Below are 144,179 nucleotides of genomic sequence, written 5' to 3'. Positions count from 1 at the left end.
AGGGATCAATGATATATGGATTTATCTCCTTTCTAATACAGGAAGAGAGAAAAAAATATTGATCTTTCCTGCAACAGCCTACTTGAGAATGGAGGCATTAAATCAGAATTTTTTTTGTGAGATTCTGGGGACGTTGGTCTGGGAGAAGATAATTCAGTTGCAGGACATTGGAGCTTACAGGGGAAACCAGACTGAACAGAGGACGCAGGAGTTAAGTTATTACCAAAAAGAGAGTGTGAAGAAGAGCATCTGAAGGCTTGACACCCCAGGAGGCTGGGAAGGGAGAGGGCTGGATCCCAGGTCGTGGAGGAAGCAGTGTTAAGCAAACTGTCACCCAGCATTTGTCACCAGCCTTAACCTGGTAACCAGGCAACTGAGAGATGTGTGAGGAGCTCCCTGCACCACCCAGAGCCAAGGGATGTGCAGAGTTACCAGCTCACTGTGAGGAGGAGCCCCAGACACCACACATTCTCAAAGGGGCTCAATGATAAAGTTGAGTGAAATAAAACTATTTCCATCATAATAACCTGTGAGTTCATTTCCCTGCATTTCCACCTGACCCATTATTTCGTGCTTGACATTAAAGGAGCTGTGCAGCAGCAGAGAACGAGAACAGGATTTGAAAGGAGAATCCATGTCCCAGGATCAGCAGAAGGTGTTGGCTTCTGCTGCCAGTAAAGGTCGCCCCAAATGGGCAGAGCTGGGAGTTTTGCAAGAGGATGGAAAGTAAAAAGGGCCCATGGCTGCTGAGGGGCTTTCAGAGATGCCCCAGCAAGGGGAGGGATGCTGATGTGTGCACTTGGTCAGGAAGAGCAAGCCAGGAGCAGCCATGGTGGAGATGGCCTATGCCTTCTCCATGGACAGAGCCATCACCCACCTCAACAGCAACTTCATGTTCGGGCAGAAACTCAACGTCTGGTGGGAAATTTGAGGAATTTTGGGGAATTTGGGCAATTTTGGGGAAATCTGGGGTCATTTTGGGGCATCACTGATTGATTTTAGGCCGCTTTTGGGGGGTCTCTGGGGCATTTGAGGGGAGGTTTTGGGTGGTTCCAACCCCGTCCCCACCACCACCCACCTCAACAACAACTTCATGTTCGGCCAGAAACTCAACGTCTGGTGGGACTTTGGGGCTTTTGGGGGGGATTTGGGGAATTCTGAGGGGTCCCTGAGTCATTTTGGGGGGGTTTGGGGAGGTCCTTGAGTGATTTTGGGGGGGGGGTTGGGGGGTCCCAATCCCATCCCCCCCATCACTCACCTCAACAACAACTTCATGAGACCTCAGCAAGGAAGCCAATGCAGCTGTGGCTGTCACGTTGGCTTTGCTTCATTTCCAGCACCTGATAACCACCCAAGGTTTGTGTGGGGAACAGCTGGTGAGGTCCCTCCCTCTGTCCTGCTTCTGCATGAGCTGGCCTGCTTGTGTTCTCAGCATGTCAGACCCAGGAGATTCCTGTCCTGGTGTGTCCAGGCACTGCTCTCATTATGGCTCTAGTTATGTAACTTCCCAATTTTAAATTAACCTCTGAAACAGTTTTGCAATTTCTGTTCATCTCAGACCATAAAGGATGACAAAATAATGGAGGGGGTGGGGGGGAAACATCTCTTCAGCCCTGATGTTGTCAGGACCCTTGTGTTCTTCAGCCTGTTAATTTCTGATCCCTGTGCTCCAAACCTTCATCCTTCACATTGTCCGTAGGTGAATAATTTTACCCTTTACGCTTCCGAAATTACTTGAGTCAGAATGGAAAAAGCTTCTGAAATTTAAGATACAGAACTTTTGTCACTTCCTCAAACCCAAGGGAGATCATATTTGTTAGGCTGTGCTATATTTGTGACTGGAAGGCACACTTTCAGAAGATGTTTACAGAGATTATTTCAGATATAACTCCCTGGGTTTTTTGATATTTATATAAAGTTTGGTGAAGACTTCAAATACAGCCTGGATCTCGTTGTATAAGAGCAAAGGTGCACAAGGAAAAATGACAAACCTTGTGACAGCACACACTGTCATGAGTTAGGAGAGGTCCTGCCAACCAGGAGTTCAAGCAGAAATAGGAGTGCAAAAGTCCAGGAAAAATGGATATGCTGATATCCTGCATTACAAGAGACTTCGATTAGGGTGATTTACTGATTGAGAATGAAGCAGCCACAGGAGGGTCCTTTTGTGAGACAAAACCACTTTCAATGGTCCCCAGTTTCAAATGATGTGTCTTTAATGTTGGCACTGATGGTGTGGGCCAAACCCCTGCCCTGGTATTGCAGAAATCAACTGTTTTCCAAAATATTGAGTGCTGGGCACTGTGCTGCACAAGGACAGGGTGAGAGGCAGCCCTGCTCCCTTAAAGGCAGGAGGAAATGGTGGAGGGCACATCCATCCCACATCTGCTGCTGCTGCTGTTTCCACCTTGGAAATGGGGCTGCAGAAGGGTTTGAAGGTACCCAAGGACTGTGAAAGGGATCCCTTGTGATCCTCATCATCTCCTGAAGCTCCAGCTGTGGCAGTGGTTGATGTACATAGGTTAGCTGTCCCTTCTCTCACCTGGATATATTAACTCCTCAGGAGTTCAAAACCTCACATAGATTCAGAAATTTGGAAGCTCAGGCCGCTCTCATCAAAGCTTTCAATGTTATTTTCTCTGGGAGTCAGAGGTGGATTCCAAACACCCTCAGGGATTCACCTTTAATAAAAAATTTTTGGGTGAGCTGGTGGAGAGCATCCAGCCAGGCCCCTGTTATTATATTTCCCCTTGTTCAGTACACTCTCACTCAAATATCTCTGAGCTGTAGGGGGTTGCTTGTGGTGATAGGGATCTTATTGCAATTAACTTCTCATCCAAATTAAACCCAGAGAGTTGGGTTCACCTTGCTGTGCTGACAGAATACTTTTCATGGAGCAGAGTAAGGCCAGTGGTCCCTGGCAGTGACAAAGCTGGGAGGTGGAAATTCACTGTGTCACTATCTGAGAAGATAAAGCATCACTGAGCTATGGCAAAATTAAAGCTTGCCCTAACTCCCCAATGAAGTCATAATCAGGCTTGGAAGCAACAGAAATGCCTTCAGACCACAGCCTAGCAGGGCAGTGACACATCAAGGGCCATCTGCAGATGCAGAAGGCTGCAGCAGAACAAATCCCAGTGCCCTGTCACCTGCCATGGGTACAGCTGCCCAGAGATATTGGTCACATCCCTTTTCTCCTGGCAAAACCCATTCTGGGGGCCCTGGGGCTGCTCCAGGTGTCCCCCCAGGCCCTGCTGTGCCCCTCTGCAGAGTGCTGTAGTGTTGGGGAAGATGAAACAGGAAAGCCTTATAAATATGATTGTCTGGTAAAAGATTTTGAGAATATAGAAACTATAAGTGAGATTGAAATGAAAGCAAGCTTTGAGATCCCTCAGTTACTGAACAACTGGAAAACAATGGTGTGGCCAGCTGAAGGTGATCCCCTTTTGATGGAACAACACCCTCTGCTTGCAGACAGGCCCAAGGGTCAGAGCAGACCCTGCAGCTTGCCAGAAGGGGCCCAAAGAGTTTTTAGGGTTTAAAATGCAACACAGTATGTAATGTAGTGATTCTTATAGGCTGTATGGAAATGCTGTAGGATTTGTATCTTGTACTAGATTGGTTAGTGAGAATCAGAATATTCAAGGAAGAAGATTTATGATATTGTAACGGGAACCTCGCTCTCTTACCCTTTTACTCTCTTACCCTTTTACTCTCTCACCCTCTCATCCTCTCTCCCCCTCTCTTCTCTCGGGCCTGCTCTGAGCTGTGTTTGGCAGCTCCCAGCAGGGCCCTGCACCCAGGCCCTTTGCAACAAACCCCAAATTCCAGACCTGGCTGCAGAGATCTCACATCTCCATCCATCCTGACCGTCCTACCCCCCCAACATTCCTACACTGTAGGAAAAGCTTTAACAACACCCAGCTCTGTGCCACAGCTACAGGCCCTTCTTGGCAGGTGACAGTGGCAGCTTGAGGCAGCTCCCTCAGTGGAGCAGGATTTGGCACCTCCAGGGATGTGGAGGGATGTGGAGGGGAGCCAGGCTGAGACAGCCCTGATCTGAGTCATGGAGTGACTTGCAGAATTCCTGTGACTCAGTAGCTGAAGGGTTTGGGTTGCTGTTCTCGGGCTCATTCCCAAATCTTGCCAGCACCAGCATCAGGAACAGCATCAGCATCTCCAGCAGGAAGGAGCCAGTGGTGGGGCTGCTCTGCAGTGCTGCCCAGAAATCTAAATCACAAATGCTTCCCTTTGAAACCCCATCCTACATGGCACCAGAGGCATGGGCTCCAGGGTTTATTTCATGTTTTGCTGTTTTATTCCCACTCTTTCTTTCTTGTCTTCAAAAGGTGCTGCTCACAATGCAGAGGGAGGATCTATTTCTTAGTTTGAGAGGGAAAAATGTAAATGTGGAACAATACTTGACAAAATAAACCTATAAGGGGAAATCTTCCAGCAGTGTTGCTTTATTATGTACACCCCCTGCTCTGATATTATTTTATAATCTGAAATACTGCCATGCAGTAATGAAATAATTAAATACCAATATATTATTACATCTTTGACTGGCTTAATGATGGACACATTGGGCAGGGTCACCTGCAAGGTAGAGGCAGCTGGTGGCCCTGTGGGCTCTTGTCCCCTGATCTGTCTCCTCATTTCTCTCTGCTGCAGGCCAAGAGCCATGGAAGCAATTTATTGTCAAATAAAGACAACCTCTGACATCGGTTTCATTTCTTGTTTTTATTGACCCATTTCACGCATCTGCAGTCAATTTTCAAAGCCTGTTAGGGGCAGGTGTGCTCTGCTGTCCTGGTTAAGTGGCCTCACTTTGCAGGGCTCCCAAGGCAGCATCACCTGAGTCCAGGCTCAAACTCCTGGTGTCAGCTGCTGCATCCCCTGTCCCTGAAACCCAGGGGTGGGACAGCCTTGAAGCCAGACAGAGAAAAGCTGTGAGAGGTAAAGCAGGAGGAGAAAGGACTGGGACTGGCTTAAGAATAAAGAGTGAAAGATGGAGAATGGGATTTGCCATGTCAGACCAGGACAGAAAAAGGTGAGGCAGCAGAATAGGAGGATAAGATGGTGTTAATATAAAATTGTGCTGCAGAAGATGGGGTTGGAAGAAGAAATATTTATGAGAAGGGGAAAAGAGAGAAGGCAAAAAGAAGTAAATAAATGAAGAATTAGTCTAAGAGAAAGAAATGAGAAAAAATATAGGAAAAGAGTTTCTTCTTCCTGCAGCTGCCGGGTCCTGTTGGTGGTTTTATACTCTGGGGAGTGACTTAGAGGCTTTTCTTGTTCATCTCCCACTGTCCCAGGCTGCTCCAAGCTCTATCCAGCCTGCTCTTGGACACTTCCAGGGATCCAGGGGCAGCCACAGCTGCTCTGGGCACCCTGTGCCAGGGGCTCAGCCCCCTCACAGGGAGGAATTTCTCATTTTAGCAGAGTTGGGTCCATGGTCACATCCATTCCTGGGCCCCAAGAGCTGGAAGCCAGCCAGGGTTGATCAGAGACTCCAACCCTCTCCTGCTTCCTTGCTTGAAATCACTACCTGCCACCTCAGGAACTGCTGAAATATCTTCTCCACACCTCCTCTGAGCTCCCCAACCTCAGAAGCCTCCTTGGATTTCCAATTTAACTCCTCCAGGGAGAGTGTGCCTGAAAGGAAGAAGCATAAGCTTGCTAAATGGATCTCTTAATCATTGTCATTTTAGTCCTAAAAACCCTAGCAAAAACAAAGGTATAATTTCTGCAGACAAATGGAAGTCCAGCAGTGAATTTCCCCTTTGGATCCCATCTCTCTGGAGAAATCTTTCTTGATGAGCTGATTTTTTTTACATCTATAAAGCACATTTTCTTTGATATTTTCAAACTCAGCAAGGTGAAAATGCTGGTCAAAAATGGTTTATTTCTACGCAGAGAGAAAAGCAATGTGTGTCCAAGCTTTGAAGTCTTCTTGACTAAACATAACCACAGTGTTCTCAGGAGGTGCTGAGCTCAGGTTGTCCTGGTGGATCAGGATTTAAAGATTGAGAGGATTTTTGTGCTCCTGATGGTGTTAAAGTTGTCCCATGTTCTCAGCTGGTCAAAATTATGGTGCACCCAATATGAAATTAATAATCTGAATGAATAAAGTGTGTTTAATCTGAATGAATAAAGTGTGTTTTATTCTGCATGTTAAAGGGTCATAACACACTCAGGTATGAGGCACAAGGAACCCACCTTTATACTCATGATGGAGCTCACAGCATTTAACCGTGTTCAAGTTTGGCCAGGGGATCCTCCCTGGTGAGTGAACTGCCTGTGGTGAATCTGGAATTTTGGACAAACTGACATAGATATTGTCTCCTTGCAGCTAATTGTCCTGAGATAAATCTTGCTATGAGGAAATAGCTCTGCCTACAAAAGAAATAAATGATTTGTGAGGGAAATGCTGCAATGAAGTAGCAGAGAGCTCAATAGTGCAGTGAGTTACCTGCAAACAGAGGAGGAAATGCAGGAACTGAAAGCTGAGCCCCATCTTTCTTCCATGCAGTGGGCTCCCCACACCTGGGATGTTCTCCCAGATTTGTGCAACAAAAGGAATGCAAAGAAGCCCCACCATCCTCTGCTTCCTCCCCCAGCTGGATTAAAATTGTGCATTCAGAAAGCGAGCGGGGATGGATTCCATGTAATAAATTCTGTTTGAAAGCTGGAGGGTTTGCAGCTAGCAGAGGAGGGAAGCTCTGGGACAGCCTTCAGCAAGAGGAGTGGGTGGCAGGCAGCAGCCTGATGGGTTTTATGATGAAGCCTGATCAGCTTTCGAGTGGGTTTGCGTGGAACAGTTGCCCAAGATAGCAGGGACTGGATGCTGTGACCTTTGAGGGCCCTTTCCATCACATGTTCCCTGAAATTCCAACGAAATCGTGGGGTACAACAGACACAGTTCAGTATTTTTCTGTTTCATGGAAGGCACTTTAGTTTACACCAGCTGAGAATTGCCCTAGTGTGGCCAAAGCCAAGGCTGGCAACCTTTAATCCCTGACACGTGTGACAACACCTCCGTCCTCTCAGCCCCCACCTGGCTTCCTGATAATACCAACAATGGCTTTATTCTGCAGGGTCTTTTTCTATTGTGGAGATGTTAGCAATGGCCTATCTGGTGCCACATTCAAATAGATATTTCTCCCTTTGTCTGGCAATAAAAGATACCTTGAAAGAGCAAGGATGGTGGTGAGAGTGTCAGGTGGGGTCACGAGGCGCAGGCATTCCACAAAAGGGAACAAAATAACAATGAGAAAATACCTCAAAATACTTTCCAGATATAGCAGCCTAATTAATGCAGCTATTGTTTGCTCACTGGCTGAACCTCCTTTTCCTGTGCTTGGAAATGACTGCTGGGGAATTAGAAGGAACTTGACTTTGTTTCTCAGCTTTAGCCCTAACAACCTGCTTTGATGGAGAAATGTGTATGAAATCAGGTGGCTGATACTCAGCATGGGGACTCTGGGTTGTGTCAGAACCAACCAGCACAACATGAATGTGGGATGCAGAGTACTGACAATGTAATGCCTATTTTATATATCTGTATCTATATATATAGATATATCTCCCAGAGGGACAGTGTGCCCCCAGTCAAAGTGCTGGATGGACTACAAGCAGAACAAAAAAGGCAACCACATAACCTCACAATTCAACCAAGTTATGGCACAGAAAAAAATAATCCATGAGAAAATGTTGGGCAAATACATGCAAATAATTATTCCCTTGCAGGACTCGCAGAAAGGCAAAATACATCAAGTAAATTAGAAAGAATTTACAAAGCAAAATTAGCCTGGCAAACCTGTGGCTACAAGTCAATCAGGGCAGTGCCCAGGTTCAGTGTCACTTCTCTGGAGATGATGCTGAGCATGGACAGTGACTCAGTGGGGATGCATCAGCCTGGATAAAATAAAGCTCTCCCAGCCCACAGCTCACCAGCCCACAGCTGTGCCCATGTGTACCCATCCATTTCTGGTCAGAGAACAACACTGCCTTTGTAGGACCTGCTGTCAAGCTTTGTAGGACTTCCAGCTTTGTGGGGCTCTGTTCCCAGTTTCTGTGGTCAGCCAAAATGGCATCTGTTGTGCTGCTGCTGCTCTGCAGACTGTCAGAGATCTGCTGTGCATGCACTGCTGGTTGAAACAGGCAGTGTTGGACTCATCCCTGGGCATTTTGGGATATAAAAAGAAGGATCTAGTTCAATAAGAGCATAATACAAATTTGTCCAAGCTGCACAGGAAAACAAGCCCAGTTGTACATTTTTGTGGATTAATTTATCCTACAGGCAACAGAAAGCTTAATGGTTTTTCTTGCTACCCATAACACTGAAAAGCACCTCTGTATCTGACATAGGATCAGCATTGAGGTGTCCCTCCACCTTCCCCTGTGAATCCCAGACTCACACAATGGTTTGGATTGGAAGAAACCTTGGAGATCACCTCATTCCCAGCCCCTACCATGGGTAGGGACACCTCCCACTGTCCCAGGTTGCTCCAAGCCCTGTCCAACCTGGCCTTGGACACTTCCAGGGATGGGGCAGACACAGCTTCTCTGGGAAATCTGTTCTGGGACCACACCACCCTCACAGGGGAGAATTTATTCTTATTGTCCAATCTAACCCTCTAAAAGTTCAGGTTAGAATAGGGAACGTGTCAGGTCAGGGCTCTGTGGTCCCTGACTGTATCCCTGGAGGAGGGAATGGTGTCCCTGGACAGATGTCCTGCTCCTGCCAGCACACACAGGAGCACAGTTTCTGTGCTTCTGCTGAGGAAAGCCTTGGAAGTGCTGTCTAAAACTGCACTTTTAAGAAACCTCAGCAGCTGCCCAAGGACAGGAGTTCACGTAATTGCTGTATCAGTGCATTCAGAGTTCCTCACTATCTCACCATCGCCCCACCTGAACACGTATTCTCCATTTGTCCTTGGAAGCAGGGATTACAGCACTCCTGTGCCCCATGAACCATGCACAGCTCCTTTCCTGCTGCTCCCCCCAAAGATCTCATCCCCCTGCCTTCCCCCCAGTCACGACAGAGCTCCTTCTGTTCCATTTAGAGCGTTTGCACTCGTTTGTTTCCCGTCAGGCAGGTTTCAAGGCACTGCATCCAGTGACCTCTGGCAAAGGGATGGGAATAGCTCACACTTTTATCCTGGCACCAGGCAGCAGCGGTGACAAATTGGTTTGCTCTTCTGCCTGACACTGGGGGTTCTGTGCAGGGAAAGGGGGTTTATTAGCCTGGACTTATGCATCTGAAATATGCTGTGTAAACTCTCTTCTCTGATGTTATTTAAAATATGTATTTGGCCTTGTCTCTTACAGCCTTGACATGCAGTGGGTTTTGCCCAAATGGATGGAAGATTCTGGTTGGAAATAAACTTGTTAGCATGATATGCTGGGATTTTTATATATATTTTTTTTAATTTAACAGCTAAATATAAATGTTCAGTTGTGTATGGATGTTGTGATAGGGAAAGGAACAGCACATACATCCACACTTTCCAGCACAAAAATATCCAGCCATTTACCAGAGAAAAGAGATTAGGAGGTGTGCACAGCCACAAACATTTCTCCAAGCCTAGGGGAACATTTTGGAAAGAAAGTACTGTTCCCACTTCTATCCTTCTAGAGCGAGCAGAAATAGCCCAGCAGATGGGGGATTCTGGGTGATTCTTGGCAGCACTAAGTGATAATAGCATTGAATTTGGTTTCACTGTGTTTTGCCAGCACTGCCCTGCCCTTCAGCTCAACCCCTTCCATGGGCACATCCACCTTTGGAAGTGGCCAGCAGAGTGGCAGAGGAAATAAAGTAGAGGAGATAATTTGTGTGGAATTCAAAATACTGACCCTCTCTGCACAGCCTCTAAGGCCTGCTGATAAAAGCACTAACAGGTGGCTCCTGTTGTCTTTGTTATACTCATCACCAATTTAAAAATCAAGGAAAGGTTATAACACTTGAGGTCTTTTCCTCAAGAGCCTGCACAACCATTCCATGTGTGCATGTGAATATTCATTTTCCACCCTGGCTGGGCTCCTTGCTGTGGTTCTGAGGATGCTCACAGTGCCCAGCCCAGCTTGGTGCACTATCACCACACCATTTGCAGTGTTCCCATGTTGCTGCTGTGTCCTGACCTCAAAGGGTCGGGCTCAATGCAGCCTCCTCAGAAAAACTCCATTTGTGTTCCCTCCTCTGCTCTCTTTTTTTTCCGTGGCTGATGTTATCTCCTGTTATCTTAATTACATGCTTTAAGGGTGCCTGCTGCACAGATCACTGATGGAGTTTGATGTTTGTTAATATCACATTGCATTATGAGAATCTGGTACATTAAGAGCTTGGTGTCTTTCCAAATTATTCTGAAGATATAAAAAAAGCCTTAATAAGCAGCCCACTTTAAGTAATACAGACTAATAAGTTGGGAAGGCAGAGGGTGAGTTTGGGAACGTGTTTATTTGAAGGGTTTTAAGAAAATTATTTAAAGAGCCCTTGCACAAGACTTGCTGTTCAAGGTCAGGGTTTATTGTCAGGATTTGGATTAGTGCTGCTGGGGACAGCAGACACCAATTTGTGGTCATATTAAGTCAACCTTCCCACTTGTATTTAATTTTCCCAAAACAGCAATTTGTCTTTAAATATGAACACTTATCTAAATCAGATACAGATGGTTGTTTTTATCAAATGAATGTTGTTTTATCACTTTAAAAGCTTTTGTTCTTAGTCAAGTGAAGGCAGTGGGCAGCACTCCCTTGTTTTTGAAAGAAGAGCATATGCTTTTTAATTTGAAATGTAGCACTAATAGCATTATCCACAGGGGTATAGGCTGTGCTATTGTGGATTGTGGATAATGCATTTATGCTCAAATATCCTTTATTCCCTCTTGAGTGAAAGAATTTAACAGCATATTGTATTATCATGCCATGGAGAATATAGTTTACTCCAAAAGTGAAATTTTTGACAGTATTAACTCTTCTTATAAGTCTGTGTTGAAAAAAAACCAAAAACCTTCAACTTATCATGAGCAAAAAAGTGCTGTTGAGGGGAGATCTGGAGATGAGACAGACAAAAGCCAGACATAGTTTCAAGAGCTGTCAGGCACATCCTTCTTTTGCCTTACTCAGTCCCTGCTCCCTTTTTAGCAGAAGTTGATGCTCGTGCCACAACAGAGCCACGCTGGGGGATGCAGCAGAATGGGGAGAAACAGCCTTGGGATGCACAAACTCAGCCCACTGTGGCAAGCTCCTTTTCCCCAGGGCTGGAAGACAAATGGTTTAATAACCCAGAATGCTGTGCTCTTTGCTTCAGCAAAGTTGACTCTCTGCATTCAGCCTCACTCACAGGTGTCTCCCACAACCTCCTGGGAAAACGCTGAGCAAACAGAGATCGCGGCTTGGGCGCCCAGGGCTGGCCTTGCATTGTTTGCTTTTTATTCCAAGGCTTATCTTGCTGTGTCATATGGTTAAAAACTGGAGCCTTGCCTCCAAGATAGCAGTGGGAAGGCGAGAAAAGCTTGTGTGCATTTGTCTTCAGGTCAGCTCTATAAAGGAACATACTGATGCAGCCCTCAACAAAAATGCACGGGAGAAGCTATGAGCAAAGAGAGTGCAGAAGTAAGTCCTAACTTTGTTCCCATCATGTGGTTTTCTGGAATTGAAAAGGCTGGGAACTGCTCTCATGCTCTTTCACCAGAGGACTGGTTGTGCTCCACATAAGTGAAGTGCTGGACTGGATCCTTCCACTCAGAGACAGGGAGTGTGACCACAGCCTGGCTGGAGGGACATTTGGATAACAAAACCAGGTCTTGCACCCTGTTCCCACCTGCCCCAAGACCTTGGGATGTCCTGGTTTATTTAGTCAGGGACACTAAGCCAAACCTGTTAGAGCCATCAACATAGATTGAGGTGACAGAGGATGAGAAGTTCAATGAAATGAAGGCACCAAGGGGTGCAATGTCCAAGTGGGGCAGCAAAAGAGGTTTTTGAAATGAAGCTGGACACTTGAGTGTCCACTTACAGCTTTGTTTGAGGAATTCCTGCTGTATCCCAGGAGCATTTAGCTTGAACCTGCCTATTGGGCATCAATTCCTTCAGACCTGGTTAGGAAAAGACAAGAGGTCCATCCTGCAGCTCCACGTGCAGGGTCACAGAGCATCAGTGCTCTGCTGTCCATCCCAGTGCTTATGGTGAAGCACAGAAATATTTGGGTTCCTTCAGCCAAGGGAAGATTAATTTTACCCAGTTTTAGTCCTGTAGAAGTTGAAATGTCTAAGCAAGTGCTCCATCCCTCTTGTACAGGCTGTGAGGAGAACAGGAGGAATCTCCAGAGCATGAGTCACCTCTTGTAATGTACAGTGTCTGAAGTGGGTGGGATGAGTCATTCTCCAAAGGTAACAGTCTCTTTCTGGCTTAAATGACTAGTTAAACTGAAAGCCTGACTTGGTGGTGGCAGAATTTAGCCATCCTCAGTGTTACCATCATTTGTCTCAAGTTATTTCCACAATTAGAGAGGTGAGGTGGCTTCCTTCTCACTTAATAGCACTTCAAAAGACTGGTTTGTGCTTTCTCCTGGAATCTGCACATCTTTGCCCTTCAAAAAATGGTGCTGAAATGGTTTGCTCAAGTTTCACGGAGTCAGAGAAATTAAAGGCTGTTGGAAACAGAAAGTCACTTGACCCATCCCTAATCCACAGACAGAAAACTGCAGTTCGGTTTTGTTATTCTTAATGTTTTCTTCTTTCAACAATATCTCCCAACAGTCAGTAAGAAAATTTCAGTTGTTTTCAATGGGCTTTGATCCAAGCCTGCAGAGAGAGCAATAGAGGAAATTCAGCTGCAGAGGCAAATCAACACAGGGGAAAGGTAATGGCGTGAGAGAGCTAAAAGACGTAATTGTGAGATGAGGGGAGAAAGGGGAACAAAGAGAGGTGCTTTAAAGGCTGAGCAGAGGAGGGGCACAGAGGCAGAGCTCAGTGGAGAGGAGATCTGGGCACGGAGAGAGGGACAAACTCATACCCTTGAAACACGCGTCTCTCCAGCACTGCAGCACTGCTTCAATTTGAAAATGCCTAACTGCTCTTCAGTTTAATCATTGCTGCACTTTTGGGTATAAGATGAATAATTAAGCCTGGGAGTAGAATACAGCAAGTGTTAATAGGGCAGAAGGTACTGCAAAGTCCTTATAAAAAGCTGTGCTTGCAGCACAAAGTGGCTGCTGCTCTCTGTGTCCCCAATCACGGAGTGAGGAGCAGCAAAGTACTAAATTAAATGAAGTGCATCCGTATCCATTCTGCTGGACTCTTTTCCCCCTGTGTTGGATACTATTTCTTGCTAAATAATACCCCATCTCTAGCAAAGGCTGAACAGTGTGATTGTGAATTGTCCTTCCAAATCCAGCCAGGACAGACATCCTGCACAGCCCTTCCTTCCACGCCTGCACCTGAGGGCTCCCACAGGCACAGCCTTCTCCCTTATGTAACTCCATGTCTAAGGAAACTCTCTCTGGTGCCTTAAAGAAATAATTCAGTCTGAAGTGGCAGCTCTGTGAAATTCATCCTCTCCGAGGAGCTGAAGATTTCTTCCTGTTGCTGCCAGAAGATCAACGTGAAGAAGCAAATGCCACTTCACAGTGTGAGAGACAACAATTAAACAAGGTCTGAGAGGACCTCTGGGATGACCCTGATTGAGCAGGGAGGTTGGGCCAGGTGACTGCACTGTGATCCCTTCCAGCCTGACCATTCTGTGGAGACACTGGGCCATGCACAGGGCAAGAGGAGGCACAGCCAGGAAAAGCTGCCCCTGGGATAAATACAGCCATAAATCCGTGTACAAAGGCAGTGATTGTGGTTTGCTGCTCTCTCTGCTCTGCCCTCCATCTGGAGTGCCTCCCTTTCCCTTAGCGCCCTCTTCCTCAGACCAACAAAGCAGCAGCTCAAAGGACAGCAGGTCACCCAAAACTCACTGAATCCACTGAATTACCCAGGGGCAGTATACCCAAAACTCACTGAATTCACTGAATTACCCACAGACAGTGTGCAGGGTGATTCAGGTATTTGCATCACCCAAAACTCACTGAATCCACTGAATTACCCACAGACAGTGTGCAGGGTGATTCAGGTATTTGCATCACCCAAAATTCACTGAATTCACTGAATTACCCACAGACAGTGTGCAGGGTGATTCAGGTATTTGCATCACCCAAAATTCACTGAATTCACTGAATTACCCAGGGACAGTGTGCAGGTTGTTCAAATATTTGGATCACCCAAAATTCACTGAATTCACTGAATTACCCAGGGACAGTGTGCAGGTTGTTCAAATATTTGGATCACCCAAAATTCACTGAATTCACTGAATTATCCAAGGACAGTGTGCAGGGAGTGTTGTTCACTCCTCTGGGAGGTCAGACCAGTGATGCAATGCTTCTCTTTCAGGTCTTCATTTTCCACACACACCCAATTAAACAGAGCTGTGTACATTAATCAAATTAGGTGGGGAGGAAGAAAGGCAGATTGTTATTTTTAAATCCTTGCAAGATGTTTGGGAATGGGAGGTCATAAAAAGTAAAGAGGGAGGTCAATAAATAGAAAGGAAGAAATTATTTTTAACCTTTGCAGATAAGGTATTTTTAGAGCAATCACCTGAAAGCTCCCTGAACTACACAGAGTGATAAGCACTGCTCAAACTGGCACTGCAGCCTGGCTCAGACCCACCTTCCCTGGCTTCTTTAAAGTGAATTTTCAGTGTAAGAACTTTTTTCTTTCCCTTTTTCTCCCGCCTCCAGTCCTTCCTGCTCTCACTGAGGCACCTCAGAATGTCTGGTGCTTGTATGGACATTTGAGATCTCCAGGCATTGCTAAATGGATATTTTTCCTTCTCTTTGATTGGTTTTTCACCCATTTATTTTATTTTTTTGGTCTCCTCTCCCCTTCACAGGAGGTGGAAGGATGACAAGCTGAGCTCCCCCAGGCCTGCAAGGTGGAAAAGAAACCAGAGGGGCCAGGAGGACACAACTTTGGCTGGAACATCACAGATGGGGTGTCACATGTGGGGCAGGAGCTCCATCAGAGGCAGGAGACCCAGGCAGAGCTGCCTGAGGGGCCTGGGTGTGTTTGGAGAGGGGGACATCAGTGGATTTTTAATTTTCTTTTTGCACACTCTGCCATACAGCTTCACCAATTATCCATGTCACAACTTGTCAGCAGGAGATGGGATCAATACCTTCATTTTCACAGCCTGGACAACAGTCCAGGCAAATGTAAGTGCGGGAAAAGAGCTTTGGATCAGGATAAACTTAGGACAGGCCTCACACAGACATTCCTCTCTAAAGCTGCAGACAAAAGCCTGGGATGCACTGACTACACTGTGTATAAAATACTTTTTTTGGCTCTCTTCTCTTCTAGAAAGGGCCAGATCTTCAAAATAATTCAGCACAAACCACGCTGTGCCATAACGTGTAAGCTGTGAATTTAAAACAGATCTTCTCAAAGGTAAGGGAAGATGTCCCAGCGTCTTCCTCAACCTGAATTAGCATTTTTGCTGCCAGGATGCCAAGCTTTTGAATGTGTCAATATGTTGACATGTTGCCATAGTTTGGGGAAAACAATCATTTTTGGAGCCATCTTCCCATCTGCTGTGTGAATTTGATTGTCTTCCTGCATCCTGCTGGCCACTTCACTGAGAGCCACGGTGCCTCTGCCTTCATGGATTTCCAGTTGAGGGCAAGGAAAAGGAATTTTCTCTCTTTCAGGGGTCAAAGTAAAGCATAGGAGATGCCGAAAAATAAATATTTGACTTTGGAACATGAAAATAAAAAGAGAAGAGGAAGAGCAGCATCATGGGAATAAATCTCTCGGGGTGTCCTGCAGTCTGGATGTACATTTGTATTGCAAAGACAGGAGCTAGGGATGTGGTGTGTAAAGATGTGTTACAAGAAAATAGAATCAGTTAGGAGACCTCTGGGAAATCACAGAATGTGTGTACACTTTATGGTTTGTGTAAAATTAAATGTTTTTTTTTTCCTCCAAGATATTGATCCTTGTTCTTTTATTATTATTTATTATTATCATTTCTTTTCTTTCACTCTCCTTTGATTATCCATGTCCTGGTCTTTCTGGTGCCTTGTTTGAATTGGGCCTCTTTAGGTGAAACAGGCCGATAACTCTCATCTCTTCTCTCTTATGCTCTGAATAATTATAGGTTTCCCAGAAAATCTGGCCTTCAGTAGAAATTTTGTGAAGGTTTTGAAAGATTTTATTAGAAAACACTTGGATCCCTCACAATTATCAGCTCTGAAAGGTGCTTTGCCCACCCCCTCCTGTGGAAGGGCTATTGATCATCTCACAAAGGCAAGGCAGGTACTCACAGAGAGAGGAGTAGAGGTTTGGTTGTCTTTTCAACATCAATGATGAAATTGCATCTAATGTTCACCTCATTCACCTTAACTCCAGTGGTCTGCACTAATTAAGGTGAAGCAAGCAGTGCTGGTTAATAAAGAACACTCTAATTCAGCTTGTGCTGGGCAGTGATTGCGACAAGAGCAAAAACTCAATAACTGATTTAAAAGATGGGCTTTGATTACCAGAAATATCTGGGGCTTTTGTCCCCTGATTGCAGAGCACACACTGCAAAACCCTGCCACCATCAATGGCTCTAATGTGACACTCAAAATACCCTCTCTACTTTTCAAGTTGGGCTCCAACTTGTCAAATGGGGCTTTAAAATATTGTAGAAGATCCTCACAATGCTGTCTTCTGTTTTGCAAAAACACTGTTCTGCTTGGCCATATGTGCCACCATCCTGCTCCCAGGTCCTATATCCAGGGCCATCACATCCCACACAGTAGCCAGCTCCTTTTGGAGCAGCCACTTTGTTCCCTCCATATTGCACACTGCTGTAGTTTGCAGGAAATTTTGCTGCTAGGTCTATTTTGGATGCCCATATGTCTGCCAGGTTTGGTTCTCTCTATCCAGGACAGTTCTTTCCCCACTATCAGAACAGACTGTGCTCCTTCCTTCCCACCACGCCCAGCCATCCCTGAGATGTGTACTCTGTGCTGGGACACAAGCCTGCTACATCCACTGAGGTGAAAAATACACACATAAAATCATTTTTAGAGCAGTGGCAAAAGCCAGTTTGGGTGAAGTGTAATGTATTGCCCTCATGGCTAATTCCCTCTCTGCAGTATCAGCCATGGAGATGTGTGATGGAGGGCAGCTTCTGCTGACTGCCTGATGATCGGGGTGGGAGTTTGTCACAGACATCTTTTATGGAAAATCCTTTCCTTAGGAGTTTTCCTCCTGAGAATCTGAGAGGCCTCAGGAACAAAATGACAACAGTGGTTATCTGCTGCTGTGGAATGAAACAGGTGCATCTGTGATTGGCCCATCTTGGATGTTTGTGATTAATGGCCAATTGGACAGAGCGACGAGCTACAAGCCTTTGTTATCATTCTTTGCTATTCTATTCTTAGCCAGCCTTCTGATGAGAACCTTTTCTTCTATTCTTTTAGTATAGTTTTAATGTAATATATATAATAAAATAATAAATCAAGCCTCTGAAACATGGAGTCAGATCCTCATCTCTTCCCTCATTCCAAAAACCCCTGTTAACAGCGTCACAGGAACTGGAAATACAGAAAGCAACCCCATGGGTTTTATACCCTCTATGCCTGTCTGGAGCTGCACATTCCAGCTGTGTAGACAGGAGACAGAGCAATCAAGGATCACTCCTTCCCCCCAAGCCTCTCAGGAGCACTAAGAAAGGTCTACATGTACTCAGCCAGGCCGAGTTTTCACACCCCATTAACCCAGATAGGATGAACTTCACTTCTCAACTCTCTCTCTGCTGACAGAGCTGACCAATTCATTTTTCCCCAGCTGAACAGTTTTCTCTCACAGAAATGCAAATTCAGCAAAATATCATTTTTGTTGACGTTTGTAATGGGAAATTATTGAAACACTTCATTTCCAGTTTAGCATTTGGCTGGTTCTGTCTCATCTGGCATGAAGTAATCAAAACCCAGCAGAGAAGCCCTTGCCTCTTAAATCATTCACCAGATTTTCCCTTCAAGAAGCCTGTCCTGAGATCCCTGAGATGAAATAAGATGGAAGGTTGCCTTTTTACCCAAAACTTTGAGAACACTGCTTTCCATTTAACTTTAGAACTTTCCTTCTTGGAATGAAACTATTGCTCCAGAAATCTGCATTTTTAGGGAGAAAATGTGTCTTGCAGCAGCTGAATCACAGCAAGGATGGTTTGACTCAAGGCTTTTAAAGAATTAACAGTTGCCACAACAGGACTCCCTCTTAAGCAGCCAAGGCAGAGCAGAGAGGAGTTGGTACAGGGAGTCCTGCGTGGTTCAGGCTTTTTATAGTGACAGATTTCTTTGCATAATGTATTTTGGGTGAAGCTTCAGGTTTATTTTGTACTGATCTGATGGCAGAAAAGTATATGTTAAGTATTTTAAAGGAAAAAAAATAGGGAAAGAAAGGTTTCTTAATCAGCTTATTCCAGCCTTCCATGTCTAATAAAGCACTTATATGGCTGTAAACCTGGAATCCTACAGGAGGTTGCTGTAAAGTGACAGATTCAGGTCAGAGCTGTTCATGAGCAGCCAGATTGATTTGTGATGCATAACGATGGCAGAAATGGCATTATTGTTTTACAGCAGAGCACAGAGAGTTAGAATATGCCAGGGCCATTAGAACAGCTGGGTACCCTGGGCTGAAATACCTTGCCTCTGGCCAATGCCTGATATTTCAAATAAATTGGAGCTATTCCACAACTGGTGAGCTACTCCACGGCTAGTCACACAGTAGGTGTGGGTTTGGTTCCTTAGCTCCCTTCACCCTGGCAACAAAGCCTGAATTTCCCAGTTAACTGTTGCTGCTTTAGGTACAGACTTTGAAAATCACAGACATGGGATGGGTACAACCACAGCTGTCTGCAAGAGGTCAATTTTAGATTTTCCTTCCTTTCCCTCTCTCACTGCCTAACCCTGTGACCATGGGCAATTTTTCAATAACTACTTCTGCTCTCTTTCTTGTTTTAAACAAATCCCTTTTAGAGCAGTTTGTCCTGTCTGTGTAATCTTTTATGTTATTTCTTGTTCTGAATTTGTTGGCCTTTATTTGTATTTGCTGGATCCTGTAATAAATGCACAAATAATGTTGACCTGAAGGAAATGCTGCTTGCTTTATAAAGATATCAGAGAAGTATAAAAACACTTTCTAAATGGAATTATACTGAAATGGTAAAAGCAATGGCTCCTGTCCAACATTTCCAGGGGCAGCAAAAAGCAGATGAAGGACTGGTCCACCTTTATGGGACTGACCCTTGAAAACCCACTGGGAACTTCAGATGGTGCCACATGCATCTTCCTCTTAATTAGTGCTCTTCTGAGAGACTTTGTGACACCAGATCTCCTTTTTCTTCCATCTCAGTGAAATGCCAGCTCCTCTGGGGTCTTGGTGTGCGACTGAGGTGCCTCAGTGCTACATCAGAGATATTAATTCTCATTAAGAGATGATGCAACCAGTGTTCATTTGGACACGTGCTGTGCCCCTCTCTGGCTGCTGGGTGCACAGTGATGGTTCACCTGGGGATGGAAGGCTCTGTGCTCCTTCCATCCGTCACAGCTGCCCAGGCTCAGCTCACCCAACCAGCTGCTGAGATCAACAAACTAATTCAGGCTGGCAAGTTGGGTTTTTGATCTTGGGACTCCTGGGCCTTTACAGCCCTGAGATATGGGATTCTCCCTGTTACCAGTTATTGAGAATTCTGAATTCCTGTGTTGAAGATTGCAATGAAGTTGTTTTCCATTACCATCTGTATGGCAGATTACCTTTGTCAAGTGGGCAGTTTGCCTTATCTCTCTCTTTGAGTGACCACAATCATTCCTCCCTTGGGAGGGGACATTGCTGATAACAGCTATTGAATGTCACTGCATGGCTGATAAGAACTATAACATCCCATTGGGAGATGCTCCGCCCAGAGGGAGGAGCCAAGCATTCCGACCCAGATATAATCCGGAGGATTTGAGGCACCAGCACGGCTTTCTCCATGGGATTCCCCAGAGGAGCAGCAGCTGCCTCTGCTTCCACTGGATCTTCAGAGGGAGAACACATCCTTCTCTACAGGATCCCTGCTCCAGCAGAACCACCCCTGACACTGCAGGAGGGCTGCAGCCACAATTCCAATGGGACTGCCACCAACACCCTGACCCACAGGGTGTCAGGCTGGGTTCTGACTCTGTCAGTGTTGTTCTAGTGTACTGCATTGTTTATTTTATCCTTTTATTTTTTTCTTTTCCCTATTAAATACGTTATTTCCCGCTCCCATATTTTTGCCTGAAAGCCCCTTAATTTAAAATTTATAGCAATTCGGAGGGGTGGGGAGGGTTTACATTCTCCATTTCAGGGGAGGCTCCTGCCTTCCTTACCAGACTCCTGCCTTTCCAAACCAAGACATCCAGCCAAAATACCTCTGAGGGGTTTGAGCAGTCCCTTTGACATCCATGCATCTGCCACACACATCCAGACCCTCAGTTTTGCAACTCCTCGTGCTCAGCACCTTGCAGGACTGAGCCCCTCACTAATCCTCCTAAATCCAAGTCTATTGACTTTCAAAGCAACCCGCCAGGGTTTCTTATCTACATTTCCTGAACAAGCTGCTTGCTTAAGCTGAGCCTTTTTGCATTAGTCTTCAACCAGAGTTGATTTTGAGCAATGAACATGATTAGATTTTCATATCAAGAGGGAATGAAAGTCTGGAGATAGTTCACAAGTATCCTGGAGTGAGGCAGGAGTGATCTACCTTAATTGAGTAGCTTGTAAAAACACAAAAGGTCAGAATTAGTGTCTAAATCCAGCTCAGGCAATATCCAGGTTTTTCTTTCTCACCCTGGAATGAATCTTAACAGAAGGCTGAGTCTAAATGTCTTAGGGAAGTTTGAGAGCCAGATCTCAGCCCTTAGATGCCTGACATTTGTAGAATAGGATCCTGTCACCACATGGCAGAATAAGATTCAGTCCTAAACTATGGCACAGCCCACAAAGAGGGAGATGCTGAAATAAATCAAGGAGTCTGCTCCAGAAAACAGGCTGAAATAAGGATTACTCTATCTCCAGGAAATTTCTATTATGGGAAATTTACCCCATAACAGAAATTTCCTGGAGAGGAAGTAGAATAGAAATTCACCCCAAAATCAGGTGAAGACAATCTTTCAGGCTGGACCTGAGCATTTGAGATGCCAGAAGTCTGAAACAAAACCCGCATTGTGTCTGCACATCACTGTGCATCTTTCTCAAGGTCATTGTCACTGCCTGTGTGATGGGGCACTCAGGAACTGGCTATGGAAATAAAGCACACCTGGAATAACCATTCCCACACTGACATTCTCCTCATCTTCATACCCAGGTCAGGCTTAGGTCTGAGACTCCAGAGAGATTCTGCTTATATTTCTGTGCAGGCTTTGCCGTAGCAAATCACTCTCTGTCCTTTTTGGACTTCTTTTTTCCTATCTCTAAAGTCAGAGCAGTCCTAAACTGACCATAACTGTGGCAACCTTGTTTTAATTCAGTGTATGCCCAGGAATAATCCCAATGAGACTTGGATTGTCACACAGCCCTCAAAGTGTAGATTAATAGATTAATTAATAGATCAATTAAAAGATCAATAATATACACCTATCAAAGCTTAACAAAAACCTGCATCTAGAAGCACAGAAGGTGTAATTGTGTTTCTGATGTCACCATCAGCCTCTTGGCTCCCTCACTTGAATTCACCAGCACCAAAATCCAGGTGTTCTTTCCTCTGTTCCTGGCAGCAGCTTTGAGAACTCCTGACCTTCAGCTCCCCTTGGCACACCCTGTTTGAGGAGATGTGTGAGCATCTTGGAAAATTACCCCAGCTGAACTTCTCTTTCCTGTTCAAATCTATGTTCCAGACAACATGACTGACAGTATTGAAACACAGGGCTAACTCAGATTCTCAAAAAGTAGTACCCCTCCCACATTTGTCAGTCAAGAAATCTTTACCTAAAATTTCAGCCAAAATTATTCAGTTGGACAATTTTTACTGGGAGCTCTTGTGTAGTCAAAAATTAAGGTATCTCACAGAGATTTATCACTGGCAAAAACATCCCTAATAAACAAAATGAGCTGCTGTGCTTTTCCTATTTCATTTTGCTTTCTTTTTTTCAGTTTGATTTATTTGACTTTTTCAGCATTAAAATATTATTTTAAGCTCTGCTTGCATGATGTGTGTTTTATATATCTATATATATATATAAAATGGGCTGGCTTTGTTCAACACTGAGCCAAAACTGAAATGAGGAGGGGATGAGAGACAAGATGGGCTGGGGGAGTGGAAGGAGCCCCCACTGAGCACTGAGGTCAATATTCCAATTTCTTTCGTGCCTGCCTGTATCTCTTCAGGGTCACCTCACCAGATTTCACTCCTCCACAGATTCTGCTGCTGTGGTGATTTTTTCCAGATATTCCTTTTGTAGTTCTCCTGGGGAGGAACCCATGGCCTGTTTGTTTAAGGGCTCTATACAAGGTCAGATTTTCTTCTTGGCTTGCAAGCAAGTGCTGGAGGTGGACAGGAGCCACCTGGAGATTGCACTGCTCAGGATGGGGACACAAAGATGGGTAACAGCACCTGGGGCTGTTCCTGGAGATGCCTTTGATATCCAAGGGGCAGAGACTTGGAAAATTTGCCTTTTTTCCTTGTTACACTGAAGGAAGGTTTGGTTGAACAATGCATTTGTACAAAGCACCCATCTTGTTCCAGTTAAAAATTCAGGAGGAAGGACTGAAGTGTCCAACAAGGCTTTTATATAGTATTTAAGTCCTCACTGATTTCCATATTTATTTAATTCACAGATGAATAGTAATTCTGGTGATATTATGAGAAGAATTAGATTAAGGCAAAGAAATTGTAAGGGTGAGATAATTGATATGTGCATTCTTGGACAAGAAGTCTATAATCTGACTGGCTCCAACAGAGTTAATCTACGATTTCAAATTTTCCAAGGCAAAAAGAACATGGAAGTGCCTCCCCCATGGCCTCCTTATGCCGTGTCTGCCGTGTCTCCCTTCATCCTCTCCCCGAAACACACACCACAGACCTTCCTCTTGTGTCTCTGCTCTCAGACTTGCAGCACCTCCTCCTCGTGCCATTTCCTCCATAAATTCCTCCAGGGAAGTGTTTTAGGAGCACAGAGCTGGGACTGGCACCCAGCGTGTCTCCTGCAGCACTGGGGCTGAGCAGCCAGGCTGGGGACCTTGCTACACCCCTGTGCAGGAGGCACCATCTGTCAAATGTCCTCCTGAGCCGCATTTTAGCAAGTGGGCTAAAGAGCTAAAATGAACATCCCATCCATGGCAGCTGAAGTCCATCACAGCTTGCTTACAGGATTCTGGCTCTGAAGGGAGCCTGGGCAAATGGCCAAGAAGCCTCTCTTACTTGCCCATGTTTCTCTTTGGGGAAAGGGATTCCTGGTTTAGTATGGCCTGAGCTGGCTTTAGGGAGCAGGATGGATTTAGGAGCACTGGAGTTCCCAGGTGCAGCCCACCCAAGAGGAAGCAAACTCCATTAATTGGATTTGCCAGGGCCTTGGGGCTGCTCTTGATGTCTTCAAGGTCACTGGCATGAGCCTTGTCAGCTCAAAAAGCAGCAGATCTCTTGTGTTCTTCTATGCAAGAGCAGCCAGGCGGGAAGGGAAGGGAAGGGAAGGGAAGGGAAGGGAAGGGAAGGGAAGGGAAGGGAAGGGAAGGGAAGGGAAGGGAAGGGAAGGGAAGGGAAGGGAAGGGAAGGGAAGGGAAGGGAAGGGAAGGGAAGGGAAGGGAAGGGAAGGGAAGGGAAGGGAAGGGAAGGGGCAAGAAAAAGGGGAATTATCTCCATGCTTTATCTATTTCTCTGCTTGTTGCCCCCTCCCCTTTCTTGTCCACCTACTTCTCATCCCTTCAAGAGGACATTCCTGGAGCTGTGCAGGGGTCACTGGGGGGGTCTCTGGGGCTGTGCCCTTTGCCCCTGAGGAGGCCAAAGCTGCTGAGGTCCAGATTCTTCCTGATGATTCCATGTGATAGCTAATTAATGGCCTCCCCACGTTTCCATGGCAACTTCATGCTGTGCTCTTAGCCCTGATCCAAATGGACATTCTGCACACTCCTGAAGCCATAGCATCAGCATGTTAATAAGACTTGCTGACGTCTCTTGCTTTCTGCCACACCGGCTGGTGAGTCTAAATTTGAATAATTTGAAAAGAGCAGATTTCTTAGGATGCTCCCAATTTCTATCATGTGACTGGAGGGAAATGGTCCCAGAAGTCTTCTGCATCTGAAGGGAAGCAGGATTCTGCCCTACCTGCTGCTTTTTCCTTGCTTTAGCTTTGAGACACCTGGAATTGGCTTTTCTTTTTTTTTTTTTTTTTTTTTTTTTTCTCTGGGTTATTTGGAAGCTCCAGCTTTCATACAGTGCCTAATTTAATGACTTGAAGGGACAAGACTCTGTCTTGAATTGGTGGAGCATCTCTCTATTAGCTGAGCTGGACAAGCTGATGGATTGCTCCCTAGCTCTTTCTGGTGCCAAGGAAGGAAGCTGGGTTATGCTCTCATACAGTCAGAGGATGGTTACTCTGACTTGAGATTCTGAACATCCCTTTTATCATTAAACTCTACAACAATGCCCACTGATCATCATGTTAGTGGGTCGAGCTTTATGGTGAAGGGGTTCTCTGGGTCCCACCTAATTCTGCTCTGTTAATTGCCCTCCATTCCAGTCACTGTCTTGTCAAACACGTTTTTATGGCCATCATTTCCTCAGGAGCCCATTAACGCCACTGGAGCCCTGGTGTGGCCTCTCTGGGGGTCTGAACTGCTTTCTGTTGCTGAGGCAGATGTCAGATGCCTCCACATCTCCTATTGCCTGCAGAACAAATTCCCCAAACCAAACCTGGGGGATGTTTCTGGATCTGGCTGTCAGACTGCCCCTTGCCTGGGGAAGGGCTTTAGGGACTGAGCAGTGGAAGCAGAGCATGTGCCCTGGTTAATTGATTTCCTAGGATCAAAACCAATCCTCCACATTTGATTGGCTTGTTGGGGTTATTTTCCATTTTCTCAGTGAGCCCAAAATGGCGGCTGAGCAGCCCAATAACTTCACTTTCCCTACCTTGAAGGACATGTGAGTTTCTTCTTGACATTTTTGCTGCGTTCCTTCACAAAATTTGATGTAGCCTTGTTGGAACGTGCTCCCACTTTGTGGGGTTGATGTGCCACCATTTCCAGGAGCACCATCAGGTACTCCCAAGGTGAGTTCCATATGCTGACAGCACGTCTGTGCCAAAACTCCTTCCCTCTCCCTGCACTGCTTCCCAGCCACCATGGGAATGTTCCCTCACGTGCCTCTCTCAGCACCCACTTGGTGTTAAATCCAGCCAGGATTTAATGTTGTGTTGGCACCCAAACCCTTTGTTAAGGTTTATGGAGCTGCCCCCATTGCTGAAGGCAGTAAATGCTGGGGGCTGCTCATCCCAAGGCATCATTAAAGATACATGAGGGCAATTGATTTGATCCCTACCAGGCGAGATTTAGGTAATGTGCTGCTAGTTACCCACGAGATCTGAGATTTAATTGCAGCTTCTTTGGCTTCCACTCACTAGACCTGGATTCTTATCTCAAAGGAAAGAATTTATCGAATTAATTTCACTCTGTGTTGGCACAGCCACTATTCCCAGCCATGAGCAAATCCCATCATTGCATGCAGGCTGCAGTCAGTATTTTTAGAGCTATAACCATAGTTCTTTCAAGTGTCAGCTCTTTGGGTCATACATGTAATTTAAACAGTACATTTCTATTCCCTGCTTAGATGGATGTAACTGTCAGGAACATTATTTCTACTGATAATTACAAATTTGACATTCATTTCCCATGAATACTCTCTACTATTTGCTTAAAACTCACCTCCATGCATACGATTGCTGCCAAATGTTCTCTTATCAGAAAGCTGAGGCAGAAATGTCACATCTATAAAGAACATTCTTGGAATGGCAAGGTGTAATATGATTTTCTGCTACACAAAGCAAAGACCAAGCAAATGAAAAACAAACACTGGGAAAAATGGGCAGCCCAAGGCCTCTTGTGTGGACTGACCAGGTGAGAGAGAGATCTTGATACAAGGTAGGGAGAAAAAGCCCCTACTAAAGGAAATATCAAATATCCCTAAAAACATCCTTGCTGTTTAATTCACCCAACTCTTCATCTGATGTCAGACTTTGGTGACTAATCCCCCTTTTTGGGGTTTTACTGATTATCCAAATTGCTTTTCTTATGCCCTCAATTGGTAGCTCAGCAGGAGAGTTCAGTGAATGTATATTTTCCTTAAGGTATCCAGTTCCTTCTCAGGAAATTTGGATGAGAACAACCTAAATCACACAAATTAATCCTGAAACCAGCCTTAATTGCCCAAGCCCCTGGTGTCACATGGCCAACACCACAATGCATGAACTGATGTTACTCTCAGAATCTCAGCCAAAGTCTTCAAATAAAATCAAAATTCCTACAAGGCTATTTTGAACTCAGTTGAATAAACATGTTAAATCTTGAGCCAGACCTGAATCTGGGTCTTTGGATCAGGACTGTGCCCCTTGCTCAGACCTGTTTTCCCCAGGATGCTCCTCCACCTCTGGAAGCCCTCAGGATCAGAGATTTATTTCTCCCTTTCTGGAGGGCAGGAATTCCAGTCTCTCACTAGCACTTCTCAATCAACTTCAACTAAAAAAAACCAGTGAAATTAAGAGAAACACCTCACTACTCACCTCCCACAGTGTTCAGACTTCATCACCCAGCTCAGATGATCCTTCATTCACACACTCCATTCAACATCCTACTTTTTGTTTAAATCCAAACACATGTCCCCACACATTCAAAAAAATTTTACCCACCTTTTGGTTATTTTAGTATTTTTTTTTGATAACTCAATTCTTTTTAATTTGGCTTTATCCTTGCAAACTCAGGATAGGTCTGGTTGTTGTGCTCTTCCCTCCCACCCCTCCCTTTTACTAATTTTGCATATATTTTAATAAAATGTTCTCATATATTTGCTGTATTTTTTTTTTTTTGTGGACAAAGTGTAAGTGAGACAAGGATATTATTCACAGCCACAGAAACATAAGAAAGTAAAAAGGAATTTTTCCTTTCCCAGTGAACAGAAATGACCTATGTACCCTCCAGTGTCTCCAGGTTTCCTTGGAAATGTATTCCCTTGCATTGTGCTTTAGTTTTTGTGGTGATGAGAGCTACTGGAAAACCCAGCACCTGAGGCAGAAAGACAAACCCAGCTTTGCCTTTATGATTTTGGCTTTCTCTGCTTTAGGGACTGTGTAGAAGGGCCTGAAAGATGAGTGAGTGAAGATTTACAGGTGCTGCTCCTCCTCTGGCACCGCTGAAGGCAGCACCAGCCCAGTGTGGAGCACAAACTGCAGGTCAAGCTAAACAACCCAACACATCCCATTTTCCAGCATCTGCTGAGCCTCTACCTCTGGTGAGATGTCTTCCAAGATGGAAATCCCAAAGGGAGGACGCCTGAGCCCTGAACCCACCCTCCACCTGTCTCACCAAGGAGGTGAGAAAACTCATCAGTTGTAGTCCCCAAGGGCTGCCATCCCCTCCTGTCCTCCAGCAAAGCTCAGCACAGGCTGCAGGAATAACTCAACATAAAGCTGGCATAAATCTCAACAGAAGAAATATCTTTTATCTTTAACCATGTACTCCCACTATAGGAATAATGGTAGCTCTTTTACATTTACATATAACTCTTGTTTGTTTGTTTGTTTGTTTGCTTTGATTTTGTTTTCTCTGTATGTCTCTTTGTCTTGGCACCTGCATAGCAGAAAACTTGACAGTTCAGTACAGAAGTTTGCCCCTCTCTCTGCTCCTCCCTTTTTTTCCTCTGCTGCCCCTGAGGACTCGCAAGCAACACCCCCAAGGTCAAGAGAGAGTACGGTGTTACCCTTTTATGACGGATTATAGAAATAACAAACATGCCTGACAGTCTTATACAGCGGCTAGAACGGGTTTAGTTTTCAACAAATGAAGAATTTCCTCTTTTTTTTTTCCTCTTTTGTATATTAATTACATTTTACAAATCTTATTTTTCCCCATTTCTTTCCCCCCACTTTTACTTCTTCCTTTTTACTTTTTTTTCCTCTTTCTCTTTTTTCTTTTTTTTTCTTTTTTTTTGTGGATTTTTTTGTTTGTTTGTTTTATTTTTCTTTTCTTTTTTTTTTTTTTTTTTATACAGCAAAAGGATCAATCACCAAAGTGTCCATTGCTAAGTCCGGGGGTTAGCAGAGTTTGGCTGTCATCTGGTCGGACTGTTTGAGGATCTCGGTGTTGTACAGGTCCAGGGCGTGGTTCACGCGGATGATCTCGCTGTTGGTGAGCTTCAGGCGGTGCTTGAGCATACACGAGAACAGATCCAGCTGCGGCTTCCCCGGGGCCACCGGAGGCGCCAGGCGGTTGATTCGGTCCCGAATATCCAGCAGCAAGAGCATGACGGAGGAGGAGGAGTAGAACTGCCCGCCCTGCGTGTAGGACTGGTTGACCTGCTGCACCGCGCTGCGCAGGAGGTCCGCGTTGAAGCGCAGGCTGTAGCCGTAGACCTGCACGTCTGAGATCTTGATGTAGAACTGGCGCTTGGTGGGGTCGGAAAGGTCCACGGGCCCTTGGCCAGTCTCGTTGCGCAGGAGGGAGGGCAGCCGAGTCCGGCTGCGTAGGTAGATGTGGACGGTCTCAAAAAAGGTTTTCCACCGGTTGCCCAGCAGCAGGGTCCAGTTGTAGCACTGGCTGTTTTGGAGGCGGATTTTCTCCCAGCGCGGGTAGCCGTACTCCCCGAAGGGCATGTTCCAGCCCTCCGAGTGGCTCCCGCTGAACGGGTTGACGTAGACAAAGAACATGGGGTCCAGGCTGCTGTTGCGCATCTGGCAGATGCGCATGGAGATCCCGATCACCATGTGGATGAAGTCCATCCGGTTCTTGTTGCTCTTCAAGGTGAGGGACATGCGCTTGCGCCACCGCGGGTCGAAGAAGGTGTCCAGGCGGATCTCGTTGCTGATGAAAGTGGTGTGCACGTACAGGCGGGAGTCCATCTTCTGCAGCAGGTACTTCAGCTCCAGGTCCTGGAAGTCCAAGTCCGTCTCAAAGCTGATGAACTGCTCGCTCCGCTCCGAGTCCACGTTCTGGGGCTCGCAGCGGCCTCGGTAAAGCTTGTAGCCCTTGTTGCACGAGCCGCAGAGGGAGATGTTGGCAAGGCTGCACATGGCACAGCTGTTGTTGCCCCCGATGATGCAGGGGATGGGGCGCTGGCACAGACTGGTGCCACCGTGGCAAACACAGCTCCGTTGGCTTTCCAGAAACGTCCCCCAGAACCCGTTCTCGTTGCAGTAGAGCAGGGACTGGACTCGGGTAAGCCATTCCTGTATCGTCCTGCAGGTGAGGAGAAGGAAGAATTAGCACTGTAAGGCCCCACAGGGAATCAGCGTTGGCATCTTGCTGGAGCTACAGTGTTTTCAGGGGATATGTCTGAGGCAGAGCTCTCGGAACATCGATACCCTGCCGTGGCATCTGGGAGCTATTCCAGTCTATTTCTAGACTGAATCTTTCATCTGCTGTTTACTCCTCTGGTGATGAGAAAAATCCTTCTAAGAAATTGCTACCAGTTAGAAATGCTCACCTGAGCTCTCTATCTTCACTCTGCACCAGGAGCCAAGACAGGCACTGTGTCCTGCCAAGGATCCCAGCAGCGCCACAGTGACATGGGAACAGAGCTGATAAAGCCATGCCAGAATCTGTGGGGCTATCAGGACATCACAAGGGCAGCAGAACTACCAGGCTAGCAGGAGAAAACTGCTCTTCAGGTTATTAGCAATTGGCCCCACCCTCCCAAAAACAGACCCATAACAGGACAAGAGAAAGCAAGCAGCAACCTCTGATTATGAGCTCAGAACAGTAGAAAAGAGGGTGGAAGCCAGGATGCATAGAGACAAAGCTGCTAAAACTACTCCGCCTTAAAAAAACCCCAAAAGTCTTCTGCTAATTAATCACTTCTTGAAGTCTCTTGCTTAAAATCAGCCCCACTCACCCACCCCTGAGCCCCACCACTCCCACAGCTGCTGGATCAGCACTTTCAACCCCACATCCTGCAGCCCTGGAACGGCTCCTAGAAAATGACACTGCAGCCCACGTTCACTTTTTTTGCTCAACCCACTTGCCACGTTGCCTTGTTTCCCCCTTTTCCCCCTTCCCAGTGCCCCAGGAAAGCTGGGTGCAGGGACTCCTTTCTCAGCAGCCCTCAGCAGAGCCCTGTGTGCAGCCGCTGCTCCCTCCCCTCCACCTCCCCCCTGGCTAATGAATACTTCATTGTCTCCTCTGGGCAAAAAGTTCTTGGTAGTGCTGCAGTGAGAGGACTGGCTAATGACAAATTAGGATTCAGCCCCTGTAGAACAGGAGGAGTGATTATGGACAGAGGCTCTCAGAGCTGGATTAGTGAAATTCATGGCACCTGCATCGCCTGACCTCCGAATAATCATTAAGCTGTGGGCTGTATCAAAGAAGGCATTAAATGATACAGCAGCAAAGAACAGCAAGATGATTAGGGGGAGGGAGCCAGTGGAGGGATGAGAGTGTAAAACAGAGGAAAGCACTGGAAGGAAAGAAATAATCAAGGAGCAGAAGCAGAAAGGTTGGGAAAGAAAGAGAGGAAAATGTGCAGGTAAATGGAAAAATGAGAGAGAAACACAGTGGGCAGGAGTAAGGGGTGGAAAAAGGGGAAAACTGCAACAGCAACAACTGAAAGAGAGCAGGCAGAAATGAAAAGCAGGAAGAAAAGGAGTAAAAGAAGGGCAAGGAAAAAAGGAAGGGCATTAGAAGAAAAATTGTGAAGTGTTGGATGTGGGAACAGACAATTTTCATATTCTTCCTGCGGTACAGGGCTGCCAGGGTCTCTTCCCCCCTATTCCCAGCCAAGAGGAGCTCTTCTGCTGGTGGAAAGGACAAGGCTGGCTGGGGAGCTTGGGAGCAAGGCAGTGACGTCCATAAATATCTGCTGTAGAGGGAGAGTCACAGCCCTGGTCCCCAAAAAATGCACAGGGCTCCTCTTAATCCCTGGGACAGCTCTGCCTCAGAGGGGTGGGACAGCACCCAAGAGTGTGGCTGTAAAACACAGCCACAAGCTGACAGCAACAAGCATTTCCAAACCATCCCAGGGGGCTGAGGCTGTCTTCTGCTCACAGGTGAATTTTTGCTCACTTTTCAGCAATACAAATATGTTTCCGCCCATCTGAAGCTTTGTGCTTCCTGTTTGGAAAGCCAGTCAAATGCACCTGGATTTGTGCAGTGCTGGACTGATGCTTTACACAGGTTTTAGGTGTTGAAAATGCCCCTGAGTTGTTGGACCAAGGACTGCCAGGCCATAGGAATGGAATAAATTAGTCAGGTGGTCACATTCTGTGCATTTTGGGTGTGTTCTGTCTTAGGAAAAAAAATCACTGGATAGTTCTGTCCTTCTTTATACTAACATCCAGCAGAACAAAATGGGAAAGAAACCTCAGCTGATATCTTACAATGGATACCAGTAAATTTCCTGTTCTCCAGATGAACTTTGCGGAGGATGGATGGGAGGTTGTTTGTTAATATGTGTGTGTGTCTTAGCTTTCAGCAAAGATAGAAGTAGGACTAAAAAAAACAAGAAGAAAATGAAACAGGAGACTACCCACCATCTGCTGATGGCAGCAATAAAGGATGTAATTAAATAAAAATGCAGAATCCAGGGCAGAGCTGGGCATCAGCTACAAACACAACAATGGAAAGTGTGAGAGAGTGAAAAAGAAGCAAAGTGATATAAATTACACCATTTTTTTCTTGCAACTGGGACAGGTTAAGAATATACACAGGACCTGCCAAAGCCCTTCAGCTGACAGGACTGACTTTCTAAAACACCCCTCTGATGGCTCAGGCTCATGGCATTGTACCTAAGAGGTGTCAGAGCAAGAAGATGCTGGAAAAATCCACTGTTCAAGAGCTGGAAACCAGTACCAGAGCAGCCATTGATCTCCATTTAAAATATTCCCAGGGAGGTGCTGGGAATCCCCATTACTGGAGGTGTCCAAGGAACACCTGGATGTGGCACTCACTGCTCTGGTTGGGGTGACAAAATGGGGATCGAGCCCAGGCTGGACTCACTGATCTTGGAGGTCTTTTCCAATGTCAATGATTCCATGATTCTAAAGTGAAAATAAATATGACCTGCAGGCCAAGCTATGGGTGAGAATTACTCTGCAGTGTTTTCTGAATATTGCTCACTGGACATGTGGCTCCCTGGCAATGCTGGGAACAGGCAGCCAGACAGATTTTTGGTTTTTATTTGCAGGAAAAAAGGCAGGGACTTAAATAATTTCCTTTGTAAACTCACCTTTCACTTTCCAACCAGCACTAGCTGCTCTGGGGGTACTTTTGGGTTTTCTGTACAGAAGAGTGAAGTAAAAAATGCTATTTTTTCCTCAGCAGCTGTGAGATGTATTTTGGCTGCAGGCCAGAACATGTATAACCCTTCTCTCCATTGGATGTTATTTCTATTTTACATCCAGTGCTTTAAAATAAAACTACAGGTGATCATTCGACATCAAAGTTTTATTAACTGAGGAGTGGTCCCCTTTTTAAACCAACAGACCTCCCTCTGTTTTAAACCTGTAAACTTTCCTGGGTTTTGACAAAAGAAGTAAAGACCAAATAGATCAGTATCTATGTATCTATATTGATATATTGATATATTAATCTATATTTATATATCTATATATTTATCTATATTTATATACATAAAATACAGATATACAGATAGATATATAGATATATAGATATATAGATATATAGATATATAGATATATAGATATATAGATATATAGATATATAGATATAGATATTTCTGTCTCCTTAGCCATTGCAAAGGGTCATGGAGAATCAGCCTAATTGCCAGAATCTCTACTCTTCTTTTCTTATTTTCCTTTTGGAAGCACCACCTATTCCTTTCCCTGAGGACAATCAACTGCAATCTATTTTTTTTTTAACATTGCCTTTGAATGTATAATGCAGGCTTACAATTATGTGTATTAGAGAGAGAGAGGCTTGCTCTTAATAGAACCAAGCCATCCTTTCAAAGCCACTGGCGTGCTTGATAAGCCTCTGTCATTCTGTACAGCAACAATTAGAAAATGAGAGTATTTCCCAGCTCTGTGAGGAGAAAGATGGGCTGCACCTCTTCCACTACACAGCTCCTACCACTCTGCTCCCCTGCCTAGCTGCAGATGCGGAATGACAAACAAGAAAAGAAATTATAATATGCCTGCTGATGTTGACTTAAACAAATCAAGCACATCAGTCAGTTAAAAACCCATCTGCCATCATCCATTCCACCCTCCTTCCCCCACGTTTCATTGTAGTACTTGGAGGCTCCCTTTCTGCTTGGCTGGGTTTTTAAAATAGATGATAAATGCTGAAGACATATTTGTCTGAATCTTTTGGAGTAACATGGTTGGATGGAGATTTCCTCGCTGCCGCTTCACTTTATTGTTGTTGTTGTTGTTGTTAAAAATTCAAAAACAACTCAAAATTCCACCTTGGACATGCCTGTGGCTCCTCCAGCACTCAGCCTGGTCAGAACAGCTCAGCCACTTGGCAGGGATGGGCCAGGTTTAGGAAGCTCTCCAAAGACTTTATTTCATAATCTCTTACATTTAATAGATATTTCTCCTCATCCCTAGTAAGTCCATCAAATTTTTGTCTAGAAACATGAGATTTCTTGGTAATTAAAGAGGTGTTAAGCCCTGGAAGAGTTTTCTGAGCTGCACAGGGATGAAATGAAAAGTCAGCATGTTCAGCAGCCAGGGAGCTGGATGAGAGCTGTAGACAGCAGTCAATCTGTCAATTTTGTCTTGAAAAAGAATATTTAGGTAATGAAGGAAATGGACAAACAGTTTCTTTTCAAATATTAACTTGGCCTGACCTTTCCAAGAGAAGCATAGAATAAAAGGAACTCAGGCTCATTTTTTCTCCAAGATTTTCCATATTGCTTCAGTCCAGACAATGTAGAAAGACACAGCAAGAGATGTTTATGAAAATCCAGAAATGCAAGTCTCTAAAAATGACTTTAAGGAAACTCAGCTACAGGTTAGGGCTGAAAGGAGCCAGCAAGAGGGGATTATTAGATATCAGTAATTGCTGTAGCAGTGGAAAATCTTCTCTCCACCTATAATAAATGGAAAATCTGCTCTCTCCACCTATAATAATCCTGCCAAGCTTCTGCTCAGTGAGGTTTTACAGGTTCACGCTGCATCTCACAGCCAAAATGTGATGCACTCCAAGTGAAACTAAAGCTTCTCCTTTCACTCTGGAGATATTGAGGAGCACAATCCAAGAATGGCATGAAGCACTTTGTGCTCCACATGTCTCTTTGAACAGCAAGCAGAGGCTGAAAGCTCAGCTGTGGATCTTGAGGGAAAACCACAAAAAAAGCAGAACAGACTGAAGATATTCTTGCAGAACTTTAAGAATAAATGATGCCCTTCCCCTGGGTAGGTAAAACCACACAGAAGGGATATTAATGTGGTCAGGGATGTGACAAAAGTTACCTACACCTCCAGGAACTTCCAGATTTTACCGTTTCCCCCAAAACATCCATGCCAACACCCCTATATCCAAACACAGCGTACTGGGATGAATCCCAAACCCAATCCCAGCTCCACCAGCCCCTGAGCCCAGCTCCCCCATGCCTGAGGAAGGATGGAGGTACCTTTCCCTAGGCAGCTGGTGGTTTGGATTGTGCCGACACCGGACACTGAGGCCAAAGAGTTTGCGGGCGGTGCGCTGGATCTTCTGGCGCTGGGCTTCCAGCGAGCTCTGCAGCAGCTTGTAGCGGTTCTGCAGGTCCCAGTCGTTCCCCCAGTGCTGGTGGATGCTCCCAATGGTCAGGAAGTGGTTGCTAGGTAGCCTTTTCATGAAGGATTTGAACTCATCTGGAACACACACGCACACAAAAGAAATGGGGAGAAATGCGGAGGTTTCTGAGCTGGGACAAAGGTTTTGTTGGCAGGGTGGAGAAAGGGTGGTGATGAGGATGATGATGAGGCCATCAGCTCTGCCAGAGAAAGGTGATGTCCATTGACTCACTGCTCTATCACTCTGCCCCAGGAAGCAACTAATCCCATGGCTGTTGCTGCTCCCATATAGAAAAAAACCCTATAGAGAATATCAAGGTGTAACAACACAGTTAAAATGTACACAGCGTAGAAAAAAAAACCAAATAAAAGTCATAAATTCCCTGGAACATGAGGTTATAGTGTAAGGGTTACAAACAAAAAGCTGGGAGTTGTAATCATTTTCAGTTAAAGTGTTCTCATTTACATTGTTTTTCAGCAGGTCCTGAAATGCTGTTTGTTGTTGAAGGCAAAGCATTTTGCTGTGTAATTAAAAAAAAGGGGGGAAAACAAAGCTTTAAAAATTTCCCAGAGGAAAGCTTTGGATGCCGTTAAAATGTCCTGCTTTTGCATTTTTTAAAAAAGAACATTTTGATTCTTACCTCTCATTTAACTCCATTTGAAGATAAATGGGTTGCATTTTGTAATGAGGAAAATAAAATAAAATAGTTTGCAGGGCTCAGGTGAGAACAAAAAGTGTCAATTTTAGCCAAAGGAACAAATCCAATTGATCGAAAAATATATTGTTCAGTGTTGCTGTTTGTTGTGTTTGTTGTTTTTTGATCATTTTATTTCCATTTTATTTTGTTTGATAATGAAAAATACCCCACTGTTATGCAGGGTTTGTTTGAGGTTTTTTTTCATCACAATCAGAAATTCTGATACTGTTTCTGTTTCTGATCAGCCCCTCCTTCCTACCTGAGGAGAGTGGTTTGCTCAGATTCTGATTACCAGGCTGGGACATCCTCAGATGAGGAAAAACCAGATGGTTCCAACTTTCTCAGGGGAAAATAACTCAATTTTTGATGCTAGAAAACCATATTTGACACAGTGAGACCTTGAGAAATGCAATGAGTGGGACAATAAGAACTCCATCAAATGCGATAACGACAACAGCAATGTTTTGTACCAGGAGAGAAAAACCCCAGGTGTCAGCACAGGTTTGGGCACAATCAGCTGAGGAAGGTCCTGGGGGCTGAGGTGGGTCAATATCCTGTTCTCACTGGAAAAATCTTCATACTGGGCTGAATCCTGCTTGGGGGAGTTGATATTGACCTTTTCTTGGCACTGCTATACCTGGGGCACCCACCTGAAAGGGATGGACAGGGACTGGGAGGGCAGAGCTGGGGGGCACTGAGGTGCTCTGAGTTCTGCAAAGTCAGGTGTGGGGAGCTGCACTGGTCTCATTTGGTAAAGAGGAGGCCAAGGGATATTTAATTACAGCAAAAGGTACTCACAGATATGAGCAAAACTCCTCTTTTGAGAGAAAGTTGCTATAACAAGGAGCAATACACAGTTCGCAGCTTGAGAAATTAAAATGATTTACTGAAAAACTTCATCACTTGGAGGTAATGCAATGCTGGAACATGATCAGAGATGTATAAAAATCTCTCATTTTACACTCTGCTAGGCAAAACCAAGGCTGACCTGACCTAGTGCTGGCTTTGGTCCTGCTTCTGGAGGGAGGCTGTACTTGGACCCTGCCATAAACTTCCCAAACAAGCCAACAAGAAGTATAGCTATCTTTTGCTCTACATTATCTACATTATTTCTGATCCTTTCCCAATCTTTTTTTTTTAATTCCTTCATCCTATTTTCAGAAGGAAAAGGAGAGTTCGTAAAGGCTGACATAATTTCAAATAAAAAAAGAAATAATCCATAGAATTAGTGGGGGAAAAAATCAGATAATTTAAATCCTATTGTACAAAGTTAAAGATATTTGCATAACAGATTTCCTATGCAGGAAATTTCCTACTTGCAGCTCCTGCTTAGCTGCCCAACAAAGGATATTTGTACATCGGTCAGTCCCATCCTGACATGGATGGTAAGTGGATGTTCACATCCTACTCATAAAAATAATCATCACCACTGCACTACCAACATCCCTGGGACATCTGCTTGTCTCCTTTCTCCCCCAAAGACAACCAAGAGATTGTTTTTAGTCATCTCTCAGGTTTTCACTGTGTTTTTAGTGCTGCTGTCAGTGCCCTTCTCCTCCCCAACCCTGCCTGTGTGCTTTTCCGTGGGCCTCTGGAACCACCATCAGGTATAATTGCTTCTGTTGACCATGCTGATTACTCCGGGTACCTTTCAGCAGTAAAAGCCTTGCATTTGCTTCCCGCCCCTTATAAATCAATTTCCTCAAAAGCCTTTTTGTGCAGGAGCCCAGGCTCTTTTCCCTGTGATGATGAATGTGGTACATTTTTCATCGAGACGGGCGAGGCAGGAATTTCGGTGCAGTGTGCACATTTTGCTACCGCAGTGCAACGTTGGGGGAAAAACAAATGAGCAGAAAATCTGGCAAAATAAAAGCTGGATGGGGTTGTTTCAAATTAGGGTGATGAAGAAAAAGAAAAGTACTTTAAAACCAACATAGTTTCTTCATTATTTATATTAATTTATAACTCTGCCTGAAAGCCAGTGGTATGCATGGGGATATTCCCTGTTTCTGGGAATGCTTCATTCTTAACACTGAGAATTTCCAATTAATTAACATGTCTGTTTGCATTTGTGGTTATTTGATTCCTCTGCACAGCAAACCTTGCTGATGGCTGGAACTACACCTCCCGTGATGCAGCTTGGCCCCTCTTTCTGCTGAGTCACCCCATCCCCAAGGCAGTCCCATGGCAGTGACTCAGCATCACAAGTGGCACCACAGGGAATTGACAGGTCAGACATCTCTTTCACAGATGAAATTTTCCTTCTGCCAGTGTTAAAAAAAAAAACCAACAAACCCATTTACATCAGAAACCAATACCCTTGAATAAACAAACAAATTAACTCCACTAAATGACTTAATTAATAGTTGGCTTTTTTTTTTAATCCACAATCACTGATTTTCTTGACCAGCCATTCTAAAATGCCAAGAATAAGGTAGCATTATTTTTCTTAATTTACCCACAAGCAGTGAAGCACAGGGTAAAAAAATTCCTGAGCTGATTCAAAGCAGTTTCAGTTCACTGCAGCCTCCTTGACTTTGAAGATACTATTCCAAATCACAGCAACTCTTGATTCGCCCTGCACAATTTTTTTAAATTAACAGAGGATCCAACACAGACCAGAAGCAGAATACAAATGTTTTGGGCTTTCAGTGGCTTCCTGTGCAAAATGGTATTTGCTTTCAGAGCACTCCTGTGCCTTTCAGTCCACTTTATTGGAAAAGCCTTCAGATGTCATCAGAGATTTCTCCTCTGCTGTTCATAATGAAGAAAATCCTCTAGTTATTGGGAATATTTATTAAAACAAAGAAGCAAAACACTAATACTGCAGTCTTTTGTGATAGCAACTTCTATCTCAGAGGATAAGTTCACGCATGATGCATCAAAGTGATGAATCAGATGCAGCAGCTTTAGACATAAAGATAATCACTCCATCTAGCCCTGAAAAGCCTCCAGCCCTGGGTGGAATATGGCAGAAATTGCACTGCAATATGTCACTTTAACATGGCAAATGAAAAACACCTTCCCCCATTCAAATCTCAAGGGGAGGGAGCCTGAATATAATTATCTACCCTGGCCTGTGCTGGGATTGAGTGCAGCAAGGACAGAATGTGGGGCTGGAACTCCTTTCTCCATGGGCTCCCACCTTCTCAGTGCTGGGTTAGATCCCCTGGGATGGGAAGGGGTTTGCTGAGACCAACCTGTGGCTCTCGAGCACCTTTTGTGAAGATGCTGTGCCAGAACTAACAACTGCTAACATAACCAGTGACTGTGCTGGCAGGCACTGCCAGTAATCCTTGTAAACTTGTGTGGTACTGAGCTGGCAAAAGCTCCTGAAATCCACATTTCTGGTTTGCCCTGGGGTTACCCAGCCTGTTACCATGATATTTTTTGAAAAATCCTTTCTCCAGGATTTTTTCTCCTGGCAAGATGAGAAGCCTCAGCTTCTCCATGTTTTGCTGCTCTGGAATGTAGTCTGGAGATTGTTTATCCAAAGATGTGAATTGTTTTTAATTAATAACCAATCACAGCCAGTTGTGTTGAACTCTGAGGAGTCAGTCAGGAGCTTTCATTATCATTCTTGTTTAGCCTTCTGATGTATCCTTTCTCTTTCTTTAGTATAGTTTTAGCATAACATTATTTTTAATATAATATCATAAATTAATAAATCAGCCTTCTGAGAACATGGAGTCATTCATATCGTGGAAGTTTCTCTGTAGAACCATTAAAAGAGAGATTTGTAGATGGTTTGGTCTGAAAAATCAGATTTTTAACCAAACATATACTTCCATGGAAAATATCCCTGTACACATACTTCCATGGAAAATATCCCTGTACACATAATTCCATGTCTGGTGTGTGTTCCTGTCTGTGTGTTTAATAGAGGAAAAAAAGGGCAAGACTTTCAAGACTAAGATCCTGGGTTTGGGTTCAATATCCTCTAATTTTTGGCCAAAGTAGAGCATTATACTGAGGGAATAAAAGGTTTTTTACCAGATTGTAACCTGCCACAAATTGAAAAAGCAAGTTTTTCTCAGTTACCTGAATTCTCCAGATCTTTATAGGCTTCTGTCCAGGTCTTGGCCATGTTTGCCAGGGTGTACTCCATGATCTGGATGTCGGTGATGGGGCAGTTGCACTGGGGGAACTCCTCGGAGCACTGGCAGCCACACTGGCTGTCCCTGCAGATGTACTCGCCCTCCCCATTGCACATGATGTAACTCAAGGCAGACTGGACAAACTTCTCTTGTAAATACTGAGGGAAGATGATCTGGAGGCCTGGAGAGAGAGCAACAGGGTTATGGATGAAAAAAAAGTAAATTAAAAAGTAATTTCAGGTATTTGTTCCTCTTTTCAAAACCAGTTTCATTAACAGGTTGAGAAAGTTATGGTGAAGAATTAAAAGCTGTCATGAGTAAAGAAAATACAAATTGCATTCCTTAGGGCAAGTAGTGATTTAGCTGAGAACAGAGCCCATGTCCTCTGCAGGAGAAGGATGACAAGAAACTTCCCTTTCCCCAAAACCCTTTCACCCCATTCCCAGATCCCAGCACAAGGCTCTGAATGCAAAACCTCCCTTATTCCCAGATATGGTGTTTTTTGTGTCCTGAAACTAAGTGCTAGTTCAGAAGCAATACTGCTCTGACCTGTTTTGAGAGATACTAAATGGGTTTGGTTCCACAGAAAAAAGGGAAATACACACTGAAAGGGAAAATAAGAAGGAACAGAAAACAGAAGAAAGGAAAATACCACGAGAGGGATTTATAAAAGTCCCTTGCAGAGTTAAGTGCCCAGCTCCCACAGCATAAATACAGGAGTTGGGTACCTGAGCCTTCACAGCCTGCTCCCTGCTAGGAAGGCTACTTGCCAAATCCTATAAAAGTGCAAATGGATTTAGTGCCGATGATTTCAGTGTTGCTTGGCAGACTTACATTAGCAGGGAGATCTATCCCCTTGTCCCTTTCTGCATGGCAAGTGTTTGTGTATGCATCCATCTGTGCAGGCAGCACTGTAAGTGCCTCCTTGCTCAGGTACCAGAGATGCAATAACAGTTTCAGTGTTTGCCCTGTGCACAGTGTACGTGGTTTTCCATGCCAGCCTCCTCCAGACTCCCTGTGGATCTCCCTGAGGATTCCCAGCTGTTTGCTCCTACCTGGCCAGTGCTGCCTGTCAGCCCCTGTCAGTGTCTGTGGAGCACGAGGCACGGGACAATAACTCCAAGCCTTTCAGGGATCTCTCAGGTTTCTGTGGTTTAGATGACCCCCAAGGTATTAAAAAGACTTTTTCCCCAGCCCTGTGACTGAAGAAGAAGACAAGATTTGTCTGTTCTGCTTTCCAAGGTTATTTTTCCTTATCTATTCCATTCTTTCTCTGACCTGCTGAGCTCTATCCAGCAGGTTGGGTTGTGGTACAGTCCCTGCCCTTGGGGTGGTGTTAACATTTTACACTAAGAACTACATGTACTTTATTTACAATAATTTTCCAATACTTATCACCTATGTTAGACAGTCTGTCTCTATTCTAAAGCAATCCAAAAGTGCCACCACCACAGCAGAAGATGGAGGGCAAGAAGAAGGAGAAGAAGGACAGGACATGCCCAGATCCTTGCATCTTTGCCTCTTGAACCCCCATCCTAAATCCCCAAAATTCTACTTTTTCACCCTGTGGTGAATTCACTAACATTCTACTCAAACTCTTGTGGCTTGTAACTCCTCACACAAAGTTGGTAATTGTTCCCATGGGCTAAAATCAAAGTCACAGGTGGTTTTGACTCTGTGCCAAGGTCTCTGAGCCCCTTGCCAGGATGTCAAATCACCCAGGGCAGCCAGAGGAATGTCCCGGGTTCTGACAGGGAAGCCCCTTGGAAGAGGGCAGGGCTGGAATGGCAGTGTGAGGGGTTTGTGGCATTGTGAGGGGTTTGTGGCAGTGTGAGGGGTTTGTGGCAGAGCTGAGCTGCACTGTAATGAAGGCATGTGGGTCAATCACCCATCTGTTTGTGCTTCTGCTGTGCTGCATTACCAGAGCCATGCCTGACAGCTCACTGGAGTGGAATGAAAATCAGACAATAATTCAGAGGATGAGAGCGCGCGGGAATGGCAAAAAGGGTTGTGACCCCTTTCAGGAGTGCAGGCCTGTCTCTGATGGGTTGTGTTCACCTCAGACAAGAGAAAAACAGCAGGTGGTGACCCTGGGACCCCCATTACCCTTTTGCATTTGGATCCAGAGAAGCACCTTAGCCTTAATGAGGTCCCTCTGGAAGAGCAGGTGTGGGGGCTCAGAGGGCTGTGGAAGGCACAGGGAGCCCTGGTCCCTCTGCCCTGCTCTGGGTGAGCAGCAAGCTGCCCCTCTGCCTGACCCCACTGGCAGCCCCCAGGCAGAATGGGCTTGGAGCACCCTCCAGCTGGGAATGTGTTTGTGACACTGGCACAAGGAAGGATTTCCAGCCCAGGGACACTTCTGCATAGATCCTGCTGCCTTTTCTGCAATGCTGCTGGGGACTGGAAGGAACACACAAAGAGCTGGCCAGGACAGCATCACTGCAAACACATCAAACTGGCCTGCAGAGGATCATTATTTTGAGATCCCTTTGAGGTCTTTTCTGAGATGTGTCTCAACAAGAAGCTCAGATTTCTTCCTGCTGTCTTCAGAAGGTCCTGAAGCTCAGCCTCTTCCAGGGATTGTAATGATAGGACAAGGGGGAGTGACTTTAAAGTGAAAGAGAATAGGTTTAGATTTGATATTAGGAAGGAATTGTTCCCTGTGAGGAAGGGGAGGCCCTGGCACAGGGTGCCCAGAGCAGCTGTGGCTGCCCCTGGATCCCTGGCAGTGCCCAAGGCCAGGCTGGACAGGGCTGGGAGCAGCCTGGGACAGTGGGAGGTGTCCCTGCCATGGCAGGGGTGGAACGGATGAGCTTTAAGGTCCTTTCCAATCCCATTCTGGAATTCTATGATTTATCTGAAACAACCACTACAGAGGGATGGTCCCTTGCCAAATCCTCACACTGATATTAGTGATGGATCCCAAACTTTCCTTCAGGATGGAATGAGAGTGCAGTGCTGTTGGAGAACTGATCCACAAAGGGGACCAGAGAGCCTGAAGGCAGCTATACTCACTGAGCTTTCAAGCTCACATGAGAGCAGAGCTGGACTTCTTGATGTGCACTGACTCTTCATTCATGGTCCAAGTCCCATGAACACATTTTCCACTCTGCTTCATGGAGGAGCAACCTGCTCTGGCTGTTTGAATATGATCAAATTACCTCAGGCTCTTCAGTTCTCCACAGTTTCTCTTTGAATTTGAACTTGGATAAAGCACAACAAGCTGCTTGGTACCAGCTACAAATGATCCTGGCTTTAGAGATTTTAAATTTTATTTTTTTCTGGAGGGAATAGGGGTGAAAAAATAATTGAAGTTTCAAGGAAAGTGCCTCCCATTGCAAGGGGCATTCCAGCAGATGCAGAAGTGTCAATACCCTGTAATCTCCAAAACACAACATGTTTTAACATTGCAGTGCTTCACATGGATACTTGCTTTTTTCCCATAAGACTCATGGTTTCTGAAAAAAAATAAAATTCCAGGAAAATATCCTCTTGTAAGAAAGAATATCATGTTTAAGGGGCAATCAGACTTCTGTACACTTAGCACCAACTCAACAAAATACTTATATAAATACTTAATTTCACCAGAAAAGCATTTTGGCTGGAACCCACCAGTTTCCTGAAGCATTTGACAAGAAGCCCACACTCAGAGCTGTGTTTGCACAAGTGCCACCCAAATCCAGCCACTCCAAACACAACCCCTGACTTTAAACAGGTTGCTGGGATTACAGGTGACTCACATCTTCCAGCCAGGAATTGCCTTGTGGAAGAAACCAGAAATTTCACAGCTGAAATACAGCTGTGCCTATTTCCGCAGGAGTATTTTATAGATATACATGTAAATATTCACAGATTCTTCATCATCCCCAGACAAGAGCATTTCATTTTTTTTCATATCAATTATATTCATATCAATTTATTAATATGATTTTTTTTTTACTTTAGTTCTGAGCATCTCTGTGATTGGATATCAGCAAGAGATTTTACAAGCTCTGTGCCAGCAGCAACACCTCATCCTGGCATCCTCTCTTTCATGTGTAGCTCTATCCCATGCCCAGGGACTAAATATTGCTGGAATTCAGTGGGTTATGGTTGTCAGTAAAGCACAGATGGCATCAATCTTTTGAGACCACTGCTGTGGGTACTTCTGTTGCTACCTGTAAAGCAGGAAAGCTGTAATTCCAAGGAATATAAAGGCACCACTGCTAGCAGGAAAAGCCCTGCTGCCAGCCACAACCCTAATAAAATATCCCAAATATCCCAAATGCTGTGTTGTTCTCTAAGAAATTTCTTTGGATATTGCAAACATCCAAAAACCCATATATATATATATTCAATATTTCACCGCTGTCTACTGATAAAACAACATCATATCAACAGCCAAGAAGAGGGGCAAACTGGTCTTAAAAACTGGGATTTTGGACCACTTCCATGGGGACAATCCCTCAATCCAAGCCAGGGGGCACAAGGAAGGGGCTCATCCCCAACAGCAGCCTCAGGAGCTGCCAATAGATGTATAATGGAAGTTTGCTGCTGACTTGGATATGTTAGTTTTGAAGGTAATTTATTGATTAGAGGGGTAATTTTGCCACTTTGTAAAGCATGAAGTTCCTCTTTAAAAATGAAGAGCAGCACAGATTTGGTATAGGTTTGTCTTAGATAACTACAGGCAGAATATGAAGTATCTGACAAGGGAACATGTCCTTAATTCACCCAGAAAAACTATTAGAGATAGATGTTTGGCTTTAGACTGTATATAAAAGGCTTCCTGCATTAAAAGAGGTAAATTTTCCCAGCTCTAAATTAGAGCTATTTGAAACATTTTCCACAGAAGAGTTCTCTGTTGAAAATGCAGTTCCATTGAAGCATTTTGCGAGAGCATGTTGACTCCAAAAGCACTTTTGACTTTCTAAATGTATTTTTTCATACTCCCTCATTTCACTGCAGTGAAAAGCTGAAATGTTTTGTGTTGCCATTACTATTCTTTCCATCTTGGAAAAAGCTTTAATAGTAATTGTAATGTAAATTCTAATGTTATGCTATCATATATGCTATGCAGGTATATAATACATCTCTTTATGTAGTTATAGATGTATAATATATAAGGGTATTTACACATATATGTCAATATAATATTAAATATTGAAATTTAATAGATTTAATGTAAGTATTGTATACAACATGCATTATGTATAGTATTATAATATATGACCACATTTGATGTAGAAAATGACCTGATATGCAACATTTCCTGTTTATTGTTGCACAGTTTGGAACAGCACAGAATGATTGTACCTCACTGAAATAGTGCAATGCTCTATTGACATATACTGTCAGTAACAGTATTGATACAACAAGCCATGCCTCTGAAATTTGGAGTTCCTGAAATTCTTCAAAATGTTGCTTTTTTTCAGTCAAATTTTCCAATTTCTGCACAGGACACTTGTCCAGGGAACACAAATCCCCCTATCCCAGCAGGTTGCTGTAGAGCTGCTGGTACCCTGCCCTGCATCACCACAGGGATCCTGCTCCAGGGAGGGCTGGGAAAAAGGGAGACTTTCTGTGATAAATATTGTGTATAAATATATATGTATATACATACCCCAGAACATGTCATGCATGCTAGGCCCACAAGGATACTGGTTTATAACTAGTATCTAGTTATAAATTATATATAAATTATAAATTATGTATATAACTAGTTTATAAATTAGTGATTATTTTTTGTCCCAAGTGCAGCACCAGACACCCTGCACCATCCTCCTCCAAAATCAACCTGCCCAAACCCAACATGGGTTCATGGAATCATTTAAGTTGGAAAAGACCACCATGATCACTGAGTCCTCCCCCAAAATCAACATTCCCAAACCCTACGTGGGTTCATGGAATCATTTAGGCTGGAAAAGACCACCAAGATCACTGAGTCCACCGCGAATCACACTTGCCAACCTACAGGGCACTTCAGTTGAAAACCCACCATGATCCATCTCCCCGAAAGCAATATTCCCAATCCACATGGCTGGATCATTAGCTGAAGATCAAGACAGAGAAATTCTGATCCCCCCTTGCCAACCGAAGAAGTGCATACTTTTTGAAGGCCATTTTCCAGAGCTGGACAGCAAGACAGAAATCGTCACGAGAAGTGCCTTTATTGAGCCAGGCTCAGAGCTGGAGTGACACAAAGGCAGGAACATGGATTTCTGTCAGCAGCTCATGCTCGGCTGCTAATCAGATCAGGGGAGACTTGGTCACGATCCATTACCTGCTGCAGCCCTGTGACTAATTTGTAATGAGGCCTCTCAGAGCAGAGGAAGGATCCTGGTTAATTATCCCAAGAACCACACTCCAGATTAGGTAGAAAGCTCAGGTGGAGCTTTAAAGGTCACTTTGTTCTATTAGGAAGAGCTCCTGCCTTCCTCCCTTCCCTCGCTGCCTCTTTGCCTTGGCTCCATCCTCTCCCTGCACTGGGTTCAGCCATGGAGCTCCATCAAACCCATGTGTGGTTGGCCCCCAAGGTTCTCTGTCTGCTCCCATCAGAGATCACACCCTCAAATTTTTCCCTTTTCCTCCTCCTCCTTCCCCCTCCCTTGGTTTATCTCCTCTCTTGTAGGATCAGATAACCAATAGCACTCTATTGATTTACCCACTTGTCTGCCTATAACCCAAGCTGCCTACTGATTTAGCTGCTTCCCCACTTATCTCATGTGTCATCCTTGGGTTTTCATTACCAGCAGCTATCATCACAGTGTAAAACCCCCTCAAACTGCTTATTGTTAATTAGGTAAGAACCAGAACTCAGTGATTTGGATAATCACTGCCATAGTGAAAACAACCTGCATATTATTTTTAAAGGCAAATAATAACAACAATAATATTATATCCACAACATTACTTGGTAAATGAAACCCAGTTTCTGTGAAACCAAAGATTAAAACAGCACTTGCCAAATTATACTCAAAGCGGAAGATGTAATGTAGCCCATTCATCTGAAAAATTAAAATTTGTGCAAGTACAAGGATTTGAGAAATAAAACCATCTGGGCAAATTAGCAATTAAATCCCACATATCCTTATTTTGTCAAAAACTTGGGAATAACCTTCATGAATTACATGCCCAGTGAATTTCCTCCTTCTACTGAAGTTGACTTCTTGCTAACCAGCATGTATTTATTTATTAATTCAGCCATGACCTCTATCTGTTGACTTTTGGACTAGCTCCCCATCTGGGACTGAAGCCATGGCTTCTAGCATCCAAATAAAACCTCTGTGACTTTTCCCAAAGATTACGGTCATTAGAGAGCCCCGAAAGCTGATCTGCAAACCTCTTACACAAATCAGCAGTTTGGGAGGGACGGAGAGACGTGGGCAGAATTCTCCTTCAAAACTGATGGAAGAGGTCACTTTTTTTTTAATGTTGGTGTGTGTATCATGCACAGAAGTCCATCAAAATTCAGTGGCAGAGGGAGACACTTCATTGGGGTCAGCCCTAGCTCTGCTCAGCTGAGCCTTGTATGCAGGGAGCTTCCAGACATAGCAGAATCACAGCAAAGAGAAGAGGGGGAAAGGCTCAGAAAAAGGGCACTCCTGTCCCATTTCCACCCCCCTCCCTGGTCCCTGGGCCCTACCTTGCAGGTGGAGTTTGCTCTCAGTGCTTTGCAGAAGGACAGAACTCACAGAGTCCAGATTGTCATAGCTGTTACAGCCCAGGGGGCCGGTCCGAGTTTCTGTTACCTACAGAGGATGTAGAAAAGAGAGAATGTTCCCTTTGACAGCAGCACCACACCTTCCCCAGGCTTTTAAATCTTTTAATTCAAGGACTCCTTGTCACAAGCTGATATAACCCAAAACACATCCTCTCTAATTGGGAAAAAATGCCCCACCCTGCAAGACACTGCTGATGTTTGGTGCAGTCTCAAGCTGAAAAATCAGAAGGAACTGTGGCTGCTTTCTTTAGGGTACCTCAGGTTTGGCAATGGGATCCTGCAGATTGATGTTTCTCACAGAGGATCTCCATTGGAGAACATCAGAAGCCTGTAGAGGAATTATTCCCTGGCTTCTCTTATTGGAAAGCAAGAAACAGAGATGGATTGCCAGCCCACAGTGGTTCCTGGTGCTCCCACAACAGATGTGAACAGCAGCCCTGTGCTGAGGATGGATGGAGGCACAGATGACCTGCAGTGCTGCTGCTGTTGGTTTCCTGCCCTCCTGGAATTCACCACGGGTGATTATCTGCTGTCACTGTTTCAATATCTCAATACAATTTCCCATCCAGAAGGGAACAGCCTCAGCCATGAGACAGCACAGAACAATAACGAGAGCTGAAACCTTTCAGAAATGGCTAACAATGACGACTCCATCCACATCACCTTCCCTGGAGTGAACTCAGCAACAATAAAATCCCTGCCCAGTGCAGGATGATTGCTTTCAGAGAAGGCAGCCTTTGCAGAGCCATTTTCCCTGTTTTGTATTCTCTGAGCAGCTTCCCTTCCTTCCTGCTGCAGCCCCCAAGCTGTCTCTCAGTCCGTTTCATTCCAGAAGCCTCAGTAATGCCACACTGAGTTTTTCACCATTTCTTGTAGCAAATTCAGCTGAGATGTTTTGCAGCCTTACACCCCCAGGAGACAAACACTCCTAGGTGGCACAGAGCTGTTCATTTCACAGACCTGCCTTTCCCTTCCAACCTCCATCACTGATCTGGCTCCTCTGCCCCCTCTCTCCCTTCCAGAAGTCACTGTCACACTATTGAAATCTCCTGTCCTACACAACCACCACACTGAATGCCCACCTCTTTCCAGACATTAGTGACCCTGGGGAAATCAATTCTTCAATTGAATAAGAGCAAACCTAACCCTGGGAACAAAACAACTTGTGCTCAAAGAAGACATCAGTCTGGCAAAGCCCTGCCCTAAATCCCTAGAGAATCCACTCAAGGCAGACAATCTTTTCCCTCTTCCTAAGGCAGGATGTGGTACCTTGATTGCTCCGGTAGAGATCTGGATCTCATGGAGTCTCCTCATGGTGCCATCACGATCTACAAAGTAGGAGGAGGCGAGCTGGTGCAAGGCTTCAACGCTCTGGGTGGCGTTTCCTGACTTTCTGTCGAGGCGGCTTTTGTCCATGTACATGGTCAAGGCCTCCTCTCCTGCAGCAGGGAGAAAAGGAGATTTCAGGCTGCAAGCAGGGAGAAAATGGTGTCATCTCCTGCACCTAAAGAAAGAAAAGTCCTACACCTAGAGCACTCTTGGAGGAATCCACCCTTCCTCACCAGCATCATAGGAGGACATAGAGAAACCTCCTCCGCTATTCAGACAGCAAGGCTGAGTCCACCAGACAAGTAAAGCAGCTCCACTGAATTGACTAGACAACATTTTGGACATTTTTCAAGCCAGCAGAGCTTTGCCACAAAGGATTCAGCCCATCTGTCCCACCTGAGGCAGTTTCTCTAGGATGATGCACACCTGACAGGAGAAGATCTCACTTTGTGCAAGTCCCTGTCTGACCTGACTTCTAGAAGGGATGGATGGTGATTGCACGTAGAACACAGTGTGCAGGTAGGTACAGTGGACAAACAAATGTTACTTGGACCTCTTCAGCTCCCAGTGGTATTGAAAAAGGGGAGGGGAAAGGGGATGAGTAAAGAGAATTAATCAGAGGAAAGCACAAATAAGAAAATTTGAACTAACCACCCTTGCTGCCTTCTTTCGTCTCCCAGAGTCTCGTCTAGGAAATGTGAAAATACCATACAAGATAAGGGACAAAAGCAGGTGATTTTGAAATGGTAAGCTCAGAGAATCTGGGAGAGAAGTGGTTAAGAGCTGACAAACATCAGCAGAGACCTTAATGTAACAAAGCAGGTCTCTGCTGCTGAGAAGGACTATTTACCTAATAATCCAATTTGTGCTGGGTGAGACACATTAAAATCCAGTCCATTCTTAACAAAGGGCTGGAATTGTGAGAGGTCTTAAAAGGTGGAATGCCATCCTGCATCCTTAACACATGAAACTTGGATTTAATAAATGAAGAGTAGACACAACTAGAGGAGGAATGTGCCATTTCTACAAAACTCTCTTAATGAGAAGAATGGTGCTTGTTCTGGTTTGATAGATGAAGCACTGATGAATACACTGCCTCTGGCAGTGATAGCATGGTCCAAAAAATATGTACCACTGCTTTCAAGGCCAAAAAATGTTTCACTTTTCATCATATTTGCATAATTTTTTTACAAGAACAAGGACTTACTTTTCTTTAAAATTCTTATTAGCTAAAACAATTTGATTCATCCAAATGATTTCTTTTATTGCATATATGAAAAAAAATAACCCAAAATCCCAGTAAGCCCTCCTCCTCACTTTCCCTGGAAATTTTCCAGCTTTTATCTGAAAGCCAAATGCCTGAAAACAAACCAAAAATATTCTGGCAGAAAATCAAAATATTTGTATTAGATTTCAGTTTTTCAAGCAATAGTTATGTTGAGTATTCAGCCTTTGGCTTTGAGATGAAAATTTCACATTTTTTTCTTTTTTTTTGTGGAAAGAAGGTACTTTTCATCAAAAGAATTGATCAGTTGAAATCTTTTAATTAGTTTTGCAGGACCTAAGTGGAGAAGTTAGGAATGTAAAACTTTGCCTTTAATATTTTGTTAAAAATAACAGACTAGCCTTCCACCACTATCAAAGCTGTGGTGGTAACAATGTCATCATTGTTGCCTCTCACAAAAGCACTTTCCCTGGAAAATGACCATCTTTGATTTCCTTTATCACCATTACCATTTTTCATGTGTTGAGCTTGTGAGGAGACCTTGGCAGGGATCAAGGCTCTGCCACATCAGGCTCTGTCCACACAAACAAAGCCAATCCATCTTCCAGAGGATTGAACCCCCTGCATCTGATGAGGCACAACAGGTGAATACAGCAAACAGCCAAAGGCACAGGGGATAAATAAAATGTCTGTGATTACTGTGAGGAGCAGTGACCACTCAATGCATTTTCGAGTTTCATCTCTTTGTGGTTTTCAGGGAGATTTGAAGGAACTTTTTATAAAAAACTTTCAGTTTTTATGAATCAACTCATTTGCGACTTAGGAGGCTGGATAAAGTGTGGGAAAGTGTATTTTGAGCCAGAATTTCTGGATCTCTCATGTAACAGAAGCATTTAACTGCAAGGAGATGCAGCAGAGAGAAATGAGAAATGTTCCACCACCATTTTGTGAGGCTGTGGCAGGAGAAGAAAGATCTGGGATAATTCTACTCTTAGCTGTAATGCACAGCCATCAACTCTTCATCAATTGCACCAATAACTGGGGGAAAAAAAGAACAATTTTCCTGGAAAAAAATCATGCCTCATATTAGCAGCCAAGGCATAAAAATCAGGAGAGAGGAGAAGGAGAAAAGGAGAAGGAGAAGGAGAAGGAGAAGGAGAAGGAGAAGGAGAAGGAGAAGGAGAAGGAGAAGGAGAAGAGAGAAGAGAAATCTGTTCTCTGGAGCAGCAGAGATCAGTGATTTCCCCACAAAAATTGTCAATTTTTTTCCTCTAAAGCAAGAAAACAGAGAAGTCCATGAGTGATGATGGTTTTTTCCTGAAGGAGCAGTGCTGTCTCTAGGATTGAGGGGTGCTGAGCAGGGACACTGCTGCTGGAAACCTGTTTTGTGTAGCTCTGTGCAGAGCTGGAAAAGCACAGCATCCCCATGGAGGGGTCACATGGGAAAGCAACTCTTGGATCAAGAGAGGTTAACAGAATTTTCCTGCATTATTAAGTCTTAATTTCTCCTTTAATTAAGTGAATGATATGTTCAAAGTTGTTTTTCCTTGAGGGATTTTCCTGAAAATTGGCTCTCAGCTCTGCGCGCTCCATCCCAGAGCATGGATGCCCTCAAAGCGACCCTTCACCAGTGCCTTTGTGTCAGAAGCAGGCTGGAGCAGGGTTTTCACTGGCTGCTCTGTGGGTTTGAAAGGCACCAGAGCTGTTCCTCCTGCGGCCAGGTGTGAAAATTGCAGCGTTCAGGTGCTGCTCCATGTCCCACCCTCCTGGGGACCAAGCAGCAGCTGGCGTTTCAAAGCCAGCCAATATTCCTGTGTGTTTGTCACTCTCTGCCACCTCCTCAGGCACCAGGCTGAGCCACAAACAGCCACAACCCAGGGCAGAACTGCCTGGAGCTCTGCTGGGGACACCCCAGCTCCTGGGAGAGCCAGGTCACTGCTCCTTCAGGAAAAAGCATCATCACTCATGGACTTCTCTGTTTGCTTCCTTTGGAGGGGAAAAAAACGACAATTTTTGTAGGGAAATCACTGATCCCCACTGCCCCAGAGCACAGATTTTTCTTCTCTGCTGAGTTTCTTAGTGCCTGGTTCGTGTTGTGTAGGGACCAAATCCAAGAGGAGATCTGCTGGTGATCTGACAGCAGATGCTGATTCCACCCAGGCTTCCTGCCTGCCCTCTGGCCAAGGATTCCAGCCTCAGCATTCCTCAGCATTCCTCTAGTGAAAATGAGCCAAGCTGGAATTAAAAAGTCCTGATTTTTGTGCCTTGGCTGTTAATATAAAGCATGATTTTTATTTTTTTTTATGAGCTCTTGTTTAGCCCGCAAAATACAATTAGAACATGTCCTCCGTGCATGATGCATGCCCAGCTTCATCCACACTTTCCCTGGGACTGCCATTGCCAAGATAAATCCTCTTTTTCTCCCCACCATTGCTCACCATGCTCAGGGTTTGTGGGGTGTTTAGTTCCAACACCAGTTCTCATTACAAGTCTCTGCATATTTAAAGTTGTTGTGTTGTAAAATCAGGGGAAGAAACAAGCCCCCGTGAATAATTTACAACCTCAGCCAGGCAAAATTAAAAATATATTTTACCATCAAAGGTCTTTCTTATTTTGAGTTTTCAGGGATGTGAGTGGCAAGGAAAAGAGGAATGTCAATGGAAAAAAAGTAAACCAGCAGAAAAAAATAAAAATCTCTACTTGGCTGTGTTGGGCTCTGTAAAACACGGTCTTGAAAAGTGAATTTCTCAATAAAAAGCAGTTTATCTTCACCCAGACTTCATTAAGGCCTGAAGAAAGCAGTCACTTTTGCTCTTCAATGCTTGGAAACCTCCTTTATTTCACATTTCTTGCTGATGGAATGGACTTGTTTGGGTGCCTGGACTGAAAGAGCAGCCCAAGGATCTTTGAAGGACATCACCACACCAGAGGCCACTGGACTTCAGGGGAACTGTGCCAATTTACCTACCTGCCTAATTTGTGCATGAACCACATGCACACATCTAATCTCATCCCAGTGTCTGCACAGTGCTCTGGGAATGGACAGATGGCCAGAAATTCCTCAAAGTTCACTCCAAACACAGCAATGTGGCAAGGCTGGAGGTTAGGTACGTTAGAAGAAGCAACAAAAGAAATTTTGAAGTAAAATTGAGCTTTTACCACTGCAGAATCCTTCTCACAGATAGTCGTTCTTGGAAGAAAAGCATTTCAACGAAAGAAGGGCACACCCCAAAGGGGGAAAAGAGCCATGAAAATAATACAGAGTGGAAAAAAGAGCCAGGAGTAAACATCAATAGGAGCTGCTGGTTTTCACCCCTCCAAATGTTCCTGCAGCACCACCAGCAGCGCCTGCTCAGGAGTTCATGGCCCTACAGGGCTCTCTCTGATGTCATCCCTGACACATTCTGTGCACACACAGACCTCTCTGCAGCCCTTGCATACACATTTTGAATTTTACTGAACTGCTGTTTTTCCAGAAGCCTGCTCCATGTTAATGCATTCAGCCTTCCGGCCATCTCTTCCCCTCTGTTCACGCTCCCTGCCCAACTCCTTGAACTCCCTTTTCCTGGAGCTCTTTAAAATTCCTCCAGTTCCACCAAGAAAGGATGTTTTTCCCACCCTGCATTTGTTTTCATCCTGTGAAAAAGAGGGATGGGCAGGTTCTGTTGTGAAGCTGAGGGCAGTGGTGCAGGGATGGCAGGACAGGGACGTGTTTCTCCTGACACACATGGTCAGAGCAGCACAGGGGCACAGCTCCCACCTCACACTCTGAATTCATTTGCAAAGGCTCCTTGGGAGGGTGTGAAAGTGTTCACAGGGGTCTGAGGATGAGGGAAGAGACGAGGATCTGACTCCATGTTTCAGAAGGCTTGATTTATTATTTTATGATATATATTACATTAAAACAATACTAAAAGAATAGAAGAAAGGATTTCATCAGAACGCTAGCTAAGAATAGAATAGAAAAAGAATGATCACAAAAGCGTCTGTCTCAGACAGAGAGTCCAAGCCAGCTGACTGTGATTGGCCATTAATTAGAAACAACCACATGAGAACAATCACAGATGCACCTGTTGCATTCCACAGCAGCAGATAATCAATGTTTACATTTTGTTCCTGAGGCCTCCCAGCTTCTCAGGAGGAAAAATCCAAAGGAAAGGATTTTTCATAAAAGATGTCTGTGACAGGAGAGGGAGCTGCAGCCTGGCCTGTGCCCCACTGCTTTCAGAGTCTCAGGGTGGTTCAGACTGGAAAGGACCACACTGGGGTATTTGGTTCAGCCTCACTGCTCTATGGGTCATCCCAGAGCACATGGCACAGGACTGCATCCAGCTGGTTCTGGAATATCTTCTGTGAGGAGACTCCCCACCCTCCCTGGGCAATTTGTTCCAATATTCCCAAGAAATTCTTCCTCATTTTCAGCTGGCATCACTTTCTGCCTGTTCCTCTTGTCCTTATGGCTGGCACCACCAAGATGAGCCTGATCCATGCTCTAGGCACCCCTCTTTAGCCAGCCAAAAGTGTCTCTGGGGTGAAACAACACTATTTGTTTCAGCAGCAAGGGCCAGACAAGCTCAGGCACATCCCATCAGGTTATATTGGTATTTTTCCAACACCACCCCCCATCACCAGCCCCAGGTGCCACCTACCTCCCAGGGTGGCAGAGATGAGCAGGTGGGTGCCGTACTTTTTGATGATGGTGTCAATGAACTGCTGCGTGGTGGGTCTCCTGCCCAGCAGGCGGATGCTCCTCTGGAACTCGGGCATCAGGGGCAGCGGGTTGTGGAGCAGATCCCTCCTCTCGATGGCTGTGTTCCTCACCTTCCAACGGGCAAACTCCCTGCGCCACAACACAGGAAAACACAACAGGGGTCAGGCTCCCAGTCTGGAGGGGCAGGGGGAGTCACTGGGGTGGAGAAGGGGCCAGTCCTGTTGGACATCCCCATGTGGATACACACATGAGGTCATGAGGCTGGACAGAGGAAAAGGGAGGAGAAGAGGAAAAGTGAGACATTACTGAACAATAGCCATACACTACAAGGATCAGGCTGGTGAGGAGCTGCCCTTGGAGACATCAGAGGCGTCTGTCAGAGAGCTGGACTGCCCTAAAATAAAGGCAGGCTGGTCTTTTCGCCCTCCCACACCTTCACTTCTCCATAAAGCAGCAAATTCTGGTCTCTGTCAGCAAATGGTCTCGACCACAGATCCAGCCCAAGCTGATCATTGTTATATCTCTAATGCCCACAAGCCTTCCTGGCACACTGTAGCAAAGCAAAGCTGAAGAAAATACATTTTGTCCAAACATCTTCATCTTTCAGCACCGTGAGTGTGGCAAAAGAGCATTTTTGGAAGACAATTTTTGAGATAAACAATGTAAAAGGATGGATTCAGATATAAGCAGAGTCCAGGATGAAAGTGGAGGTTTTGTTCATGTTTTAGAAAAAAAAAACAACCAAGAAAGTGATTCTCAAATCCATGCTTTTAAACTGAGAGCAACTGGGAAAAAAATAAAGTTAATGTTTGCAAAAGCAGTTCTTTATTGCAGGTATCCATTTTGAAACGACACAGAGGGAAATGCCTAGAGAAAAGCTTGCACACCTGCAATCTAAAAATCAGGCCTCTGAAACATCACCAGCTGAGCACCTGAAAAATGAGAAACCTATTAATGTCTTTCAAAAAATATTGAGCAAAGCCTTCCTTAAAGGAGAGGATGTTATTTATACCCATTCTCCTACAATGCACCTGCTCTATCTTCAGCTATCTCCCAGACCATCAGCTCACAGGCTTCTCTGTCACTTTTCATCCATCCATTCCTGTTACTTGCATTTAAGACAAATTTTTTTATTTAGATTATAGGTGTTGTGGTTTAATCCCACCTGGCTCAGCCCCACAGAGCCACTCACGCCTCCTAGAGAAGAGAGTCAGAAGGGTGAAAGTGAGAGCTCATGAGTTGAGATAAACAGCAGATAAAAGCTGCACAGGCAAGCAAAGCCAAACAAGGAGTTCATTCCCCATTTCCCATCCCAGTCTGGAGTTCAGCCATCTCCAGGGCTCCATCAGAGTGGCTGGGGAAGACAAAATTCCTCACACTGTGTGGCCCTGGCCCTGAGGCAGCATTTCCCCTCAGGGAGTGTGCTCCCAGCACACCAACCCCACCTGGCTGGCAGACCCTGACACACAGGCACATTCAGAGACTCAGTGCAAAGCCAGGAGCACAAACCAGATTTTTTCTGCCCAGGTTGATTCTATACTCAGTCCACTCTGCGTGTGTTAGGTTATTTGACTTAATGTAATTATGCAGGTATTTATTTTGACTGTGCCCCTTCACAACACTCCACACTGCCTGACAGCAGTTACATTCATCAAAACAGCAAAGTGCCAGCTATTTACTTCAAAATATCTCCTTACACCTGAGCTAATGCCCCCTCTGTAGTTCCTTGCTTTCACAAGCCAAGTGAAAATGCCAAAACAAAACACACCTCCTACTACATTACAAGAGTCATTAGTGTCAAACCTTGCAATCTGAGGAAACATCCATCCTTCCTAGAAAAACCTCAGTCAAAAGGCAAAAACCCCTTCATACAATGTGTTCTTAACACAAGGAGTGATTGAAACAGATCATTTGCTCCCAAGTTGTCTGCAGATAATAAATACATCACCAATGTATTCCCTTTATGGAGCAGAGGGTGTTCTCTGCTGTCCCAGAATTGTGTAAAAGTTGATTTTAATGATAGACAAAACTTTAAAGGAAAGACAAATAGTTTTTCTCTGACACCACAGAGAGGTTTCTCCAATCATCCCAGATTAGAGTTCCAATCCCAGACCTTGCTCCACAAGGTAATCCCCTTTGAGGAAGGAATGGTCCCTTCAGCAGTTTCATTGCACGGGAAGAGGCAGAGCAGGATGCTCAAAGACAGGCAAGTTTTATAATAAATAAATAGACACACCCATGTTCCATCAGAAAGATCACAACTAGTAAGCATAGGAAGAATGTCATCTGTGCTTCCTCTCCAAAGAGACAATTACTGTAAAACTCAAGCACACATTCAGATTCCTGCTTCCTGCAGTATCCACAAAGTCAGGAGGGAACAGAGCACCCCAGAGCCGGCACATTTTCAGGCAGGGCTGAGGGAATGTTTCATGCTCCCAATAAAGTACAGAGAGTTTAGTTTTGCTGCTTTGCAATGGATAATTTAGCAGCAAAGAGATGAAATGTGCAGCTGGTCAGGCATTGAGCCCGGCTCTCCTTCAGGGAAGCTGTGGCTGACCCTGGATCCCTGGAAGTGCCCATGGACAGGGCTGGGAGCAGCCTGGGACAGTGGGAGGTGTCCCTGCCATGGCAGGGGTGGGATGGGATGAGCTTTAAGGTCCCTTCTGACTCAAACCACTCCAGGATTCCACGAAATATCAGATCCAGAGTGTCTCCATTCAGGGCAAACTGGAAAGTGATGGGCAAGGAAGGCAGGAAAGAAGAATGACATTTGGATAAACAATGTGTCCAAGGGGAAAGTGGGTTCATTATCTACATCAGGTCCAACATCACCCTTTGACACCACTGGCAGGAGGCAAAAGCAGGAGTTTAAAGGGAATCACTGTCACATCTCCAGCCTTTCCTGCTGCCAAGGGACAATCCCCGTCCCCATTAATGCAGTAGAAGAGCCCTGAGCAGAATCCACCTCTAAAGCATGACAGTTGTCAGGACCCAGAACATCCCTCTGGCTGTCCTGAGCAGCCCAGACCCCTGCCAGGGGGCTCAGAGACCCTGGCACAGAGCCCAAAACGCCTGTGGGTTTGATTATGACCCATGGAGCAAATTACCAACCTTATATAAAAGATCAGCAAGCCACAACAGTTAAGCAGAATAATAGTGAAGTTATCTTGGGGTGGAAAAGTAGATTTTGGGGTTTCTGGTATGGGGATTCAGGGAGGCAAGATGGAGGGAACTGGGTGTGCCCAGCCTTTCTCCTTCTTCTTCTTGGCCTCCATCTTCTGCTGTGATGTTGGCACTTTGGGATTACAGTAGAAGCTCACTGTCTAACATAGATGATAGGTATTGGAAGGTAATTGTAAACATTGTATATGTAGTTTTTAGTATAAAGACATAACACTGCCCTGGGGGCAGGCAGAGTGCCTGGACTGTCCTACTGAGTGGATCTCGGCAGGGCAGGAGAAAATTTTTTATAGATAAGACACAATAAACAACCTTGAGACTGAGAAATGAAGAGCCCTGACTCCTTCTTCAAGCACCAGGCTGGGAAAAGAGACTTTCCAACTTTTCTCAGGGTCACTCTGAGCAGCAGAGATCCCAACAACAGTGAAGGAGACTTTTCCACCCAATTGTTATTGATGCCATCCCTCCCCAAATCTTCCTGCTCCCAGGGCACATCATCAGGTGAAAGCCCAGCTCTGCTCTGCTCTCCCTGTGCTTGGATGTGTGGCTTTCCCAGCTGACAAGAAAAGCTGAGCAAATATGTTATGATGAATAATTTATGCAACTAAGTTAGATGTTTATCTTCTGCTCATAGAATATCCATGAACCAGTTGCAATTCCCTCTAAGTTATGCATTATTTGAATTTACTTAGTGACATTTTTCAGGCTTTTTTTATAGGTTTTACATAGCATTTGGCTGTTTTATCTCTTTGTGTGCTGTTGATTCATTGGGATTGGAAACAAAGGAAGGGAACACCAGTACGGTCATCTCCTCCAACCTCAGTAGTCAAACAAATGATAGGGCCTTGTTAAGCTTCCCTTTTAAAGTCCAAAAAACACAATTTAAACTTGGCTCACTGAATTTCAATATGTTACATGGAAAGCAAACTTCTAATTCCAGCAATCTTCCATGCAACCTACAGAACCCTCTGCTGCAAGATGCACCTGAGGCCAAGATTATGGTACAGTTTTGGAAAATAGACTTAACATTAATAGATATGGCTACTGAAATAATTTAGAATTATTGAGGTCATAAAAAAAAATTATATTTGCAGGGAACAGCATAGAACTGGCCTTAGGGAATGTTACAGCCTGAAACTCCTGAAGTCTCTGAAGAAACACCTCCAAGAACAGGTTTTCTATTAGCTTTCAACTCTAGATTTAATTGCATTTTCTGTAGAAGCAGAAAATCAGCCAAAATGAATTCAGAGTGCTGGGTTAGGTAAGCAATACTCTTGTCTGTTTGTCATCACTGAATCCTTCCACCTGTGGCTCTTGGGAGGATTTACCAAGGCCTTGCATTTGTGGATAATGGGTGCAAAATGGTTTCCTCACAAAACCACCCTGGGCTGCATTTCACTCTTTATTTCTCTGAGCCACCAGTGGCACCAAAATCTCTGTGCAACCACCTGGGATACAGAGCTGAGGCCTCGACAGCTGCTGAGGCATTTTAAAAAGAGAAATATTGCCGTGTGCATCACTCGTTTTCCAGGTGAAGAAGTTGCAAAGACTCCACTGGGATTAGGGGGCAACCCATGGTACAGCTGGGATCAGTACAGAGTTTTCTGATCCTCAGGGGAGATCCCATGAACCTGAATTCTGAATGGCTTTGGGAAGGTGAGAAACCTCTCAGCAAGGAGGAGAAGGGTCAGTATCCCTGAGGGAGATGGGATAAGGCGAAACTCTGACCCAAGGGTAGTGGGGTGAGGCACTTGCTGGGGCTCTGTGTCAACAGGGAGCCCTAAGGGAATTTGGGCTGTGCCAGGAAATGCCCTCCAGGTCCTCAAAAGAAAACCCAGAGGAGCTTCTTTAAGGGCAGAATGTGATGGGAGGTGTTGAAAGGGGAAGGGAGATGAGAGGGAAGAGGGATGAAGGGTGCAGTGCTGCCTCAAGGATGCACATTCACAGATTGAGGGCTTTCCTGCCTGCACCAGCAAGGGGACACACTTTATTTGAATAGGGCTGAGGATGAGAAAACACTGCCACTTCAAGCTGCATTAATGAGCCTCCATCAAGGCCAGCATGTCAGGGGCAGAAAGAGCCACTAGGAATGTCTCAGAGTTCATTAGCACTATGATCCTCCAGGGAAACAGAAAAAGAGGGAAAAAACCTACAGAAGAGGGAGGAAAAGTCAAGAGGCTGGAATAGGTACATCATGCAGCCCCACCATCAGAAAGAACAGCAGGATCCAAGGGCAGGAGCTTCTCTACCCAGGGAGGGAAGTCTGAGGGAGAGGCGACATCAGAGCAAATTAAATTCTCTATCTCCACATGGCCAAGACAACCAAAGCATGTAAGTGAGGAAAGAGGTTCAGCAGAGACCTTGAGGGCTGGTGCTTGAAACAAAAAAAGAAATTAAATGTGTTAAATAACAAACAGGACAGTTTTAAAATGGAAAAAAAAATAGCAGAGGCACTGAACAAAGCCTAAGCAGAAGAGCCCAGCCCCTCCAGGTGCTGGATATCCATCCTTCAGAGCATCCCACCAAGTGAACACTCAAACAGCAGCAGCCCCATCCCTCCCTGGGAACTGGACAAGGACAAGGCAACAGCTCCTTCCTGTTCCATGGCTCTTTGCTTTTTTAATACAATTTATCTTGAAAGTCACCCATTGCTCCCAAAGGTGATGGGAGCACACTCTGCAGTAACAGCAGTACACAAATATTATTTCATGCCCTCCCCTTGGCATATTGCCCACATAATTGACTGTGATGTCAGCAGGACTCCCTGATGTCAGAGAGATGTTCCCTGGCATTTTGGTGTCTCTGCCCCTGTTTTCTTTCAAGCACTTCCCCATCATTAAGACAGACATTTTTGGAAATGTCTGTGTGTGCTGCAGACAGATATTAGTAGCTGTCAGAATGAGTGTGAACCAAACAAGACAGATTTAAGCCTTGTCTGGGTAAGAAACAAGAGCTGTGTTAGCCCTAACTCTTCCAGAGCCCTTCCAGATGCTCCTACAACAGAGCTCTTGGTTTGGAGGTTTTGTCTTGCTCTGCCTTTCCTTTTTCCAGCCCAATTGTCCCAGCCAGAGCCCTGATTATCTGCAGTCCTCAGGATGATGGCTCTTCCAGGTTCCTGTGAGCCCTGGATGCTGCAAACAAAGCCAAGGGACAGGGCTGAGCATGACAACAGCACCACAATGCTTATCTTGTTCTGCCAGATCAGGCTTTAGAGGAGCCTGTGCGGGGTATCTGTCATTATGGTGGGGTCAGTGATATTTCATTTCCAGTCTGTGCCCTCAAAATGCCAGACAGCCCCAGGCTGAGCAGTGCAATACTCCTTCAGCCTCTTCCCTATCTAGGCCAGCATGAAGAAGTCACTCTTCAAAGCTGAGCTTTTCAAAGGACCTGCAAGAATTAGTTTCCTGTGAGGGTTTGGCACTCGTCCCCCCTAATCTATTTAAAAAAACCTCCAGTCTGTAGATTTAAACTAGATCCAAATTAGACAGAGGCTGAAACTCTGCCATGAAAGAGAGAAAAAAATAAAACAACAAAAACCCCTAAAAATTTCATTCCAGAGAAGTATGAAAAAGAAATCACTTAGGCTGAAAGTCCAACAGCATTTTGCATAACAACCAGACAAGCAGACAGGCTCACTTATGACAGTTGGCAGGTGAATGAGATAAATAAATTGACTATTGATCTATTGATAAATGCTGTGCTGTCTGCAGCAGCTTTATTGCTATAAGGGCATTTACCTGGGTAGGACTGAAGAAAGGGGAGGACAATCAGAGTTTGAATCCTCCTCCACCTGGTTCCAAAGGACAAAGAAACGATCTCCTGTTGTTTTTCCCCTTGGTCTGTCCTTTGGCCCTGTGCTTGGTGTTGGCTGAGGGGTCCGAAACCTCAAATATTCCCCCTTTTTTGGCAAGCAGTTCAGAGTTTTGTTTTCATCTCTCTAATCATTTTCTTAAAGATATCAAATTGTTACAGAGTTGAAAGCTCTGAGGGCTTTTTTTTTAGAGAGAGGAGATGTGGGAGGTAAAAAAGGGGTCCAGAACAATATGACAGTTGCAAGAATCAAAATTAAATAAATTTACTTCAAAGTGAGAGGAATTTCATGTGACCTTGAAAGCCCCTTGGTAAACAGGTTGTGCCAGCACTGAATTAAAATCCAGTCAGACAAACATTATTCCAAATGTTGTGCTTGCTCTTAGGATAGGACTGCATTTGGGTCTCTTAGGAAGCAACATGAAATTGTTGGGTGCCCAAAAGATCAATTTGTTAGAAGAAAAGCTGACATAAATTAGAGACTCAAAGCAGAGTGATTCAGCATAAGTAAGAACAAGTTAAAAGATAGGTCATTAAATTTGATCATTATTAAGTTTGTTTATTATTAAATGTGATCATGGCCAGGATGTGGCTGTAATTCTTAACCCTATTTTCAAATCCAAGCACATGAAAACATGGTAAAATAGGTTTGGACCTTTTCAGCTGCTTGGGATCACCTCTAGGTAATGGATTTCTGCATCCTCACTAACACACAGTAACGTTTGAACTTCTTCAGCACAGCTGCCTTCCCCAGCCCTCAGTGGATCTGTTCCCAAATCCCTCCAGAATAAGTTGCTGCAATGCTTCCACCTCACCCACCAGTTCCAGTGCACACAGCTCGTGGACATTCATCTCCCAGCTCTCCCTGTAAGGTTATTTGTGCATGTTTGCTTCCAAAAACCCCACATCTTGAGCACTGCACTGACCCTTCCCAACAGAAGCCTCCATCAGCATCAGCCACCCCCCAGATGTGCTGGTGGGGGTTCCCATTGACAGTGGAAGGTTTTAAAATAATAGAAAATTCGGAGAGTTAGAAAGAAAGTTAGGCTTGGGAAATGTTAAGGGTAGGCCCTGGGAAATGTTAGGCCTTGTCTTTGCTAGATCATGTGAAACTGCACCTGTGTAATCAGTATATGATAAATGATATGATTGTTGGATGTGATGATTATTTAGTAATTAGATGTAATTATTGTTTAGTCATGAGGAGAATCATGAGAAACCATGTTAGGGGTTTGAGGGGGACCACGAGAAATCCATGCTTGGATGCAATCAATGTATACAATAGAAGGTTTGAGGTTTGAGGGGGATCATGAGAAATCCATGCTTGGATGAAACCAATATACACAATAGAACAAGTTTAATAATCAATATGTAAGTTATAAAACTATAGAATATAAAACATGTTCATCCTGAAACCATGGTGGGCCAGATTTGGGTCTGTGTCCCCTGACACCCAGAGCTCTTAATAAAAGCACCTACATAGAATCATTCCATGGTTATGTGTTCCTGAACTACCACCATGAGTGCTGACACCACCTCAGCTGTTCCACACTGGGCTGACAGCCCTTCTGAACCCCTGCAGTTCCCATGGCCTTGATAGGAGATGCTGGAAGCAGCAGTGACATCTCTCCAAGAGCTCCCATCATTGTTCCCATCTCAACAAACGTTATTAATAACAGAAAACATTGTGCTCTAGAGCTGTTTGCTCCCTGGAAGCTCACCCAGAGCACACATGGTTTATCAAACTGCTGGGGAAGCTGTTCCAACAGGCTGCAGGGTTCTGTGCTCCGAGATGGACAGCACAGAGACACCCAGTCCTTCACTGTGAATTAGGATAAAAATCACAGGACAGGCAGCAGGAGCAGCTCTCCCATTAAAATGCCTGACATAGCCTAGAGAAACTCACCTGTGAATCAGGCATTTTGAGTTCTCTGCTTGCCAAAACAATGACACAAATATCATTTTTCATAGCAGGGTCTCCTGGATTTCTGTCTCTAGAAGTTTGACCCAGAATTCACAATCAAGCTGATCCTGGAATGTCAAGGAGCTGTCAAGAAGAAGCTTTCAAAGAACAGCACTTTTGAAGCAATGGATGGAAACATCTGAGTCATTCAAGGAATTTGAAGTATTATTGAGGAAAGCTGGGATAGCTGGCATGACTGTTCTCTTCTCCACACTTCTTTCAATTCCCTTCTTTGCACACAAGTCCAGGGGGATGAGGGCAGCCAACAACAGGTTGGAAGGGAAGCCAAGACACCAGGATGCTGAGACAAATAAGGCTGTATAGGAACATGTGGGACAGACAGAAAAAATGCCCCAAACCATGCAGTCTGGTGCTGTACCAATTGGTTTGGGGGGGAAAAGGGGAAAACAAGAAAAAACTACAAATAACTCCAACAAAACAAAGAAAGGGCCAAACAAAACTAACACAACACACAAAAATAACCTGACCAAAAAAACCCAAACACCAAAACAAAGAATAAATCCACAAAAAAACACCCAACAAACTAGACCTTTTCATATTGATGTATTTATTGGGACTCTGGTAGATTAGAGGATTACACCCTCAGTGAAGTCCCTCCTCTTGTGGCTAAGTAGTACATGAGAATATTTAAATCTTTTGTAACCAAGTTTGCAATGGAAGTCAGGAAAGGAAAGTTTAATTTATAGAGCAGATAAATCACCCAGGGGTGACTGGCCCATGTGAAGCTCTGGTGAGCCCTGGTGACCCCATGGACCCTGTCAGCAAGTGGTGCTGCCCCAAAATTCACCATGTGGGTTCAGAGCCTGCACTTCAGAGTGCTCCTAGGAGCACAACAACACCAATCAAAGGCTGTAACAAGAACACAGTTTGGAACAAATAATTTCATTAAATTGCACTTCCTTCATTTCCTGAAGATAGAGGTGTGTGTGGACCACAGGCTTTTTTCCTAATTTTGGCTGTAGCAAGCTGATAACCTCAGCCTGTGACACCAAAGCCCCAAAGTTTGCTCTGTGCTTATCATGATTCACAGTTTGCTCAGATGAAAAACCTGAGAAATGTCCCCTTGAACCTTAATTCCTCACGTTGCAGGTGAGGGTACCTGGCTGCTGCACTGCCTGCAGCTTGAGCACGGCGTTTGTCAATACTGAGAAAGTAATATCAGAAATTTAGCCTTGATTGCCCTTTTTCTCAAGAAAAAGCACCGAATTTTCTCCAACACAGCATGCAGCTATGTTTCAAAACTCGGGCTGTTGTTAGAAAATGGAGCTATCACCCCTCCTCTGGTCAGTTGTGCTGCTCACTTGGCAAAGGCTCAAATTCACTGATTTAGGAGGGGGAAAAAAAAAAGAACAGAAGATGATGTTTAAATACAAAGCTGCTCCTGCCTCCTCTACCCAGCTGAGCCCTCCTGGCAGAGCCACCTGGGCACAGCTGCCAGGCTTGTGGGCAGAGCAGGCAGTGATGGGAAAGCATCCCCTGTTGCCCACCCCTGGCCCTGAGTCATCCTCAGCTGATGGAGACACCACCGAGCACTCCAGGCAGGAGCTGGTGGGAGGCTGGGATGCCTAAAGGCCACCAGTTGGCAAAGTCACCTGTTCCCATCAGGGATCCTTGACTGCAGGGCAGCTGAGAGGGGGTTTGTGCAGATAAAGTGCAGTGAGGAGAGTCCAGCCCATTCCCACCCTTCAGGTGGAAATGTGTGCTCCAGGCTGTCCCAGACATCTTTTATGATAAATCCTTTCCTTAGGATTTTTCCTCCTGAGAAGCTGGGAGGCCTCAGGAACAAAATGTAAACAATGATTATCTGCTGCTGTGGAATGCAACAGGTGCATCTGAGATTGGCCCATGTTGGTTGTTTATCATTAATGGCCAATCACAGTCAGCTCGTTCGGACACAGAGCCGAGCCACAAACCTTTGTTATCATTCTTTGCTATTCTATTCTTAGCCAGCCTTCTGATGAAATCCTTTCTTCTATACTTTTAGTATAGTTTTAATGTAATATATATCATTAAATAATAAATCAAGCCTTCTGAAACATGGAGTGAGATCCTTCTCTCTTCCCCAATCCAAAAACCCCTGTGAACACCATCACACCAGGCTGCACAAAGAAGATCTGCAGGGAAGCGAACTTGCAACAGGACAGGCAGACTAAGCACTGCAACAAAGATCCAACAGATGGCCACCAAGCTCAAAATGGCACAAGGGATGGGATTATCCCATATCCTCATACCCCCATCTCCTCATACGCTCATATCCCCATACCCTCATCTCCTCATATCCTCCATCATCTCAGGCATTGCAAGGGGCCTTGCACGAAGCTTCTGGGAGTACATGGCAGAGGTAGGAGAGAGTGAACAAAAGCTGTGTTGAAGTAGTAAAATAAATCTACACTTCCCTCCTGCTTCGATCCTTGCCACTTAATTTCTATAGTGTTGGGACATTATTTCCTCTGAGTTGGTTTAGGAGAAAACAGTGGTTCCTCCTCATGGTCCCTCAGTTCTGTGCCTTCACCCTCAGAGCTGGGGTTCAACATCCCTTTGGTTTCCAAGCTGTGCTGTTCCACTCAGGCCACTGGCCAAGGGTTGCTTTTCAATATTCAAGAGGGAATATTCACAGTGGCTGTATGCAGAGGATGCTCCCTCTCAGTATAGGATTCAGATGATGGCTGGGTCTGAAATTACTAGCAAATAGCGTAAGATAAGAGGTTAAGGGCTAAAAAAAATTAGGCTGCAGAGTATAGCTGCAGCAAAATTCGAGTCATACATAATCAGAGACATTTGTGCTTTGCTCAAGATTAAAAAAGAAAAAAAAGTCCCCAAATGCCTATGACATTTCAGAATTACAGTAAAACTGAAGAAATTTTCTCTAGGAAAAAGGTGACCCATTTCCTCAGACTACATCCCTCTTTAGCAAAAAAACTGAACACAAGCTGTGAGAAAGCCTTGAATATTCCCTGGTTGCTCCAAAATCTCATTTCTACAAAAATCAGTTTTGATGTATTTAATTTTCATTCCTAGTCATGCCATTTCAAACTCAGGCATGTTTTGATGGAGGAAATAAAAAGACTGCAATAAAATAAAAATTCACAAACTCATGAAGAAAGGCAATCTCTTTGCATGCTGCAAAGTGGCCTGCAATGAAAAGATAACCATGCTTTTTATGCAACACTTCATAAAGAAAAAGCTTTATTTTTGTCCTGTCCTAGCTAGTGAACAGGGACTTGTGAATGCAAAAGCTTTTGTTTCCTGGGATCTGTTTGTGAAGCTCTGAGGCACTTGGTTATTCAGGCACATGCTTGGCAATTTCCCCATCATGAGTCATGTTTTCTTTAGCTGTTATTTGTGACTTTGATATGTGGATCTCAAAGCACCTTTAAACAAATGTGTCACTGTAGATGGAGAAGCTAAAGCAGCAGGAGATGAACAACTTTTCCAAGAAACAGATCCAGAATATAATCCAATCATGAAGAAAATCTACACAGATGTAGAGATAGGGCAAAGTATTTCGCCAGAAAGACTAAAGTAGATGGTGGGGTCATGGCTGAAGTTGCTGCTCTGTTCTGCCTGCCCAGGGCTCAGTTCATCTCTGCCTCCACCCCTCACTCAGGGTGCTGATGATGCGCAAACACAGCGCCACATCAGCTACAGAGAACAGAAATAGGGCCAGAACCACTAAATCATTAAATTTGGTAAAGACCTCCAAGACCATGCAGTCCAACAAACACCCAGCAATGTGGTGGCACCACATTCACCATTAGCCATGGCCCTAAGTGCCATATCCTCACAATTTCTGAACACTTCCAGGGATAGTAACTCCACCACTTCCTTGAGCAGCCCCTCCAATGCTGTTCCACAATTCCTAATACCTAAAACATCCTCTGATGCAACTTGAGGCCATTTCTTCACATCCTATCAGAAATATGACTATTAAAAATCACCACTGCACAGATTCCCAAATCCTAGCCCTTTATAGAGGACAAAAAAGCCATGTGCAAGCAGGTCACAGACACATTTTATGAAAAATCCTTTCCTTAGGATTTTTTCTCCTGAGAAGCTGAAAGGCCTCAGGAACAAAACATTGATTATCTGCTGCTGTGGAATGCAACAGGTGCATCTCTGATGGGCCTCATGCGGTTGTTTCTAATTAATGGCCAATCACAGTCAGCTGGCTCAGACAACGAGAGTCTGAGCCACAAGCCTTTGTTATTAATTCTTTCTTTTTCTATTCTTAGCTAGCGTTCTGATGAAATCCTTTCTTCTATTCTTTTGGTATAGTTTAAATATAATACATATCATGCAGGAATACAAATACAGGATCCTTCTGAGGATGAAAATTCAGTCTGAGGGCATCAGATGCAGCAGAAAATCTGAGGAGAGACCCCAATCCGTCCCTTCTTGTGGCAGAGGATTGGAACTGGGTGATCTTTAAGGGCTCTTCCAACCCAAATCATTGTGCATTCCATGGAAAACCTCCCCTCATGGCTGTTTGAGGAGGGGAGGATTGGTCAAGGTTAAATTATCAGTTCCTATTCTAATTCCAGGTACACTCACACCTGAGTTAGGGATTATGTGCTATTGCACATCTGAGCCTGTGCTCCCAAAGAATGAACTCAACCCCAGAATTCAGAAGCACATGCATATGTATATATTTATCTACTGAGCAAAACAACAATATCTGCAATGCTTTTTATTTGCCTTCTGTGTTTTGAGATTTAAAGACTTGCATTTTCTGGCTTTCCTCCGCAATCCTAAAAGACAGCCTATTCTTATTTTTTAAATGGAAGTTGTGAGTTATACAATTATATGACTCAAGCTTGGAGTGTTTAAAAGGAGACAGGAAAAAAAGCAAATGTGAATCCCCCAACTCTTATAAATACCAGAGGAACAGAAAATAAAAAGCAATATCTTTGTAGTCTCGTAGAGAGCAGGTCCTGATCTTTTCTCCTACTGACTGGAAACCTGACAATCCCCAGTGCTGAGCAAGTGCCAGGAGGAAGGGGGACAGGAGAACAGATGCTTCCTTGCCCTGGGCTAGGTCTTTATCCTTGGGATACAGCTCTGCCCTCTCTGGACTAGGATAAATCCCCAGAGCAGTTGAGTGATGCTCCAGCAGTGGGATGTGTTTCAACATTTCTCTCCACACCAAGGCGTCCAGCTTTCTCCTTTTTGGTGGAGTTCCTTCCCCTCCTCATGATTCCCAGCCTTCCTTTCCATTTTTCTCTCCCCCAGCAGTGTGCAGAGCAGGACAGACACAGTGTCCTACACACCACATTCTTTGTCCTGCCAAAGAACCTGATACAAACTTCTCCCAACCTGGAAACCTAATGGAGGGCAGGGAGGCTCCTAAAACTGTGGGAGGAATGAATTATCCGGCTCTGTGCAAGAGCAGCACCCAGAGGCCTCCACAACAAGTGCACGTTTATCTCACCAAGATCTGTCCCTGCTCCTTCCACTGCCCCTGCCAAAGCCCATCTCCACATACAGGGAGACACCAAAGTGTCTTAGTGCAGCTCTGATGCTGTTCCTGGTTTAACTTATCCCCAACAGGAAACAACTCTGGGCATCCCCACCTCCCCTGCCTGTCTCTCCTTGCCCCACTTTTCCCTGTCTCTGGAAGGGCAGGTGGTGCCTGTATTTAAAGCCTCAATCTTCCTGGGCACTGGACCGTGCCCAGCGGCGCACTCATCACCAGGGCTGAGTTTCACTGACTGATTGTTTTCTGATTCTGTTTGGCATTTTATCCTGGCTGCATAGAAAACTTATTATAAAATCATATTTGTGTTCCATAGATTATATCTGTGGCTCGCTGCAGCGAGAGTGCTGAGCATGACAGGCAGAGTCAGAGACCAAGGTGACAGGGACCAAGCTGCAGTGCAGTCGTGGTGCTTGCAGGGGACAAAAGAGGGGCCCCTTGGTCAGCCATGGGTTATCCTGAGGGTGGGATGGGTGAGATAACTGTTAATAATTAGCAGTTGCAGTTCTCCTGGCCATATCCGTGCCATATGCCACAAATAAATGTTCTACACGCAGAATAGTTTCATGTTAAATGACTGCAACAGTCCCCGCTGCTATTAAAAATGTGTTGGTGTTTCTTCTAGATAGTCTCAGCTTAGAGCTGCTGTTTATTTGCACCTGTATAGAGTCCAACAGCCTGTGATAGAACCAGAAAAATTATTATTCAGGATTTTGGTCATCCCTTGGGGTCTGGGAGCAGTCAAGACTTGAGAGATGCAGACTGCAAAGAGAGCACCCCTAGCATCCCTGAGGTTTAGGATTTCATGGTGAGTTCAGCCAGAAGACACTCTTGGAGCTGCATTTGGCACAGAAATGGAGCAGCCATCCCTTCTAGCCATGGTTTTGCCATGTTCCTCCCAGCTCCATCCCCTGCTCACCTCCCAGCCATGCACAGAGGGTCTGACTGGTGGCATTCAACCTTTCTCCATCAGCCTCTCCCATGGGGAGAGCTAAACATGCAGACTCACATTTGCCAACTGCCTGGCAAAAATGTTCCCTAAACAGGGAAGGTGTCCACAGAAAAAGATCAAGGAGAAAAAGCAAGTTTTACCTCTGGAGAAACAACTAGACACGGTGTGATGGGCTTCTTGGAGAGGTGGAAATGTGTTCCAGCCTCCTTCTCTCCAGAGCAGTTTCTGCTCTCTAGAATACACATTTCAGGAGGGAGCTCCTCTGTTTCCTGAGCACAAACAGGTCTGCTGGATTTTCCTTCCCACTTCAGCTAAAAACAAGAGGCACCTCCTTGTTCACAAGTTCACCACAAGATGCTGGTGGTGTCAGAGGCTCCACGTCAGTGGAACTTGCCAGCTGGAACAACCCTCATGTCTCTCCATCTCATTGACTCTTTGTTCCATTTCAGTCTCAGCTGAAATTGGATCTTTTATCTCTCCTCCCCTGCCTGTGACTCTGATTTTCCCCCTCATACCATATCTGCTGCTATTTATGATTATTCCCTGTCGCTGTCTTATTTAATGCTGCAAAATGGTTGGGATGATGGTTTCTGTGGATGGGGGGAAAAAGCAGAGGGACCCTGTCCTTTACCCATCACAGAGGAACTGACTGGACGGGATATTCACATTCTCTGAACAGAGAGAGAGAAGAGAAAACAGTTCTAATCTTCACTTGCTGCTCTTGTTTAGCACATGAGGAATGTGTTATAGAGGTTGTTTACCCAAAGTGATTTGTTAATTGGACTCTGCTAATGGTTGTTTAGATTAATTGGCCAATTGGGCCGAAGCTGTGTCGTGACTGTCTCAAACAATCACAGGTTTATCTTTAGTGTCTTTTTAGTGTAGTTTTAATATAGTATTAATGTAACATAACCTAGCTTAATAAAGCAATTGTTCAGCCTTCTGAATCATAGAGTCAGAGCACATTATTTCCCTACATTGGAGTCACCCTGCATTGATAATTGAACACATCCCAGGACTGTGGGAGATGGGAATCCCACAGCAGCACCTGAATTCCTTCCTGCCCAGCACTGTGAAATGTCACAGTGCCATTGATGGGCATGGTTATCAGGAATCCTGGCTGAAGTATTGATCCTTCAGGGTGAGGGGCTCTCCTGACAGTGAGATGGTGGCACCACCTCACTCCAAAGGGTCTGCTGCTATTTATGATTTATTCTCTGTTGCTGTCCTATTTAATGCTGCAGAATGGTTGGGATGATGGTTTCTGTTGATGGGGGAAGAAAGCAGAGGGACCCTGTCCTTTACCCATCACAGAGGAACTGACTGAGCATGTCCCAGCACTGTGGAACACCTGAATTTCTTCCTGCCCGGCACTGTGAAATGCCACAGTGCCACTGAGGGACATGGCTATCAGGATTCCTGGCTAAAGCAAGGAGCCTCCAGGATGAGAGGCTCTCTTCACAGTAAGCTGGGGGCACCACCTCACTCCATAGGGATTTAATGCCTTTCTGAGAGGCAGCTGGGATGTTCCACCTGCCATTGCACAGTCTGCACCCAGGCTCTGAATGCCCCTCAGCTCTCACCCTTTCAGGACGTGCAGGGTTCAGAGCAGCAAGACACGAGCAGTGTCTCTGGGAGGCTTCTTCCTACACTGGGATTTTTTACCACGCGAACGCCACGCTGCAGCTGGCTCTGGGAAGTCTTCTGCCCACACACTAAATAAATTCTGGTGTGGTGCTCTGCTTCTCTATGGAAACCGTACCCTGCATTTCTCTCCATAGGATTTTTCTCATTTCAGGCTCCATAATAAATTAACGAGAAGATGTTTTCTTTACACCAACCATAGGAGAGACACTTTTCTGTACTCGATTAATCTTTAGTGATCTATATTAAATATTTATCTGAAGAAACGAGGCCTGTATTGCAGCAACACTTTCTATTATGAGACTTTATCATATCAAAAGATATTTTCCTGGTGCTGACTCCTTCGTCTGTACCCAGCCAGCATTTCCAATGGAAGGGTAACTTTGGTTTTTTTTTTTTCCTTTCTCTCCCAGTGACCTTTTCCCTCCATAACAAGCTGCTGATATGTTAGAATTTACTGGGTTATAAACATTTTTTATCGAGTAGGAGGGAGCTGGGTGATTTGGCACCAGCTTCCCTAATAAAACCCAGGGGAGAGGCTGCAGTGTTTGACTCCAATAAAGGCCTGGAAGGAGCTGAAACCTTCTGGGATGCTGGTCACGAATGACAAGGGGAGCTGGGCAGTGTCAGTCACGTAGCTTCACTCTGCTCAGGCACTTCTGGAAGGAGTCCAGCTCGCTGGCACAGCAGAGGGAGCTGGGAGGGACCTGGTAAAAGACTGCTCTGTTCTCCCCCAGTATTTCTGAAATTGTGTGATTTATCACACAGAGCCGTGAGCTGGGAGCCCTAAAGCCTCTGGTGCAGCAGCTGTGAGCTGGGGAGACACTGAACAGTTGAGATAACTCAGAAAGGATGAGGGCATTGGTGTTGGGATCAGACCAACGCAGAGAACGCAAAGAAGTCAGATCACAGTTTGATTTTGAATAAGGGAGTGGATTTTCCTACCTGAAGTAGACCTAACATTGGGTAGAGATAATCAGAATTAAGACTGATCTATTGAGGCAGTGCCAAAAGGAAACCCAGATGCAGTATTCTGCTTTTTTCAGGTTCTGAACAAAACCACAGCAAAAAGAGATGGTCCAAGTTCACCAGCTCCCAACCTTCCACATCTCTGCCAAGGGAATGGAGTTTTAACTGATCAATAACCAAAACACCAAAAGCCTGAATAAATCACCTCAGGACTAGAGATACACACATTAAAAATGTTTAGTTCTGATGATATATGACTGAGCTGTTATTTTGACAAATAGCTAGTGAATAATATATCTGACGAACTGCATAATATTTTACTAATGATTAATTTATTCATTCCAAACAAACAAACAAAGCCCAGCCTTTTCCTCCACTATCCTAAAGAACTCTAATGGCTGCAAAGAGCTTGGAGATCCCTGGATGAGCCGTGTCTGTTATTCCCCCTTTTATCATTGTGCATTTCTAGTGATTTATTACCAGGGAGAATAAATTCATGGTTTATGTTATGGATGGCATCATTTCAGAGTGCAGCAGATCCTGTTTAAAAATTCCTGATTTTTGTAAAAATCTAAAATCTACAGGAATTTGGTACTTGGGCAGTTATTTAGCCACACAATGTGCTTAAATACCTTTTTAAGTCTGAAACATTCTGACTGGAGAAATGTTGTTTGGGATGCTGTCCCTAGGGTTAGTTACTACAGGATATTTACTACAGGACAGAAGTCTGTGAGATTTAGCTGAGGATTGCCCAGGCTGTGCTTTTCCCTCTCCCTCACTCTCAATCCCATTCAGAAATACAATTTCTGGGAGTTCTCAGAGAAGATAAAGGACCAAAGAGCAAGAGCTCTTCCTCGGAGCTTCCCTGTGAGGGCGGGCTGATTGATTACGGATCAGAGCCTGCTCCAGCTTCCCTTCCTCAATGAAAAATCGAGAGCTCTTAAAAATTGAATAAAATATGCCGTTCTGAGAAGGATTTCCACTGGCACGAGCACAATAGGAGGTAGTAGTGAGTTGCTCAATATTTCTGTGCGCTCTGGCTAATCCTTTACTGCTCAGTCCCTGCGCACTCTCCCCGTGGCACCTGAGGATAACTCATCTGTAATTGGTAAGGGCTCCAGCTCTGTGTCTCCAGACAAAGCTTAAATCGCTCACGTTTGGGAGAGCTCCAGCTTCAGCTGTGGCTGGAGCTGCCCAGGAGAGGATTCCTTTTGGTTGCTGCTTCCAGGCCTGCAGAATCTGGCTTTGTTCCACGTTGGAAGAATCTGGAGCAGCTTGTCATGTTTTCACTGGACAAAAATTTTGTCAAAATAGCTCGTTCCTTAGATCTCTTGCTCTCACCATAGTCACTGGTGGCCAGAGCAGATAGGGTATCAAAAATATGTTGAAGCCAATTCATCTGCCTGAAACACTCTACACCTAACAAAATAAAGCATTCTGACAAAACCTTACTGTGGAGAAAATGTTTTTCTGCCTCACCTTGACAATTTTATTGCACCTAAAATACAAAGACATTTCCATTCTGTTGTTTCCCTCCACCCGAGTAGAATTTCATCAGTTCTGCTCCTCTTTCAGTGCACAGCCCTTAAAACTGTGAGTGAAAATCCGGCTTCAGTGTTACAAACACTTGTGAGACCTTGACAGGGAGCTGAGATTCTTCTGTGCCAGCTCACAGGCTGCCACTGTGCATAGAAATTCTTTTCCTTTGGATGCTCACTCACAATTGTGCAGGAGATGGTCACCAACAGAGCTGATCTGTTCAAGGGGGAGATAAAATACTGTCTTTTTTAAAGACCTGATCCAAATATCTCAGTTCCCCAGAGTGACAACAATAAACTTATTTTTATGACTCTTCTGCAGGAGAAAATTAAGTCCAAGTACAGTTGGCAATTATCCTGTAAGCTTATTATATAGTAGCATTCAGCCCCTTGCACAGTCTTGGTTCCTGGTTTTTTACATGCTGGAAGAGCTGGTAATTTCTGTCCCTTATTACAGAGTCATTTCACAGGGAAGCACTCTCAGATTTCATTTAATCCACTGTGGGCTGTGCAAGATGCTGCAGACACCTCAGCAGCTGCATGCACCTCAAACATCAGTGGTTGTGTGGGCACAGAGCCATTTCTGAGTGACCACAGAGCCCTGCTGGCTCTGTCACCTCCCCACCCTTCAGTGTGTGTGGATCCCAAACAGAATCACACAGCCTGAGTAAATCTGCATGGGGAAGGCAAGTAATAATTGATCTCTTTTCATCTTATCACATCAGCATCCCTGCTACTGTGTCTGCAAACATTCCAGAAGTATTGCTGGGGATGCCACATGTCTGGCAGTGTCCAAGGCCAGGCTGAATGGAGCTTGGAGCAGCCTGGGACAATGGAAGGCATCCCTGCCCATGGTAGGGTTTGGAACTGTTTGTTTTTTTTTAAATCTCTTCCAACCCAAAGCATTATGTGATGAATAAAGAGCCCATGAGTGGTGCATATACCCATAGAAATATTGGCACAATTCATTTCTACACTCAACTTTTTCTCCTTTCAGATCAATCCAGTTCATCTGAGGTCATCAAACAATTAGCAAAACTTCAGTTGTGGCATTGCTAACTCTGCCACAAGTGTCTGTTCCCTGTGCAATCCTGTGGTAGGATGGAAGATTCTGGAATATATTTCTCCCTGGGTTTGCAGTGCTATTGCTCTGTGGCCTGCTCTCCCTGCTTATGCATGCTGAGGAGATTTGCTGTTATGAATCGCGCCACAAAACTACCTTCAAACTCAAATTTAATAACCTAAGTATTATGAAGATCAATATTATGGCTATTCTCATTCATATGATTAACATTAATATAATTTGGGGAAATATTTATGCTGCAGTAGTGACTGGAGACCTGGATTAAGAGGAGATCCTCAGCAACTCCACAGAAGAAAAGACACCATTGTTTCCAGATGAGCACTGAAATGCAATACTCCATCTCTGAGTCTCCACGGGCTCGGATATTTTATGTAAGTTACCTAATAAGATAACAAACCAGCCTTACAATCCCTACAGCCACACTGGTGACAGTTTGAAAATCATGAGTCAAGCTCAAAAAAAGAATTAGAGATTGCTTTTAAAATTCATGAGACTTTTAAAATCTGATAAACTTCGGGGAGTTTTTTTCTTTCTTTTTTTTTTTGCCTTCTGCTTTCTGAGTATGTAGGAGTCGTATTATCAAGTTTTCCTCTGCAATTATGAGGGCCGTAAACTTACTTTAAAAATTGAGTTGAGACATTTACATAATCACAGGACTCTGAAAGTGTGGGCTTTGAAGAGACATTAAATAGTCTTGAGATACAGTTCATCATGTGACTTGGCAACACTCACTGCTGAACAGTACAGCACAGACTCCAAATATCAAATACTCCCAAGGAACAGAGAGGAGTCTTTTATGGGTGGGAGGGGGGAATCTGACACTTTCACAGTCTGCACATGAATGGGGGAGAAGGGAAAGAACACAGGGGAAGCAAAACAAGGAGAACAAGGAGTGTGGGACTATTCACTTTGCTTTAATCAGAGATGGAGCTAAAAAACTTCTTGTCTTATTCCTGTATTTCCTGGTTGCCCTTAACCATGCCACACATGCTTTTCCCTGTGTACCAGGCTCTCTGATTAGCCCAACCCTGGCTGTGCACCTGCACTCCCCAGGGACAGCCCCAGACATCTGAGGGGAGTTAAAAGTAATGTTCTTTCTGGGGTTTTCACTCAAGAGCTGGAAGGTAGCACTGCCATTTTTAATGCTGAATACTTGCTGGGCAGGTTTGCCTTTGCTGAAAAGGAAATAACCAGTATGAGAGAAAGGGGAGGGAAAGCAAAGTGAGGTTGGGTGGGGGTACAAGGGCTATGGAAACACCTTCCTGAGGTGCATGGATAATGAAAATACCTTTTAGGGATGTATGGACAGTGAAAACACCTTTTAGGGATGCATGGATAAAGAAAACACCTTTCAGGAGTGCATGGATAATGAAAATACCATTCAAGGATGCATGGATAATGAAAAAAATTTTGCAGGGATGCACAAGCAATAGAACTTTGCCCTCCAGAGATAACACAGCTTCTCCCACCTGCAGGTTGCCATGGGGTTCAAGTGTCCCTCACTGGTCAGTGCATCTTCATCCAACCTGAATGCCCTGAGTGCTCTGTGATGTTCAGATCTCAAATCAGAACTGAAACCCAGCCCACGCTGCAGCAGAGCTGCCAGTCACCAGCAGCCCATGAAACCCACGAAACCTGTGTTTGCAGCTTGCCAGGAGACACTTTGATTGCAGGAATGACAAGCTCCAAGTGTCAGGATGCTTCACTGAGTCAGAGTCCAGAGCTGGTCCCAGCTGTAAGTAGCAGGGGAACTCTTCCAGCAGCTTTTCCATGACACTCACTCAGGGGAATCAGAGCTTGTTGCAATATCAGGCATTTTGGAGCCTGCAGACCCTGGTGAGAGCACAGGCATCAAGCAAGGTTCTCCTTCAACAATCCTTGTGTATCCTTGGGAGATGGAAAGTATCCAGAGGCTTTTCCTTAACTGGCCTCTAAACTGCTGGGTTTTCCCCTACCTTTGCTGAAACTGATGGCAGGAGAAAGCACAGTGCAGGGTTTGGGGCCAGCAGGTGTTGACACAAGGGGACATTAAAGGTGTCCCTTCAATTTGGGCTAAGGGAGTACAGGAGGCAAAACCCTTCCTGCCTCAACCCCAGAGCACAGGACTTCCATGCTGCTGCCTAAAAAGTATTGTGCACCACTGGCAGGTTCAGTTAGGCAGCTCTCACACCTCCAGACATTATTCCTGTGAAACTTGTGTGAAACCTGGCCCAGAAAAGCTCCAGGACAGCCCTGAGCAACTTGATCTCATGGGTGGCATCCCTGCCCATGTCAGGGTGTCAAGACTAGGTGATCCCAAGCCTTTCTAGGCTTCCACAGTTCCATTTAATTCTGCCATAGCTCAGCTTTCTGGACTCTCTCTCCAAAAAAGCTCTTTCATTGCCAGCAGAAGCACAAGCTGGCTTGACCTGATTGAGGATTTGATGGAATGGCTTCCTCTCCCCGCTGCTCTCCCCTCTGCTGGGAGCCATCTGCACATTAAAGCAGATGTTGGTAGCACTCAGGTCATGTTTCCAAGCTTTCTTTTGTAGCCATAAGGACTAGAGACTCTTCCCTCCCTGCCTGCACTCATTTCTTAATTAAAGCTTAAATTCTGATGTCGTCACATGACTGCAGGAGCAGATCCCCAGGCAGGCATTTAGTGCTCTGTGTTGTCAGCAGGGCTTTGATTTAGAAGCATCACAGATCCTTTAGAGGATCCCACCCCTCTGGAAGCCCCAGTCTGGCCCAGCTGCCACTGCCAGAGCCCAGGGCTCCCTCTGAGGCAGCTGCTGGAGCAGCTCAGAGGCTTTCCCACGCCACAGAGCGTGGGGATGGGGAGCACCTCTGTCTTCTTGGAACAGTGGCTCCAGAGCCAGGCAGCTGTGAGGAGTCTGCAGAGAGGGAGAAGGAGGAGGAGGAGGAGGAGGAGGAGGAGGGGGAGGCAGCAGCTGCCAGCAGCCTGCACTGCAGCGCCTCAGCCCAGAGAGCTGGGTGGGTGTAAGCACCATCCCTACCCATCTCCTCTCCTCCCTCTCTCCATGGTTTTCACTGGATGGGATGTATTTGACCAGGAAAAAAAAATAATTCCACAGTGAAGGAAACCTCACAGCAGCTTTCTGTAAAGACTTTGTGGTCACCATGCCAGTGCTGGAGGGGTGAAGAGCTGCAGGTGTGGAAGTGGTTTGGTCCCAAGAGCTCCCAGGCTTGGCCACCAGCAAACAGAGCCCTGGCGAGCACTCCTGGCAGCCAAAGCTGCCTCCATCAGCCCCATGCCTTGGAGCAGAGCTGGTCTCACCTGCCCAGAGCTCTCCTGAGGGAAGCTGGGCTGTGCCAGGACACCTGGGTGCTGTGTCAGCTCCTTCCTGGGCACACACGTGGGCAGCAGCACAAAGGAAGTGCTGGCTCTGCACAGGAATATTTGATATCACACTGCCTGCAGAGCAGATCCTGCACAAAGGGCTGGCCCAAACCCTGCTGCAGGCGAAGCTGAGCCCAGGCTTTCTTTGTGTCCTTGGGTTCTGTACCTGCTCTCAGCAGCTTAGCCCAGGAAAGCTGCCTGGATGGCTCAGGCTGTCCTGGTGGACACTTCTTGTTCCATTTACAGAGCCTGGTGGGTAGCAATCAGCAAAAAAGAAAGGGGAAAAAAATATCCTGTCTGGAACCCAAGAGGAACATTGGAGGGATCCAGAAATATAAAAGAAAAAACCCTAAAATGCCTTCTCCCAGTGCTACTTGTGCCAGAACAAAATTATTCTGTCTATCTAACAGGATGACTTTTTTATTTTAATGTAACAGCTTCTCTGCAGAAATAAGCATCTGCCTGGTTTGAAAACAGAATTAATAAGATTATTAAAAATAATTTTTAAAAGCAGCTAAAAATATTTTTATTAAAGAAAGAGAGTGAAGGCTTCTCTTAGCCTTGTTAGCTTTTAAAATATGTTCCCAAGCCACTGGACCATAGTGTGCTGCTCTGGAGGAATCTGAGATGAATGTGCAGAGTCATTGCTGTCACAGCATGCTGGGAGCAGCCCTGCTGGGCACAGCCTCCACTTGACATGTGGAGGGGAACACTCCCCCACCATTCAGGAGGTCTCTGAAGGGACGGCATGTGGACATCCTTGTCCAAGCCCAGCAGGATGCAGATCTCTTTGGAAAGGTTCAGTGACTAAAATATTTCTGTGCTGCTCCTGGGATTCACTGGGAGGAGGATCAAAATGTTTTGTTATGGATGGAGAAGGGGAATTTTCCTGCTGGAAGATGCAGCTCTGGAGATTTGCTCTAGCACTCGGCCAATCCAGCTGAGAGCTCTCCTGGATCAGCAGGCAGGGCACTGATCTGCCTTTCCAGGCACACAGCTCACAGGAGTGCTTTTCTCCAGAGGAACTGGTGTGTCCTGACCACAAGAGCCTCATCAGAATGTGAGCTTATCAACTGCTCATCAGAATGTGAGCTTATCAACTACTCTGCCTCCATGGCTGGGAGTGCACTGCCACCTTTGGATGCAGGGCTGCTCTTCTGAGCCTGGCCAGATTTTCTGCTCCCCTATTTTAGCATCTCCAGGCATATCAAAGGCTGGTGCCATGGTGCCTGACCATGGGAACCTCATCAGAATGTGAACTTATCAACTGCTCATCAGAATGTGAGCTTATCAACTGCTCTGCCTCCGTGGCTGGGAGTGCACTCCCACCTTCGGATGTAGGGCTGCCCTTCCTGAGCCTGGACAGATTTTCTGCTCCCCTATTTCAGCACCTTCAGGGATATCAAAGGCTGGTGAAATGGTGCCTGACCATGGGAGCCTCATCAGAATGTGAATTCATCAACTGCTCTGCCTCCACACCGTCCCTGTGCCACCTTCGTATGCAGGGCTGCCCTTCTGAGCCTAGGCAGATTTTCTGCTCCTATATTTCAGCACTTCCAGGCATATCAAGGCTGGTGCCACCTTTCCTTCCTCTTGCCCTCTGTTCTTAAGAATATCAAAGAGAAGGAGAGGTGTGTCCTTCTGTCAAGCCCTGAGCTGCCAGGGATGTTCCCAAGCCATCACCATCCGAATCCAAAGGCAGCCAGAGCAGCTGCTCCTCCAGCCTGGCCAGGGCCAAGCTCTGTGCCTGCTCACACTCCCCAGGACAAAGCTCTGCACAGCTCAGCCCCAGCCATTCCCTGCCAGCCCCTGCTCCTGCCTTCATTCTGCTTATGCAAATCCATGGCAAGCTGCACATATGCAGGGAGCTGCATTATGCAGGGGATGTAACAGCAGCAGTCCCTGCACTGCATGAGGAATGAAGGCTGGGGCTGGAGGAGATGCTGTGTGATGGAATTGTCTGGTTCATGCCCATCACTGAATGGTTCCTGTTTGCCAACTGCTTTTAGAGATGCTAGACAGGAATGTAAATTGTGGCTTTCGTGAAGTTGCATAAACGTGTAGTAATGTCATTTTTAGATGAGCATTTACATCGAAGACAACATCGGGAGGCTTCATTGTTTACATGCACTATGGAAATGGATTTCAGGTTTTGGTTTACACACATTTATTTACACGGCATGTACTGATTGCAAACCAATGTACATCACTCCTTTACAGGCATAATATAAACTAGGGGGATTCTATGTTTTTTGCCTGGATGCATTTCTACTGCTCATTCCACATGGAGAAAAGAACCTCCTTTCATCTCAGCTCCCTCTGTCCTTCAATTGCCGTGCTGTCTTCTCCTAAAAAACCCTTGCCTGTGACTGGAAAACAACAAAGCCGATGTCCCTTTTAAACACACAGTATAAAACCCTAATAAGAAAATCTTGTCAGCAGAACTTCAGCATGACTAAAAACCCCTAAGCAAAGATTAAAAGGCCTAACAGTGCCCATCAATTCATACCTGAGCTAAGCACCACCTTAATGCTGTTTGAGAAGAACGTTCACGGTGCTTCCTTGGATGCTTCAGACATGCAGTCAAGTGGAACAGGACTGAAAACCTGCCAGGCTGTGGGAGAGAGGATCTGTGAGTGCAGTTTGTCACTGTCACAGCACCTGGGTCCCAGCACCCAGCCTGGCTTTGGGAAGCACCACGAGCCTTCCCAGGCACAGCCGTGTTCCTGCTGCTCATCCTGGCTCTCACTCCAGCCCAGCCACACTGGGGAAATTATTATTGTGTTTTTTCTTTATCCTAATATGCTGAACCCAGAGAAAATCAAAGCTGGACCCCAGGGAATTTCAAGATTTCATACTCACAGAGTGAAAAGGACAGTCAGTCTTTTTTGTTTTTCAGTCCTTCCCTAACTCAAGGTTATAAAAACTCCTTGCAAATTCAAACTGAAGAACAAACAGCTAAACACAATACACTCAAAATCAAAATGTTCCTCTTTTGACATTTTTGAAGTGGCACTACTTGACTTCATATCTTGAGATGAAATTTAGTGCCTTAAAAATTGAAAAAAAGAAAAAAAATCACTGGATTAATAAAGTGAAAATAAACAGCAAGGTTTAAAACTTTCACTGAGCCTGAAATGAAATGTTTCAATGTTTTCATTTTACTGAAAAGTTGAACAAACATCCATTTCATATCAACCCATTTTTAATATGATTTTTGTTCTGTACAACCAGTGAACCACAAAATCAATTCTTTGTACTGCTCTACTGACCAGTAGATTAAATTCAATGCAATAAAGGGACAGCAAAAACAGCCAATGAGGAATGGAGAGAAGACGGGCCAGAAAAAATGATGGAAGCAGCTCTTATAAATTCTGTCTGTGCCACAACTTAGCACAACCAAAACAACCTCACAACCACTTTAAAAAAACTTTCATGCACATTGCTGCAGGAAAGAGCAGCCTCACCTGTCCCCATTGTCACCCTGCTGCCTCCATCTGCACAACCCTGTCCCTCTGCAATGCATTGACCACAGAATGAATGAGACCAGAAAGTGATCTAGTTAAAAATTGACATTTTATTTTATTTTATTTTATTTTATTTTATTTTATTTTATTTTATTGTCTTATTATTTTTTTCACCTGTCGAACAGGTTTTTCTGCCAGGTGAGTTCCTCAGCTCTGGAAATCACAGTTTTACATGAAATCTGCCTGGAAATTCCAGTCAGGAAAGGCCAGACTTCTGTAGGTTGGAGTCAACTTTAGCCTGGAGAAAAGGAGGCTCAGGGGGGACTTTCTTGCTCTCTACAGCTCCCTGATGGGAGTGACAAGTGACAAAAGGAAATTACTTCAAGCTGTGCCAGGGGAGGACTTCAGGAAGAATTTTTTTTATGGAAAAGGTCTGCCCATGGAGGTTTGGAGTGCCCATCCCTGGAGATGTCCCAGGAAGGGCTGGAGGTGGCACTCAAGCTTTGGGCTGGGGACAAGGTGGGCATCAGGCACAGGTTGGACCCGATCTTGGAAGATTTTTCCAGCCAAAACAATTCTGTGATTCTGATATAAACCAGCCATAAAACCCTCACAGTCACTGACCAGCTTGGCCAAGCCCTGTGCCTGATAAAAGAGTCACGTTATGCTTTTGCTCAGAAATTATAAAAGCTCATTTTCCTCCCAGCCAGGGCAGGCAGTCATACAAACCCTGGGGCTGTGTGTGTGCCCTGGGCAGTGCTGGGTGTGCTGGAACACATTCTCCAGCCAATAAATTGGTGAATTTACCTTGAAGTCAACAGTTTCACACATTTATGTCACAGAGAATCTGGCTCATTGTTTTTAATTTGTGGTGCCATAAAACTTTGAAAGTTTTGTGAGACAGTTTTGTGAGACCAATCTTTTTTCCTCCTTCAATTTTTTTTCCCTCTAAGGGAAAATTCAAGCAGCAGAACAGCATATGCATTTCTAAGTCTGTTGTAGCCTGTGCTATGTGCACAGCAGAGATGCTGGCTTCAGGATCCTTCTCTTCTCCTCACTGAGGGAGTGACACATTTAGGGAGCACGTAGCTGCTCAGATTTGTGGGTTTTCTAGGAGTAAATAAAAATCTCTAGTGTGGCTGAATGCATTCACCAGCGCAAATCCCTTTATGAGCACACAGTTTAGTGTCCACTCTGAACTGGAGAAAGAGGGAAATAACACAAATGTTGGTTAGATGGGACCATGGGGGTCCCTAATCCAGCCTCCCACTTGAAGCAGGACCTGCTCTTGAGCACATCAGCTGTGGCTTTGTCCTGACAAGCCTTGAAAGCCACCAAGTCACTTCCACCTCGAAAGTCACGCTCATCTCTACAGCCACAACAGCCTTGTTCTCCACAATACCAGCAGTTTCACTCCTAACCTTACTAGTTCTCTCCTTACTATCCTAGAGGTAGCAGTAGCGATAATCCAAGCCTATGTCTTTGTGCTCCTACTGAGCCTCTACCTACAAGAAAATATCTAACTCTCAATGGCAGACCAAGCACATTCTTATCACATGGAGACACCTCTCACCTCTCCACTGACTTGTCCTAGACCTGCACTGTTTCTCCTAAGAAAACAACATTTTGGGAGAAAAAAAAAAAGCATCTTTTTTCCCCCAGGCAGCATCCAAACCAATTTCTGCCCAGCTTGTGCAGCCAGTTTCTCCCAATCTTTCTTGTCTCACAAGCTCCTTTTCCTTTTTAGCTATCTGGGACCTTGCTCTACCAAGTGTTGGTGAGTTATCAGCTCTGTCCTGTCACTCTGCAGAGGGTGGGATGGGCAGGACTGGCTGCTTTGGTGCCACCTCCCTCACTAAGTTTTGATTTAAGCAGACCTGACAGAGATCTCAGAAGGATTCTGTATTTGCAGGTTTCACGAAATTAGGCAACCTCTAACTGGTCCCACTGCAGGAGAAGCTACAAGGTGAGCAGATCTCCTTTTTATACCCCAGGGTTTCCCTGCTCCCTTGCACAGACAGCCAGACTTCCCTGTCCCCACTGTCATTTCAGAAAATGGAATTAAACTCCCACGCATGGAAAACGCGCTTTCCTTCTCGCACATGCACGTTCCACTTGCAGCCCTGTGTGATCATCCATTTTATATTGCTGCTGTCCCTTATGTCCAAACATCTTGCAGCTTTTAATTAAGTCTGCCCAGCAATGCAGAGCAGGCAAGTGCTGTCATCTCCTCATCTCCCCTTCTCAGGGAGTGGGGAGGGAATTGGGGCACGCAGAAATGAGCTCACCCACAGCTACAGCACAAACCTGGGGCAAAAATCCAGGTCCTGCCTGTGTCACCTCTCTGCCACTCCATCTGTGGGCTCCCCTTTCCAAAGCTCTGTGTCCTGTCCCTCTTTTCCCTAGAATTGGCAGTGGCAACCTCTGCTCAGCTGGATGAGCCCATCTCACCTTGCCCCTGTTTGCCTCCCCCCTCTGACACTGAAAAAAGCCTTCTATTTTTCTTTTATTTTTCTTTTAAGGAAAGAATTTTTTGTTGCTTTTGTTTGGGTTTTTTGTATGTTTGGGTTTTTGTTGTTGTTTTGGGTTTGGTTTGTTTGTTTGCTTTTTGGTTGTTTTGTTTTTTGTTTTTTCTAGAACTTGCTTCAGCTGAACAGCATCATCAGGGAAATTCCTGTCAGTGCCTCTGCCTGGCAATTTGCATGGAGCATTCCAGTGCTCAGCCCACTTTTTTGCTTTGCCTTATAGCTAAATAACTTCTGAGAGAAGCAGAAAGAAAAAAAAGGACAACATGACAACATACTTCAAAGCAGTGGGCTGAAGCTGTTAACTGTTCAGTGGTAACAGGGATGTTTTCTGGTCTGAGCAGGACCCCAGTCCCAAAGCCAAGCTGAGCTTCATCTGTTCTCCAGCCTTCCTGCAGTACCTCGTACCCCAGGCTCTCATGACTAGGAATAACAACAAGGATGGTGATAATGAATATTCAGACAACCCACAAACCACTCTCAGCATCTGCCATCCTATCTGCATTAGCACCAGTGTGCACAGATAATGATCAAAGCAGCATTTTCCTGCCAGAGGCCCCCCTAAACCACCCTTATTAGTATGAATCAATGCTGACTAATGTGCTTCCCTAATGCAATTGTATCCACTCCTACTGTTCATGATTTAATATAAAACATCTCCCCCTTTGCCTGCCTTCCTCCTAATGCCACATGCAAGGTGTAAGCCTTGACTGAGGGTACCAGGAAAATCAGTGATCTGAGTTTTTACAAGAAAGAGACCTAAAATCCACTGAAATGAAATGCATGGAAGGAGGTAACAAGACTTCAGGGGTTTTAACAGTGAACTGACTGCTCACTCTAGGATGCTAGACCTGCATCCAGGCTTCCTATGAAAGATATCATCAGCTCTGAGGTTCTACAGCAGTTCTGCTTATGCAGAATATAAAATAGCCCTGCTCACTGCAACAGGCTCTGTGCTGGCAGCTGACAAGCTCTGGACTTCAGTAATGATAGAAGGAAGACTCCCCCATGATTTTATGTTGCTTCCTTCTTAGCATCACCTGAAAAAATGAGAAAATTCTGCATTTTGCCTTATGCTGCTCTCAGCACCACCAGTGGCTTTGCCTTGGTGGTTTTCCAGTGTAAATGACACTGCCCTAATGTGATGTGTCCATGTTCCCACACAGCAGGACACCAGGGAAATCACCACTAAACAACCAACAGTGCTTCAATTAGGGCTGGGTGCAGCCCTCTGGCCTGATTTTACATTCTCTCCAAACCTTTGGTCACTGTGGCTGGTTTGGGATCTGCTGCCATCAGCCTGGGAGAAGAGCAGGGGTCAGGCCAAACCTCCCTCAGCAGAATCACAAGGAACTGTCTGACAGAGCAACAAACTAAAAACCAGCCAACCTAAAAAAGTATGGGAGGAAAGGGGCATTGAAGGAGAAGATTGCACAGAAAATTCCCATGCTCCATATCAGCTGCTTTCCTAAGGAAAGGATTGATATCCTTAATGCAGGATGCGTGCCTCCCTTGGGCTAGCCCAGTGCAAAGAGCAATTGAGAGCCATCTTTTGGTAGGAAAGAGGCTTCTGTGCTGGAATTAAACAGTTGACAAAATCCCAACAGCTTTACAGATTCTCGGAGTCAATTTAAGGAGGCCACAAAATGAGATTTTACCCCTGTGGGTTTCAGTAAAACGGAATGTTCTGGGAGAGTGTGTGCACAGTCTAGCTCTTAACTGTGAGAATTGGCTGTGGCTCCACTAATTCTCCATAGCCAGGCTGAGCCTGATATCCCTTTAAAAATGCATTGGGCTCAGCTTTTAAGTGACCAGTTCTGCCAAACAGGGCCAGATATTAAAAACAAACAGCCCTGCAGCATCCAGCCAGACTCCCACCTGATCGTTGCTTCTGCTCTGCTGGAGCACGTGAGGCTTTCCCCTCTTCCTCAGCTGAGCAGGTTTGTCCCAGAGTTGGATTTCCAAGGTGCTCAGCTCCCAGCAGCTCCAAGCACCACACATGAGTGGCATTCCCAAGCACTCTGCTCCCTCCTTCAGCTCAGTGCGTGGTGTTTGGCCATGAGATGCCCTTGCAGTCCTCTCTAAACTCTCTCCCTAACTACTTCCACTGGATTTTTGTCTTATTTCCAGGTTTTTTTGGGAATGCTCAGCTCCCAGCAGCTCCAAGCACCACACATGAGTGGCATTCCCAAGCTCCCTCCTTCAGCTCACTGTGTGGTGTTTGGCCATGAAATACCCCGGGTACCCTTGCAGTCCTCTCTAAACCCTCTCCCTAACTACTTTTACTGGATTTTTGGCTTATTTCCATGATTTTTTTTTTGAATGGTGACTTCTCCAGCATGGTCATTATCTGCAAGACCCCTCTCAGACACCTGCCATGCACACAGAATGCTGATGTCCTTTTTCTCCCATGCTGGCAGGAGGGTGTTGTGTTCTCCACTTCTCCACATGTATTTAATAAATGGTTTAACAACACTTAGCACAAACAGAAAAATCAGATCGCTTTCCATTCCCCATACATAAAGTTCATCCTGAACTGAACTAAGACTTCAAATTCATATTAGTTTCCTACAAACCAAAAGAGAATTTGTTCCTTTCCTCCTGACAGATAAAACAACAAACCACAGGGTTCACATGCAAACAAAATCTTGGCTCCTTTATAAAAGTGGAAGAGGCACAGCCATGGCAGAGGCTGCCTGCTCAGGGTGTGAATCCTCCATCACAGGAAACCTCCCAGGTTCCCCACAAACCTCTGTCAGATGTGACACAGGTATGCCTGAGCCTGCCCTGGGGGAAAGGCTCAGATTAAATGACCTCTCAAGGTCCTTGCAGACCCGTTTCTCCGTGATGCTCAGAGACAGGATCCCAGGCTTGATGGATCTGTGGCCTGACCCACAGTGACAGTTCGTAGCTATGTCTGAACACATCCATCGTGTGCCTCTGTGCCCCCAGCCCCTGCAGACTCTGTGCTGGCATCCTGGGCTGCACAGCTCTTTAGCAAAGGGCACAGCCAGTGCCAGAGGCGAGGAGCAGGGCAGGGATCTGCGGGCTGGGTCACTGTGTGTGTTGGCAGGCAGGGCAGGAGGGGAGCTGGGCAGAGCACAGCCAGGCAAAAAGGCTTTTGGGAAAAGGCATTTTCTCTGTTGCTCTGTGCACAGGCACCAGCGGAAGCAAGGCAGAGCAGCTTTTAGGTTTTGGGGCTGTCTTCCCCCTGAGCTGTTTTGGAGAGGACAAGCCAGGACAACATTTTTAACCTGCCCTTGCTGCTGTAAGGAGAGGGGGTTCTACACTCCCTGGAGCTGCAGAACAAGAAAAAATCATTTTTCTTCCCCACACAGAGCTGATGCCTCACAAATCTCTGTCACTCTGCCTCTGGCTCCGTGCCCATGGGACAACACTCCCTGCACACAGGTGATTCCCTGTAATTCCCTGTAATTCCCCCTCCCCATGTCCATGTCCATGTGCACAGTGCCACAGGCTGCTCACCAGCATTTCCCTGCCCACCACTCTGCATGGCTGTGTCTTTCTGAAGCACAACAGGACCATATAATTATGTAAATGCACACGTGTCTGGGAGAGTTTTTCAGTCTCTTTGGGTTTCAGCACAAATCTCCTGACACTTGCTGGCTTATTCCCCTTCACTCCAAAGTGCTTGCTGCTTCAAAAGGGCGTTCATGTGAGCACCCCAGCTTTTCAGATTAAAATGAGGAGGGGAAAGGGTGGTTCTAGATAGCACAGCTGGCAAGAAGAGTTTGAACCAAGTGACAGCTAAGGCTTAAAAACCTAGAAGGCAAAATAAAATCCAAATTCTGCCTGTTCTCTGTAGGTTTTTTTAACTCTGCAGTTTCTTAAATCAAGATCACAGTTCTTGGGCCAAGTCCAACTTACACATGGAGATAAATCCTCAAAGATCCGTGGTAGGCAGCACACAGCCAAGGCTCCTACACAGCAGTGTGAGAACTGTCACGCTGACGTGCATGGTGACATCTTTATGTGAACCTGCAGCTACTGGCAGTTCACATGTACGAGTTTGGTACAGAGGCTTGGGCTGTCCAGAGCTCCATTGATTTGAAAAAGCTGCTTGGGAACCTGCCTGTGAACTGTCTGTCACCAGGAATGAAGAACACCCACCCCCTCAGCTCCTTTTCATCTCACTCTGTGCTGTGCACATTGCCATGACACTGCAGCGCCTTCATCTCACTATCAGAGCGCTCCACCCCAGCCTTTGAAGCAATTTGCATTGCCAGCTGGGGGCCGGGGGAACCAAAGCAGCATTGCCAGGTGGAATGGGGACAGTGGTGCAGCTCCCAGCCTGCAGCCCATGGGAGCTGGCAGAGCTCCCAGCACCCAAAAACTCATCCAAGGCGCAGGAAGCAGATTGGAAACACAAGGTGACCCCCATGGCAGGGAGAAATGACAGGGAGGATTCTGTGGATATCAGAAGGCTCATAAATTGAAACACAAACCCTATGAGGAACCTTTGAAGGAGCTGGGGCTGTTTAGCCTGGAGAAGAGGAGGCTCAGAGGTGACCTTAATGCTCTCTACACCTTCCTGAAGGGAGGTTGCAGACAGGTGGAGGTCGGTCTCTGACAGAAGCAGAGGACACATCCTCCAGCTACATCAGGGAAGGGATAGATTGGATATTAGGAAAAAATTTTTCACCAAAAGGATAATAAAGTACTGGAATGCTCTTCCCAGGGAGGTGGTAGAATCACCATCTCTGGATGTGTTTAAAAAAAGACTGGACATGGCACTTGGTGCTATAGTCTAACTGGGTGTTAGGGCACAGGTTCAACTCGATGACCTTATAGGTCTCTCCAACCTCATTATTCTGTGATTCTGCAATTCTGTAATTACCTTATTATACTATATTATTCTATACTATATTACACTACATCGAAACTGAATCTGCACAAGCACCCAACTCAACTCAACTGCCCAGAATCTCATGACTGTCTGCTGACCCACAGCCTGCACACTTATTTGGCCCTGACAGGCCAAGGAAACAAAACACCATCACCTTGGGTAAACAATCTCCACATTGCATTCTGCTTTGGCACAACACAGGAGCAGCCAATGACACAAGAATCGTTTTGATCATTCTTTTCTCAGCTTCTCTCAGGTTCAGAGCATGTGAATCCCACAGAAGCCGACATACCTGTATATTTTATATCTGGTTGTAAATCCTTGACGATGTCTTTCCACAAAGGATAAGTAGCTCCGTGAGTGGTGGAAAGGCCCCCTGTCTGAAATAAGCCAATCAAACTCCTTGGAGACATGTTGGTTGGTAGCAGCTGGGTCCTGGTGGGAGGGCTGTATGAGTATATGGTCCCATATAAACAGGAGGTAGAGGAACTCAACAAGCCTCCAGTTCATGCTTTTCTGTCTGCCTTTTTCCTCTCATTCTTGCTCCATTCTGTGGAGTCCTGTTGGAAGAGAGAGGGGATAGGAGGAAGGAAAGAGAGAAAGAGAAATGGAGGGGAGGAGGGAGAGGAGGGAGAGAAAGAGAGAGATTAAAAATGCTCTGATCCTTTGACAACCTTCTCTCAGGGTGAAAACAGACGTGAAAAACCAAGTACTAAAAGACTTCAGTTTCCCTGTGTTACACCTTAGAGTATTTGGCAGTGTTTTATTCATGTATTTAAGTGGTGCCTTTAACCTCCTGAGCATATACCACCTTTGAAATAACCAGGTCCTGACCTGAGACATCCTCACCCCAGCTCCTCCATCATTTCCCTCGTGAAGTTCTCCACAGTGCTGCAAAGGCGAGTGAAGGCCAGGCACTGGAGGTGGCTGCACCCTAGGCTACAATTACCCCTTTATTGTCCCTTTAATGCAGTGCCAGAGAAACGTGTCTCCTGCTTTCATGTCTCTCTGATGATCTCTAATCCATACTCTGTGCAACCTGAGCAATCTATAAAGACCCAGCTCTTACTTTCAAGTGCTGCCAAAAAAAGAAATAAAACAAAATAATTACCCAAGTCTGGCGACGGCACACACGGACACACAGACACACACAACTATGAAATCCTGCCAAAGTCTGACAGATAAAAATGTCCTCACCCTGCTTTCCTGCTGGGGAGGTGTGTGTGGTGCAGGGGATGGGGTCTGTTGGTATTTCAGTTATGGAGGGACCTTGAGGCTCTCCCCAAGATCAAGGCTGTGCAGAGTGACAGGCTGAGCATGCACATTGAGCCTGGGAGATCCTTCCCAGCACCTGGAGCAGGGCACACTCTCATGGCCATGGTGGGAGAGCAGCAAAGCAAGGCTGGGTGTCACAGACATCTTTTATGAAAAATCCTTTCCTTAGGATTTTTCCTCCTGAGAAGCTGAGAGGCCTCAGAAACAAAATGTAAACATTGATTATCTGCTGCTGTGGAATGCAACAGGTGCATCTGTGATTGACCCATGTTCGATGTATATAATTAATGGCCAATCACAGCCCAGCTCTAACCCTAAGCCTAAGCCTAAGCCTAAGCCTAAGCCTAACCCTAACCCTAACCCTCTGTCCGAGCCACAAACCTTTGTTATCATTCTTTTTTTTTCCTATTCTTAGCTAGCCTTCGGATGAAATCCTTTCTTCTATTCTTTTAGTATAGTTTTAATGTAATATAAATCATAAAATAATAAATCAAGCCTTCTGAAACATGGAGTCAGATCCTCCTCTCTTCCCTCATACTCAGACCCCTGTGAACACCATCACAGCTGGGGACAGCCCTGCGTGAGCCAGCTCCTCTCCCAGGCATGTGACAGCACATATGATGAGTGGGAAGGCAATCCGGGGGCAAGGTGCCCTGCTAAAGGTTACACAGCAAGCCATGGGTACAGCTGGAAGAGAGCCCTGCTCTCCTGACTCCCACTGCCAGCATCTCAGCCCTTGGCTCATCCTCCTCCCAGCCAGGCTGCTGGCACCCTGGCACTGCTGGCACCGTGCCCCAGGTGACAGGTGAGGGGCCTGCTTAGCTGTCACCTGTGATGGTGTTCACAGGGGTCTTAGGATGAGGGAAGAGATGAGGATCTGACTCCATGTTCAGAAGGCTGATTTATTATTTTATGATATATATTACATTAAAACTATACTAAAGGAATAGAAGAAAGGATTTCACCCAAAGGCCAGCTAAGGATAGAAAAAAAAGAATGATAACAAAGGTTGTGCCGACTCTCTGTCACGCTGACTGTGATTGGCCATTAAAGATAAACAACCAACATGGGCCAATCCCAGATGCACCTGTTGCATTCCACAGCAGCAGATAATAATTTTTTGCATTTTGTTCTGGAGGCCTCTGAGCTTCTCAGGAGGAAAAAGCCTAAGGAAGGGATTTTTCATAAGAAGATGTCTGTGAGAGTCACCTCCCACCCAGGATGGTCCCCTCCTGCTCCCACAGCAGCAGCTCAGCCTGTTGGGCTGTGCTCCTCGCCCCTGGGAGCTGCTTGGAGAAGTCCTCTCCATGTTCACAGCTGGTTCCTGCTCCTGCCTTCTGGGTTTTTTGGAGGGAGTGCCAGCACTGTGAGCTGGCAGTGATCTTAAAGCTGCCTCCCAAATCTGGGAGCACAAGCTGTGCTCAGGACAGGTGACACCCACCTGTTTCTGTAAAATACAGTGCAGATAGACTGCAGATACTTTTTAAAACAGGAGAAATGAGGCTACTCAAAGCTTTGCCACAGTGAGAGTTCATGTCAGGCTTCTTTGCACATCTCCAGACAACTTTGTGGGTTTGAGCCTGAGTCCTCTAAAAGTTTGCAACTCCCATAAAGAAAAGATTTTTCTGAGAGTGTAGGAGAGGTTTGCTAGAGGTGCCAGCTGCACTCCCAGCACTGTGTGTGAGCCTTGGCTGCTGGGAGCAGCAGAGCACAGAGCAGAGGTGTTGGTGGCCAGCCTGGCCATCCCTCTGCTCCAGGAGCTTTCCCTGGAGCATGGCAGGGCTGCATCCCGTGGCAATGAGTGTGTGAGCTGCTGTGCAGGTGGGCTGAAGCCCTGGGTGTGCTGGGCAGCTCAGGAGCCCTCTGTGTGTGTGCCAGGGAGTGGGAGCCTGCACGTGGGCACGACATGTGCTCGAGGAGCTGCAGCACAGAACTGAGATGTGTAAGTCATAAAGATGACACTCAGCTGTTGCATCAAGGAAGAAATGGTGGGGGTAAAAGTATGAGAAAGTCAGCCAATGTTTGATTTTTCTGTTGGTCCTTTCTAATTGCAGATGGAATATTACTGTTACTGAACCTGGTGGTACCTGCAGTTCTGGAGATGTTTTTAATATCAGCCTTCACCACTGACTCCTATTTCACCCCTGAACAGGGAGGTTCTCAGTGCTTAATCCCTCACATCACACACAGAATGGTTCTACTTTTCCCTACAAACCAGGGGAGTTTCTAGCCTTACCCTGAGGGCAACAGAACACAGAACATCCCTGCTTCCACTCACTCCTGAGCCCAAGGTGATTTCTCGGGAATGCTCCCAACTACATCCCCACCTTCAGCACCTCCAAATTCCAGTTCAGAAGTGGATTTCTACTGCTTCTCCACCCAGGCTCATTCCCTGTCTGGCTGTTCTTGTCCCATCAGCTCAAACTCAGCGTGTTTGCCATGAGCTGGGTGTGCAGACAACAATCAGCTGCTCTGTACATGCTGTCCCAGCTTCCTTGGTTGTCTGCTCATTAAACTCACTGAAAGCTATTTCCCTCATCTGCCAGCCTGGATCAGTTTTCCCTTAAATATTTCACTGTCTATTGGATTTCTGTTGCAGAGAGAGGAAGGGAGCTCCTATGTACCCAAATGGGAGACAGCCTCCCTCCAGTTTCCAGCACAGTACAAGTGAGAACTGAAAAATGAGAAGAACCAAACAAAAATGGGCCTCAGAGAAATCCCTGTGTGTCCTCCTACATGTGAATGTGAACACTGGGGAAATATCAGCTTGTGAAAGAGAGGAGATGGTCCCTAATTCCCCACACACCACTCTTCATCCTTTCTTCCTCTCCTTTGGGGCACAGCTGGAGTCAGGATGATTTGGGCTGTGATGCTCTTATCCAGGAGGTAAGATATGGGCAGAACATGCCTTGAGACCACTGGAGAAATGATCACATCTCCAGCCTGGAAGCTGCCTGCATCAGTCCTGAGGGCAGGGAGTGGTGCCCGAGGCAATGGAGGATGGGGGAGCACAACTGGGCCCAGACTACTATCACACCATCGACTTTAATTTTTCAGTAGTATCTTTTTCCCCCCTGTAGCTGCTGTAGAGATGTTGTTTCACATTAAAGATTAATCCATTCCACAGGGCTGGTCCCCATGGAAGCTATAAAGCTTACTAAAGTGGGACTATCTTGTGTCTGAGAAAATATTGTGAGGTGCACTCAATCCACCTCCTAACAAGCTTGAATCCGAAATTAATTTTTCAGGTGTCTTTATGGGGCTCCACTGATGTGAAATATGTTCTGTGGGTTTGGCAAAAGGAGCCAGGGAAGAAGCAGGGTGGGAGACCCCAGGCTAACTAACAGCTACATCAGGCACAGAAACAACCTGTGGACTAAAGGGTGGGCTTGGGGGAGCCAGACACTGGGTTTTGAGCCAAGAATCCAGTGTTTTGCTCAACTCTGCCCCAAACTCCCCCTATGACCTTGAGCAGTGCCCTTACATGTGGAGTTTGGCCTCACTTTCCAATTGTCAGCATGGAGTCACAATGGGGTTTGTGTGACTGTTTAGACCAAGAACTTGTTGAGGAGGCCAGAATTGGGCTGTAGCACCTCCCAAAACACAAACCTGCTGTTTGCTTTGTGTCTTTCCCAAGGTGTTTCTGCCCTACAGTGAATGCCAACCATTTCAGCAAAGGGCAGCAGTCAACAACACCCTGCTCTGCAGCCCATCCCCACGAGAAAAAGAGAGAAGCACAGCACAGCAGGGAGGGAGCTGGGTCCTTGTGGCTCGTGTCAACAAACACCATCATGCAATCATCACATCTGTTAATAAACATGATCCGTGGGTGAGCCAGGACGCGGCTCCAGTTCACAGCAAACAGGCAGTGGGAGAAGGAAATGTTGGATGTGCTGACTCTGAGTCATGGTACAGTCATTTTCCAGCTCCATCCAGCATGGAAGCTCATCCCCCAGTGCACATGGAGATCCCTCCTAAAGCCCCTTGGAGTTTGTTAGGTGGCTTAAGATGCCCTTTTCTTAATACCAATTCAGCCTGGAACATTAAATGTTCTTTATCTTATGAGTCTACAGGATTCTTGGAGGAAATATAGGCAAGTATTTTCTGTAAAGTGCAAGTTGTATTTGAATGTACACTTAATTTCTTTGTGATTGATATCTGTGTGTTAATTATATTCTATTTTCAGCAATACCTTCGCTGTCACAAGGCAGTGCCTTTTATCCAAGGAGTTCAAATTGAATTAGAGACATTAATTAAAGCTCTCAGCACTCTAGTAAGGCAGGCAAGTGCTGTTACTCCCATTGTTTCTTGAAATAAGAAGAAAAGAATAGAGCTGGATGTCTACTTAGCCACTTAAAAGGTAATTTTTATACAGTGGGAGAGCTCAGAGTGATAGATTTTGCACAAAATTATACTGCAAGGTCTGTTTCATCCAAGGGAGGCTGTGCAGCACCAGATCCCTGCTATAAACAGGCAGACAGGATGCAGGTGCTCTGACTCTCCATTGCTTGCTGTGAACACTCCTCTGCCTCCTGGGATTTTCTACCTTTCCCCTAACCCCTGTACCTTTCATTTATCTCTTCTATTAGATCCAAATTGATCTCACACACATCCCTTCTGTTTTCCCATGCTCGTTGTTGTGAACTATTTCCATCAGAAATGCAGACTCAGGAAAGAGAAATTACTGAACACATTATTTGCAGTACAGGAATAAGTCCCCTATCTCTTTAAGCTTCATGCACCAATAATTCTTCCTCGTGTCCCACATTTGGTTGTTGGCAGGTTGAGAGAGGTTTCTGCCTGCTGCCATTTACCAGAGGGAAGAGGCTAACAATTGCTATTTGTATCTGAAACAGTTCTGCTCTTCAGCAACTTCACACACGGCTTTAGGATGCTGATAAATTAGTAAGAGACTGAAGTGTCAGGGGAGAGATGAAACAGCTTATGTTAGTTTAGAGCTCAACCCTGGAAAGTGACGAATGTCTGACCTCATTTCAGAGAACAGATTAAGTGTACCCTTAATTTTAAGTACAGCATGTGCTACTCTAGCTTCTATTCAGCCATGCCTGCTTTGAGTTTGTGCACTCAGACTCATGGACAGATAATTGCTGCCCCACCCCTTTAGGATTTAACTTGTGGAGCAGTAACATTTCTGTCCTGTCCCCTAAATGAGAGGTGGCCCATGAAAATATTGGAAAGATAACATCTTGTTCTTTGGAAACCCTGCCCAGCAACCCAAGCAAGCTGGGGACACCTTTCCTCTGTCAGGGCCAGAGGAATCCAGGCAATGGGGATGGAAAGGGAAGCCAATCTGTCAGAGTTTAAGTCATATGAACTGCTGAGGATAAACCTGAGCTCTGGAAAAACAGAATTTGGGCACTTGTGACCTAGATGTCTTTATAGCTCAGTCTGCAGACACTGATACCTGCCTGAGTCAGGGCTGGAGCTGCAACTCAGCAGTGGCTCTCTGGGTGACTGTGGCATACAACACCGTAAAATCCCAAATGGTTGTAAAGCTGTTTTTTCAGGGAAGTGGGATTTCACTATTTCAGGCACTGATTGGCTAATCCATCCCCAAATCTCAGTAATTCTGCTCTGATCAGTGTCTAAATTTGCATTATTCTTTCACCACTCCAGTTTTAAATATGCATGAGTGGTTAGACCTGCGGGATATTCATCAGCCGAAATATTTTTGGGTGAGGAAAGGCAAGGAGAGAAGATGAGAAATACCTCTCCAAAAATTCCAACAGAGTCCACAAATTCACTTCACTTTCACCAAATTGCTCATGCTGAAAAAAATAATGATTGGGAGATGTCAGTGTTTGGGTTGTGAGAGCTCCAAAGGGCTTTCCAAATCTCAATTTGAAACTACTGGAGCTTTTTCTCCTTTTGATTTGTCTTTCCACGCCCTTCAGATGGAACAGTGATAAAAATATCACTTTTTACCCCAAATGACTTGTAGGAGAAAAGATTTTTCTTCTTTTCAGTTTATCAACACTTTGCTCACAACTTGTCAGAATATTCTGTGAACCAAAACCACCCCACAAACCCTCTTTTATTAATGCAGTTCTGCCAGCAGCCTAAAGGGAGCAGGTTCTGTGCAGAAACTCCAATTACTCCTTGCCTGTAAGGAAGCAAGAATTGCAATGTAACAGTGCTGTACCTGCTCTTAGCTTGTTTGTCCCCACATTTCAGCTAATTATAAACTCCTGGTGTGATGATGAGGAGGATGAGAGGCGGCTTCAAACCAAGCAAGAGTAGCAGGTGACTCCACCAAGTCACAAAATTAGGTGGTGCTGGACAGAGGGAGTCAAACCCCAAAAATCCTGACCATAAATCTGCTGGCCAAGGTGCCACAGTCACTGCTCTGAATTCCAGGCTCCACAGGGACTTGGGTCAGGGCTCTGTGTGGAAAGGAGATCTGTCACAGACATGTTTTATGAAAAATCCTTTCTTTAGGATTTTTTCCTCCTGAGAAGCTGAGAGGCCTCAGGAACAAAATGTGAACAATGGTTATCTGCTGCTGCGGAATGCAACAGGTGCATCTGTGATTGGCCCATGTTGGTTTGTTTGTAATTAATGGCCAATCACAGCCCAGCTGGCTCAGACAGTCTGAGCCACAAGCCTTTGTTATCATTCTTTGCTATTCTATTCTTAGCTAACCTTCTGATAAAATCCTTTCTTCTATTCTTTTAGTATGTTTTTAATGTAATATATATAATAAAATAATAAATCTATTAATAAATTCATAAGCCTTCTGAAACATGGAGTCAGATCCTCGTCTCTTCCCTCATCCTAAGACCCCTGTGAACACTGTCACAGAGATCCTTCTCACAGTGCTCCTTAGGTTGGGAAAAGAATTAAAATGAACTTCTTCTCCTGCTCACCGGTACATGGGACAGGTTTATGGTGAAGTGTCACAGGGTTGTGAAGATGGTGAAGGGTCTAGAGGAGAAGCCATAGGAGAAGCTGCTGAGGTTTGTCCACGCTGGAGAAGAGGGGACTCAGGAGAAGTTGTGGCATTCAGGTTCCTCACAAGGGGAGGTGGAATGGGAGGCATGGATCTCTTCCCTCTTTGCCCAGTGATGGGATTGGAGGGAGCAGCTGGATCTGGGCCAGGGCAGCTCAGGCTGGAGCTCAGGGAAAGGCTCCCCAGGGAATGGGGATGGTCTTGAGGCTGCCAGAGCTCCAGGAGCCTTTGGACAGCACTGTCAGGAATGCCCAGGGTGGAGTTGTAGGGGGGTCTGGGCAGGAGCTGGACTGGGTGATCCTGATGGGTCCTCGCCATTCAAAACTCTGCGATTCTGAAGCCAATCCTGCTGAATCCAAGTCTGGAACAGTGGGTGCTGCACAGACAGCAACCAGCACGGCGGTGCACGCCCCAAAAAGCTCAGAATCCATTTAGGAGAGCAAGGACAGCAGATGGCCGGGGACAGATGGGGGAAGGCAAGGGAACAGTGAGCTAATCCCGCTCAGCGGGCTGCGGAGCAGCGGTGTCAGCACACCAGCAGCCCAACTGTTGGCAAGAGTTTGATAGCTATTGTCACAAATGAGAGTTAAAAATAGGGAGACTGGATAATGAGCTCGCTTTTGTAGATGTTTGTGAGGAACTCCTCTCATTTGTGAAGTGGCAGAGACAGAATGAATATAGATGATAATAATAATAATGATAAATTGCACTTTTCTGAGCTGCTTATTAAAAAAAAAAAAATATGGCGGGGTGTTGAGCAGTGATTTCTATTAAGCACTGCCCTGAACTTGAAATTATTCCTACTATTATTAAAGTATTGTCCTAGTTAGTCTACTTCCCCATAATTTCTTTTGAAGTTACACAAAAAATGTAGCTCTATCTTCTGTCTTCCTCAGTATTTATATACCTCATATCAAAGTCCAGTTATCTTACAAGCATTAATAGATTTTTATCCTTGTAGCAGCTTTAGGAGATGGGGAAACACTGCTTTTTTCCATTCAGCAGGATGGGAATTGAGACACGGGATAGATTAATGGCTTGTCCCAGATCATTTTATAACTGCTTGAGGAATTCAACCCAAATCTCTTACGTCTCCTTGCAGTACCCTTCCCACGCACCTTCATGCTACTATTCCAGAATTAGCTGGGACTTGCCACAGAGCTGCTTAGAATTATTTTGGATTGCTCATTTCATGTCAGGAAAATGCCAATTCATCAGAGGCAAAACACTTTGTAGAAATTTGTTGATTTAAGGGGGGGAAAAAAAAGGCGTTTTGATAAAGTCAGCTTTTCTTTGGAACAGAATGTGTTGAGTGTTCCATTTGGAAGGGATTGGTTCAAGATTGTGTTTTGTTTTTCATTACACGTTGAGTAACATACATTGAAAATCAAAATCAAGTGTTTTCTTAAGCTGTGTGTTTTGACTGAGCTGAAATAGATTTTGTAATTTATGCACAAGAGGAAATATCCAAATTCATTTAATACTTTTCTCACAATTTGGAAAAAGAAACACCTGCAAACCAGACCAATAAACTGAGCAAAAATCACACTATTCCCTGAAATTTTTACTGGAAATTCAGGAAAGAGTGATCTGAATCCTCAGTTTAATGAGGCCTGTGCCAGCATTCAGAAATCCTGGTTTTTGCTTTCAGAATTCTGCATCCTGGTGCCAGTCTTTCTAACATATTCCATTTCAAAAATTGGGACCTGTAAGCTGAGAGGCTGAAGGAAAAAAAAGTGATGCCAAAGTTCCTCCCAAGAGCAATAATGTAATTTTCAATCCAAGAAAGTCAACTCATATATCACACCTGAGAGTCTGTGCAGTATTTCTGTTCCAAAGTTCATTCCTGGGAAGAGACTTTGTCACCTAAGCTCACATGGAGTGATCCCACTCCACAGGGCTTGGGAAATGCAAACTACCACTGCTTCTTTCAGTAAAAGAAGCTGAGATTACCTAATCCTTGCAAATGGTTTATCTTTACATTTGTCTTGTCTCTCTTAAAAGGAGCTTAGCCTTTGGCTGGGTTATTGTGTCCTAAGAGTGGAGGAGCAGAAGGGGTTAAAATCCACACTAAAATCTATTCCTTCTCCTCCTGCTTGGATAATGCCAGCCTGCCTGCCAGGATGAAAGGCACCACTGGAGCTTCCTCTGGGCACCACATTTCACCACCACTCAGCTGGATGGAGCCAAGAGAAGCAGGGGCTGATGAAGAGGGGGAGAGAAAAGGGACTCTGAGCTGTCACTCGCAAATTCCAGCCTTGGGAATTCCAGCCTCCTTATCCCTACCCCTGTGTGGATGAGGAATTTGCCACAAAACTTTCTGTGCATTTAACCCCTGCCAGGGCACTCTGGAAGCAGGGTGGCACCTCCCAAGGATGGCATGGCACAGGCTGCTGTGGGGGAACAGAGCTGCAGGCAGGGCCAGGGGGAGCACAGCTGGTCCCTGATGGGGGCTCCATGTCCCTGCAATTCCCTGGGGGATCACTTAGTGGTGATTTCCACAAATCACTGGTCGAGGTGTGCAGGGCACTGCTCTGAGGCTGGAAACACCCAGGGTCAGCCCCTTCTGCACCTCATAGAGGAGAAGTTATATCACACATCAATTAGAAGTTAGTCTGCACATCAATTCAGGCTAGAAAAGTGAGCTAGAATGAGTGTTAGCCCCAAATAGCAGCATTTCATGGGCAGCTTCTGCAGCAGAAGTCAGAGATCTGGAGCTCAGGCTCTGCCATTGCAGGTTCTCCTGCAAAGTCTATTGAAGTCAATGAGCCTTGGGTTGGATTCTCATTGCAAAAAGATAATCAAATACCATATTAACTCTTAATTTGGAACAGCGTATTAAATTAGAAACTCACATTAACCTGGAACTGCATTTATATAATGAGAAGATTTAAAAGCTGTGTATCACGAAGGTGGGAGAACTCCTACCCAAAGCTGTTCTCAGCAGCCCTGAATCCCAGAGCCAATCTAGCTGCAGCACTGCATTTCCACCTATTCCCCAAGCCCTGAGCCTGGGATTTCCACTGGGACAGAAGGCTGTGTGGAAAATAAAGCCATCTCCTCCTTACCAGTATTAATCTGTCAAGCACAGAAGGCTGGTACCAGGCAGGCTCCAACCAAAGCCAAGAACTAGAAAATCCCAGAGGATCTTGAGGATCTGCACTGGCATCACAAACACCCTCTCCCATCAATGCACCAGCTCTGCAACACAAATATGCTAAAAAAAAATTAAAACTGGAGGAATTCAGTCTTTTCTGGGATTAAAGTTCAACACCATCCAGGCCTGAGCATCTCCAACAGCCCTTTGTTACCCACACATGAGGCCACCTTAACTGTGAACTTTATTTATTTCCATCTCTGAGACTGTTCTGCTCTGTGCTTAATCCATCTCCTGACCACCTGGAGCGTTTGAGAGTCTTGGCTGTGATGCTTGTCTGTTTGGATAGACTCTAAGCAGAGCTGGTCAAAAAATTTTGACAGAACAGTTTTTCGCAGGAAAACGCAGCTCCCTCAAAATCGAAATGTTGCATGGGAACGTCAATTTTGACAAACTTTTTTCACGTTTAAAGTGTCAAAACAAATCAGTTTGATTTTCTCTCTTCATTTCAGTCATGTTGAAATGTTTAATTTTGAGGAAATAAACACATTATTTTTGTATTGTTTCAATTAATTTGTTTTGACATTTCTACACATTGTGTATTGTATTGGTATATGTTTAGAATACATTATACAATGCATAAAGCTGTTTATTTTATGTATTATCATACAATGCCAAATACTTCCCACAGCATCTTAGTGCTTCAGCACTAGGGAACAGAAGATATCAATGATCTCAAATTATTATTGCTTTTAAATTTTAGGTCATAAGAGCCTTGTGGGATCATGGTTCTCCTTCACACTGAAGTTTATAAAAAGCCACCACATGTCAAAAGGCAAAAATTTCCCAAGGAAATTGTCCATTTTCCAAGCAGCTCTGTCAGCTCAATGACAGCAAAGTACAGCTCCTCTCCCTTCTGCACACCAGAAAACCAACTCCTCTACTTGTTAAAGGAAAAAAAAATAAAAATAGAAGAACAAGAAGAAGAAAATGCAGATTTTCCCAGAGTGGAATTTGTATGCAGTGTTTTCCTGAGCATCAGGGATTTAAAAGTCTGAATACCATTGACCTCCTGGGACCTCTGTCTTCCAAACCACTTACGTACTTTTAAAAGATGTATTCCACCTCCTTCCTGGAAGTCTACCTGGTTTTTAATTTTTTTTTTTGCTTATTTGAAACACATTTTTGTTCCCCTGCACGTAACAGAGGGGAATCACTCCCTGTGAATTTCTGCCATGCAGGTGGTGGGAAAAGTGGGTTGAAGAGAAGGGCAAAGCAAGAGGCAAAAGGGAGGGCGAGGAGCTGAGCCTGAAACAAGGCAACTCCATCCATTCCTTTGATTCCAGGGGGAATAAAAAGAAGCATCCCCAACTTGTGGAGATTTATTTGCAGTGGAAGAGGGGCTTTTCAGTCTGCTTTTCCTCTGAGTGGGACATGCCTAGTGCGCCAGGCTCTGTGGTTGGAAATCTGAATTCCCCCACGCAGCTGCTGGGAGCGCACCTCTGAATGCAGATCTGCCTGGATGTGTCCTCGTGCTCCAGCTGGCCTGTCACTATGGATTACAGCTCTTGGCTAATAGTGAGCACTGCTGGAGTCTGAGACTTCCATTAGAAGCTGATGTTTCCACCTCCCCGCCCCACAAATGGCTCCATCCCATCCCAGCTGACGTTTCTGTGCTCAGGGCCTCATCTCTGGGGTGGGGAAGGAGCAAAGTGCCTCAATTTGTCTCTGTGTTAGGCAACAATGGAACAAGTCGAAGGCAGGAAAAGAGGTTTGAGGATGATCAATTTTGAAAACTCTGGGTAATTTACTTGAGAGCTGACCTTACCCCTTGTCACCAGCACATCTGTAGTATTGGAGCCCCATCCCTCTGACACCAAAAGCACAACTGTGTCGCAGACATCTTTATGGAAAATCCTTTCCTTAGGATTTTTCCTCCTGAGAGGCTGAGAGGCCTCAAGAACAAATTGTAAACAATGATTATCTGCTGCTGTGGAATGCAACAGGTGCATCTGTGATTGGTCTCATGTGGTTGTTTCTAATTAATGGCCAATCACAGTCCAGGTGGCTCGGACAGAGAGCCCAAGCCACAAACCTTTGTTATCATTCCTTCCTATTCTATTCTTAGCTAGCCTTCTGAAGAAAGCTTTTCTTCTATTCTTTCAGTATAGTTTTAATGTAATATATATAATAAAATAATAAAGCAAGCCCTCTGAAACGTGGAGTCAGACCCTCATCTCTTCCCCAATCCAAGAACCCCTGTGAACACCATCACACAACTGAGCATGGAGTTACCCCCTGGAAGAGTCCTTGAGGGAAATGCTTCATCAGACAAGTTACACTGTGGAGTGTCTTTGGAAAGGAGGAATGCTCCTGCAGGGAGATATTGCCCATCCATGCCAGACTCTGCAAATCACAGCGAGCCCTGCAGCGCCTGAGGGTCCGAGGGCAGCTGACAGATCCAACAGAGCTGGCATGGACACTTGACCTTTCCTCAGTGCCAGGAGGAGATCACTGACCAGGAAGAGCAGCACATGCTCAGCCAGGCTCTACAAAGGCAGGCAGGAAGGCCTTGGAAGAGCTGAGAGCTGTTTGTAAAACAAACAGTGCAGTTTCAGCACAGCCTGTGCACTTGGCCGGCGTTGCCATCACTCGTGGGCAGGCCCAGGGGTGACTTCCAGCTTGGCAAGAGCCAGGTGCCATCACAGCTCCTCCTGCTCCAAGGGACACATTCAGAATGAAAGCCTACAGGGCTTCCAGGGGAATGCTGAGAGATTCACACCTTTGTGGGCTGGGGGAAGGACAGGGCATGCTGAGTGGTACTGTAAAGTTTCCCTGGCATGGTGTCCTGCCAAAGGGGGTGAGCAGCCCCCTCCACCAGCCTGCACACATTCTCCTGCTGGAACTCCTCACCCTGGATGGATCCTGCACGCCCCTGCAGCTTCCCAAAGTGACTTTGAAAGCAATCCAGAGCAAGTGTCACATTTGTGTCTCCAACAGCCTGACTCCCAGAAAGATCCTGTGCAATCAGCTGGCCAAATCCAAATCTGAAAAACACCTCCATGGCTGGTCATGATTAATTAATTCTGCCTTGACATTCCCCAGGGCACCTAGCAGCTAGTCAGAGCTGCCAGAGAAAGAGACACTGCTGTGGGAAAGGATAAATAGTCTTTCCTCAACTACAGACATCAAATTAGATAATAAATAGTTGGCTAGATACATAATTTTGTATGAGTGTTAAATTAAATGCAGAACAGAAATACAGCTGGCTTACCCCTGTGAAATCAAAGGTGTTGGGAAGGAGTTTCCAAAGAAAGAAGAGTATTTAGAGTCTGCTGTGCTCATGAAGACATAGCCTGAAGTTATCTATCATGGCTTATGTGACTGTTTACAATGACAGACAGCTATTCCTGGACATTTTATTCCTGGTATAATATTCTCAGACCACAGCTGTTCAAGGAAACTTCCCTCTAATTTATACTTTTGTTTTGTCCCTCCTCCTGTAGACAAGACTGTCACGGACATCTTTTCATGAAAATCCTTTCCTTAGGATTTTTTCCTCCTGAGAAGCTGTGAGGCTTCAAGAAAAAAATGTAAATAATGGTTATCTGCTGCTGTGGACTGCAACAGGTGCATCTGTGATTGGCCCATCTTGGTATTTGTAATTAATGGCCAATCACAGTCAGCTGGCTCAGATTCTCTGTCTGAGCCACAAACCTTTGTTATTCATTCCTTTCTATTCTTAGCTTAGCTAGCCTTCTGAGGAGTACCTTTTCTTCTATTCTTTTAGTATAGTTTTAATGTAATATATATCATAAAATAATAAATCAAGCCTTCTGAAATATAGAGTCAGATCCTAGTTTCTTCCTTCAAGATAAGACCCCTGTGAATGCTGAATGTTCCCACAGGAACAGAGTTTGACCCCACCAGCTATTGTGGGCTTATCCTGTGCTTCTCAGGGAGCTGCAGCTGCCAGCCCAAAACAGGGGCTCTCCTGTGTCCCCCTTAAACACTTCAGTCCCCTAAACCCACAAGTTCTGCCCAGATTTTCCCAGGGACCACACGGCAGAGGCTGCGGTGACAAACAGGGGATCGTGCAGGAAGCTTTGGTGACACCCCAGGCTCAGGTGGGACCTGTGGCACAGAGCAGATGGCACAGAGCAGATGGGACCCCTGCCAGCGCAGGTCACACCATCACCCCTGTCTCGCTGGATGTGCACATCCACAGCTGGTGTTCCTCCAGTGCCACAAGCCCCTGTGCACAGACCCAGCCACACAACACAAGGGCAGGGTGCCCTGGTCTGAGCTCCTGCCACAGCACAGGGCAGGGCTCTGCTGTTCCCTTACACATCCCCCAGCCCTGGAAGCCTTTACTTTGGCCCCTGCATCCCTGAGGAGACAAGTCCCACCTTGTGATGGTGTTCACAGGGGTTCTTGGATGAGGGAAGAGATGAGGATCTGACTCCATGTTTCAGGAGGCTTGATTTATTATTTTATGATATATATTACATTAAAACTATACTAAAAGAATAGAAGAAAGGATTTCAGCAGAAGGCTGGCTAAGAATATAATAGAAAAAGAATGATCACAAAGGTTTGTGGCCGGGCTCTCTGTCCAAGCCAGCTGACTGTGATTGGCCATTAATTACAAACAACCACATGAGACCAATCACAGATGCACCTGCATTCCACAGCAGCAGATAATCATTGTTTACATTTTGTTCCTGAGGCCTCCCAGCTTCTCAGGAGGAAAAATCCAAAGGAAAGGATTTTTCATAAAGATGTCTGCGACACCACCTTACAGATATGTTGATGTTCTCCTCCTGAGACATTCAGCTCAGACTCTGCTCCCATTGCAAGGAGGTTTCTGAGCGTGCAGGGGCTTCCTCTGCCTTCCTGCACCTCATCCAGAGCCTGAAATCAGCTCACATCATCCTGATCCCCCTTCTTTGCAGCTTTCCTTCACCCACCTCGCTCCTCCTTTCTCCATCACAGCAGGCACAGCCAAGACATGTTATTAACACTTGCCACTTCGTTAGCAATCTTCTCCAGGAGGAGCAGGGGAGAAGAGAGGAAAGCCTGCAAAAATTGGAGAGTCAGGAAAGTTGGATTAAAGGAAGAGTAGCAAAGACTTGAAGGTGTGAATGAGAAAGTGTAGGAGTAGAAGGAGTATGAGACAAATCTAATGGGTGAGAAAGAGATTTATAATTAATCCCCAGGCTGGTGAGAAAGCAGGGAATGAAGTCAAGACCATCCTCATCTCTATATGGCTCTGCTCCTGATTTACTTTGACTTCAGACAGATCTTTTTATTTTCTCCTTTTATCTCCCATCACTCTGGACCCTTTGAGTATCTGCTATTTGAGGTAGGAATTGTCTTTAACTGTGTGCAGCAAAAAGGAAACTGCAATCATAGGCACTAAAGGATGCGAGACATTGTTTTTAACACATCCTAAAATTAGGCTCAGAAAAGTGCTTGGGGATTGTCTGCCAATGTTTATTAATTCAGACTAAATTCATGAGATAGTTACTGTCAAAAAGTGGGATGGGAAAAAATTAAAATAATCAAAGTACACGACTGCATTATTTCTTAATGTAAATGCTTCATGATGAGATGTCTATAAAGTGGATCCAGAAGGAAATGTTAAAAAAAAAAACACAAAACCCACCAAAAGTGAAATAATATGGGTATGAAAAAAAAAGTTATTCATTTATACAAAATTCAAGTTTTAAAATTATTTTCTACTCTCTTTTCCTTTTAGTCTCAAATGTAAAATCTTTTTCATTCTTCCCCTGCTACACTAATTATATTTAAATACCTAAAAGTAATTTTTTCCCTTCATTTTTTTCTTCCAGTGCTAAACTGATGAAAAAAAAAAAGGAGAGAAATCATTATTCACCTATTCCTACCAGGAATTCCAATAACTGTCTGTCAGATCTTCATAACAACATGAGGGATCTCAGCAAGGCTGAGTTTCTCTGAGTTTCTTAAGCTGGTGACTTTCAGAGTCCTTTGCTGTCTTCTAGTCTAAACCTGCACTCAACAGAGAACTTAAAATGAAATAATTAGATTTACAGCAAAATAGATGAGCAAAGCTCTGTATCAAAAATGAGTGAAAAGTTCCCAGGAAATAATCCGAGAGCGAATTTACTTTTTCCATTAGAAATTGCCATATGCTGCTGGTTTATTTTAAGACAGTGACACCATCCCTTTTCACCCTCTATTTCTCTGAATTATTCTTTTTCACTTCTCCTGGCTTTCCTTCTTTTTTCTTTTTTTTTTTTTTTTTTTTGGATCACCACGGAACCAAACAGGCACAAAGTCCCTACAGAAAATTGGAACATGTGATGTCCAAGTGCCTGTGATATTAAGCCAAAAAAAAAAAAATAAAAAAGCATCAGAGCTCCCTCCATCAGCCATCCCTGACTCAAACCCCTGAAGAGCACTCAGAATGAGACACAGGCACAGCCTGTTCAGGGATCCTGCTCCTCCTCAGGCAGGGTCTGCACCCATTTTTGTGTCTGCTTTCTCCAGCACAGGACCCTGTTCACAGCAATCATAGTCCTGGAGGTGTTCAGGGAAGCAGCACCTGCTCAACCCCTGAATGCAGAGGATTTAAAGAAAATTAGGTATGTGTGCAGGAATTGAATATCTAAATATCTGTGGATGTTTCCACATTGCCAAAGATCTCAGCTCCCTGTATAAGTTTTCTCTTGGAGTTTCTCCAGGAGGAGGAAACAAGCTTCCCCTCAGAAGTAACCCGGTTCTGGGTATATTTTGCTTTATTAACATCAGTTTTGGGCAACATGAGCAAGCACAAATCCTCCAGTGGTTTATTGTCATCTTCCACAGTCCTGCAGCACTGTCGCAGCAGATGCTGCATGCTTCAACCCTCTGCATGTGGGGCATGGAAAATGTACCCTGAGTCTCTGAACACAAAAATTCTTCGTTATTGAGCTGGGAATCAGTCCTCATGTCCCTTCAAGTACCTGGAATTTTAAACTCACACCTAAAAATAAAATCCAGAGTGTATCTCAGCTCTCCTGTTGATTTCCTGTGACAGTGTTCACAGGGGCTCTTGGATTGGGGAAGAGACAAGGATTTGACTCCATGCTTCAGAAGGCTTGATTTATTATTTTATTATATATATTACATTAAAACTATACTAAAAGAATAGAAGAAAGGATTTCATCAGAAGGTTAGCTAAGAATTAGAATAAGAAAGAATGATCACAAAGCTTTGAGGCTCAGCTCTCTGTCCAAGCCACCTGACTGTGATTGGACATTAATTACAAACAACCACATGAGACCAATCCCAGATGCACCTGTTGCATTCCACAGCAGCAGATAATCATTGTTTACATTTTGTTCCTGAGGCATCTCAGCTTCTCTGGAGGAAAAATCCTAAGGAAAGGATTTTCCATAAAGATGTCTGCCACACCTGGAATTTTGAACTTACACCTAAAAATAAAATCCAGAGTGTGTCTCAGCTCTCCTGTTGATTTCCCTTTCCTGAGTCCAAATGTTGCTGATGGAGGTCTGGAGACCAGAGCTGTGCAAGGGCAGCAGAGTGTGTTGGTCCCCAGCCCTTCCACCCACCCCTGCCACAGCACAGAGGGAAAGTTGTGCCCCAATATCAGAATGTCCCTGTGATGTGACACACGAGGGTTTGGGGACTGCACTCCCCTGGTGTCAAGGCTTTACAGAAGAGCTGCCTCAGAGAAGCAGCAATGAGAAAAAAATAAAGTGCAGCCATGGACAAAATCTATCTTCAAACTTAAAGTAATGAGAAGCACTGCAGCAGGATGCATTGGTAGGAAGGACCTATCAGCCTCTTTTGCTCTTCTATTTAATGCAGGCAGCTTTATCATTAATTGCTATTTACTGCAAATGCTGAAGTTGGGAAAAAGATTAATATGAAACAGCAGCCTTGATTCAGCATTCTTCAAAGAACAATGCACATGTCTCTGTGTGTGTGTGTGTGCAATTGCAAACTTCATTTTATGTGCTGTGTATGAAAAAATACTTCTGTGTGCAAGGGAGGCAAACAGATACAATTAGCATGTTCTTCCCTTATCTATTCCAGTAAAAGGAAAGCTCTGCCAGTGATCTCAGGCAATGAGAAGAAAGATTAATTCAGTCCAGATTTCTGAAGAAGGAGCCATTTTATTGGGGTGGAGGAGAGGGACAGGGAAACCAGCACTGCTTTTACCCAGCACTGGAAATGTAAAGAGTCAGCATAGCTGACTACCAGTCTTTGGGGAATTATATTTCCTGAGGACAGGGGTTGCTGAATTCCTTAAAAAACCTAGATTTTCCTCATGCCAAACTTGGATCCAAGTTCCCTGGCAGTTCCCATCCGCTGTGTGAGCAGGAGGCTCAGAGCTGTAGCACTGAAGGGTTTCAGCTCCTTTGCATGGAAACACATGCATTTAAAAAGCTCTTCTGCAAAGCTCCCAGCCTAAGTGACCTGCTCAAGGTCATATATAACATGTCAGTGACAGCACCATGATTGAACTATCTCACTACAGCTCTGCTTTATTCACACAGTGCTGCTGCATCCCAAAGCAGCCACTGCTGCCTTCCTCTCCTTATCTCATCCTCCTTAGAGACACATCTGTCCTGTGCTCCGTAAACCATAATATACCTGTAGTCTTTTATTCACTATCTGTCACTGGGCAGTTTTATTACAGATCCCTGAATTATCCAGCCTAGACTACAATCTACTTATTCCTGTCAGCCGTTCTCGCTTCCGACCCTCTCCTCACCTTTCAGCCTTGGCAGTGTTTTAAGGCTTTCAGGTACTTGAAATGCAGGGACAATTCTGATTCTCGGGGGAAATCCAGCAGAATTGCACTGAGGCCAGCCTGCTGGTCTCCCTCTCTTTCCTTAAATGCAGATGGTTGGAAATCAGAAGCTTGCACTGGTTTCTGCAGTCTCATTTGAGCCAATCCTTCAAGAATACTAACAGCTGCCATTTTAGACCTCTGATCCCCATTCTTGCTATCCATAAAATTTTATTCCCCTCCTTTCTCTGCTCGTTTCATCAGAAATCAATCTTCCAATAATGCAGGTAAATTGCAGCCCTACCTTCCCTACCTTACAGCTATTTTTTTTTTTTTTTTGCATGCATCTTTCTGGTGAATTTTGCAGAACAAAAACTCCTTCATCCATCCTTCCCAGCCCAGGCCAAGAGCACAGTAATCATCACATTTCCACAACACCTCACCGGCAGATTTGCACCTGCCACTCACATCTGTCTCCTTTTTGCCATCCAGCAAACAAAGGACTCGTTCCTCCCCGATGTGGCAATTTGTCTGAGCATTCACACCTGCCCCAGCAGCGAACTTTGTGTTCCCAGCACCAGCTCCCCCATTCCTCCTCCCAGTCACACACCTGTCAGAACTTTATCCCATCTATTAATGTGTTTTCTTCACAGCCATCAGCTGCCCATCCTTCTGAAGGGAGCACTGCTTTATTACCTGACCATGGGAGAGCATCTCTGTTCACCCAGAGGTGCTCATGGCCAGTGCTGAAGTGACCCTCAGCAAGTGTCATCTGCTGAAGCTGAACTTCCCTGTCTGTACTCAACAGCCTTGTTTTCTCTTCACCCAAATTCTGTCTCCAGCACCAGGAAGAGAATGGCTGATGGGAGAGGAAAGTTATGGGAAAGGCACATTCCTCCTTAATCCCAGCAGCAGGTGATGGTGGATGACCCTTGGACTGTGCCCAGTACAAGGCAGACAGAAGGAGTCACCCTGGAACCCTCAGGAGGATGGCACTGTGGGGCAAATATGGGGAGAGGACCCGGCTCCATAGCTGATCTCTGTCCACCCTGTCACTCCTACCAAGCTGCTTTGGTTAAGTCTCAGGATTTCGTGCACCCACTCATCTCTGTCACAGCATCCCTGCATCAGCTGGGGCAGATTCTTTAAGGTGACATCTTACAAACACCTTGGAGGTTGATTTTCCAAATGTTCCCTATATCCCATGGCAGTATTTAAGGTCCTGTTTTTGTAATGTTCTGCTACCTTTTGCCACCAACTACTTTCAAAATCTGTCAAGGCAAGATTGCAAAGAAATGCTTCTACTGACAGGATTTGAATTGTTCTCCAAGCCTTGGTCTGCATTTCCTCTGGTATGAGCAGAGGTGCCAGCATTCCCTGATTCTTCTCCTCCTCCTCTGTCCAGGCAGCAGGCCTTTGGGCACAGGGAGCTTGTATCCCTACAGAAGTTGGTGCTGGGAGCCTCCAGGCTCATCCCAGCTCTGTGCCATCCTGCAGATGCTGGTGCTGATAGAGGACACCGGCTGTGCAGCTCAGGGTCACTGCTGCTGCCTGGAACCACCCGCTTCATGTCCCACTTCAATATCTATTCTAATCACTGAAATTACTTTTGTGGGAGTTGACACAGAAGAAGAGATTGCTGGATTGATATTCTGTCTGGCATTGATGAAAACCTTTTTATAATACCTTAATCCAGCACCCACAGAAGCAATTTGCTAATCTCTTGCTGACTTAGCTTCCAGCGGGATCGACCATAGGCAGTCACATTACCTGGCCAACCATATTATGTTCTTTTTATGCAGAGAGAAAATGTCCTTCCTGACCCCAGAAGATGGCCATCCTCTGCTTTGAAGCCTGAGACCTGATTACCATTGTCCCAGATTGCAGGGCTGCAAATGCTATTAATTGCTACAAAGTTATGTAGCCTTTTACACTTCAAATCCATCCGGACTTTCATCTCAGCCACATCCTGCAGCAGGGAATTGTGTGCCTTCACTATACACTGAAGAAAGGACTATTTCCTTTTAATTTGCTTTAAAAGTTGTGCCCTTTAATTTTGATGTGTCCCCTTGTTCTTCTATCATCAAAGTGTTAAAATACTTCTGATCACGTTTCATTTTAACCTTCATATACCTTTGTGCTGGAACCCGAATGTCCCTCCTCACTCCCAGCTTTCCCAGACTAGATGAACTATAATTTCCAGCCTTCCCTTATTTAACTTGTTAATATTTGTAAAGCAATTTAAAATGTATTAATATGGTTCAATTATAATATCACTTCTATTTTCCATCCTTCCTTTTAATGTCTCAAGTGTCCATCTAATTTGCCATCAATCTCCATTGATTCTCCCTCTGATGATATGTTAGTCTTTATAATATCCCGGGGAATATTTCTTCTGCCTTCCTGACCAGCATTTTGGAACAAAGAAGCTGCATACTGATGAACCATAAACATGATTCACTCTGCACTCGCCGTGTGTATGGATTTGCTGTGGTTGCTTAGGCTTTGGTCTTGGAAATCAGTTTCATTATGTCCATGGGGCTGTAATTAAAAATTTATCTGTGTGATTCCAATTGCAGGATCGGACTCTTTGAGTTCTGATTGCTCTGGGTCGGTGACAATTGAGCCCAGCTATGAAAAAGTCTGTGTTTGATAAACTTTGAGCAATATCTGAGCACTCAGTGACACATCCTGCAGCAGCACAGCCTTTGAGACAAGAGGAGTGATTTTGACATCTATCCACTCACAAAGAGGAGAGAAAATTGAGATTTGGTTATTATTTACTCCTTGTCTTTCCCATAGAAAGCTGGGAGACACACAAGGAAATTATGTAGTACTAGATCTAAACCCCCCCTCCCCAAAAAGATACTTCCACAGATGACCCATGACTTACTCCATTACTGCAGAATGTTATTAAAACACAAAGCATGAAAGGAATCAATAAAGAAATAGTCACACAGAGGATATTCCATCTGGCATTGCAGATCACAGTCCTCAGACAACCACTGACTTTGCATGTCCCCACACAGCTGAAAGGTTATCCCAGGAGTGACAGCACTCATCCATGTCTTTCTGATCCCTTTAGTGTCCTACTGTTGTGGTTAGAACACTTCTCAATTTTTTCCAGTCTTAACAAGGCCCAAGCCAGCTTCATCAGCAAAATATATCCCTCCTTCATCCCTCATCCTCCAGCAAATTCCCTGAGCAACACTTCCAGTTCCAATCAGTTTCACCTTAACTCTTCCCCCAAAAAGCAAAAAGGACTGACGCACATATATCTCTAATTGAACAAAAAGACTAGTTTAGTTTTATCTAAATATTTCTAAACTCAGATTTCCGGTCTTTGGTTACTTTAGGTAAATATTGCAGGAAAATCCTAATTGGTCTCTTTTCCCTGGTTGACCAGATTTATCTATTCACTGGCCTAAAACATGGTCCATCATTTTCAAATACTTTACAGTTCTCTTTCAGGAGAATGGAAATGGCAGATAAACACATTATCAGCATTCTCCAGCATAAAACAGCAAAGCCTGGAGTTGTTTTGCAGAAGCGACTCCGAATTTGGACGACATGACAATAAGCAATTCTAGAAATAGCTGCTCGTCTTAAGGCTATGTTATAGGGATCCTTGTTGCTGCTTTCTTCTCTCTGTTCACAATTTTAGCACAAACACTGTGCTTTGTTAGTCCTTCCCTTTGACTTCCTCAGTATTTCTTAGGCATTCTTTGGTCTCAGCTTGTACCTCCAAAGCTCTCTCCGCTCCCTCAAAACACGCCTTTGATTCTGACTGCAAACCTCGCTCAGCACAGAGCAGTGTGGGAAATGGCTGGGACAGCATTCCTGGTCCAGGCAGGGAGGTGGTGTGAGCCAGGAGGGACCCAGAGCCACATATGTACCCCAGCATATGTCAGAGGGCTCTGCTTACCCGCTCACCATCTGTACCTGCCTGCAGAGCAGCCACGCGCCAAGAGCAGCCCGGCTGCTCCAGCACCCGCGCCCTGCCCTGCTGGTGTCTGCTCCACTGAGCCCACAAGTCCAGCTAAGGATTCCCACCTGCTCATCCCGCTCCTCCTGCCTGCTCTGAATCCCCAGCCTCCTCCCTGGGGGACACAGCTCATTTCTGTTCATTCTTCCCCCGGTTAGTTTGAGCTGCTTTGTGATTTTTCACAAATTCCTTTTATTTATTTTTTCTGCTCCCGCAGCCTCACCTGGAATGCGCTGCCTGCAGGAGGTGATGGTTTCAAAGCTCACCCTCCCTGTCTTCCACCCTGCTTAGCAGGTCAGCATCTGCAGCTGTGAGGATAAATTACCACAGGGGTCTCCAGTGTTAGCAGTGTATCTGACAGGCACACACACAGCCAGGGCAGGGTAAAGAAATGGCTAAATGGGATCGGTTGTGCCGACTCAGGACTTCTGGCCAAAACTGCATCCAAAACCGTGATGGACACGGTGGAGTCCAGAGCACAGGCCAGGTTCTAAATCACACTCTAAATCAAAGGCTAAGAAAGAGATCCTCACTCACCACAGAGCCAGTTAACAGCCCTGGCTTCGACAGGCTGCAGTGATTTACAGCGAGAGGCTGCGAGCTTTTCACAGGAACTTGCTGTACAACATATTCCAGCTGTAATATGCAAAGATATTAAAGTCCAGGCTGTAAGAAGACCTGTCGTAGGCTTCAGGATGTATCTCCTCTAAATACCAGGGTAAAGGATGTACTTCCTATCAGGACAGCAATGATACAGGTCCCAGGTATGAAAAGACTCCAGGATCCAGAGCTACTCTATTGGAAATTGGGAGTGTGGAGAATGGATGGGAGGGAAAGCTCCCTCTATTCCTATATTCCTTTTTGATATCCAACAAAAAGTGCTGGAGCAAATTGTCAGGGTTTTGTTGGTTTTTTGGAGCTTGTCTTCTGTGTGAGAACCTCTCATAGCTTGGTGTGTCAGCAGTGAGCTGATTTTGCTGTAATTCATGACTGTCTGGGAGGCAAGATGTCTCTGTGATGGAAATACCCCACCAAATAGTGCCCACTGCTAACACACACACACACACACACACACACAGAATTGTTCTAGGGCTGCAAAGCTCTACTGGTGCTTCTGGCACATCAGTTTCTACCTCTGCCCAGCATTTCCCTCAGTGAACAACAGTATGTGTCTGGCAAAGGCAATTCACTCCATCCTCCTCTGCAGGCGACCCTCTCTAGATTATTCACTCCTCTATGACTTACTGCTATTCCTATTGCCACTGGAAGAGGTGATCCATCAGCAGTGCAACTGGTTGTTTTCCTGGAACAGGAGCCAGGAATCACACGTGTGAGAGTTCAAGCACTGGGGAATGCCATGTGAACACCCAGAGACATGCCACCACCACAGGTGCCACCATGGGTCCCACTCAGCCACAGCAGCAGCTCTGTGCAGGGCTGAGCTCTGCCAGCTGCGCCGTGCAGGCAACAATAAAATGGATGTAGAACACATGATTTCAGAAGAACAAATAGCAAAAACAAATAAGCATCTTTCTCCTGTGAAGCTGCTTGCAGGTTCTGCCTCAAGGCTGCAGGAAAACAACTCCCCAAGCAGGGGGCTGTAAATGTTGTGTTAAACTCCCCAGCCCAGGCTCAGGGGAATCCTGGGCCTGACTCTTGTTTTCTTTCCAAAATGACATGTTCATATACCCAGTTTATGCCACCTCCACTTGGGATGTGATCCAGCATTCCTGAAATAAACTTAAATCCTTCCATAGCCTTCAGCTCATGCTAAATCAGCTGCTCTCTGATTTCTGCTCTTTCTCCTGTTCCTCCCTCCCACTAGTCAGGACTTTTCCTTCCCTGGCACTGCATAGCTTAGCTCATCAAGCCAGCAACAGCTGTCCCGTGCCTACTCCAAACCCTGGGAATGTCACCTCATTTATCTGGTCCATCTCTGCCCATCCTCTCTCCAGACAGAAGTACCTGCTAGATATATCCACTTTGCTTTCCCAGCTCTCTCTCCTTGATAACATTTCCCTTTTCCTCACCACCTGCAGCCACCAGCCCGCTGCAGCCCTGGCCAGATGTGCTCCAGGCCCAGCACATCAGCTGGACGTGGCCATGCAGAGGCACAGCAGGCAGGGGAAAACCTTCCCTGGCACCCAAGAACACTCTGGAGCACACACATTGCTGGGAGGAGATATTCATTTTGCCCTGACTCAGCTCAGCACCATTCCCTAACTCTGCATCCTGCTCTGGCAGCCATCTTCCAGGGGAGAGGGAGAACAGCAGTACCAGTCCCCAGCCCATGGATCTATTTAGAGTCCAGATCTCTGTCTGTGTGTGTGTGGATATTCTCCCTTTCTGAAAAGCTGCTCTATGTGGCCTGGAAGGAAATGGGCCAAGGTCTTTACAGTTGTTAAAAATCTCATGATACTTTTGCAAGCAGGATGGTGTAAATCAAACAACTGGGCACAAGCTTCCTCGGTCTGGGTAATTTATATTCTGCCTCACTAAGTTCATCTCTGCACTTCCAATGCATGAAGTGATTTTTCACTTCCCCTGTAGTATTTGCTGGCACGGAAAAGCTGCTGGGCTCTGTCCCAGAAGTAGCTGCATTTCATCACCGGGTGAACGATCCCTGCTCGCACCGGGCCGGCTCCCCGCAGGCTGCGCTCTCCCCGCGGCTCCGGAGCGGGAGGAGCAGCCCGCACCCGCCCAGCCGCACCGGGGCTCCAGGAGCAGAGCCCCGGCGGCACCGAGCGCCCGGCCCCGGCCCCTCCGCTCCATCCGCGGCTGGGGATACGGGCGGGGGATGCGGGAAGGGATGCGGGAAAGGATGCAGACGAGGATGACTACATGCTGAAGAATGCGGGCAGAGATTCGGACAGAGGTGCGGGCAGGGGATGCTGACGGGGAATGGAGGCAGGGGTGCGGGCAGGGATGAGGGCGGGGGTGCGGGCAGGGGATGCTGCCGGGGAATGCGGGCAGGGCTGGATGGTGATGCGGGCAGGGACGGACGGTGATGCGGGGAGGGATGATGCGGGCAGGGATGGATGGTAATGCGGGCAGGGATGGACGGTGATGCGGGCAGGGACGATGCGGGCAGGGATGATACAGGCAGGGATAGGCGGTGATGCGGGCAGGGCTGGATGCTGATGCGGGCAGGGGTGCGGGCGAGCCCCGCTCCGCGCCCGGCGCTGCGTGGAGCCACAGCGCCCCCTCCTGGGGCCCGGCGGCACCGCCCGCCCGCCGCGCTGGCGCAGCCGGGCTGAACCGGGCTGAGTGGGGCTGAACCGGGCTGAGCCGGGCTGAACGGGGTTGAACGGGGCTGAACGGGGCTGAACAGGGCTGAACGGGGCTGAATGGGGCTGAGCCGGGCTGAACCGGGCTGAACCGGGCTGAACGGGGCTGAACGGGGCTGAGCTGGGATGAGCGGGGCTGAACAGGGCTGAACCAGGTTGAGACGGGCTGAATGGGGCTGAGCTGGGCTGAGAGGGGCTGAACGGGGCTGGGCTAGCAGGGCTGAGCCAGGCTGAGAGGAGCTGAAGGGGGCTGAGTAGGGCTGAGCAGAGCTGATGAGAGCTGAGCAGAGCACGGGGTGTGTTCCCTTTTTTGGGGCATCCCTCCCTGATTTCCCACCTCTGAACCCCGTGTCTCACAGTGCTCGGAGCTTCTTCACCCTCATTTACATTCTTCAGCGATTTTTTCCAGCCCTCCCCAATCAATTTTTCCTGCTATCTCAACATCTCTGCATCAGCTGTAAATACCAAGTCCTGGGTAAAGTCTAGAAATCCCCATCCATTCCTGGGAGCTGGGTGCAGATCCCTGGCTCTGGAGTCAGTTCCTGCCATGCTCTCCCGAGCAATGCACCTGGAGAAGCTGGTGGGGCTCCTGCTTGCACAAAGATGGGAGGATTTGGCTTTGAACTATTTCTGTCACACAGACAACAATGACTATTGTCTGCTGGCAGACCCATTCCCACGGAGTGTTTAGCATCCGCCTTACACATACTCCCAATGTAGTAAACACTGGTGGTTAGGAGGGAACAGAGACAAATCCTGTGCCATTTCTTTTGGGACACATTTTACCTAAAACTAGCCAATCCACCATATGTTCCTCCTCTCCAAAGTTTTAACATAGACTTTAGTCGGCCTCATTATATTCCTGCTCTTGGAGGCTTGCGTCCTCACTAGGCCCTATGGAAAGAGGGGAAGAGGAGGAAGGTCAGAGGGGGATGTTAAGCACCTCTAACACCAGTGACATCATCCCCCTGTGCCCACTCTCATTTCTGATCAAAGGAGCATGCAAAGGGAGCATCTGTCCCCTGAGGATGGGAGGGATTTTCTCTGAACCAGGGTAAGACTGAAGTGGAGCCTTGCATTGTGTGTTTTAGCCATCGATGTGTGTGTGGTTCTGCTCACACACATTTTAGAGCTATGTAACTCCAGCAGAGCTCTTCCCATACTCCCAGACTCCAGCTCCTGATCAGAGAAGGCATGATGAGTATGGAAATGCCAGCGCTCCCCCAGCCATTTCCCTGCTTCCCTGTCTGCTGCTCGTCTGCCTTTCCAGTAGTGAAATCATTCCCGAGTCCTGGGAATCTGCAAAGAGCCATAAAACAAGCGTAGACACACAAAATGTAGAGGGTTTTCTGCTGAGTTGCAAAGGGCTTTGGAGTCAGACAAACCCCAAATCAATGCTTGGAGCCAACTACAAGAGAAGAAAGCTACACTGGAGGAACAAACCACCTACTGCGAGCCCTGCAAAGACGACAGCATGTGTATGTGCTCATGTGAACTTCTGAAGGTTCGATTTACATAATAAGAATATCAGTGCAGCTATTTCTGCCCGTTCAGTGTGTGTGGATCCCACCTGTGTGGCTGAGCGTGCGGGAGCTGCGGGGCTGCAGAGCTTGGAGAGGGGTTTGCAGAGCGAGCCCGAGGGGCTGTGTCTGAGCCTGGGGTGGGCTGTGAGCTCCACAGCATGTGCTGCCTGTGCCTGGCTTGTACATGCTCCAGGGAGAGCACAGTGGCTTGTCTGGGGTGTGTGGGAGGGAGAGAGTCCAGGGCTGTCTGTCTGCTACTCTCAGGCAGAGCTGATCGATATTTTTCCTTTATAAGGAATTTTTTTTCAAAAGCCTTTCATGTTCCTTACACCAAAGCCACATCTCCTCTTTACTCGCTCCCTCCTCCTCTCACTGTCTTCCCAAATACTTCTCTACAACTCCTGGGAAAGCAGATTTACTGCCATGAACACATTATTATTATGCAGCCAGATGAGCAGCCAGAGTAAAGCATGAAGGACCCTTCTGTCCTGCCTAGTGCAGATGTCAATCACACGGCTAAATTCAAACACCAATTCTGCCAGCATTTCATCTGCTGCTGGGTTCCCTCCATGAACAGGAGACCGCATCCAAGAAGTGACACCTCCTCCCTTTCCCGACTCTCAGGTACCAGCACGGGGGAACTCTCCAAAGCCAAAACACACACACCTATAACCCCCCTCCTCTCACCAGATGGTCTCTGGGGCTTTAGACCCCGGGGATGATGCAATGGCATGGAGATGCCCTCCGTCCCGCCATTCCACAAGGACTGGAAAAAGGCAAAGTTACGCTCCACACCAGCCTCGCAAGCAGTACCGAAAGGGGAAATGAATGTGGGGAAAACCCATCTCCAGCACCGTGGGGTGCAGCTCCCCGCCATCCCTACCCTCCCCCGGCTCTGCCGCTGTCTCCCGTCCCCGCTGGAAGTGGAGGCAATCAGCCCAGTGTGGGATTCGAGGCGACAGACTTTCCTTTTCCTCCGCGATTTGCTTGTCACTTGCGAAAGCGGAGCAGCGGATTAAGTGGAGATGACACCATCTCCTTGGGGACGGTCCCCCCCTGCTCCGGGATGTACGGATACTCCGGAATACAGATGGATCCTGGCTGCCTGCCACCCCCACGGCCAGCCCAGCCGCGCCGGGGCTGAACCCCAACCTCCGGCCGTGCTCCGGGGGGGGCTGCCCCAGTAAAAACCAGCGCTCCCAGTGCGCGGATCCCGGCACCACGCGTGCAGAACGGAGCTGCGGGACTCGGCCATCCATCCCCGCGGCCAGGCAGGGCGGGGGTGCGGGCAGGGGCAGCGGAGGGGCCGCGTTACACAACGCGCGGCAGGACGGGGGAGCCGGCCCCGGGCACGGGCAGCGCCGCAGCCGCAGCGCAGCAGCGCTCGCCCGCCTTACCTGATGCTAATGTCCCTCTGTGGCGGAGATCGGCTCGCCCGTGGCTTTTATTCGGCTCGGTAGGAACTTGTGGGAGAGCTTCTCTGTCCAGCTCGCATACTGGGTGCGGGGCTGAGACTGCAGGCGTGAAAATCCTGGGGCTCTAGCAGTCCTTTTCATGCTCAGACAGAAAATCCCCTTCCTTGATCCAGATCGCGGGCATTAAGGGCAGAGGCAAGGAAAAAAAAATAAAATTCCGCTTCTCCCCTTCTTCCTTTTCCTTTTTCTTGCTTTTTTTTTCTTCCCCCTTCCTGTGCCCCCCCTCTCTTCTGCTGCTCAGTTCGTAGCCATCGGGGGAAAGAGCAGAGGCAGCAGGGAGAATGGAGAGGGGGTTAGAAATAAAAATGAAAAGAGCTCCAGGAGGGAAGCGAGAGGCTGGGCTTGCCACCGGAGGAGGAGCTTGGAGCGGGCTACAGAGGATGAATGGGGAAGAGGAAAGCAAGGCGGAGCCCCGGCTTGGCCATTTTATTCTAAGAAGTGTTTTGTACATAATTAGAGAAGGGGAGGGGCCGGGGGCAAAAAGGAGGGACTTAAGCTCCGGCCAGACGGAGCCCGGGCCGTGGGAAGGGAGGGTGAGACCGGGAAGGGCTGCGGGTTGGGGCTGCGGGAGGGATCGAAACTTGACTGAGGGGGGATCCGAAGGATTTGGGGGAGGAGGCTGCAGCGGGGCCGGTTGCCATTCCAGGAAGACCCCATCTATTTAATTTTTCCTAGCCCCCCGCCTTCAGTTTTCTCCTCTCGGACCCGGAGAGCTCCCGGCTGGTGGGAGAGCAGGATGGGCAGGATGGGCAGGATGGGCAGGATGGGCAGGGTTCTCCTGGCCTCGTTGCGGGGATCCCGGCTCTCCGTGGGGAGAGGGGCCGGGGCCGAGCCGCTCCACAGCCCCGCCGGGCGGGCGCGGTTCAGCACCGCGGACAGCGCCGGGAGAGCGGGGCCGGCCCGGGATGAGCCGAGCCGGGATGGGCCGAGCCGAGCCGAGCCGGGCTGAGCTGAGCTGGGCTGAGCCGGGAGAACGGAGCCGAGCCGGGCTGAGCTGAGCCGATATGACCTGAGCCGGGTTGGGATGAGCCGAGCCGAGCTGAGCCGCAAAGACAGGCCAAGATGAGCTGAGCTGAGCCGAGCCGAGCCAGCCCAGCCAATTTGGGCTGAGCCGAGCTGGGATGAGCTGAGCTGGGCCGAGCTTAGCCTGGCCGAGATGACCAGAACCAAGCCAAACTAATCCTGGATGCAGCTGGCTGCACTCCCGGCCCGGCTGTGCCCCCCAGGTGAATGTCCCTCCACTGGATTTGGGGATGGCTTGGAATGAGGAACAGAGATGGGGCTGATTCAGGGGCATGACCCACAAGATAAACCCCAGGAGACCAGCGAAGGCAGCCCAGTGTAGGGGTAGAGCTTAACAAAGCTGCGATGTGAGGTTTTCAGGCAGGGACCCCGAGGTTTCCAGATGCTAGCCCTAGGCAGTGGTGGGGCCGGGCTGGGCTGGGTGATGCTGACAGAGGGAAAAAAATCAGCCACTTTGTGCAGGGTATGTGGGCCAAGGAGGGGAATGGGACATGCCTTCCTTCCTGCAAGGACAAGCCCTTCTCTGGTCTGCAAGGACACTCTGTCCTTCTCTCACCCATCCCTTGTGGCTACAGAACATTTTCTTAAGCTAAATCTTCAGCAAATCTTTCCTAAGCAGAATTAGAAGCTGTTTTGTTAACTCCAAGCTGCTCCAACAGGGCTGAAGCTCAGCTTATGCCAATGGCAGGGTGCCCAAATCTCCTGAGTTGTGCCTTTTTTCCAAGGGGCTGTTCAGCCACAAAGCACTCTTCCTGGTGAGCCACCTTGGATTCTGTCACACTGACTCAAACAAAAGACTGAAATGATTCTCACAGATTGCCCTGGTGCAAGACCACAGAGAAAACTCCACAGCAGGGAAAATTCAGGAATTGGGTCTTACACAGAACTTATAAACAAAGTCAAAGCCCTTGTTTAAACAAGTAAATGGCACATGGGGTTATCATCAGTGTGTTTTTTCATTGATGCTCTTGGCATTTACCAGAAGGGGAAGGAGAAGCCTTGTGTCCTACATGAGGCTGTTTGGAATTAAAGCAAAGGCTCCATGAACCTGCACTGCAGCCACAAGGGATTTGCCAACTCAACCAGTGCAACAGTTCTGCGTATGTTTCCTCACTGCACCTGAGAAGGCTTCTGTGATTTGGTCTAGCAGGTTTGGCACCACCCAGAATGATATTTCATATTCCTGTGAAGAGGGAGAGAGAGAAAACAAATGACATGATACTCTTCAGGAACCCAAAGGTCTCACAGACCTAGGGAACATTTCACCACCCAAGGGCTGTGTCAGGGGAGGGTCAGGTTGGAAATCAGGGAAAGGTTCTTGTCCCAGAGGGTGCTGGCATTGCCCAGGCTCCCCAGGGAATGGGCACAGCCCCGAGGCTGCCAGAGCCTTGGGAGGGGTACTTGGACAATGCTCACAACAACAGGGTGGGATTGTTGGGGTGTCTGTGCACGGCCAGGAGCTGCACTGGATGATCCTGGTGGGTCCCTTCCAACTCAGAGTATGCCATGATTCTGTAATTCTGTGATAAAAGCTCTCTAGGAAGTAACACTTCCATCCACAAAACCCAAGTCAACCAAATCCTGGGGCAGATGTCCTGCCTGAAATAAGATTTTCTATCACTATAATAAAAACATAAGTAGAGGAAAACATAAAACAATGTGAAAAGAGTAGCTTTGCTTATGCTTTTCCCTGTCTGCCCCCCTCCAGTCACACATGCACTGCTGCTGCCTTGTTCCCAAAGCTGTGACTGTCTCTGTATCAAAAGAGGATTATTTGGTGCATTGAGTATTCAACATGTTCTCTTACAGTATTGTTGTGTTCAATGAGCTTTGCTCATCTGAATGGACACTCACTGCATAGTCCACTGGTTTAATTTGCTGCTTTGGAAACCTAAGCAGGTTACAGCATATTTGGCTATGTGTCTGTTCTTATGTGTCAAAGATAAGGTTTCTGGATGCCATTTTTAAAAACAAAATTATTTCACTTCAGTGGCTTTCTCTTTTCAGTGGTCTCTTCTTTTTAGTCTTGAGTATTTCAACTCACCTTCTCCCTACAATGAACAAAGCCTGGATCTTCACCCCAAATCAGCAAAGCTCCATTGAACAAGGATTTCTATTTCTTCTTCCAGTAAGGAAATTTTTTTTGGAGCTTTTAACAATTTTAGCACATCCAATCCTCACTTTTTTTCACCCTTCTTTCCACAAATATCTTAAAATAAATGTTTGGATTTCTTCAAACTATAATATTGTTCATTATGAAAATAGAAACCAGTCTATCAGAAGAACAGAAATTCACAACATATAGAGTTAAAAGAGAGAGTCTCCAATTTGCATGCACTGGGCAAACAAAAACATATGGTAGTGATGAGGATGGGGAAACAGTAATTTGGGAAACAGTAATTTGGACTCTTTATTAGAAGCTCAGGAAGAAATCACATGGAACTGAGAGACCTAGAAAGCAGAGAAGTGTCCATGTTGATCACTCAACAGCTGCCACAATGATGGACAAAGAGGTTTTCTTGGTGTGCTCCAGGTGTGCTGTGGGTGTGGGTTAACCCCAGTGTTCAGCTCAACACAGCACAGTCATCCCCTCACTGGCCTCCAGCCAACACTCCAGGGGCCTGGGGGAAGAGGAAAGGGCAAATAAAATCAAGAAAACTTGGTGGTCAAGAGAAAAAATTAATTTTAAAAATTGAAACAGTAGAAAATTACTAAAAGAAAACTAAAGAAGTGAGACAAAGGCAAGCACTCACCATGTCCTGCAGGTAGACCAATACCCAGCTGGATCTCAAACAAAGATCACTAATCTAACTAAAATCCTCTTTTCCCCCTCTTCATTGCTGAGCAAGATGCTCATTATCGAAATCATCAGTGTGTTAACAACAAATATTTTGGTCACAGACCTACAACAGGATCCTTTGAGCTGCTACAGAGGAAATTCACTCTACCCCAAACAGGCCAGCACAAAGTGCCATTATTATCTCTTGCAAAAGGAGCTGTATGTGCCAGCTGCACACAGTGAATTCTTCATCTCTGTTTGTGATTCTGCAGCAAAGCTCATCCAGAGTCCCATGAGCTGGTGAAGATATTCAGACTCCACTCTGTGTTCTTCTCATGCTACAGGCAAACTTTTCTCTCCCACATATCCTGTTGTGTTGTCCTCCTTGAGGATGCACAATGTATTCTTGTCAAGGTTTCACAGACTTCATTGTTTATTACAGGCTAAAAATGGATTAAACTTGCTTTGTGAGCATTGTATTGATATTCTGGTGCTCTCCCAGTCTCTTGCGAAATATATTTCCTTTCTTTCCTCTGCAAACAATATCATAGCAAGCAGTGATCTTACCCAGGCTGTGCTTTGTGCTGGCTGCAGAGAAATCCTGTGCACCAACCAGATCCCATCAGCTGCTGGCATCCCTGAACAGCTGGAGGAGTGTCCCAGTGTTCCCCAAGCAGCATGGGTGACACTAAGGGCTCCACCAGGCTGCTCTAATGGATGGCACAAGAAGGCTGTGAATGGGCTCAAGGGTCAGGGCAAGAGACAGGGAGCATGCAGAGCCTGTTTCCATCACCCCCAAATGCAGAATTAAAGGTTTAAGTTGAGTCTTCTGCAGTGGCTGCGGAAATGATGAAAATCCCAGCCAAGACAAAATGCTGGCAGGTCCCAACAGAGTGGGAAGAAGCAGTTGGTAAATGGGTTTTTTCATTGGTTTTGGTTTTGGTTTTGGTTTTTTTTTCTTATAGGAGTTTCTAGTTCCCTTGCATTAAACTGAATAAACATTCTCAGTGCAGTTCTTAGATACCTTAAAAATTCTGAACTCACTCATCTTTCCAAATAGGTTCCCCCATCTTTGCATTGTTCCTAAATTAACATATCCCAAATTTATCCATTTGGATAAATTCTTTTCCAGGTTCAAACTAACAAAGGCAGAAATGCCACAACTTCAGAATTGAACTCCAGCTGTCCTGGGCACTCACCTTTCAGGACAATTGTTCTGAGCACCATGACCTCCTGGGATTGCAGAATGACATTTTCAATTTCATAAGACCCAGCTTTCTAATCAGCTTTTTTGGTATATTTTCCTGCTTGTCTGCTTCTTAGCAGATGTCTTGTGATAAAGTAGTAATAATGATTTGTCTTTTATTGAAATTTAAAATAAGGCAGTGACCACTCTGAGGTCAAATCTAGAAAAATAGAGTGGGCAGAAGGAGCAGTGGGAATTGGTTGTTTCCCAGCTCCAAAGACTGTTTCCCCACTGTCATTGATATGACAGTTCCTGGCCAAACCTAGATGGTACAAATTAATGATTTGATCCATTGGATTCATGGGGAATTATAACAGGCCAGACATTTGGTCTCAGGTATTCATCTAAACATTCTCTGCAGTTAACAGAAAGTGGTAATTTTAACTCTACAGGTGTAATCTTCCTGTTATCTTAGACAGTGTCTTTGACATGGCTTGAATTTCCTTCTGAAATTGTCTCTCTCTCTGTTGACTCCAAAGGGAACCAAATCAGTGCTTAGATGAATTCCTAAATTTTAGAGGGATGAAGCCGGAGGATTTGAATACTTTCCTTTAGAGCTTATATCTGCTGATTTTCCCATTTAGGCACAAATCCATATTCTTTATTAGCAGTCTTTCATATTCCCCATTGTTGCTATTGTGTGGGACCAAGCACAAGTCATCAGTATTCATCACCTGCAGTTTAGTTTCCTTCTGAACTTGGACTGTGACTTTCAAAAGGGAACTACTTGTAACTCCCAGCCCATCATGAGCTGCACAGAAGGCTTCAAGCCTCACTCTGCCTCTATCTGCAATCACTCAGCACTTCAGACCACTCAGAAAAAAAAAGAAAAAAAAAAGTTGGCAGATGAAACCCATGTGCAGTCAAATGCAGGGACTGGAATGTTCAATGGATTTTTTTTTTCTTATTCCTCACTCCAACATGTCTGTGTTCTTGTAACTGTTTCATATCTCACAGAGCCCCCATAAAATTCACAGCTAAGGAGATGGCAAAGCAAGAAGTGTGGTTATTATGAAGCAGGCATGAGAAAAAGATGGTTTAACTTGACTAAAAGAGGTGCAGAAGAGCCACTGTCATTCAGAGTCGCAGCTAATTCTGATGAGAGTGAGAGGGTCAGTGCTTCTGTTCTTGATTTCCCCATCCAGCAGGGAAGGCCCTCCATTGGAGGTGAGCATGGAATAATGGTACCACCCCCAGGAGAAATCCAAGTCTGCCACAAACACACATCCCACTCATGACTGTCCAATTGTTCTGATCCATTGTAACTCTCTGTTGTTTTCAGCCCCTGGAAATGGTGGCTTTGTCTTTTTCTCCCTGGATTATAAATAACAGCCAAGTCTGTATGGCTCTGCCACAAAACACAGCAGGAAAATTCTGTTTTCTGGAGCCTAAGGTCCAAATCTCCAGGACAGGGAGTCCAGCATGTTCCAACAGATTCATGCAACCTAAATTCACTTTTTTCAACAACAGAAGTCCTGGTCAGAATGGACCATCACCATTATCTTTGGACCAATATACCTGGCAAGTATCAAACACAGGGGGAGGAATAAGCAGTAACTTTTATTTTTTTCACCATTGGGTATTATTTGTTATTTATTTGGGAGAAAATCTGAATCAGTGAGGAATGCCATGTCTGAGAGCATGCTGCTACTCTGAGATAAGTGCATTTTGCCTCAGGTATGCAGTGAGTCACCAGGTTGATGGCTGGTGCATTCCAGCACCCTGAGAAGTGGAGCTGTTGTTACCTCACAGTAACCACATGCCTTGAGCAATATTATTTCTCACCTACAATGGGGACTTTTTATCTGGTTAAGACAAAGTGATGCCATCGATTTTCAGGAACTGTGTTGAAAGTGCTTCACAAAAAACTCTGCATAAACGCAGCCCCTCGGGCTAGTCTGGTTAGTGGCCAGAGCAGGAAAGGACAAATCAAAATATTCAGGAATCTATTTACTGAAAACATGGTCAGGTAAACCAAGAAGGAGCCGTGGTGTGAGTACCCTATCCAGGTGTCTAGGACCAAGATCTTTGTGTGGAACACAGCTGTTCAGATGCAGCTTTTATGGCCCTGTTCCCCGAGCAGCATGTTAAAGAGTGAGTATAAAAACTCCAGTTCGTTTATTTTATTTGGATGCTTCCCAAAGCAAAGACTGCTACATACTCTGTGTGTGCACACCTCTCCCTGAGCAGTCCTGAACCCAGCTGCTGCCTTTCCATGGAAATGGGGATATTCCTCACTAGGAACTTTGCCTCAATCCTTCTTCCTTCCTTCCCTTCCCTTCCCTTCCCTTCCCTTCCCTTCCCTTCCCTTCCCTTCCCTTCCCTTCCCTTCCCTTCCCTTCCCTTCCCTTCCCTTCCCTTCCCTTCCCTTCCCTTCCCTTCCCTTCCCTTCCCTTCCCTTCCCTTCCCTTCCCTTCCCTTCCCTTCCCTTCCCTTCCCTTCCCTTCCCTTCCCTTCCCTTCCCTTCCCTTCCCTTCCCTTGTTTCAGATTTCCATACCAATCAATGAATTCTCTGTGGGTTAAACATCAGGCAGAAATTCAAGTCTGGGGAATCCTAGAGGTTCTTTTTCCCCTCTGGGTATCCATTTGTTGGTGGCAGCTCTGAACCAGCCCAGATGTCCCCTCAGAGCATTGTCATCCTCAGTGTCCCAGTGGATTCATAGCCTGAGCTCAGTCTCTGCCAGCAATGAATTCTGCACACTCAAGGCAGCTGAAAGGGCTGTGGCTGTCAAGTGTTTCTTTTTGTCGTGCTCAATTCTTGTTTTCAAGCTCTTCTTATGCTTGTGACAACTTCTCCAGGAATAAACATTTCTTTCCCTGTTTGTTATAGACCAATTCCCTCCCAGCCATTCAGCATTTAACTCTTCCAGTGTTTCCTGAGGAAAATCACCCAGCTCACCTCTGGAGGGAGTGATCTATTGTGTAAAATGTTCAGGACCAACTTGGACACCTGGGATCTATTTTTAGCTCTGCAGCTGCTGATAGACACATAATCTCAAGGGAATCACGTTACTCCTCCTCACTTCTCCTTGCATCTGTGTAACACAAGAGATAAATTACAGATCTAATACTCTTGTCAGGATTATTTGTGTTTGTGTAACTTCCACCTGGAAGCCAGACTGAGCTAACTGCAGTTGCCCACCCAGATTTTTTGCCTACACAACACAAAGGCATTAATGCAGCCAAATATTGAGGTATTTATGGGCAATGTTCCAACTGAGAGCACCATGGCTTGCAGTTATCCATACCAGCAGGATTAAACCACCATGGGAATTCTAACACCCTTTACCAAAGCCTCTTTGGGCTCTGTAGACCATCCTGAGGGAAGTTCTAAGGTTTTCCTCACAAACCTCAGTATGGCAACAGGTGAAGTCAAAAGGAAGCAGAACTGACCCTGTTGGTCATGAGAGGGATGTAGAAAGAACCTGTTTTACAACAAAACCAGAGGCAGAACTTGGAAAAAACACAGTCCCAGACCTCAGTTAAATGTCTTTAATCTCCAAATCATCCATCTCTACACGTGTTGACAAAAACCACTCTATAGGGACAAAGCAATTATTTTTATTCTCTTTCTTTCCTTGCTGCTTCACCAATACTCGATCAATATTGTCATTAAAGCTCTGAGAATAGGTTCTGTTGGTTAATCTGTGCCTTGAGTACAACAGAGAGAGAAAGGAAAACAAAAACCCCTCAATCATGTCACTCTTCCACAACCATCGCCAGTCCCTTTTTTTGGGAAAAAGGGACACATCCATGGATGTCTCTTTCACAAACAACAAGACACATGGTCCTGGGTTTTCAATAGGCATTTGGAGCCCAAGAGAGCTCTCTCACCAGGGGCAATTTGTAGGTAGGTCAGGTTTAGAGGATGAAGTGACTGAGGTATCCTATAAATAGCTGGCTTATTGTATATTTAGTGTATGCCTTTAACAGGCTTATGCTGCCATTAAGTCTTGTGTGGAAGAAGGGAGCCATTGTGCCACTGCAACACCGACCTAATTAGCTTTGCTGAGGATTTCTTTAACAGGTTTATTCTAACAAGTTTAAATGTCTGATAACTGATTTGTTATAAGGCCTTTTAATGAGCCTCTGTCTTCCTCTGTTGGGTTTGATTCGTGTTGCTGCTGCTCAGTAAGGTTTTGCATCTCCACAGAAGGCTGATTGTGATGTGCTCAGGCTTTGATAAGCTTTATTCTTGCAGCAGATTCCTTTCAATGTGCTGAAGGAGGTGGAGGCACGTATATTCCTGTAAATAGGAATGTGTGGAAGAATGAACTTTTTCTTTTTTTTTTTGAATTGCATTTCAGAGCTGTGCCTTTCATCCAGAGAGGCCTGAGCAGTCTCACAAACTCCTGCACTCAAATTCTGCTCGCTGGAAGACTCCCATTGATTTCAAGTGGGTTTCTAATCACAGGCAAAATTCCTGATTGGCGCATTCACCACCAAAATGATAAGGGGTAAATTGTGCAAAAGATAACTCCAAGCATGACCTGAGCCTGCTGATATCTCCACAGCACGCTTGGGTGACAGGGGGAGGTGTTCCCAAGCCTTGGCCAAGGGCACCATGTAAAATATGGAGTTGTTCTCACCCTGATGCTGAAGGTGAGAGGGTTTAAAATCCTCTGACTGGGCAAAGTATCCTATTACAGCCTCTTCCAGGCTCTCAGAATGTGCAGAGATGCACACTTTTCTTTGTGCACCTCCAAACACCTCTGTTCTGGAGGCAATTAAACATAAATTTAGCTGCACTCTTATGAGATGCTGTACCTGAATTACTTCAGCAGGTAGGGAAACTCAAGCAAAACCTGTCAGAGCATTAATCAGAATTGCCCCACAGATCACTGGAATAGATTTTAGCTTTCCCAGCCCAGTTCTGCAATCTCAGGCTTTGTGTTCTCCATGCAGAAATAAATATCAGCTTGTTCTAGAATAAAAGAAGAAGGCACCTTTGTTTAGGCCAAAAGACATTATTGTTCTTCAGATTCAAAGAATAATTATAATTGATAATTAATATTATATAGATAATGCTCAAATTTTAATGAAATTATGTATTAAATATAATATATTGCTATTATATATAACCATAATTAATAAATAAAGTCAAAGGATGTGTGACCCACATTGTTACACTGTGCACCACTTGATCCAGAAAACATGGACAGACAAACTCCTCTTTTGATTACATTCAGTCAGATTCACCCAGGCAGTGCTTGATGTCTGGTGGCAGAATTTTTTGTCATTTTAGAACCTTATTTTGCACAGCAAATTAAAAAGGAGGTTCAGGTAGAAGCCAACATTTTTGCAATTGGGGAATCTGCTGTAAGAATGAAGTCATGTCTCTGTGGAAAAGGAGGAGGAACTGCAGGTAGATATATGTGCTCACACAGACAGAAAGCCTCAATCTTCTGGATTTACTTCCTAACACATTTAGGATAAGGTGGAAATATTCTTATCATTTTTATAGATGAGAACCTGACAGACTGAGGGCACTTATCTGTAAAGTAACATAGAAAAGATGTGTCCAGACAGCAAATTTAACTGTTGCTTTCAAAATATCACCCCTGTTTCCTAACCCTTGGATCAACCTTCTTCTAATGGAAGCTTTCAGTCCACAGTACCTCCAACCCCTGACTTCATATCACCAGAAATAAGTGAAGAATTAACTATTATGTCTTTCTGTATAAAGGGAGCCTGGAAGGGACCCTGGAGATAACTGCTTGTTCAATTTGCTTCACCTCAGCTCTGCCAGTGGTTTTACTTTGGGGTGGTTCTTTTTTGGGTATTTGTCATTCTTTTTTGTTTTCTGGGGTTTTTTTGGGGGTTTTATATTTTGGGGTGTTTTTTGGTGGAGAGGTTTGTTTTTTTGGTTTTTTTTTTTTTTTTTTTTGAGAGTGTGCTAGCAAAAGTTTTACATTGTAAGGGAAAAGAAAGAATTAAAAATTATTTTCCACCAATGTTTTACTAAAGAGTTCTCAATGTGGCAGGACATATTTCCAGCATGTGATGTTCCTTCTCAGCAGCATTTCTAAACACAGAGACTGATCTCTACATGGCAGAGATGGATGCATACTCTGTGATGGAATGGGATTTTATTTAAAAGTATCAATATTTTGCCCCCAAATTTTACATGGAAAAGGCTTTTGTTTCCATAACACTTCTCAATCACAGGATTATACTTACACTGAAAACAAAGATAAAGAAACTTTCAGTCTGGTTCCTTGGAATGTGCAGGAGATCAGGGGCTGGGACTCCATTTGGGTCCCTGTGTGACCCTGTGGGCTCTTGGCCGCAGGGATGGCCCTGCAGTGTGATTCTGTCCCAGCCCTCTGCACACTCCCATTGGCAAATGTTGGATGTTTGTAATTAATGGCCAGTCACAGTCAGCTGGCTTGGACAGAGAGCTGAGCCACAAACCTTTGTTATCAATCTTTGCTATTCTATTCCTAGCTAGCCTTCTGATGAAATCCTTTCTTCTATTCTTTTAGTATAGTTTTAATGTAATATATATCATAAAATAATAAATCAAGCCTTCTGAAACATGGAGTCAGATCCTCATCTCTTCCCTCATCCTGGGACCCCTGTGAACATGGCCACAATCCTCACCAGTGCTCTCCAGTTCTGTGACTCACTGGGAAGATAAAAAACCATTTCGGCTTTAGCCAAAGCCTGACCTCAGTTATTAACAGTATAGGTTGTGCAGAGACTGCTGATGGAGGATTTCTTTTAGCATTTCTAAGCAAGAGTGAAACCTCATCCCCAGGACTCCCCAGTTTTTCTTGCAGCCTGTTAGCATAAATCTCTACCCTTAAAATAAAAAGCCTTTTCCCTAACCATATCTCCCCAAAAATCCCCATTTATTCCCATCCCTGCAGCTGCAGTTTTCTGTGAGCACAGCACAGTTCCTTTGAGTGGAAATGATGAGTGTCCGAGCTGACCTCCACAGGCTCAGACCTTCTCCATCCCTGACAGCAAGGCCAGCTCCTCCCAGCCAGCTCCTCTGTGCAGGGATAATAAAAGGAGATATACCTTCCCTCCCCACCTGTTTAACACAGTTGTTTAATACAGTAATTCTGGGAGAATGTGCATGTTGGGAATGACTTACTGTTATTGTGTGCATTCAGGGCAGCCTGAAGATTCAAAAACAGAGATAAAAGTTCTATTATCCAAAGGGCCCCTGTGCCCACAGCAATGTTTATGAAAATCATTTTGTTCCCTTGCAGTTTGACTTTGTTTTATCAAACACTGAAGCGTTTTAAAAGGTGCATGGAGAGGAAATGCTTGCTGGAGCCATCTCAGCTAGATCAGGGATAACCTCTCCCATCTCTGCTGCCTTCTGACTGGATCCATGGTCCTGGAAATGAAGAGGTGAGATTTAAACAATACAGCTGTTTTCTGGCTTCCTTCATTTGGAGAGAAAAAAATAAAGGAAATAGAGAGAAACAGTCCATTCATAGTTCCTTACACCAGCAGAAAAAAAAATCTATGTCTTATTTAGCAAAGCACACTCCACTGCTCCAAATTCCTTTGTTATTGACTGTAAAAGTCTTGTACTCTTCAGTCATTATTGTTTCTTTGTTACTTTTAAGAACAGAGTCTTCATTTCAGGACATTCTAGATTCCAGAGGCTCTTCTTGCCTTTCAGACATGAAGTCCCTCAGACCAAATATTTTATTTATGTGTCTGAACATCTTCTGGTACAACAGAGCCCTGATCTTTGCAAGAATTCTGAATTTCTCTTCTATTGCAGTTAATGGTAATTTTTTTCCTGATGGAGTAATTCCATTGGTTGCTACATAAATGTGGAGAATGCTTTAATGGATATTCTTTCTGCCTTCTGAAGGTTATTCAGAGCAGGAAAAAATATCAATATCTCCCCACCTGGAGTACTGGGTCCTGTCAAGCTCCCCAGCTTGGGAGGGCTGAGGCATGCAGGAATGTGTAGAAATAACATATTTGCCATTATTCTTTTAATTAATGGTTGGTCAATGCTGATTCCAACTTCTTACTGCTGCACTTTCAGTGGTAGAGCAAAGGAGGTGAAAGGAAAATTCTGTGCATTAGATTAGAAAATAGTATGGATGACTATAAAATATTATATCCTGCTAAAAAGAGGATGGTGATAGAGCAGGTCTGTCCAGCCTTGAGAAGGGAAAGCTCAAGGGAAAAAAATCCATTAATTTATACCACACATGTTCAGTTCTGCTAAGTTAAAACACTAAAAAAATTGCAGCTTTTTTCCTCTAGATTCTGTGCAAGGTATTTTGTGTAAAATACAAAATTAACTTTAAAAAGGATATTTTGACTTCTATTTTCTGATAATTTGGAATGGTCACAAAAGACATGTTCTATTTTTTCTCCTGCCATAACAACTTGATTCCTAAAGTAGGTAGCTGGAAGATGAACGATCCAAATTATAATATGGCACCTGGATATGGGTCTTTTTCTGAAAGCAATTGATATTATCAGATTTATAATAACTCACTTAAAATTATATCAGTGCACATCACTGATTAAATCCTTCTTTCCATATTTTGTAAGGATGACTTGTGATAAACCTTGCACTTTTCATCCTTTTTCAAGTAATACAAATTCTTAGATTTTCCTTTACTGATGTTCCCTCCTCCTCTCTGACTCCTTTGCCAGGCTCCAGAAAACTCTGTTTTCTTTGGGATAGGAATTACCAATATCCAGTGATCTTTAATTACTTCAAAATGTTGTCAGACATTTATTCTGTGGTATCCAAACCTTTCAGCAAGAGCCAAACCGCAGTGAGTGTCTTCATCATGTGAATATGGTCACAACTTTATGTCATTTCAGTAGTGAGTTGTGGAAACCCAGGGCACAGGGAATATTTCTCTGTCTGCTCTGGGGTGCCCTGACCCCCATGGGGAGCACTGACTTTGACCCTCATTCATGGAGAAAGTTTCCTAAACTTCAGAATGGACTAGAATCCACTAAAATGTGAAGTAGATTGTAGTGTAGGTGTATCACTTAGGTGGGAAATTTAGGTTTGGGGATTTTTAGTATGTTGTGGGTGGAAGCAAGATGGAGGGCACAGGGTGTCGTCCTGGGTTTCTTCTTCCTTCTTCTTCATGGGTTTGGGTGGCATTTTGAAATTGGGCAGAAAAGTCCCCATTACAGCTCTTCGGGATCAGTTATTGGGTTAAAAGGAAAATAATCTGTGTCAGCTCTTAATTGGATAGTTTAGCTTTAAAAGACCTTGTACCAAGAGATTGTTGGCCATTTTTGTGGTGCTTTTCCAGTTCCTGAGCCTGGTGTGGACAGCGTGCAAAACTCTATATAAGATAGTAATAAACAAGAACCTGAAGACTGAAAGAATCCAGTGCATCTCTGTTACTTTGTTTTTTTTAAGATTTTCTAAGAGTTCTGATGTTGACATTCTTGTAGTGAACTTTCTCACACACTTTCTTTAAATAACTTATTGTTTTACATTCTTTTATGGAGAAGGAGAAAGTTGATGGACTGTTGGTTTGACTAGTGTCATTGGAGAGGTGGCACTGTCACCCTCTAATCTGCTGTCACTTTTAGAAAACTATAAATGTTGGAGTCAGAAAATAAACTTCTCTTTTTTCTTTACTTTGAGAACAGAGGTGTGAGCTTGTGTTCTTTCGTGTCTTATAGTGACACCTCTCTCTTTCCTGACACAAAACCACTCCACACCACAAAACCTGGGAAGGCCCAGCCTGAAGCCCAGAAATCAGGGAATTGGAAATAGGTACCTCAGCAGTGAATGAGCAAAAAAAAAAAAAAAATAAAACACCACAAAAGGCCAGGGTGACCTGCAAAGAAGGCAGCTGATAGCAAAGGTTGTGCATTAACCTGAGTCCCAGGGTTCCTGTAGAGCCCTTCCCATAGAACCAGAGGCAGGAGAACAATCCAGCCCAACTGGCTCCTCCACCCGCCCGTATTTCCCAAGCCTTGATTAGATCCTGCAATCACAGATCAATTGATAATTTCATAAAACCAAGCGAGGGGCTGTCAGCGCTGCAATCAGCCCAGGATGATGTGTATGCATTGACCTTCAATCCCCTGCCCAGGAGTGTGTGTCAGAGATAAAATGCCTGTTTGGAATGCCTCTCCCTCCCACTCTCCCCAGGCTGTTGCTCTTTATGGACTGAGTAAGCTTTTGTTTAATTGGTTACAGCAATGGGAGAAATAAATAATATCAATACTGCGCCTGCCTCCAGTGGCTGCAGAGAGTCAGGCTTTGCCTGACAGGCGGCCCTCAGGAAAAGTTTGCAAGGCTGCTCCAAGGGAAAAAAAAATACACAGAGATTTTTTAGCTCCACAACAGAGGAGGTTGTTTTTCCTGTGGTTTAGTGATAGGAGTGAAATAAAGATCATGAAAAATCATTTTTCCATAACTTTTCAAGCCATGCTCTGGAGCTGGCTGTCCTCCTTTCTCCAGTGCCTCAGTGAGTACCATGACACAGCTTGGACACAAAGCTACATCCCTTTTCTGTCCTTCTCTTTTTCCCACCCATCCCACTGGACATCCATCCTTGAATTGAGTATCCACATCAGCCAAGACATGCGAAGTGAGGCAGAGAAGTAAATTGCCAACAGCCACACAGAAAAACCATCCTGAAGCCTTTTGAAAGCACCTGTGTATTTCTTATCTGCTTCTCATGTTCACCATTTCACCCCAAATAAATGCAGCAATTCCTCTTCACTCATGTTCCTATGTGAGCATCCCCAATCCTTTTTCCTGCAAGCACTCAGTTATTCTCAGAGCTTGGTGAAGAATTTATAAGCCATATATAAACTCTTTTTGCTGCTGCCAGAGTATTCCATGAATAGATTTTAATTTTCTGAAGCATCTTTGCTGTGCAAATCCATCATTATGGCAATCCAGCCTCCCATCCTCACAGATGCTCAGGAATGCTCACAAGCTGATCAATACCAGGCAGGATTGGTCACTTAGACCATAAGGTCCTGTTTGAACCTGTTTCCATATTAGATGATGGCTCACAAACACTCTCAATTAGGGGCTCATAAAAAGTGAATGCAAGTTTTCATGCAACATTACATTCAGCAAAACAGGAGCATTCAGCCTGGAAGGGAACACAATGAGAGCTGGCTCCTTAGAAATTCCAGCTGAAGTTCCCAGGATCCTTATGTTGGACAAGTGTTTCACAATTGTGTCTCTGATCATGAATAAAAATATAAATAAACCCTTTTGACTTTGGGATAAACCCAGCATGAAGTGTGAAATCAACCTATGTTGTACATCATTTGGAATGACCAGTCGCATGCAGAGTCTAAATAATTAGCAAAATAATTAATAACCTGCCAAATAATTAGCACACATAATTAGGTATTGACAAAAATGGGAGTACATGTGCTCCTGGAGTTTGGGTTGTAGTGAGCAAGCTTGGAATGTCAAGGAAGCTTTCAGCCATCATTGCATAACCTGGCTGGGAGACTTTGGGAAAACTGCAGGAATGATGCAATGTGGGTCTATTCAGATAAAATTACATCTCTCTCACTTCTACCCTGCCCTGTTGATTAAAACTGAGGCGACCTCCCCTAACTTCTTTTTATGGCATCTCTGTCCCCAAGAATTTCTGTGGAGAGGCAGGATTTGCTATTCTTTAAACCCAGCTCCAGTAGGCAGTGGCGGCAGCCAGAACCCCATGGAGAGAGGATGTTCCCCATAGTTTTCAACATAATATTCCCCCTCACACCTCCAGAATCACATCTTGGTCCTGCCTTTCCCTCACTGAGTTGTTTTTCTCCAGATTTTTCACCATTCAGGTTACTTTTACACCTTGTGGCTCCTGTGGGACAAGACAGAGGGAATTTTGCAGGAAGGAACACACTCCCTGAAGAAAATTTTTCACACCTAAAATCACAGAATGGTTTGGGTTGGAAGGGACCTGAAGCTCATCTCATTCCACCCCTGCCATGGGCAGGAACATTTTCCACTATCCCAGGTGATTCCAAGCCCCATCCAACCTGGCCTTGGACATTTTTTGGGATAGAAGTGTTCAATTTTTTACTTCCTTCCACTTCTGAGAGAGCTGCACAAGAAAACCCTGATCCACCAAAGCCAGAGGAAGCTGCTCATCTCCATGGCCAAGACCAGCAGCAGCAGTTATGCAGCCTAAAGCCATGAGGATCCAGAGGTCCTCTCCAAACATCAACGCACAGCCAGCTGGTGGGAGGACATTTGGTACAGATGCCTCACCTCAAACATCACACTGGACAGCCAGGAGCTGTGTGGAACCCCTTGGGACACTCCCAGGAGCTGTGTGCATCCCTTGGGACACCTCCAGGATCATCCATCCTCCATCCATCCCTGCAGGCAGGCACACACAGGCTGGCCAAGTGGCACAATGAGCAAATCCCATCTCCTGGGAGAGGAGCATTCCCTGCAGCTCCCAGCACACACCCCGGGCTCCATCTGTGCTTGTGCTGAGCCAGACCTCCCCTGGGCCGTGGGGAGGGAGCCTTGGCTGCATTTTCCCCCCCTGGGGCTGATGTGATATATGAGATGCAGGTGACACTTGGGTCAAGTGAGCACCTGTTCTGCCGAGGCCTCGGGGGAGTCTTACTAACATGGGAAGAATTTATTTTAACAGCGAGGAACTGGGGGAGATTAGCACAGCACATTCCCTCCCTGAGAGCTGTAAACTGCTGGAATTCACTTTGGGATGCTGCAAAGGAGAGAGGAAGGGTCTCTGCAAGGGCAGGAGGAAGGGCTTTGTGATTGAGAGCTGGTGTCTCTGTTAGCTTGAAATTTGGATTGCAATAGTCAAGAGGTGTCCTTGGTCTGCAAACAATGACAAACCCATCCCTGCAGCATGGGAGCTGCAAGGCTAAGCATGTTTATGTTTTGTCCAGAGGATTTGGGATTTTTGTTAAGGCAAAACACATAAACACCATTTGGAAACCTGGGACTAAAACCATAGTCACACATATACACATTCAATATCTCATCTAAGTACCTTTGCCTGCTGCAAGGTTAAATAAAGTATTATTATTCTTGTCAGGTAATTGAAAAGGAGAAGCCCCTTTCCCTATTTCATCAGAATCTACAAAGTCAGAATGTAAAACATTCCCTACCCAGTCAGTCAAAAAAAATAACCCACATTTCATGGTGAAGGCTCGGAAAGGGTCCTCCAGATTGTCAGTCTGGGTTCAGAGGGAAGCTGTGGCCTGTGTTGGTCACCAGCTGATGGTGTTTTCATAGTTCATGTAAAAATTAATTGCTTGTCTTAGTTCAGTTTCCCATGACTGGGTAGGAATTGCACAAACCCAGCCTAGGGTCAGCATCCTTACGAAAAAAGCCATGTCTAAGCTTTAATCCTGGAGACAGGAAAAGTGTGGTGGACATCAGGCTGAGGAAGGAGGGTAAATGAACTACTTGGTCACATCAGAACACTGCAAAGAATTTCTGATCTCTTTGTAGAAACAGTGGAAAAGGGAAGCAAGAAGTAAAAAGAAAATTAAAAAAATCTCTTTTCTCCCCCACTTGTCTTTAAAATGTTGATTTTAGCTGTTGTTGTTTGAAAATTACTCTCTTTCGACATTTCCTTTAATGTTGTTGTCTTACTCAAAATAGTTCCAATGGTAAAAAAATAAGTGCAATACTTTCCCTGACCCTAAATAGAAGTCATTTTGTTGTTCTGGTTGCGTTTTTTTTTTTTTTTACTTTTCAATTTGCTAAGAAAGCTGTTATTCACCAGCCCTGCTGGAACCGCTTCTCTTCCCTCACTCCCAGTGCTGGTACTACTGGCATCAATTCAGTGGAGGAACAGAGGATTTCAGTCTTCTAAAGATGCCAATCCCACACCTTTCAGAAATGCCAACTGCACTTTCTGTGATAGCAGGGAGCTGCTGAGCTGGTGCAGGCAGAGCTGGAGCCCACGGACAGAGCAGAATCCAGAATCCAGCCTGGGCTGCTCCATGGAAATCAATTATGGGCAGCTTGCTTGCCACAAGGGCCAGCTGAACACACCCCAGCCTGCTCTGATCCCTGGGTATAAGCAAGGAGCACAAAAACAGCTCTTCCTCCTCCACAGAGGACTCAGGATTTGGGCAAAGCACTTTGCTAAACAGCGAGGGGCTCATCCAGAGATTAATGGGAGCTTGTGGCAGCACCTCTGTACTCAGGGATGGTAAAATGTTCCTCCCAGTGTGACCTCTGCCTGCCTGGCCAAGTGTGTCTTGTTCAAAGCAGCAGCACCCTCATCTCACCTGTGGCTGCTGTTCCTTCAGCAGTGCCCCTCTCTTGGCAATGCTTGGCTCCCACTGTGGAAAATAAATCACTTCCAGTGACAGGATCCTCCAGGAAGAGCCACTGTGGACAGAGGAAGGATCACACTGTCCCTGGGATTCTCTCAGCTAGTCCTCCTGTGGTCCTGACAGAAAAAAATCTCTACATCCACCCCACAAAGATTTTCCCAAGGCCATACAACCCCCATAATCCCATTCACACCCCCAGCCACCCCATTGATGCAGGGCAGGGCTGGTGTGGTAATTAAAAGGTAGCAAAGCTCCTCGTCTGCATGAATAGGGGACAAGTCAATACAGTTCAATCTGCAGCTGAATTGACTGCAATCAATTCCTCGCTCTGCCCGTCCAAGGCTGCAGATGTAAAGTGCACACAATCTGATCAATGGTGACCTTGAGAGCAATGAAGAGACAAAGCCACACTGCAAACAGGGGCAGTGATGGAGAGGAGCCTTTGGAGCAGGCAGGAGTGACAAGGAAAGCTGAGCTTAACCTGCTGGGGCAGGCAAAGGTGCAGCCAGGACAGCTGGGAAGAGCCATACCTGGGTTTGTGCCCTCTATCATCAGCAGTAATAGCTCATCCCCCTGATCAGCTGCATCACAGTGAGGAGGGGGATTAACCAAGGAGTAGGATGGTTCTTGCCCAAAAAGATTTTTGGAGTGATACTGATGAGATATCACTACTCCCTATCAACCTCCTCCACCCTGCAGGGAGGTCAGCATGGGGAAATCAGAGAAGCATAGAATGGACGGGGTTGAAAAGGACCTAAAGGATCACCTAACTCCAACCCCCCTGCCACTAGACCAGGCTGTTAGTGAAAGGTTTCTCCTGCCCATGGCAGGGGGTTGGAGATGAATGATCTTTACAGCCCTCAAAAACAAATGGTACCAAGCATCCAAGGCACCCCAGCATCTCTACTTGGCCTCAGGACATCTATCCACCACAGCAACTCCTATAAAGTTGTCTGAAGACATAAACCAAGATTGTGTCTTAGCACTTTCCCCTTCTGACCAGCTTCAACCCAATCACCAGTAATGAATTAATAATTAATCAATCATTCCCTGATTTCATTTTCAGCCTGCAAGATGGAAAAAAAAAAAAAAAAAGAAATGGGATCTTAAAATAATGCTCTGCAATGGGTTGTGTCTGTCTCTGGCAAACACAATTTAACTGCCTTAATGAAATGCTAATTGGTAGAAAATATATATAAAAACCATCCTGAATACTCCTCTAATTGAATTTCCTTTTTCCAGATCTACAAAGCAAAATGCTCAGTGCAGAAAGAACAGTAAACAGACTCAAAGGCTGTCCTTTCTGAGACGGGGTAAAATCACAAAGAGCTGCACAGGGGTTCATTTGGAATAGCACCATTGCTGTTCCTAATTGTGTGTGTGTGTGTGTGGTGTGTGCATGTGGCAGAGCTAAAGAAAAAAATGCTGTTTATAAAGAGCTGCTCCTTTGCCTGATGGACTGGAGGCGCTGATCCGACAATTAAAGCATCATCTCAGTAATAGCCATAAATAAACAGCAGCATTAGAACAGCCTGGCAATAAAGATGGGATTAAAAGGAGAACAAAATGAGAGGCAGCACCCAATGGGAAGGGGTGAAGTGGAAGTCACATTGATCTGCTCTGTCTTGCTGAGGAGGAGGAAAAAATGAAATGAGTGAGCATTGGGGACCCCCAGAGCTCCCCAAAGCTGCTACAAAGGAAGAGCAGCACAGGCTTCTGGCAAGGGGGGATAGGTGTGACTTTTACCCAGAAAGAGTGAAAAAGGGAATTAAGTGGATGCAATCAGGGCTGTTTAGAAAATTCACATGGAAGGTTGTACAGGAAAGCATCGGTTTGTCAAAATCCCAGCTTCTTGCAGGCCAGGGGCAGCTCTGACCCTTCTTGTACAAGTTTTGAATTGTCAGAAGTGTGACACTATCCAAGTGCCAAGTTCCCAATTTCAAGTTGTAATGACTTTTCATATAGAAATTGTAAATCACTGCACTGTAGGAGTTTAAGGGGAAAAAATCCCCAACCCAAATCACTCAATTTCAAACACCAAATGCCAACTGACCTGACAAAGATACCAGCCACTCCCCACAAATTACTGCCCTCACATTTCTGAAGTTATGAGTTTTTTGTCCTCTTTTGAGAGGAAAAAATGCTGATGCTCTGAGAAGTCCCTCCCCTGACCTGAGAGAGCTGTGTCCTCTCTTAGAATGGACATCCTTGACTTTGCCACTGGCAAAGCATCACCTCACTCTTCAGGTTTCTCAAGCAGGACACCAGCACTGCTGGCAGCCCCAGTCCAGGGGTCCACACAAACAGTAGATTTTCCTGTGCTCTATCAGTACTACTGCCTCTAAACCCTCCTAGAGATTTTAAATGCCTCTGCAAATAGCCCATCCAGCGGAGTATAATTACCTTAATTAAAACCCCACCTCATCCTTCTGACTGGAAAGGTTCATGTGTTTCCTTTAATGATCTCCTCAGCAGCAGGCTCAGACAGTCCTTTGGCTCCTCTGGCAGGGAGCTGGGACCTGAATGCTTTAGGTGGGGGAAATCACAGAGGTGCCTGTGCTCCTGGGATGGGGTGATTTGAGGCTGAGGTTTCCAGGGAATGGATGGCTGATGGAAGTCTCTGTTCTCCTCTAAGCACTGATCATTTCTTCTCTTCTCCATGAAATGGGAACCTTCCAAACCTGCAAAGCCTGGACTTGGTTGTGTCCTGATGCCATGCCAAGGAGAGGGGTGGCATGGTTCTCTGTGCCTGGCTGAGGACAGATTGGGAGACAGCAGTGGCCATAAGGCAGCAGGAAATGCCTTTGCTACTGGTCTAGAGCAGCCAGGGATGTTTTTCCACCTCTGGTCTATAAGCAGCAATTCAGTTTTGACTCTGCTTCCCAAGGAGCCCTTATGGCTCACAGAAAGCAGAGAACAACCACTTTTGATGTGCATCCTACCTACCTTCTGTCCTCTTCCCAGGGCTATGTCTGTGCAGAGTTAACCCCTCTGTTTCTGTTGGGCTTTAGGATTCTTCCTTTTGTTTCTTCCTCTCAGGAGGCTTTCTCCCACACTGGCAGACAATAACAAGCGGGTGTTTAGGAGAGACAGAAGGAGTGGCCAAGCTCAGGAGAGGAGGGCTCTTGGCTGCTCTCCTCTTATCTAAAGCTTTCTCTCTGAGGGGCAGAGATACCTGAGAATTTGTCTGGGAAAAAAGGTGCTGGGGCAGCTGCTGGCTCCTTCTTGTTCTCTCAGCATTCACAGGGGAAGGAGGCTACTGTTAGACATCTTTTATGGAAAAACGTTTCCTTAGGATTTTTCCTCCTGAGAAGCTGGGAGGCCTCAGGAACAAAATGTAAACAATGATTATCTGCTGCTGTGGAATGCAACAGGTGCATCTGGGATTGATCTCATGTGGTTGTTTCTAGTTCATGGCCAATCACAGCCCAGCTGGCTCAGACAGAGAGTCGAAGCCACAAACCTTTGTTATCATTCTTTGCTATTCTATTCGTAGCTAGCCGTCTGATGAAACCCTTTATTCTATTCTTTTAGTATAGTTTTAATATAAAATAATATTAAAATAATAAATTTTAATAAAAATTTATTAAAATAAATAATGAATAATAAAATAATAAATCAAGCCTTCTAAAACATGGAATCAGATCCTCGTCTCTTCCCTCATCCTCAGACCCCTGTGAACACCATCACAGGCTACAGTCAAGAATTCATCACCACCACCATGGGGTTGTGTCTTCTGCCACCTTCTACAACGAGTGGAGCTCTACTCTTTAGAGCAGCCTTTGCTCTGGGACCTTTTTAACACTCTCACCCATCAAACAAAGAGTTCCACCATCTGCTGGGTTGCCTCAGAGGAAGCCCCAGGACCCTTGAGAGAGGAAGCTGTGTCCTCTCCAGCCTCATGGATAAACAGGTCTGATAACAGGTCTTGTTCTGTGTCAGATAGTGGGGCTCCTGGCCAGCAGATTGTTCTAAAAAGGCCGTTCCTGCTTGTTACTCCCCAATCCTTGCTCTGCTGTTGGAGAAAATTTAATTGTCAAGTTCTTCAGTTTTTGGCTGTTAGAATGAGGCAGCAGCAAAGTCTGGCTTGAGTGGATCTGGGAGATGAAATCCTGGCTGCCTCTTCCTCTTCACTGGGTGTACAGACACCAGCACTGTTTCTAGTTCTTTGCTGCCATGAAAATTGCCTTATTGAATTTTTAAATAAACTCTGCTGGTTGGAATATCTAAAGAGCCTTTGCACAGACCCTGACAGCACTCTTTTTTTTAAATTAAAAAACTTGGCCTCAGGCAAAATGGAAATGTCTTCAGATTTGCAATCAGTGCTCATGTAACATATCTGAAATGCAGTTTATAAGGTAGTGATTTGATGGGATTTGTTTCTGGGGGGGCAATGGATGAATTAGTAGAACCTGGGAGCCCAGGATGCCATGACATTAATTGCTACCAATGACCACACCAAGGCACAAGGGGAGAATGGGAAAGAACAAGCAAAGAACAATGTAGTTTCAATTGCTGAGTTGCACATGGGAGTCACATTGTCCTCTCCTGCCAACCTCCTCTTCATCTTTGTGTTTAACCCACTGAGATGTCCAGTTTGCTCCCAAGAACATCCAGCTCTGATAGAGAGATGGGAAATTAATAATAAATACCTGCTAAACGCTGAATAGGCGCTGTCACAGAGAGCCTGTTGAGAAGAAAAAGGCTTGAACTTTGTCCTGAGGCTGCTTTCCGCAGTCACTGATCTGGATCATTTCATTAGCTGAGGTCAAAGGAAAATCCTTCTGGAGGGAGGCCTGGGGAAAGGGGAAAAGCAGTGAGAAAAATACCTTCCTCTCTCAAGGATACAGCTGCAATGGCCTTAGCTAGGGATTA

The 144,179-nt window shown here is 45.5% G+C and overlaps 1 protein-coding gene across 1 annotated transcript; it reads right to left on the bottom strand.

Annotated features, from left to right (window-relative positions):
* Nucleotides 1-27,733: 27,733 nt before the first annotated feature.
* BRINP1 (BMP/retinoic acid inducible neural specific 1) lies at nt 27,734-120,417 on the bottom strand. Its single transcript, XM_064727492.1, has 8 exons — nt 119,907-120,417; nt 89,881-90,148; nt 54,694-54,884; nt 48,760-48,929; nt 47,413-47,518; nt 39,733-39,969; nt 34,849-35,071; nt 27,734-29,492 (listed from the first exon to the last, which is right to left on the bottom strand). Exons 2-8 carry the CDS (start codon nt 90,096-90,098, stop codon nt 28,352-28,354), a joined length of 2,286 nt encoding a protein of 761 aa, XP_064583562.1. The 5' UTR covers nt 90,099-90,148; nt 119,907-120,417; the 3' UTR covers nt 27,734-28,351.
* Between the last annotated feature and the right edge of the window lie 23,762 nt (nt 120,418-144,179).

This window comes from Zonotrichia leucophrys, chromosome 17 (assembly GCF_028769735.1).
Source record: "Zonotrichia leucophrys gambelii isolate GWCS_2022_RI chromosome 17, RI_Zleu_2.0, whole genome shotgun sequence".
Lineage (NCBI taxonomy): Eukaryota > Metazoa > Chordata > Aves > Passeriformes > Passerellidae > Zonotrichia > Zonotrichia leucophrys.
The sequence above is the reverse complement of the archived record's forward strand: the minus strand, read 5'-3'. Positions and strand labels throughout refer to the sequence as shown.

Excerpts from the sequence above, each read along its gene's own strand:
- BRINP1 (XM_064727492.1), bottom strand. The coding sequence starts at position 90,098 with ATGAACTGGAGGCTTGTTGAGTTCCTCTACCTCCTGTTTATATGGGAC. Across the intron at positions 47,519-48,759 it reads TCTCTACCGGAGCAATCAAG|GTAACAGAAACTCGGACCGG; the intron begins GTACCACATCCT and ends CATCCTCTGTAG. Across the intron at positions 29,493-34,848 it reads CACCAGCTGCCTAGGGAAAG|GACGATACAGGAATGGCTTA; the intron begins GTACCTCCATCC and ends CCTCACCTGCAG.